The sequence below is a fragment of the Pelobates fuscus genome, chromosome 6 (genome assembly GCF_036172605.1).
Source record: "Pelobates fuscus isolate aPelFus1 chromosome 6, aPelFus1.pri, whole genome shotgun sequence".
Classification (NCBI taxonomy): Eukaryota; Metazoa; Chordata; class Amphibia; order Anura; family Pelobatidae; genus Pelobates; species Pelobates fuscus.
Window position 1 is genome coordinate 127528740 of NC_086322.1, and position 144179 is coordinate 127672918.

A 144179-nucleotide genomic window follows, 5' to 3' on the forward strand; every position below is an offset into this window, starting at 1 on the left:
CTCCACCAGTAGTCTACAACTGGAGTGGGCGGAGTAACTGTTATCATTTATATAGCACATTTAATTGCAACGTTGTTGCACAGTTACATTAAAACATACATTTATAAAAACATTAGCAGGTGTGAAAAAGGCTTTGTCTATGACATCACTTGCTGCTGCAGCCTTGCACAGGTCAGAGTATTTTGGCGGTTGCCATCTTCAAACGGTCGTATTTTAAAAACTATAAATCCTACAGTGAAGAGCTTTATATTGTGAGAATCACAAGACCCAGACCTACATTTTGATGTATAGTATGTCTCTGAGATATTAACAATGAAGGCACAGTCGCAGTTTAGAAATTGCCCTTCAAATGTGAGCTTTGCAGAGTGGAGTTTCAATGAATGTCAATGGACTGCGTGAGTTGCAAACAAATGGTCATATTGTGAAAACTATCAGGACTATGGCTTAGCCGTGGACATTTCTAGTGGCAGCAGGGATAGCTGAACGTTTTGATATAAGATTTGTGTAGGTGGGCCTGAAAATGAGGGAGTGGTGGCAGTTTAGAAATCATGTCCTGATTTTTCAGCTTTTGCCAGCTCCCACTCTAGCTTTGCCATTCATTCCTATGGGACAAATTTCGCCACAAGAACGACGATATTCCGTGAACCATTCGGCGAAACGTTCCACAAAGTAATAGCAATCCGATCGGGAACAATCTGCACGTTTTGGTATATTTTTGTCTATGTAGTGTAAAAACTGTGGGAGGAGTTAGGGTGGCAAATTTGGCTATAATAAGAATAATAAGAATAATAATAACTAGAAAAGCTACAATTTCTGGGGAAATTGTGTGAAGTGTTCTTGCCTCCACCAGTAGTCTACAACTGGAGTGGGCGGAGTAACTGTTATCATTTATATAGCACATTTAATTGCAACGTTGTTGCCCAAAGTGCTTCACAGTTACATTAAAACATACAGTTATACAAACCATTAGCAGGTGCAAAAGGCCCTGTCTATGACATCACTTGCTTCTGCAGCCTTGCACAGGTCAGAGTATTTTTGCGGTTGCCATCTTCAAACGGTCGTATTTTAAAAACTTTAAATCCTACAGTGAAGAGCTTTATATTGTGAGAATCACAAGACCCAGACCTACATTTTGATGTATAGTATGTCTCTGAGATATTAACAATGAAGGCACAGTCGCAGTTTCGAAATTGCCCTTCAAATGTGAGCTTTGCAGAGTGGAGTTTCAATGAATGTCAATGGACTGCGTGAGTTGCAAACAAATGGTCATATTGTGAAAACTATCAGGACTATGGCTTAGCCGTGGACATTTCTAGTGGCAGCAGGGATAGCTGAACGTTTTGATATAAGATTTGTGTAGGTGGGCCTGAAAATGAGGGAGTGGTGGCAGTTTAGAAATCATGTCCTGATTTTTCAGCTTTTGCCAGCTCCCACTCTAGCTTTGCCATTCATTCCTATGGGACAAATTTCGCCACAAGAACGACGATATTCCGTGAACCATTCGGCGAAACGTTCCACAAAGTAATAGCAATCCGATCGGGAACAATCTGCACGTTTTGGTATATTTTTGTCTATGTAGTGTAAAAACTGTGGGAGGAGTTAGGGTGGCAAATTTGGCTATAATAAGAATAATAAGAACTAGAAAAGCTACAATTTCTGGGGAAATTGTGGGAAGTGTTCTTGCCTCCACCAGTAGTCTACAACTGGAGTGGGCGGAGTAACTGTTATTATTTATTTATATAGCACATTTAATATCAATGTTGTTGCCCAAAGTGCTTCACAGTTACATTAAAACATACAGTTATAAAAAAATGAGCAGGTGTAAAATGCTTTGTCTATGACATCACTTGCTGCTGCAGCCTGGCACAGGTCAGAGTATTTTTGCGGTTGCCATCTTCAAACGGTCATATTTCTAAAACTATAAATCCTACAGTGAAGAGCTTTATATTGTGAGAATCACAAGACCCAGACCTACATTTTGATGTATAGTATGTCTCTGAGATATTAACAATGAAGGCACAGTCGCAGTTTAGAAAATGCCCTTCAAATGTGAGCTTTGCAGAGTAGAGTTTCAATGAATGTCAATGGAAGGCGTGAGTTGCAAACAAATGGTCATATTGTGAAAACTATCAGGACTATGGCTTAGCCGTGGACATTTCTAGTGGCAGCAGGGATAGCTGAACGTTTTGATATAAGATTTGTGTAGGTGGGCCTGAAAATGAGGGAGTGGTGGCAGTTTAGAAATCATGTCCTGATTTTTCAGCTTTTGCCAGCTCCCACTCTAGCTTTGCCATTCATTCCTATGGGACAAATTTCGCCACAAGAACGACGATATTCCGTGAACCATTCGGCGAAACGTTCCACAAAGTAATAGCAATCCGATCGGGAACAATCTGCACGTTTTGGTATATTTTTGTCTATGTAGTGTAAAAACTGTGGGAGGAGTTAGGGTGGCAAATTTGGCTATAATAAGAATAATAAGAACTAGAAAAGCTACAATTTCTGGGGAAATTGTGTGAAGTGTTCTTGCCTCCATCAGTAGTCTACAACTAGAGTGGGCGGAGTAACTGTTAGTATTTATTTATATAGCACATTTAATTGCAATGTTGTTGCCCAAAGTGCTTCACAGTTACATTAAAACATACAGTTATAAAAAATTAGCAGGTGTAAAAGGCTTTGTCTATGACATCACTTGCTGCTGCAGCCTTGCACAGGTCAGAGTATTTTGGCGGTTGCCATATTCAAACAGTCGTATTTTAAAAACTATAAATCCTACAGTGAAGAGCTTTATATTGTGAGAATCACAAGACCCGGACCTACATTTTGACGTATAGTATGTCTCTGAGATATTAACAATGAAGGCACAGTCGCAGTTTCGAAATTGCCCTTCAAATGTGAGCTTTGCAGAGTGGAGTTTCAATGAATGTCAATGGAAGGCGTGAGTTGCAAACAAATGGTCATATTGTGAAAACTATCAGGACTATGGCTTAGCCGTGGACATTTCTAGTGGCAGCAGGGATAGCTGAACGTTTTGATATAAGATTTGTGTAGGTGGGCCTGAAAATGAGGGAGTGGTGGCAGTTTAGAAATCGTGTCCTGATTTTTCAGCTTTTGCCAGCTCCCACTCTAGCTTTGCCATTCATTCCTATGGGACAAATTTCGCCACAAGAACGACGATATTCCGTGAACCATTCGGCGAAACGTTCCACAAAGTAATAGCAATCCGATCGGGAACAATCTGCACGTTTTGGTATATTTTTGTCTATGTAGTGTAAAAACTGTGGGAGGAGTTAGGGTGGCAAATTTGGCTATAATAAGAATAATAAGAATAATAATAACTAGAAAAGCTACAATTTCTGGGGAAATTGTGTGAAGTGTTCTTGCCTCCACCAGTAGTCTACAACTGGAGTGGGCGGAGTAACTGTTATCATTTATATAGCACATTTAATTGCAACGTTGTTGCCCAAAGTGCTTCACAGTTACATTAAAACATACAGTTATACAAACCATTAGCAGGTGCAAAAGGCCCTGTCTATGACATCACTTGCTTCTGCAGCCTTGCACAGGTCAGAGTATTTTTGCGGTTGCCATCTTCAAACGGTCGTATTTTAAAAACTTTAAATCCTACAGTGAAGAGCTTTATATTGTGAGAATCACAAGACCCAGACCTACATTTTGATGTATAGTATGTCTCTGAGATATTAACAATGAAGGCACAGTCGCAGTTTCGAAATTGCCCTTCAAATGTGAGCTTTGCAGAGTGGAGTTTCAATGAATGTCAATGGACTGCGTGAGTTGCAAACAAATGGTCATATTGTGAAAACTATCAGGACTATGGCTTAGCCGTGGACATTTCTAGTGGCAGCAGGGATAGCTGAACGTTTTGATATAAGATTTGTGTAGGTGGGCCTGAAAATGAGGGAGTGGTGGCAGTTTAGAAATCATGTCCTGATTTTTCAGCTTTTGCCAGCTCCCACTCTAGCTTTGCCATTCATTCCTATGGGACAAATTTCGCCACAAGAACGACGATATTCCGTGAACCATTCGGCGAAACGTTCCACAAAGTAATAGCAATCCGATCGGGAACAATCTGCACGTTTTGGTATATTTTTGTCTATGTAGTGTAAAAACTGTGGGAGGAGTTAGGGTGGCAAATTTGGCTATAATAAGAATAATAAGAACTAGAAAAGCTACAATTTCTGGGGAAATTGTGGGAAGTGTTCTTGCCTCCACCAGTAGTCTACAACTGGAGTGGGCGGAGTAACTGTTATTATTTATTTATATAGCACATTTAATATCAATGTTGTTGCCCAAAGTGCTTCACAGTTACATTAAAACATACAGTTATAAAAAAATGAGCAGGTGTAAAATGCTTTGTCTATGACATCACTTGCTGCTGCAGCCTGGCACAGGTCAGAGTATTTTTGCGGTTGCCATCTTCAAACGGTCATATTTCTAAAACTATAAATCCTACAGTGAAGAGCTTTATATTGTGAGAATCACAAGACCCAGACCTACATTTTGATGTATAGTATGTCTCTGAGATATTAACAATGAAGGCACAGTCGCAGTTTAGAAAATGCCCTTCAAATGTGAGCTTTGCAGAGTAGAGTTTCAATGAATGTCAATGGAAGGCGTGAGTTGCAAACAAATGGTCATATTGTGAAAACTATCAGGACTATGGCTTAGCCGTGGACATTTCTAGTGGCAGCAGGGATAGCTGAACGTTTTGATATAAGATTTGTGTAGGTGGGCCTGAAAATGAGGGAGTGGTGGCAGTTTAGAAATCATGTCCTGATTTTTCAGCTTTTGCCAGCTCCCACTCTAGCTTTGCCATTCATTCCTATGGGACAAATTTCGCCACAAGAACGACGATATTCCGTGAACCATTCGGCGAAACGTTCCACAAAGTAATAGCAATCCGATCGGGAACAATCTGCACGTTTTGGTATATTTTTGTCTATGTAGTGTAAAAACTGTGGGAGGAGTTAGGGTGGCAAATTTGGCTATAATAAGAATAATAAGAACTAGAAAAGCTACAATTTCTGGGGAAATTGTGTGAAGTGTTCTTGCCTCCATCAGTAGTCTACAACTAGAGTGGGCGGAGTAACTGTTAGTATTTATTTATATAGCACATTTAATTGCAATGTTGTTGCCCAAAGTGCTTCACAGTTACATTAAAACATACAGTTATAAAAAATTAGCAGGTGTAAAAGGCTTTGTCTATGACATCACTTGCTGCTGCAGCCTTGCACAGGTCAGAGTATTTTGGCGGTTGCCATATTCAAACAGTCGTATTTTAAAAACTATAAATCCTACAGTGAAGAGCTTTATATTGTGAGAATCACAAGACCCGGACCTACATTTTGACGTATAGTATGTCTCTGAGATATTAACAATGAAGGCACAGTCGCAGTTTCGAAATTGCCCTTCAAATGTGAGCTTTGCAGAGTGGAGTTTCAATGAATGTCAATGGAAGGCGTGAGTTGCAAACAAATGGTCATATTGTGAAAACTATCAGGACTATGGCTTAGCCGTGGACATTTCTAGTGGCAGCAGGGATAGCTGAACGTTTTGATATAAGATTTGTGTAGGTGGGCCTGAAAATGAGGGAGTGGTGGCAGTTTAGAAATCGTGTCCTGATTTTTCAGCTTTTGCCAGCTCCCACTCTAGCTTTGCCATTCATTCCTATGGGACAAATTTCGCCACAAGAACGACGATATTCCGTGAACCATTCGGCGAAACGTTCCACAAAGTAATAGCAATCCGATCGGGAACAATCTGCACGTTTTGGTATATTTTTGTCTATGTAGTGTAAAAACTGTGGGAGGAGTTAGGGTGGCAAATTTGGCTATAATAAGAATAATAAGAATAATAATAATAATATATATGTGAGATAACATTAAGTGGTCTTGCTATGCAAGAACACTTAATAATAATAATAATATATATGTGAGATAACATTAAGTGGTCTTGCTATGCAAGAACACTTAACTAGAAAAGCTACAATTTCTGGGGAAATTGTGTGAAGTGTTCTTGCCTCCATCAGTAGTCTACAACTAGAGTGGACTGAGTAACTGTTAGTATTTATTTATATAGCACATTTAATTGCAACGTTGTTGCCCAAAGTGCTTCACAGTTACATTAAAACATACAGTTATAAAAAAATTAGCAGGTGTAAAAGGCTTTGTCTATGACATCACTTGCTGCTGCAGCCTTGCACAGGTCAGAGTATTTTGGCGGTTGCCATCTTCAAACGGTCGTATTTTAAAAACTATAATTCCTACAGTGAAGAGCTTTATATTGTGAGAATCACAAGACCCAGACCTACATTTTGATGTATAGTATGTCTCTGAGATATTAACAATGAAGGCACAGTCGCAGTTTAGAAATTGCCCTTCAAATGTGAGCTTTGCAGAGTGGAGTTTCAATGAATGTCAATGGAAGGCGTGAGTTGCAAACAAATGGTCATATTGTGAAAACTATCAGGACTATGGCTTAGCCGTGGACATTTCTAGTGGCAGCAGGGATAGCTGAACGTTTTGATATAAGATTTGTGTAGGTGGGCCTGAAAATGAGGGAGTGGTGGCAGTTTAGAAATCATGTCCTGATTTTTCAGCTTTTGCCAGCTCCCACTCTAGCTTTGCCATTCATTCCTATGGGACAAATTTCGCCACAAGAACGACGATATTCCGTGAACCATTCAGCGAAACGTTCTACAAAGTAATAGCAATCCGATCGGGAACAATCTGCACGTTTTGGTATATTTTTGTCAATGTAGTGTAAAAACTGTGGGAGGAGTTAGGGTGGCAAATTTGGCTATAATAAGAATAATAAGAATAATAATAACTAGAAAAGCTACAATTTCTGGGGAAATTGTGGGAAGTGTTCTTGCCTCCACCCGTAGTCTACAACTGGAGTGGGCGGAGTAACTGTTATTATTTATTTATATAGCACATTTAATATCAATGTTGTTGCCCAAAGTGCTTCACAGTTACATTAAAACATACAGTTATAAAAAAATGAGCAGGTGTAAAATGCTTTGTCTATGACATCACTTGCTGCTGCAGCCTGGCACAGGTCAGAGTATTTTTGCGGTTGCCATCTTCAAACGGTCATATTTCTAAAACTATAAATCCTACAGTGAAGAGCTTTATATTGTGAGAATCACAAGACCCAGACCTACATTTTGACGTATAGTATGTCTCTGAGATATTAACAATGAAGGCACAGTCGCAGTTTCGAAATTGCCCTTCAAATGTGAGCTTTGCAGAGTGGAGTTTCAATGAATGTCAATGGAAGGCGTGAGTTGCAAACAAATGGTCATATTGTGAAAACTATCAGGACTATGGCTTAGCCGTGGACATTTCTAGTGGCAGCAGGGATAGCTGAACGTTTTGATATAAGATTTGTGTAGGTGGGCCTGAAAATGAGGGAGTGGTGGCAGTTTAGAAATCATGTCCTGATTTTTCAGCTTTTGCCAGCTCCCACTCTAGCTTTGCCATTCATTCCTATGGGACAAATTTCGCCACAAGAACGACGATATTCCGTGAACCATTCAGCGAAACGTTCTACAAAGTAATAGCAATCCGATCGGGAACAATCTGCACGTTTTGGTATATTTTTGTCAATGTAGTGTAAAAACTGTGGGAGGAGTTAGGGTGGCAAATTTGGCTATAATAAGAATAATAAGAATAATAATAACTAGAAAAGCTACAATTTCTGGGGAAATTGTGGGAAGTGTTCTTGCCTCCACCAGTAGTCTACAACTGGAGTGGGCGGAGTAACTGTTATTATTTATTTATATAGCACATTTAATATCAATGTTGTTGCCCAAAGTGCTTCACAGTTACATTAAAACATACAGTTATAAAAAAATGAGCAGGTGTAAAATGCTTTGTCTATGACATCACTTGCTGCTGCAGCCTGGCACAGGTCAGAGTATTTTTGCGGTTGCCATCTTCAAACGGTCATATTTCTAAAACTATAAATCCTACAGTGAAGAGCTTTATATTGTGAGAATCACAAGACCCAGACCTACATTTTGATGTATAGTATGTCTCTGAGATATTAACAATGAAGGCACAGTCGCAGTTTCGAAATTGCCCTTCAAATGTGAGCTTTGCAGAGTGGAGTTTCAATGAATGTCAATGGAAGGCGTGAGTTGCAAACAAATGGTCATATTGTGAAAACTATCAGGACTATGGCTTAGCCGTGGACATTTCTAGTGGCAGCAGGGATAGCTGAACGTTTTGATATAAGATTTGTGTAGGTGGGCCTGAAAATGAGGGAGTGGTGGCAGTTTAGAAATCATGTCCTGATTTTTCAGCTTTTGCCAGCTCCCACTCTAGCTTTGCCATTCATTCCTATGGGACAAATTTCGCCACAAGAACGACGATATTCCGTGAACCATTCGGCGAAACGTTCCACAAAGTAAAAGCAATCCGATCGGGAACAATCTGCACGTTTTGGTATATTTTTGTCTATGTAGTGTAAAAACTGTGGGAGGAGTTAGGGTGGCAAATTTGGCTATAATAAGAATAATAATAACTAGAAAAGCTACAATTTCTGGGGAAATTGTGTGAAGTGTTCTTGCCTCCATCAGTAGTCTACAACTAGAGTGGGCGGAGTAACTGTTAGTATTTATTTATATAGCACATTTAATTGCAATGTTGTTGCCCAAAGTGCTTCACAGTTACATTAAAACATACAGTTGTAAAAAATTAGCAGGTGTAAAAGGCTTTGTCTATGACATCACTTGCTGCTGCAGCCTTGCACAGATCAGAGTATTTTGGCGGTTGCCATCTTCAAACGGTCGTATTTTAAAAACTATAAATCCTACAGTGAAGAGCTTTATATTGTGAGAATCACAAGACCCAGACCTACATTTTGATGTATAGTATGTCTCTGAGATATTACCAATGAAGGCACAGTCGCAGTTTCGAAATTGCCCTTCAAATGTGAGCTTTGCAGAGTGGAGTTTCAATGAATGTCAATGGACTGCGTGAGTTGCAAACAAATGGTCATATTGTGAAAACTATCAGGACTATGGCTTAGCCGTGGACATTTCTAGTGGCAGCAGGGATAGCTGAACGTTTTGATATAAGATTTGTGTAGGTGGGCCTGAAAATGAGGAAGTGGTGGCAGTTTAGAAATCATGTCCTGATTTTTCAGCTTTTGCCAGCTCCCACTCTAGCTTTGCCATTCATTCCTATGGGACAAATTTCGCCACAAGAACGACGATATTCCGTGAACCATTTGGCGAAACGTTCCACAAAGTAATAGCAATCCGATCGGGAACAATCTGCACGTTTTGGTATATTTTTGTCTATGTAGTGTAAAAACTGTGGGAGGAGTTAGGGTGGCAAATTTGGCTATAATAAGAATAATAAGAATAATAATAATAATATATATGTGAGATAACATTAAGTGGTCTTGCTATGCAAGAACACTTAATAATAATAATATATATGTGAGATAACATTAACCCCTTCAGGACCGGCCTGTTTTTGCGATGTTTGTACGTTAAGGACCAGAGCAGTTTTAACACTTTTGTGGTGTTTGTTTTTAGCTGTAATTTTCCGCTCTCTCATTTACGGTTCCCATACAAGTTATATATTGTTTTTTTCAGGACAAAAGGGGCTTTCTTTACATACCATTATTTGTATTATGTCCAATATTGTATTTAAAAAAAATAATAAAATATGGTGAAAAATTAAAAAAAAAAACATGTTTTTGGACTTTTACTTGAAAAATCTTTTACTTATCTACAAAAGCTAATGAAAAAAACTGCTAAATAGATTCAAAATTTTGTCCCGAGTTTAAAAACACCCAGTGTTTACATGCTTTATTGCTTTTTTTTGCAAGTTATAGGCCTATAAATACAAGTAGGAAATTGCTGTTTCAATATATATATATTTTAAATGTATCAATAGTGACCTTGTAACACCGTTATCTGTCATAAATCCCTGAAACACACCTAACATGTACATATTTTTTTAAAGTAGACAACCCAGGGTATTCAAAATTGGGTATGTCCAGTTTTTTTTAGTAGCCACTTAGTCACAAACACTGGCCAAAGTTAGCATTTATATTTGTTTGTGTGTTAAAAATGCAAAAAACGCTAACTTTGGCCGGTGTTTGTGACTAAGTGGCTACTAAAAAAGGCTGAACATACCCCATTTGCAATACCTTGGGTTGTCTTCTTTTGCAAATGGTATGCCATCATGGGGCTAATTCTCATTCCTTGGCTACCATACGCTCTCAAAGGCAACCTAACCAATCCGACAAATTTCAATTAAAAAAAAAAGTAAAATCAAGCCTTATATTTGACCCTGTAACTTTCACAAACACTATAAAACCTCTACATGTGGGGTACTGTTATACTCAGGAGACTTCGCTGAACACAAATATTAGTGTATCAGAACAGTAAAATGTATCACAGCAATAATATCCTCAGTGAAAGTGCTGTTTGTGTGTGAAAAATGCAAAAAACTTCACTTTCACTGACAATATCATCGCTGTGATATGTTTTACTGTTTTGAAACACTAATATTTGTGTTCAGCGAAGTCTCCCGAGTAAAACAGTACCCCCATGTACAGGTTTTAGGGTGTCATAGAAAGTTACAGGGTTAAACACAGTGCTAGCAAATTAAATTATCTGGACTTTCGGCCTGGGTTGGCAGGCAGGTCCCTCAAATTGCAATCATTAAAATTACTTAATTAGGTAAAAATATTACATAAATACACATGTAGAATTTTAATATATATACATATTTATATATTTGACGTCTACGTGTATATTTATGAAATTATTTATGTAATTATGTATATGGACATATGTATATTTCGTATTGTTTTTATTTATTTATTTATACATATATATATATATCATTACATTCTAAGTATATTTTGATATAAATATATATATATATATATCAAAATACTGTTAGAATAAAATTGCATATATAAATATTTTTTTATAATTATTAAAAATTATTTTTATTTTTTGTTATTTATTTTTATTAACATATTATTTGTATTTTATAATAATATATATATACCATATATATAGCAATTATATATATTGTATATATTCGTGTGTAATTTAAATATAAGTGTATTTTTATATTAATATACGTATATATAAATATAAAAATACACTTAATATGACATTATATATATGATACATATACATATATTATATATAGATATAATACATGTATATATATCATATATATATATACACATATTATTATTATTTTTTTTTACACTGATTTTACACTTTTTTTTTTTAACTTTTTTTTTTGGATTTTTCACTTGCAGGGAGACTGCCTGTCAGCACAGACAGTCCCCCTGCAGGCAGATACACAGACACCTATTGCGGTCATGTGATCGAGTGATCACATGGCCGCAGGGTCCTGATCTGCCGAGGGGGGACTGCCCGGGCAGACAGGCAACCCCCCTGGACCGGGTGGAGCACTGATCGCCGCCGTGGGACCGACGGCGATCAGGTAAGTAGCCCCAGACCGTTATGACGGTTCAGGACCGTCAGCGGTCCAAACGCATGTTTTACCGCTGACGGTCCTGATCCGTCAGCGGTCCTGAAAGGGTTAAGTGGTCTTGCTATGCAAGAACACTTAATAATATATATGTGAGATAACATTAAGTGGTCTTGCTATGCAAGAACACTTAATAATAATAATAATAATATATATGTGAGATAACATTAAGTGGTCTTGCTATGCAAGAACACTTAATAATATATATGTGAGATAACATTAAGTGGTCTTGCTATGCAAGAACACTTAATAATATATATGTGAGATAACATTAAGTGGTCTTGCTATGCAAGAACACTTAATAATAATAATAATATATATGTGAGATAACAGTAAGTGGTCTTGCTATGCAAGAACACTTAACTAGAAAAGCTACAATTTCTGGGGAAATTGTGTGAAGTGTTCTTGCCTCCACCAGTAGTCTACAACTGGAGTGTTTGGAGTAACTGTTATAATTTATATAGCACATTTAATTGCAACGTTGTTGCACAGTTACATTAAACCATACATTTATAAAAACTCTAGCAGGTGTACAAAAGGCTTTGTCTATGACATCACTTGCTGCTGCAGCCTTGCACAGGTCAGAGTTTTTTGGCGGTTGCCATCTTCAAACGGTCGTATTTTAAAAACTATTAATCCTACAGTGAAGAGCTTTATATTGTGAGAATCACAAGACCCAGACCTACATTTAGATGTATAGTATGTCTCTGAGATATTAACAATGAAGGCACAGTCGCAGTTTAGAAATTGCCCTTTAAATGTGAGCTTTGCAGAGTGGAGTTTCAATGAATGTCAATGGACTGCGTGAGTTGCAAACAAATGTTCATATTGCGAAAACTATAAGGACTACGGCTTAGATGTCGGCATTTTTAGTGGCAGCAGGGATAGCTGAACGTTTTGATATAATATTTGTGTAGGTGGGCCTGAAAATGAGGGAGTGGTGGCAGTTTAGAAATCATGTCCTGATTTTTCAGCTTTTGCCAGCTCCCACTCTAGCTTTGCCATTCATTCCTATGGGACAAATTTCGCCACAAGAACGATGATATTCCGAGAACCATTCGGCGAAACGTTCCACAAAGTAATAGCAATCCGATCGGGAACAATCTGCGCGTTTTGGTATATTTTTGTCTATGTAGTGTAAAAACTGTGGGAGGAGTTAGGGTGGCAAATTTGGCTATAATAATAATAATAATAATATATATGTGAGATAACAGTAAGTGGTCTTGCTATGCAAGAACACTTAATAATATATATGTGAGATAACATTAAGTGGTCTTGCTTTGCAAGAACACTTAATAATAATAATAATATATATGTGAGATAACAGTAAGTGGTCTTGCTATGCAAGAACACTTAATAATATATATGTGAGATAACATTAAGTGGTCTTGCTATGCAAGAACACTTAACTAGAAAAGCTACAATTTCTGGGGAAATTGTGTGAAGTGTTCTTGCCTCCACCAGTAGTCTACAACTGGAGTGGGCGGAATAACTGTTATTATTTATTTATATAGCACATTTAATTGCAACGTTGTTGCCCAAAGTGCTTCACAGTTACATTAAAACATACATTTATAAAGTTACCCACAAACACATACACACACGACAACCCCACCTCACACCCTGTCCTCCATACCCAACAATACCGACTAAGAGGCAACACTAAACCGCTACGACAGATACACCACGCAACCGCAGGAGACCAGACCCGAACCTCCCCGGCTACGTCACTAGACAGGGAACCACCCCCCCCTTAACCAAGTTTTGTATCCCTCTCCCCAACCCCTAGAGCTACAACAGAAATAGTCGTAACAGCGACTAAATGCCACATAAGAGACTGATATCTAAAGCACCTGAAGCAGACAAGATGTGGTGACGCAATACCTACAACAGAATATACAACCATGATATACAAACTCTGTAACCCTACCCCCACTCCCGAGTTATTATACCTATTTTCCCCCTCCCCGACGAAAACTAGACACCGCAACCAAAAGACTTCATATGTACATACGATAATATAAATTAAAATAAAAATAAAATAAATACCCACGACAGGCAAGGTGTAAAAGACCACATAAAAGGCTTCTGCGCAAGTCAACTGTAGGATACCAAAAGGTACGATATACATGCTACTAACCAAACCTTCCTTTCTGTCATACCGCGTAAGCAACCACAAATGCATAGGCTTCTGCGCAAGCCATCCTAACTGTAACACTGCATACCTGTTGATATACAAATTAAGAATCGAGAAAAGAGTACATATTAACTGAAATTGTTTTTCAATATGTATAACGTTTAGAAAGATCCGGGCTTACAATAATATCGATACTGCATAAGTTATATGTATTAAGGCCATTTGGCCTGTATTTGTGGGAGGGGCTTAAATTAATTCACTCCCCTATATAAGGGACACCCCTTACCTGACTCATATCGCTTGAGGTCAGCATCAGAATGATTTCCACTTCCGGGTCATCCAGACGCCATTTTACCTGATTACTCCATGAGGTTTTCTAAGCTGAGCTGTGTCAGGAATCCAGCGACAGGCTTTTCCGGCCTACCACCTTCTTTCTTCAATCCATCGGTGTGGATGGTGTCCAAGTGACTCACAAACCGTAAGTCGACCTACCCGTTACGTCAGGCATCAGTCCCACTGCACCATGCACGGGTCAGGTCCTCACTTTACTGCTGCATTTTGTCTAAGTCTGTGCTAAAACCATTGCATGTTCATGCATATCATTCGTTTAAACCCCCTACTGGTCTTTGGGTGTACTACAGGCTTCTTAGACATTATCGCATTTCATGTACAAACCAACGAACCACCGCATTTTTCACCTACACACTGACCCCTATCGGTCATTCGGTGTACTACAGGCTTCTCAGACATTATTGCATTTCATGTACAAACCAACGAACCACCGCATTTTTCACCAACACACTGACCCCTATCGGTCATTCGGTGTACTACAGGCTTCTCAGACATTATTGCATTTCATGTACAAACCAACGAACCACCATATTTTTAACCTACACACTGACCCCTATCGGTCATTCGGTGTACTACAGGTTTCTCAGACATTATTGCATTTCATGTACAAACCAACGAACCACCGCATTTTTCACCTACACACTGACCCCATCGGTCATTCGGTGTACTACAGGCTTCTTAGATGTTTTTTGCATTTTCATGTACAAACCAATAAACCACAGCATTTTCACCTACACACTGACCCCTAACGGTTTTTGGTGTACTACAGGATTCTTAGACATTATCGCATTTCATGTACAAATCAATGAACCACTGCATTTGCGCCTACACACTGACCCCTACCGGTCATTCGGTGTACTACAGGCTTCTCCGACATTATTGCATTTCATGTACAAACCAACAAACCACTGCATTTTTCACCTACACACTGACCCCTATCAGTCATTTGGTGTACTACAGGCTTCTTAGACATTATTGCATTTCATGTACAAATCAACGAACCACTGCATTTGCGCCTACACACTGACCCCTACCGGTCATTCGGTGTACTACAGGCTTCTCAGACATTATTGCATTTCATGTACAAACCAACGAACCACCGCATTTCCGCCTACATGCTGACCCCTACCGGTCAATTGGTATACTACAGGCTTCTCAGACTTTATTTCACTTCATAAGCAAACAAACTACAGCATTTTTGCTTTTATTCTGACTCCTATATGTCAAACGGTAGGATTAACCCCTTAAGGACACATGACATGTGTGACATGTCATGATTCCCTTTTATTCCAGAAGTTTGGTCCTTAAGGGTTAAAGGGTATTTTTAACCATACAATCAGCATTTCTGACCCCTACTGGTCAACAGCAAAACTGTCTTCACATGTCATATACAATTTACCAGCCAATATAAATTACACATAAGATTGTTTTAAACATAACCATAAACCATAAATTAAACTCCAGCACGGACTCAACTTCAGGTTTAATTCACAATAATTTACATTTCACATCAAGACCAACAGTGGTTCTATCAACACTGCCACCTACAGGTCTGTCAAGTACATTGACAATTTTCATGGGGTTTTACAAACACCAAAACACTGACACTTATAGGTCAATAGGCAAACAACATTTCACATACCAATCAGTATCCAACTACACTGCCACGTATAGGGCACTCGGCAGATCTCCAGTGCACTGGCATTTTGCAACACCATGTTCACTGACCCCTACCATTCAATAAGACATACAACAATTCACATAGCAAGTACTATATCAAACATCTGGTATAAATACATATATTATTACACAGTAGCAGATGCATCTGTATATACGTAACTGGTAATATAGTTCACATACATTTTTCACAGCACGCTGCTCACACAACAGACTTTCCCCTAGCAAGGGGACATACAACATACAAGGTGGGGACAGACCACTTTTTCACTTGTACATACAGCACTTAATGGGTTAAGATTGATACATATTTAACCAGTATGGCTACAATGTTTAATATTTACACATCACGGCACTTTACTTTTCACATATACTGTACGTATTAAGATAAGCTTGGTCTATGCCATATTTCCTTATGCCATACGGTTTTATCCATTCAGTTACAGTTATTACTAAAAACCTATACGAATTGTCAGGTTCAATACCATACTACCAGGTACATACACCTGCTCATGTAGTTATCCATCTCTTACCTTCCCTGGAATAGTAATGGCGTACTGGCAATTAGGGTTCTAGGGCTTAATAGGTATTACCCCCTTTTTTCTCTGCATTATGCTTCGGTTAGTGGTCCCGCGAGGCCAACACACCGCCTCACACTCAGAGGCATACACCCCTCGGGCCACTCGTGAGCTAGCCGCCTCGCATTGTATCATAGAGAGGGCCTCACCTGTCACTCCCCTTCCTATTTTCTGGTTACTGTCACCGAGAGGCCACCATCCTGCCACAACGTTCGGTGGCCACACAAAATCCCCTCGCGCCAAGCATAGAGCCTCTCAAGCCACTTGGCAACTAGCAGGGCCTCACCAGTCACCAAAAAACACAGAGCCTAATCGTTTCGCATTACAGCTTAGCTAGCAAGCCAGTACAAGACCCCTGGGTACAAATAATAATTGCAATCTTTATTGTTATTTAAGTATTTCTCAAAAAGATGGTGAAGAATCACCTCTTCCTAGCACCCCGGCTAGAATTGATACACCTTCAAGCAGAGGAGATGTTGCTAGTCCAGCAGCAATCAGATCCTGGACGATCCTACACATTACCACGACCTAAGGAGTTGACAAATCCCCTACCCTGCCAAAGCAAGGAAAGCGGAGTTATTCAAACTCCTCCATACATCAACGGACATCACGGAGGTAGGGGAAGGCCCAGCTACACCAACTCAGGTGACACGCAGTCCATGCTAGCCTCACTCAAACTCATGAGCCAAAAAAAAAAAAAAAATGTATGACAGACTGGCAATCTCGAGTCGGTCACCACAGCCCTCACAAGGCTGGGCCTCACGCTACTGTACAACCAGCACCAACCGAAACTCGGTTACCTGGTACAATCAATTCTTATGACACACAAGACATTAACCCTGCACGTATGATCCCAGCACATTGGGGAAGCAAGGCATATATATGTATGATGATGTATCTGTGATGGTCAGATCCAGGGATTCCAGGTAAATCAGAAACTGACCATCCCTTGGTTGGGTTGGCATTTGGAATATGTAGAGATGTTTATTTGTGCAGGTACCCATACAGAAGGGATTTTGTCCCAAACAAATGGACAAGCACTCTCAGGCTCCAGGTACCAGCACCTCTGAACTACCAGAGACGATTGATATGAGTAGTTGCATTGCATATAGACTGTTGCATATATGTTCAAATGGTTCAGGGCCCTTGACAAACCATGTGTCCCAATACAACTTACAAATAACGTACTCACCATCTGTACACACCAATGCATTTTCAACACTGACTCATCACCCTTCCAGATTTGTAGTAGATTTACTAAAGCTCTGGAGCTTCAAAGGGCTCCCATACAGGTATCATAAATACACCTTCAAGGAATATAGCATGCCCTCACTTAAAGTCAGCACAACAGAACCATTGGCTGTAAATACACTCATAGCCAAGATTTGCAGAGGGGTCTTCCAATCGCCACCATTTACAGCATGGCACCAAACACAAACACAAACACATTGGTATTGTCACAAGGAAATCTTCCCTTAAACAAAGACTAACCAAAGACTTATTGGCACCACACACCTCCGCTTCCCCAAGTCTTAACTCCCTCATACCCCCCGAGGAGTTTCCTTACTATACAACACCATTGATCTACCTTTACAGCTATCACTCAAGCATGGGTTGAAGCTTGGTTAAGTAAGACCAATATCATCAACGCAGTAAACGGCTACCATCTACCCTACACACTGGCACTTACATGGCATAAAATGGGCAATCCTTTCCCCACTCAACTTTCGGGCTACAGATTAGCCTACTATCGATATTCACAGATACTCTGTGCTTGTTATGATAACATATCCAGAGGCCTTACAGTCATACACTACCTAGAAGACTTCTTGTTGATCAAAGTTAACTTATTTTTCACTAGAAGCCTCACGGCAGCTTAGTCTGGTTGACCACTTGGGCGTCCCAGTACCCCATAAGAAACAGAAGGCCCAGACACTATCATCACATTACTGGGCATACGACTTGAGTCGGCATCCATACACGCAAGTTACCAAAAGACAAATAGGGAACATTCTCAACTACATCAATCACTACCTCCTGCTTAGTACTTACAACTGCAAGGAACTACAATCCCTACCAGGTTCCTTAATTTTGCCATGCCAATCATACCACAAGACCACACTTTCACATCCAGAGTACTTTCCCCTTTTTTCCACACTTCCAACATGACGATCAGAGGATGTCCCTAGACACCCCAGCAAAAGCAGACCTGCACATGGGGGGGAATTTCTCATCCACTTGGCATGGTAAAAGCATGTTCCTTCCAGGATTGTCTGACACTTCTCCAACCAGATGGTAAGACGCGGCGTCTACCATGGGTTTGGCAGCGATCTACCAAAAACCATTACTTTGGAGCTGTTGGCCATGGCATCCAGGTTTGGAAATGTTTCCACCACCTCAGCCCCTTTGGGGGATCTACCCCATTGTAGCAGCTGCTGTGGCATGGGGTAAATCATGGTCAGGGTCATCAATCCGTTGTTACTCAGACAACTAAGCACATGTCATATCATCAACAAACGCCACTACTCATTCATAATATTTCTGGGGAACTCACTTGGTTGGCAACTTATCACATTTCTTTTACTTTCATGGACCAGGCGGGGGTGTACATCCCTGCCGACAATTGTCTCATTTATATTCCAGATATGTTCATCATACACTTCGTACAGCCGCCCATACAGTCACGGCCACTGTTTCGTTCCAGAGACAAAATCATGGATTAGACATACTCATGCAGCATAGCATGCACTATACCACCTAGCACTTTCGTCCCATACTTGTAGAACGCATAACACAGCTTTTCACCTGGCTTAAAGAATCTCATTGGAACACGACATAGCTCAACCTGTGTCATAACATTTCTCCTAGGTTTTGCTTCTTTTTTGCCACTTTAAACTTAAACTATCTCACACACCATTAATTATGTATTTTACAGGCATTCAACAACACAGGATAAGCTATGGCCAAAACTACCATAACTTCATGCTATCATACCAGACAAGAATATACTCAGAGGTTTTCAGGAATCCATTCCCCCACGTTCCTCTCAGAGATTACCAATAGCCATCCATCTTTTCATCCTTATCGGACCTATTAGATCTACAACCATTCAATGATAATACCAAGTCGGCCATTACCAGCCATGCACATTGCCTTTTATGCCTTTCTCAGGCCAGAGAATCCACTACCATCACCACCACTCAGACAGATCATTGTCTTTAACGATCCCACGTACGTAAACACATATATCATTACCTATTGGCTCTACCACATTTTGAAACGAGTCAACACGCACCAACAGTAGAGATAACATACTATCCTACCCACAACAAATGGTGTCCACTTTCGGTCCTAGATTCTTACCTTTAAAATCCTTCCAGGAATTAAATACAGTAATGCATTTAAGGAAATGTCTGGTTAATTTGTATATATTTGTTGACTGTATTAAATCTTTGATTATTAATTTTTGCCCTCTTTATTTACAGGCCTACCGTATCGTCGGTCTCGGCACACCACAACCGACTTGTTCCCTTTATACTATCCTACGCTTATGCTGGATCCTTACTCCATATACGGCTTTTTGCCCCTTACACAAGTATTAAGGCCATTTGGCCTGTATTTGTGGGAGGGGCTTAAATTAATTCACTCCCCTATATAAGGGACACCCCTTACCTGACTCATATCGCTTGAGGTCAGCATCAGAATGACCCTCCCACCCACTCCTCATTTCAACACTTTCTCTTTTCTTTCCATTTACTTTACTTTCTTACTCCTTGGTGGGCCCTCTTTATTTACAGGCCTACCGTATCGTCGGTCTCGGCACACCACAACCGACTTGTTCCCTTTATACTATCCTACGCTTATGCTGGATCCTTACTCCATATACGGCTTTTTGCCCCTTACACAAATATATCTAACCAACAATTATTTTATCCTATGCATTGTCATTTCCCACCGTTTAAAACGTCTGACAATTTCGTTCATATTCATTCATAGTTCACTTTCTTTTTAAAAAATGTGCACTGCTATCTATATAACATGTTATGTACTGTTATCCAACGGTTTTCTGCAACTGTTGTGGTTCAGAAAACCAAAATGTTATTTCATGCACTAACAAAAATAAAGAATTTATAAAAAAACATACATTTATAAAAACATTAGCAGGTGTACAAAAGGCCCTGTCTATGACATCACTTGCTGCTCCAGCCTGGCACAGGTCAGATTATTTCGGCGGTTACCATCTTCAAACAGTCGTATTTTAAATCCTACAGCGAATAGCTTTATATTGGGAGAAGCACAAGACCCAGACCTACATTTTGATGCATAGTATGTCTCTGAAGTATTAAAAGTAAAAGCACAGTCGCAGTTTAGAAATTGCCCTTCAAGTTTGAGCTGGCTAGAGTGAAGTTTCAATGAATGTCAATGGACGGCGTGAGTTGCAAACAAATGGTCATATTGTGAAAACTATCAGGACTATGGCTTAGCTGTGGAAATTTTTAGTGGCAGCAGGGATAGCTGAACGTTTTGATATAAGATTTGTGTAGGTGGGCCTAAAAATGAGGGAGTGGTGGCAGTTTAGAAATCATGTCCTGATTTTTCAGCTTTTGCCAGCTCCCACTCTAGCTTTGAACATTTTGCTATTCATTCCTATGGGACCAATTTTGCCTCGAGAACGACGATATTCCGTGAACCATTTGGCAAAACGTTCCACAAAGTAATAGCACACTGATCGGGAACAATCCGCACGTTTTGGTATATTTTTGTCTATGTAGTGTAAAAACTGTGGGAGGAGTTAGGGTGGTAAATTTGGCTATAATAAGAATAATAATATATATGTGAGATAACATTAAGTGGTCTTGCTTTGCAACCGCAAAAATACTCTGTCCTGTGCCAGGCTGCAGCAGCAAGTGATGTCATAGACAGGGCCTTTTGCACCTGCTAATGTTTTTATAAATGTATGTTTTAATGTAACTGTGCAACAAAGTTGCAAGTAAATGGGCTATATAAATGATAACAGTTACTCTGCCCACTCCAGTTGTAGACTACTGGTGGAGGCAAGAACACTTCACACAATTTACCCAGAAATTGTAGCTTTTCTAGTTATTATTATTATTATTATAGCCAAATTTGCCACCCTAACTCCTCCCACAGTTTTTACACTACATAAACAAAAATTTACCAAAACGTGCAGATTGTTCCCGATCGGATTGCTATTACTTTGTGGAACATTTTGCCGAATGGTTCACGGACTATCGTCGTTCTTGTGGCGAAATTTGTCCCATAGGAATGAATGGCAAAGCTAGAGTGGGAGCTGGCAAAAGCTGAAAAATCAGGACATGATTTCTAAACTACCACCACTCCCTCATTTTCAGGCCCACGTTCAGCTATCCCTGCTGCCACTAAAAATGTCCACAGCTAAGCCATAGTCCTGATAGTTTTCACAATATGACCATTTGTTTACAACTCACGCAGTCCATTGACATTCATTGAAACTCCACTCTGCAAAGCTCACATTTGAAAGGCAATTTCTAAACTGCGACTGTGCCTTCATTGTTAATATCTCAGAGATATACTATGCATCAAAATGTAGGTCTGGGTCTTGTGATTCTCACAATATAAAGCTCTTCACTGTAGGATTTATAGTTTTTAAAATACGACCGTTTGAAGATGTTAACTGCAAAAATACTCTGACGTGTGCCAGGCTGAAGAAGCAAGTGATGTCATAGACAGGGCATTTTGCACCTGCTAATGTTTTTATAACTGTATGTTTTAATGTAACTGTGAAGCACTTTGGGCAACAACGTTGCAATTAAATGTGCTATATAAATAAATAATAACAGTTACTCTGCCAACTCCAGTTGTAGACCACTGGTGGAGGCAAGAACACTTCACACAATTCGCCCAGAAATTGTAGCTTTTCTAGTAATAAGTGTTATTATATTATTCTTATTATAGCCAAATGTGCCACCCTAACTCCTCCCACAGTTTTTACACTACATAGACAAAAATATACCAAAACGTGCAGATTGTTCCCGATCAGATTGCTATTACTTTGTGGAACGTTTCGGCGAATGGTTCTCGGAATATCGTCGTTCTTGTGGCGAAATTTGTCCCATAGGAATGAATGGCAAAGCTAGAGTGGGAGCTGGCAAAAGCTGAAAAATCAGGACATGATTTCTAAACTGCCACCACTCCCTAATTTTCAGGCCCACCTACACAAATCTTATATCAAAACATTCAGCTATCTCCGCTGCCACTAGAAATGTCCACGGCTAAGCCATAGTCCTGATAGTTTTCACAATATGACCATTTGTTTGCAACTCACGCAGTCCATTGACATTCATTGAAACTCCACTCTGCAAAGCTCACATTTGAAGGGCAATTTCTAAACTGCGACTGTGCCTTCATTCTTAATATCTCAGAGACATACTATACATCAAAATGTAGGTCTGGGTCTTGTGATTCTCACAATATAAAGCTCTTCGCTGTAGGATTTATAGTTTAAAAAATATGACCGTTTGACGATGGCAACCGCAAAAATACTCTGACCTGTGCCAGGCTGCAGCAGCAAGTGATGTCATAGACAAAGCCTTTTACACCTGCAAATGTTTTTATAACTGTATGTTTTAATGTAACTGTGAAGCACTTTGGGCAACAACATTGCAATTAAATGTGCTATATAAATAATTAATAACAGTTACTCCGCCCACTCCAATTGTATACTACTGGTGGAGGCAAGAACACTTCACAATTTCCCCATAAATTGTAGCTTTTCTAGTTGGCAATTATACTGCTACTATTACAGCTTCATTGTTTTTCAGGCTCTGTTTCCAATGGAGACGTTTGTGGACAAACCATCTTCAGAATGATATAAGGAAAGACCTTAACGTCCAGCAAAGAAACATCACTCTTACGATCTTTCAGTGCCGCAAACATCTTCTACAACCCCTCAAGACTGCACAATGTGGAGAACAACCCTGTGACGGACCGCCTGGCACGCCGACCGAGTGCCTTCGCCAATCGATGCTCCTGGTGCTCACCAAGGAATTCTAGAACTCTATCAGACACCATAAGCACTGCAGACCCCACTTCCAGCGATGCAGCTGTGCCGGGGTCTCGCCGTCCTTCACCCACCCTGGACCCAAGACCAGGATCCAGCTTCCAGTGGGCAGACCTCTCCTACTCCCAGAGAGCGTAGCAGGAACAGCTCTTATAAGAGCTAGTGAGTATAATTCCTGGGGAGTATAGTGATATAGCTATCCCCAGGATCGATACAGCCATTTCCCCACACACATAAGATGAGAGTTTATGTTGAGGGTAAGCAGGAACTTAACTTTAAGGACCAGTTTACATTCTGTCTATTTTCTGTTCAATGTAGATGTTACATAGTTCAGAAAAGCTACAATTTCTGGGGAAATTGTGTGAAGTGTTCTTGCCTCCACCAGTAGTCTACAACTGGAGTGGGCGGAGTAACTGTTATCATTTATATAGCACATTTAATTGCAACGTTGTTGCACAGTTACATTAAAACATACAGTTATAAAAACATTAGCAGGTGTGAAAAAGGCTTTGTCTATGACATCACTTGCTGCTGCAGCCTTGCACAGGTCAGAGTATTTTGGCCGTTGCCATCTTCAAACGGTCGTATTTTAAAAACTATAAATCCTACAGTGAAGAGCTTTATATTGTGAGAATCACAAGACCCAGACCTACATTCTGATGCATAGTATGTCTCTGCAATATTAACAATGAAGGCACAGTCGCAGTTTAGAAATTGCCCTTCAAATGTGAGCTTTGCAGAGTGGAGTTTCAATGAATGTCAATGGACGGCGTGAGTTGCAAACAAATGGTCATATTATGAAAACTATCAACTAACTATGGCTTAGCTGTGGATATTTTTAGTGGCAGCAGGGATAGCTGAACATTTTGATATAAGATTTGTGTAGGTGGGCCTGAAAATGAGGGAGCGGTGGCAGTTTAGAAATCATGTCCTGATTTTTCAGCTTTTGCCAGCTCCCACTCTAGCTTTGCCATTCATTCCTATGGGACAAATTTCGCCACAAGAACGACGATATTCAATGAACCATTCAGCGAAATGGTCCACAAAGTAATAGCACACCAATCGGGAACAATCCGCACGTTTCGGTATATTTCTGTCTATGTAGTGTAAAAACTGTGGGAGGAGTTAGGGTGGTAAATTTGGCTATAATAAGAATAATATATATGTGAGATAACAGTAAGTGGTCTTGCTATGCAAGACCACTTAATAATAATAATAATATATATGTGAGATAACATTAAGTGGTCTTGCTATGCAAGAACACTTAATAATACAATTTCTGGGGAAAACTACAATTTCTGGGGAAATTGTGTGAAGTGTTCTTGCCTCCACCAGTAGTCTACAACTGGAGTGGGCGGAGTAACTGTTATTATTTATTTATATAGCACATTTAATTGCAACGTTGTTGCCCAAAGTGCTTCACAGTTACATTAAAACATACAGTTATAAAAACATTTGCAGGTGCAAAAGGCCCTGTCTATGATATCACTTGCTGCTGCAGCCTGGCACAGGTCAGAGTATTTTTGCAGTTGCCATCTTCAAACGGTCGTATTTTAAAAACTATAAATCCTACAGTGAAGAGCTTTATATTGTGAGAATCACAAGACCCATACCTACATAGGGTGGCAAATTTGGCTATAATAATAATAATAATAATAATAATATATATGTGAGATAACATTAAGTGATCTTGCTATGCAAGAACACTTAATAATATATATGTGAGATAACATTAAGTGGTCTTGCTATGCAAGAACACTTAATAATATATATGTGAGATAACATTAAGTGGTCTTGCTATGCAAGAACACTTAATTTGAGGGAACTGCCTGACAACCCATGCAGAAAGTCAAGAGAATTTAAATTGCAAGCCTTATATTAAACCTTGTACATGGGAGGTACTGTTGTACTCGGGAGACTTTGCTGAACACAAAAATCAGTTTTCCACAACTGTATAACGTATCAGATTGATGATATCATCAGTAAAAGTGAATTTTTTTTGTTTGCAAAATGCATAAAATAAATATGAACGCTAATTTTGGCCAGCGTTTTTGACCAAGTAACTGCTATTAAAGACTGGACATAAACATTTTAAATACCCTGGGTTGTCTACGTTTTCAAATGGTATGCCATGATGGGGGCAATTCTCATTCCTGGGCTGCCATACGGTCTCAATGGCAACATAACAATTTGTCAAATTTCAATGTGCAAAAACAAAAATGGACAAGTCTTATTTTTGATCCTTTAAATTTCTAAAACACCATGAAACCTGGACATGAGGGCTACTGTTGTACTCGTGAGACATTACTGTACATAATGTGGGTGTAATAAAACATATAATACTGATGATATCTTCGAGGAAAGGGTAGCTAATTTGTGAAAAATGCAAAAAAAAAATAAAAATTAACACTAACTTTGGTCAGCGTTTTCATCTAAGTGGCTACTAAAAATGACTAGACATACCCCATTTTGAATATCCCGGGTTGTCTAATTCCCTATATATAACTTTCCAAAACACCATAAAACCTGTACATGGGAAGGAAGTGGGGTACTGTTGTACTTGTGAGACATTTATGAACACAAATATGTGTATTGTATTGCAGTAAATGCTAACAGTATTATGACATGCACTGTTAAAATATCATGCAGAACTGAAAAAATAACAATATTTCTTAATTTCTCTAATGTTTTAAAATTTTATTTATAAAATTATATTTCCTATATGAATATTTGATGTGAAATGAAAGCCCTGTTTCTCCTGAACAAAATTATATATAATAAGTGTTGGTGCACTTAATATGAAAGAGGTCAATTTTGGTTGAACAGACTTTTAGCACAAATTCCAGGTTTTGTTTTGATTAGAACTTGTAAAATTGAAGAGAGTCAATGTGATGGTTTGGTTGGGAAGGAGTGCTGACCACAGAAACATCAACTATAGGTAGGAATGTATAAGGCATTTTAATTTAAAGAAAAACAAGTGTAAGGTTATACACAGAAGAATATACACAGAAGAATAACAAATGCAGAACAGATAACTCAATATAAGTGAAGGGAGCCAGGCCTCTAGAACACTGAGAGTTTGCCTAGGAAAGCAGCCTGTTCTGGAACTCTAAGAGTATGCAGAGGAAAGCGGCGTCCTCTGGAACACCGACAGTTTGCCCAAGAAAGCATTTTGCTCTGGAACACAGACAGAAAACAGTGGACAGTAACAGTAGAGCTCATTTAGGCTCCAGAACAAATTACTGAATGTTTGATGTTTGGTGAACATTTCAGTGTTCAAACAACTTTAGATTAAGTCGAGTGGAGAAATTTTTTGTTTACAGTTGAATTGTACAATGTATTTGTTTATGATGCATTACAAAGATCTTTCACTTGGGATTCCAGACACCATTGTGCTGCAGGTGTCTTGCTATGTTCTCAGCATTCAGTTACAAAGTGCCATATAAGTTTACATATGTTTGGACATTCATTCGACAGTCTCATATTCACTTATGCTTCCTTACAGCAACCTCACACAGCACGGTGCGTGTTTAGTTAATTTGTATCATATCTTGTGCACGTTTTAGGACAGCCTGACATACAGCGTAAACAGAATAATAGACATGGTGATGTTTCTAATGATAGCTACCACTGCTAATTGCAATATCCTTGGTAAAACTCACAGATAATTGAAAGTACACTGGAGCAGACTTTTCAACAACTTGAGTTTACATTGTATGTTGATTGTCATAATTGTTTTTTTTTTTCTTATAAGATACTATTCCAAAACGGAATGACCAATTTAATTAATTTTTGAATGGTTGAATAGATTGAGATCAATGGGACATTTCATTTTTCAGAGGTTATGAAAGGATGTAATGACAGCATAATGTAGCATGTGGTCCTTAAGGGGCTAATCATTGATGAGGGTTAAGTTTTAAAACACAGAGGAAGGGTATCTCTGGTTCTGCTCAAGAAGAATCAAACCCCAATAGTAAAGACCAGGAAGATACTATGTGTCTGGCAATAAAATGTATTTTGTTTGAATTTACAATAATTCTCAGAGTGCTTACTATGTTATATATCTTAAATGTAATTGGGAATGACATGTTGTTTTCTCAGGTAATATTTGTTAATTACAAATCTCAGACCTTTTCATCTGCATACACACTTCATCAGGTCCAAATTAAGTTATGGATGCCTACACAAACAGACAGTAGTGTGAATGTTTACATATGTCAAATGATTAGGATAACGATTAAACACAAGAGGATGGATTTTCAGTGAATGTACATGTCATAATGTTGCACTAAATTCTTCAACTGTGAAGGATTTATAGCACAGTTGGGATTACTAAGGCATATTATGCTACATGTCCAGTAATTAAATTCATTTGTTTCATGATTTAAATGCCTATATATGTGTATAACATAACTGTACTTAAAGGAATACTATGGGCACTAAAGATGTTTAGCTCAATAAAGCACTTTTGGTGTATAGATCATGCCCCTGCAGCCTCATTGCTCAATTCTCTGCCATTTAGCAGTTAAATCACTTTTTTATGCAGCCATAGTCACACCTCCATGCATGTGACTTACACAGCCGACCAAACCACTTCCTCAAATGAGAGATCTAATAGTTAAACTTCCTTTATTGCATAGTCTGTTCCATTAAAATGTATTATTTTCTGCTCTGTTAATAGCTTGCTAGATCCTGCAGGAGTTGTGTGTGCTTAAAGATTAATTTACAGAGTTTTGAATAAAGTAAGTTAACATCTAAATGGAAAAACAAACACTTTTTTTTCATGCAGACTGTGTCAGTCACAGCCAGGGAAGGTGTGGCTAAGGCTGCATAAACAGAAACAAAAGTGATTTTACTCCTAAATGGCAGAGAAGTGAGCAGTGAGACTCTAAGGACATGATCTATACACCAAAACTGTTTCACTAAGCTAAAGTTGTTTTAATGCCTAGAGTATCCTTTTAAAGTTGGTCTAGTGCTAGATGGTCTTTCCCATTATCTGTACACCCATTTATGTAATAATCCTAATCTCTTAACTCACCAACATTTATACTCTTCATATTTCTTAGGTGCAGTATCCACCATATATTGTTTCCACAGCAATTTCATGTTCCAATTATGTCACGCTTATTATTGAGGATGTAATGTTGGTCCTATCCTGCTATATCCTGACACTTAAATCTGTTTGGACATGTTATTACTTTCCTATTACTATTGTGATATTTTGTGCAGGGATCTGTCAATTAGACATTAGCAATGGTCTGCAGCCATACCATGAGTCTCCAAAAATATAAAAGAGGTAAGACAGATTAAAAAAGCAATGGCCATATTGATGATGTTAGATAATATATAAGGTTCAACATTGAACTTCTTTTATAAGGTATTTAAGAAACAGCTTGTAGCGAAAGCCACTTTGCCACTGTGTTTTGGAGGGGGCTGCTTGCCCGCCTCTTACCCTGTGACTACGGTCCCTGGGCGATTTGGCCCTTTATGCACGGTATTTGGGCATACTGTGGGTTATTGGGCTGCCCCAGGATTATGAGCCCTCTCATCAGCCCATACGAAACTTAAACCCCATGGCATTTGAACTGTGTTTGTGGCACTGTTTGGATATGTTGAGCGCTCAGATCCAAGCCATCTGGGGATGGGTTGAATGTGGGGGTTCTGTTTAGTATAACAGGAGTTATGTATTTTTATGTCTTTTGGTGGTTGCTGGTAACATGTGCTTAATGGAGGCTGTGTTTGTCCCTGGATATAATTAAATCAGCTTCTCCATTGTCTCCAGGATAGAGGATTCTGGGGATCTAGTTTGAGCTGGAAAAAACATGCTTCCAGAAGGTCAAATGCACATTTGTACTAACTTTTGAACCCCTGGTCCAATTCGTATGATTTTTGAGTATGTTGTTCCCCCGAATGGATTGATTGTGAATATGTATTTTTATGCGAATGTGATGTATATTTTGGGAGTTATGAATAAAAACTGTATTTTCCCTACCTATGATAATTGTATTTTCCTGTGTGTACAGATAATTAGTTTACAGGTAGAGGGGAGGGCTATGTGTGGGATGTAACTATTGTGTGATTGGTTAATGTACGTTACTGTGTGTGTCCCTCCCCTTCATGGGAGCACCTAATAAAAAGGGCTGCAAGCTAGCAGCCAGGGAGTTCTATTTTTACCCTCAACTTGAGTCCTGTCTCTTATTGGGGGAATCTGCTACAAGGGATTGCTATGCTGGGCATATTCCCTTGCTGTAATCACTGAGCTCTTGTAAGAGCTTGTTCCTGCTTCGTTCTGAAGGGAGATAGCTGCAGCCTGCGCTTGGAGTCCTCTGGAAGCGCTAGGAGCATCTTTCAAGGGAGGTACCCAGTCGGGGTGCCAGGCGATCCGTTACACAGCTAATACCGTTAATGACAGCTATGTTCAAGGAAATGGCACATATAATCCCAATACTTAAGCAGGATAAAGCCCCCTCGGAGGTAGCTGACTACATGCCTATTTCATTCGTTAAAATTTATGCAGCCATTTTGGCTGAAAGGTTGAAGGAAATCCTGATGGGAAGACAGTCCAGAAATAATTTTCGACGAGTGTTGGATATATTGGATTGGGCACAGGCCGAGGAAACTCACCTCCTGACCCTGTCGATAGATGCAGAGAAAGCCTTCAACAGGGTGGGATGGGGGTTCCTCCGATCCACTTTGGTACAGTTTGGCTTTGATGGATGGTTTTTGGATGCAGTAGGAGCAATCTATTCGAATCCCACTGTGAGGATTGTGGGAGAGATTTATGTTCAGAAAGGTTTCCAACAGAACAAGACAGGGGTGTTCCTTGTCCCCGCTGCTGTATGTGCTAACAATTGAACCCCTAGCTAATAATATTAGGAATAATAGTATGATTATGGGGGTGGGGCGGCAGGAGGATAAGTGGAAAATATGTCTGTATGCGGATGACATTTTAATATCCATCACTGATCCTCGTGTCTCCCTGCCATTGTTGATGAAAGAATTTGAAAATTACAGCTTAGTTTCTAACTACAGACTAAATATGAATAAAACAACCGTCTTGGTGACTAATATACATAGAGATATGTTAATAGCTTTGAAGAGTGATTATGATTTTAATTGGACTACAAAGGATTTTGAGTATCTGGGATTAGTTATTACTGCAGATGCTAGGCGTGCCATAGAAATAAACTTCTTAAAATTGCTGAAACAGACTAATGCCTTATTAAAGGAATGGGAACCATATGAAATATCTTAGTGGGATAGAATCAATACTATAAAAGCCTATATAATCCCAAAATAGAATTATTTGTTCCAGATGTTGCCCTTATCGATTTCTTTGCATTGGCTCAATATGGTTCAAAGTAGCATCACAAATTTTATTTGGAGAGGTAAAAGACCTAGAATTAACACGCCGAGAATTAACACGTTGTCAAAGAAAGGCTGTCAAGGGGGGCTGGGTTACCCGCTAATTGTTCAGATTTACCAGGCCAATATGGTGGTTCATGCTAGCAAATTACAGATAATAGATTACCAATCTCAAACATGGTTTAAAATAGAAGCCCATAGAGTTGGCATAGACAACTTAGATGCTCTCTTATGGGGCGATGTGGGCAATAATAATGCCCTTCTCAACCTTGAAGAGAATTCTTCTTTGATCTTAATGCGAATTCTTAAGGAATGGAATACTATTAAAAAAATTCTTAATATTAATAATACAATTTATGATAAAACTTGCATGAAATCTCTAGAATTAATTATGACAGATATAAAGCTGAAAAATTGGTATATAAACTCAAGATATATAGTAAAGGATCTGTATGATAAATTTAAATGAAAAGTCTTGAGGTTCTAAAGAATATGATCCATCTACCGGCCAGAGAAGTATTTTACCTACGGTTAATGAGCTTTCTCAGAGAATATAGGCTGGTATCAGGAGGAACCCTAGAGAAATGAATTTCAAAGTTATTTTCAGGCTCAGAAATAAAGACCCTAATGATTGCGGGTGAATTAATAAGATTGAAGGAGGGGCCGGATATACCCATGGCCCTTAGTAAGTGGGAAAAAGATTTATCGATTAATATAGCATACAGGGATTTGTGTAAGGCTTTTGTTGTCGTTAAAAAATATATTCATTCCTTGAACATTTTAGAAATTTTTATTAAAATTCTTTATAGATGGTACATGGTTCCATCACGATTAGCAAAAATTTCACAGACGAATCCACCAAATTGCTGGCGTTGTTTCCACTCAGTTGGGGCTCTACTACATATTTGGTGGACCTGCCCCAGGATCAAACCATTGTGGAGCTTAGCATTTAAGCTTTTATACTATGTAGGCAACATACTCCTTGAACAAAAAGCAGAGTTTGCCTTATTGCACATATTAGGAAGTGACTCGAATGAAAGATCAGAATTGGTGATTTCTCACTGCTTTATGGCTACTAAATTACTTATTGCGAGATTATGGAAAAAAACTGAGATACCTTTTAAGGATCACCTCAAAGCTCAAGTATTACTACAATTAGAGAGGGAAAAAAGCCTTATATCCATGAATATAATCTCTAATGATAGATTCCTGGAGCAATATATGATCTTGATCGAGAAGATCAAGGAATGGTAAAAAAATGATGGACCAATATGTATCTATAAAGTAATGGAGGTCTGCGAGTGAGAGGCAGGAGGAGATTGATATTCATGGTGAGCCGTAATTGGGGAGGAAACCTTGAGCATTTAATATCTGATGATCTTTTTTGGAGGTTTTTAGTCAAAGTTGAGGTAAGAAGGTGAAGTGCACTCTGTCCACATGTAATTCATTTAGGCTGAAGAGACCAATATTGTATGTTTTGGTGAGAGTGAGGGGGTTACAAACTTCTGTATTTTTATTTGATAAAGTAAAAGGGTAGATTCACTATAAATGAGATCTATGCAAGTTGTCTATTTGTGCTGTTCTTTATATAAGTTTGAAGTTTGTAATCTCAATAAGGATGTTGTTTGATATGGGAGGGATGTGCCGATCCACTCCCATATCTTAATTATTGTTTTCTTTTCTTTATGTGTGTCTAATTTAGTATTTGTTTTTTCTATGAAATTCAATAAAGATTAAGGATTAAAAAAAAAAAAAAAAGTTCAACATTGCATTTACTCATTGGCAATCCTCCCCCAGAGTAGCATTCTTGAACAATGTGTACAGTTTGGTGTCTGGATATATGCATTATGGCAAGATCCATATATAATTCACTGGCTTTGTCCACAGGCTATATTATTATTATTATTATTATTATGTTATTATTTATATGTGCCAACAAATTCCGCAGCGCTTTACAGTGGGTGGACGAACAAACATGTAGTTGTAACCAGACAAGTTGGACACACAGGAACAGAGGGGTTGAGGGCCCTGTTCAATGAGCTTACATGCTAGAGGGAGTGGGTTAAAATGACACAAAAGGTAAGGATAGTATTAGACTAATGACAGTTGCAAGAGAGGAATCAGTCGGGAGCTATTAACAGTTTAATTGATACGCTTTTATGAAGAAGTGGGTTTTTAATGATTTTTTTAATGAGTATGAGCATCTAACAGAGGAGGGAAGTGAGTTCCACAGGAATGGTGAAGCCCTCAAGAAGTCTTTAAGGCTAGCATCACAGGTGGGAGTACGGACAAAAGGTACCCCCCCAATTTGTATTTAGGGCCCCCACCCACTGCTCAGGGGTGGGGGCCAGGAAGAGGACAATAGGTCCCCCCCTTATTCTTGTTTAGGGCCCCCACCCACCGCTCAGGGGTGGGGGCCATGGGGGAGGTCAATAGGTCCCCCCCCAATTTCTATTTAGGGCCCCCACCTGCCACTCAGGGGTAGGGGCCAGGGGGGAGGACAATAGGTCCCCCCCTTATTCTTGTTTAGGACCCCGACCCACCGCTCAGGGGTGGGGGCCATGGGGGAAGTCAATAGGTCCTCCCCCAATTTTTATTTAGCCGGTGGGGAGGACAATATTTCCTTCCCCCTTTTTTACTTTAGGGCCCCCACCCGCAGCTCAGGGAGGGGGGACCCTTTTTTGTTTTTAACTGTGAGCAGTCACAGGCTGCTCACTGTTTAATAGACATGCCCCTACTCACGGTATAGCGAGTAGGGGCAAAATTTACTAATACTAAGTAATTTTTACTTAGTATTAGTAAATTTGGCTGACAGACCAATTTAGATCTTTCAGCCTTTTGGTAGATAACTCCCTAATACCGTGGGAATTAGGGAGTTATCTACCAAGCGGCTGCAAGAAAAGTCCCAAAATGCCGGAGTTCCAAAGTTCCGAAGTGCCGAAGTTGCCGAAGTTCCGAAGTGTTCAAGTGCCGAATTGCCAAAGTTCCGAAGTGTCGAATTGCGGAAGTCCCGAATGGACGAAGTCCCGAATTTCGGAATGCCGAACCGAGACGAATATTTTCCCCATGCACAGGCCTACTATCATATACTATGATATAGTAGAACATCTGATTTAAAAGAACAGCCTAGTAGTGTTCTGCTGTAATGTTATGGTGCCGTTATGGTGCCATGAGTGTCCCGATGCCTCCACCTACTCGGAGCTGCTCCCTGCCTCTTCACAGCTCAAAGCTTTCTTCACTCAACTAATCCCAGCAGTTCAGGGTTTAGCACAGCAGAGCTAATGCATGTTCCTTGCAGACTGTGAAAAGGTTTGCACCAGCACTCAGCAGACCCCAGGTAAAAATTCAAACCATTAGCAAATGGTTTCACTACTTATACTGAGGAACATACCAGGAATGGCATAGTTATTCATGTGTAAATGCTTTGCAGAGGATAATCTGTACTATGTGAAGACCTCTCCCACATCCCTGGCTAAAAGAATTATCATGGGATTGTAAAACCTGCCTACATGTGCATTCATCATTTACTGTTTCTTAGCTTGTACCCACCTTGCTGTTCTAAAAGGGTTTGATTCTTTACAATGAGGAGGTGGTGGTGGTGAGGGGGGATAACTGGACTCTTCTGGTGCCTAAAACTCTGTAGTGCATTGTAGCGTTATGGTGTTACTATTTGCATGTTCTGTAATGGGATCAGTGTCTTCATTCTCTATGTTCTCTAAAAAAAAGTCCACACTTTATCTCTACCATTCAATTGCATCTGTCTTAGAGTCCTTTGAATATGATGATAACAAATTGTTCTACAATTGTTTCGATATTTAATTTATTTTTAACCAAAATTCTGCAAAGACTGTGCTAAGAATAGTTAGAAATTGACCTACACTATAATTGCAGATATAGATTCTCCTAATGAGGTTCTATCAGGAGCATATTGATTTGTTGAGGCAGCCAGTTGTACTCCTTTATGTTCTTACTTTGGTGGTACTGCTTAATATTTACATCTCTTGGATTCTGCAAAGTGGCAGGAAAAAGGTCACAATTCACTATATGTGGTCCTTAAATACATATATCAGAGATTCAAATCATTGGTTTAATCTAGATAGAGTTTTACTGGCCATCTACGTTTTCATACCATAGTCGTGGAATACTTATGTACATACAGTTTTTATTTTTAAACTAGGTTAAGTTTTTGCTGTTCGGAAATTTAGCATTGACTGCTATAGTTTTCTGATATATTCCCACCACCCACCTAACTGAAGCCAAAGGTTACTTGTCTTCTGAATTACAAGTCCCTTCAAACATTTTCTACATGACCCTTCTTCAGTTTAATGACATTTCTAACAATGAACACAATTTTGCTCCATTAACTCTTTCATTATCTAGATTATTTTTCTTTATTTGCGTCCCATGTCATTAAAACTCAGGATGCAGAACTTGCACATCAACATAGAAGAAAACAGGAATTCATCATGTAGATTATTATATAGTGATTCCTACAATTAATTTATGTAAAATGACTTGTACAGAGATATTGGGCAAAGGTTTTGACATTATATGTGCTAGCTGTCTTACATCATTTCAGGGAGGCTCTGCAATATTAAAATAGCAACAGAAACATTAAATCTTGTAACATAGAGTGCATGGCCTGGAGATATACCTTCACATTCATTGTACTCAGAGCCCTACCCACTGTCTGATTCCTAGCCATGTAGCCAAATAACCATTAAGTTTGGTCTACAATGATTGCTATAGACAGGTCTATTCACTAAAGTGTGATTTGTCTGGAATTCAAAGGGAATTTACAATTTGAGAACAAAAATAGCACATCGTTGATCATGGAGATTTTTTCAAGGTTTTGATATTTTAACTTTAAAAAATCTTGAATTCCAGATAATTCCCAGTTTATTGTATAACTATTCTAATTTTGTGGAAAGGGAGGGGCTCACAATGTACAGCCATTCTTTAAAATCGTGCTTGCTTTCTTTGTAGGATAATAAGCAGAACTCTATAAAATTTATTATTTTTGTATTACTTTTGAAAACAAAATGAAAATGATTGTGTCTATACAAATTGTTAGTACAGAGAAGATTTATTGTAATATATACTATAATACAAATAAATTGAATTCTAAATGTATTTATGGATGACCATGACATCCCAAAAGTGAATCACATAATCAGCATTGATTTTAAGACCCCTATTGCATGCAGAAAATATATTAAATTCGATTGATGATTGCATGCTGAGAGTCACAGTGCAGAGTGAATTCTTGATTGGACAGATCCTCCACTTTAAGATAATATTTTCTGCTTGAACTAATCCATGAAATGGTTTGTGGATTGTGTCATTAGTTTGTGGCCTGAGGATATTCCTTAGAAATCATACAAAAAAACTTTAACAGAAAGATATTCTCCAAGGAATAATTTACAGCATTTATCAAGGAAATGGCAATTAAAAATGTGAGGATAACTAGATTGTGTATAACAGCTTGTAATGCATGGTTCTGCCATCTTTACATATACAAAGAAACTAGTCCTGTGCTCAAACTCCCATTACTCCTGGATGGCAGCAATGACCATAGTACACATCAGCCAAAATACATATAGTAAAAACTAAAGGAAAAAAAAGTTACCTGCGCTCTTTCCACATCCCTATGTATTTTTAAACAAATGGAGGTTTTTAGTTACCTCCAATGGCCATGAGAGGGTATGGCCACCTGCCACGTCAAAGGAGGCCTCTTAGGTGGGTCCTAACTCTAACCATTCACCTTGCTTCCTTGAGCTTCTTGCAAAAATATCTCTAATAAGACAGAAAGGAGTATTTTTTATGTACATCCCTACATGCCGATTAACCCTTAATAGGGAACACATGGGATGGGCAGCAGCATTGCAACCTAGCTGTGTGATACAAAAGTGAATATAAATACAAATAAACTAGTCCTGCGCTCACTCCCGGGCCCCAGCAATGACCATAGTACACATCAGCCAAAATACATAAAGTAAAAACTAAAGAAAAAAAAAAAAAAGCAGGCAACTTGCATGTTAGGAATAGTCACTGATCATGGAACCAATCACTTTCCTTCCCAACTTGCAGGCCACACTCTCTGAGTTTAGCACTATATCATATCACGAAATTAACATCTCGAAATCACAGATTTTCCCTCTAGGAATTCCTGACAAGACAGTACAACAATTAAAATCTTATTTACCTTATATATCTAGGCATCAAAGTTCCAAAAAAACATAGCCATAATTGTTTCTATTAATATAGAGGCTAAATGGAGATGCATTCAGAACCATCTGGTGCATGGACCCTGGCAGATTAAAATACATGTAGGTGGAGGTGATGGGTACTTGTTGGAGAATTTGCAGAAGCAGAGGCACATACACTGACCTTTGGTTAGACTGTACATTGGCTCAACGTCGGTGGGGGGAATTCTACCAGCTGTGTTTCAGAATAGCAGGTTACTTTGTTAGCCCAAACCCACTAATTAAACTGCCGAATAAATTCTTATCATCCATGCCCAAATCTCTTGCTCAATTATTGTGTCATCGATTTTTGGCAAACAAAAAAAAGCCTTGGCTAAACATTGGAAGTCACAGCTAATATCTACATCAGACCAGATAGCCCCTATATCTTATGATACTAGGAAGTGAGAAGGAATATTGCATTGATGCAACCACAACATACAGACCTTTCAAAAAAATATGGTCCCACTTGACTGCTCTAGTGACCTGAGTCAACCCCAGTCCACTGAGTGTCTAGCATAACAAAGTACAATGGCAGACCATTGGTTCTCTTAAAACATTCTTTTTATTATCTTTCTTTTTCTACTGTAGTCATATTTGTTATGGTTCACAGTCTGGCAACTTCTGCATAAACGTGGATACATGTTTCTGAGCTGCAACATATACTTATTAACTCTTGGTCCTTTCTTATTATACATTTATCTGTGCCATTGCACTGTGTGGGGAAAAAAGCAATGTTCAACTACTTGTATGAATATTTGCTGTTGTGCCTTGTTCTTGTTAAGTAAAATCAATGAACTCTTTTTAAGTGGAAGAAAAATGCACAACATTAGAACCTGGATAAAGAAGGATTTGTGATGCACAGCAAAAGGATAGGCGAATATATTAGGGTCCAGATATACAAGCAAAACGTATAAAGACACTTTTCCCAAGCATTAACTCTATATTTGATCTATATTCATTAATTTTACCACTATTCATTGGTTGTTAATTTTATTTTGACTCTTTCTGAAATTTTGCAATATAGAATACCATACAGTCTCAAAGATGATGTGCCTCCCAATATTTCTTGTAAAGGATAAACAAATACATAAGTAAGAGTGTGTAAATTTGGACAGAAATCTTTGCTGTTTTATCCCACATCTGTGGTAGCATCCTATATTTTAAATACATTTTAGGCTTTTTTTTTTTTTTTTTTTTTTTACTTGCCCCTTAAAGTGTTTATTACACGCCATGCATTTTATTTTCTTATTTAAATACATTCACATATTTCTGAATATTATGAGTCAACTACAGAAACATGTTAATTTTTCTCATACCATCCATATTTTTATCTTGCTTAATTTAATATTCACTAATAATTCTCAAAAGCATCACATAGAGGATATTAGAATGCTAAAAGGGAAATAATCAGTGAATAATATAAAAAACACTCACATGTTATTTATTAAAGTGAGAATTCAAAGTGAATTTCAAATTTAATTTTACAATAGGCAAAATGAAATAAGTCAGCTGTATTTTTATTTCAGCTACACTGGCCTTAAATTTGAAATTTATTTTGAATTAATTTTGAATTCTCACTTTAGTAAATAACCCTGCCATTGTAGTATTTATGCAATCAATTATGATGTACAATATTTTCTATTAACATATTACAAATTCAAGTTTTCTGAATATGGTCTATTTGGTAACTGCTAGTAATTGGTCACATATAATAGCTATTTCATAGAAAAATGCTTCATTAGCTATTTTGATTGCTTTTTAAACTATTCATTACTTATTCAAAATTAATTAATCCAAAATATTCTGCTGTCCAACTTGGTTAATGAGCTACTCCTATATAATTAAAATTGACTGCACTTTGTAATACCTGCAACATTTTTAAGTAGGTTGGTGAGTCCTTTGGAAACCTAATATCCTGGATCTCTGCTCAAGAAATACTGCTTTGAGATTTGCAAAGAATAGCTTATTCTCCTGAACACCCTCTGTTGTCCCATCTTCCATTGAGTTCTAGACAAAATAAGAGCTTAATTCTTCAAAACTCAATTTGGGCTCACTGAATCAGAGAAAATAGGTTTTTTTTAGGCAAACCACTATCATCAGCTCTGATGATCAATTTATCCAGGTAAGGCGGAAGGCAGGAGTTAATAACATTTATGTGAGATTGTGCAGTAAATATTTGTGTATTTATGGCAGCAAGTAGGTAGACGTTTGTCCAGGGCACCACTAACATTCAAGATAGCCAACTTCAGCTTTGGAAGAAATTCATCACAAGGAGTCATTCACTATAAGAATAATATTATTACAATGTACCCGGGGGAAAACAAATCTGCAGTTAATTACTGACTCATCCAATAATTAACACGTTCTGACAACAACTGTCTAATTTATCAGAACGAAACATGCATTTATAGCGGTTTTATTCACAGGTTGATATTTTCTCATGCATGGAGAGGAAGGAGGCTTTGTGAGTGAATCAAAATCACTGTGGAAGGTTAAGCAATTAAGATGAAGAATAATCAAAATACAATATGCTTAAAATATTATCAGGGAGAACATGTTTAGAATTTCTTGTGATAGTTACACATTTCAACCCCCCCATGTTCTTCTACCTTCCCCCGTCTCACCCTTGTTTAAATATGATCAGTACAAAAAAGTGCATGTATTGACTTATGGATCTTACTGAATTGTCATTGTACAATTGAAGCTATGCATGTGATATATGCAATGTTTGAAGATACCTGCAACAACTTATCAATATGAAATTGTAATATCTTTTCGCTGTCAATTATACCACACTGAGATTAAATAAAAACTAGTATTTGCAAAAAAAATTAAAATATTTGCAGTGGAGTGGCTTAAGGATGTGATTAATAATACGTTAATAGCACACTGATTGTTATCAACCTGGTTATATATAGATATATTTACTTCATTATATTCCTTGAATACATTGAGTTTCAATTTCATTCCTGTCCATTGAATTATTGTTTAAGCCTTTTAGCTGGGTTTATAATGCACTGTAAAAGGCAGTAAGAATAATAATTTGGTATTTTTAAAGCTATGTTTTATATTGATTTTGAGTCTGTAAGTAACCAGTACAGGGAGAAGCAATTGGGCAACATTTGATGCTTCAAACAGCAGAGGACTTGTGGAGAGAAATCTGGTTGTCAAGGCAACAAACCAGTGTGACAAAGCTTTTTATGTGAAACATATTCTCTGTAAATGCAGGCACATTCCTTGCAGAAATGAAACATTTGGTAACAGTGAGCACTACACTGTAAAAAGAAAATTATCTGTAAATAACATTAAAATATCGGGAACTTTCGAGAATATTTATCCTGATGTTAAAATAAATAAACTATTTTTTGTAGCGGGGTATGGTAAAATGAAGCATATTTATTTGTAACTTTCAGTTGCTATAACAATGGTGAAATTAAGGGAAATTAAAACATTCTACGGAACGTTGATGGCATTACTTGTTAACCTACTAGCTGCCAAATAGTAGATATCATTTTTAAAGGTTGTTGACATCAATAAAAATTCTGATTCAAATTTTAGTATAAGAATCTTAATGAATTTTATAAGTCATTTTAATATAAGATGTAATCACATGTTTTTTTAAGTCAACAGAAAATCTGAAGAGGAAAAAAAAAACCTAAACTGAAATGATGATGTAAAGCGTTAAATGGTTCAAAAACATAAACGCATTTGGGCATTGTTGGTATGGCAACGTTTTCAGAAATTCTTTTGGTTTGTTTAAAATGGATCCCTGGCGTTAGCTGAACAATACACTTGTGAGAAAGGGAAGTAGCTGTGTTCATGTTCAAATTTGCGTAGGTGTAAATACACTGTATCTTACATCTAAGTGATTAGCATTGATGCAAAGAGAATTTCAAACAGGCTTTCTCTACATCAATTTAATCAACATATTTTCCATTGCAAAGCTGATTTACGCAATATATTTGACATGTGTTTATATTAAAGAAATAGTGTTAAGCGGAACTGGTGCTATAAAGGGTACAAGTTTATCTTTTTTAGCAAAATGCCTTTTGATGCCTACTAGCCCTGTAATAAAACACATTACAAAGTGGATTTATTATAAGACTCCTATGGTGGAGATTCTGCAACAGTTGATGATATAAAAAGGCGTGTGATATGTTTCATGAAGAAAGTGGAATATTGTCACCTTTTAAATTCACGCACAAATTCCTATGCAAACACTGAAACCCTCCTATTTAAAAAGTATTCCAAGAGCAAGTATTTGCAAATACATGTAAAAATAAGCAGAGAGAGAGTGATACCACGCTGTAGATATTTAGTTTAATGTTTTATTGTAGAGCATGCAAACAATCGCACCCTTTTAGCTCCTTTGTTGGGAAAAAAGCAGATCCATTGATTTCAAGCCCAACAAGCTCACATTCTTTGAGCAAAAATTTATCAATGCACTGATTGCAAAATGCTCAGTAAATCTAATATTATATACAATAATGTGTAATTTTCAGATTAGAGGAATAAACTTGGTGACACTATGTTAGTGGGTAACATAGCCAGAGATTATTAAAACATTATATTCAAATAAAGATAAAAAAATGACATCTAATCATATTTTTTAGTAGACTTGGACATTTGTTTTCGAGCGAATATGTTTTAGTCTGAATTTTGGCTATTAATCCATTTATCAATAAGAAAACAAAAGAAATAAAGAACAACAAATGAAATAAAGAACACATTAATAGTTGGACAAAATTTTGTTTGTGGAATTAATTCTTTCGTTTGTTATCTAATACCAGCTCGCGGGTCCCTCCATATAAATTTTAACAATAGAAGCTTCCTATATCCCCCCCATGCCTCTCCTCACACTTGGACTACGGGGGTCAATTTGGAATTATTAAGAATAAGGTAGATGCTCACAATTTTTTTTTCTTTTTGTCTATTTGTGAAGCATTAAGACATTGCAAGCACGCAGTTCCTAATTCCAAAAGTCACAGTGAATGAGACTCATGATAGGGTCTGGATTATACCAATTAAAATGTAAATAAGACAATAACCTATGCCATTATCCTTGTGCAAGAAACATCACTTATTCATTTCATAGAACATACAAAAACATCACACACTGCAAAAGCATATGGTATATCTCTGCAATTGTGTGGCAGCTCATAGTATTCGTGGTCACCAGTGCATTTTATTATTATTAGTGCTAATTAAATTGAATTGTGCTGTAAACGCGCAAGTAATTCAGTAAAAAGCCAATATTCATCGTAGCTTCATCAATCAATGCTTATAATGGTTATACCAATCCCCATAAGATTTTACTATTGCTAATTGCACTGAGTTACTTCTGTTCAGACATATCAACCTGTGCACTGCTCAGACACGTATTTAAAGGCATGAAAGTGAAAAACTTTTACATTTGGGCTTGCCAATAGAGCATGTTTGGATATTTGCACCAGTACACATTGTAGTCTTACAAATACTCTCTCTATATATATTACTTCTCTTTGAGCCTGATCTGAGATCGCTGTTCAGAAGTGTGCAGTTCTAGCAACAGCTAAGATACTGTGCAGAATCCTCAAACTCCCAGGTCTCTGGTAGAGGACCAGAGAAGGGGAGGGCTGGCAGCCTTAGGCCTGGGGAGCAAATCCAGTCAGGTGGCCCATTGTACCAAGAGAGTAAAAACACTTTTCCCATGTGATTTAAAGGGGGGACAGTCACCTAAACAGACACACTTACTGACAAGCACACACACACTCGCTGATTTGACACACACTGACAAATACACACTTACTGACAGGCACATGCACACACTCACTGACAGACAGACAGACGTACTGACACACACACACACACACACACATTCACACACAGGTATACTGGCTGACACACACACAGAGACAAACTGGCACAGACACAGAGACATATTTGCACACACACACATACATACTGACACACACACAGACAGACATACTGGCACACACACAGAGACATACTGGCACACACACAGAGTCATGCTGGCACACACACAGAGACATACTGACACATACAGACATTCTCATACACACACATACACACACACACACACACACACACTTTACACTTTTAAAACCAGTAGACAGGGGCTGAGTAAGGGGACAGGGCTGTAGTAGGGGGCTACGGGCTGTAGTGGGGGGCAGGGGCTGTAGTGGAGGGTAAGAGCTGTAATTGGGGGGTTAGGAAATGTAGTGGGGGATAGGGTCTGAAGTAGGTTGATGGCTACAATTTGGGAATGGGCTGTGGTGTGGGAGATATACATTGCAATTGGGGGAGAGGAGCTGAGAAGGGGGGCTGTGGTGGCTAAGGGCTGTGGTGGGGGGCATGGGGCTAAGAAAGGGGACAGGAGCTGTGAGGGGGCAGGAGCTAAGAGGGGGGAGGGACAGGAGCTGGGGAGGCAGGAGCTGAGAGGGGAGGACAGGGGCTGAGGAAGGGGGACAGGGACTGAGCAAAGGGTCAGGGGCTGAGCAAAGGGACAGGTGCTGAGTAAGGGTTACAGGGGCTGAGGAAGGGGAGAGGGGCTAAGCAAGGGGACAGGGACTGAGCAAGGGGACAGGTGCTGAGTAAGGGGAAAGGGGCTGAGTAAGAAGACAGGGGCTGAGTAAGAGGACAGGGGCTGAGTAAGAGGACATGGGCTGAGTAAGAGGACAGTGGCTGAGGAAGAGGGACTGGGGCTGAGGAAGGGGGCAGGGGCTGAGGAAGGGGTTAGGGGCTGAGGAAGGGAACAGGTGCTGAGCAAAGTGACAGGGCTGAGGAAGGGGGACAGGGCTGAGGAAGGGGGACAGGGGCTGAGGAAGGGGAACAGGGGCTGAGTAAGGAGAGAGTAACTGAGGAAAGGGACGGGGGGAAGGGGACTGGGCTGAGCAAGAGGACAGGGGATGAGCAAGGGGACAGAGGCTGAACAAAGGGACAGGGGCCGAGCAAAAGGACAGGGACTGAGCAAGAGGACGGGGCTGAGCAAGGGGACAGAGGCTGAGCAAAAGGACAGAGGCTGAGCAAAAGGACAGGGGCTGAGCAAAAGGACAGGGGCTGAGGAAAGGGACAGGGGCTGAGGAAAGGGACAGGGACTGAGTAAGGAGACAGGGGCTGAGTAAAGGGGCAGAGGCTGAGTAAGGAGACAGGGGCTGAGGAAAGGGACAGGGCTAAGGAAGGGGATAGGGGCTGAGGAAAGGTATCAGGGCTGAGGAAGGGGGGCAGGGGCTGAAAAAAGGCAGACAGCGGCTGAGTAGGGGCTGAGGAAATGGACAGGGGCTGAGAAAAGTGACAGGGGCTGAGGAAAAGGACAGGGGTTGAAGAAGGGGACATGGGCTGAGGAAGGTGACAGGGCTGAGCAAAAGGACAGGGGCTGAAGAAGGGGACATGGGTTGAGGAAGGCGACAGGGCTGAGGAAAAGGACAGGGGCTGATGAAGGGTATCGGGGCTGAGGAAGGGTATCGGGGCTGAGGAAGGGTATCAGGGCTGATAAAAGGGGGCAGGGGCTGATAAAAGGGGACAGGGGCTGAGTAGGGGGACAGGGCTGAGGAAATGGACAGGGGCTGAGGAAAGGGACAGGGGCTAAGGAAAGGAACAGGGGCTGAAGAAGGGGACAGGGGCTGAGGAAGGGGATGGGGCTGAGGAAGGCAACAGGACTGAGGAAAGGGACAGGGGAAGGGGGGCAGGGCTGAGCAAGGGGACAGGGGCTGAGCAAATGGACAGGCTGAGCAAAGGGACAGGGGCTGAGCAAGGGAACAGGGCTGAGGAAAGGGACAGGACTGAGGAAGGGGGACATGGGCTGAGGAAGGGGGACATGGGCTGAGGAAGGGGATAGGGGTTGAGGAAGGGGACAGGGGCTGAGCAGGGGGATAAAAAAATAAAAAAAATAAAAGTGTATTCCCCCCTCCCTGATACTTACCTTAGGCCAGGGAGGGGTGGGAGGAGCCAGGAACCAGAAGCCAGGATCAGGAGCCAGCAGGAGCATCAGCCAGCATACAGCTGCCAGTGAAGTCGGCCTCTCCTGATGATGTCAGGAGGAGGGGGCGTGACTTCCTCTGCTCTTCTCCCAGACTTCCCATCGGCCCTGGTAGAAGAGCAATATAAGTCATGCCCCCTCCTCCTGACATCATCAGGAGAGGCTGGCGGACTCCACTGGCTGCACGTTGCAGGGAGAGAGGTAAGTTGAAAAATTCGAGTCCCCAGCCAAAGGCAGGGGATTCGGATTTTTCCTTTTTTTGCTGGATGTGCACGGCACTGAATTTAAGGTGGTCTGGGGCGCAATTGCCTCCCTGCTCCCTGTCCAAGCCTGCCCCTGAATACTACCACCAATGAAATGTAATTATTAAATATTTATTCCTCATTCTTAGGTTCTCTATCAGAGGCCTGGGAGTCTGAGGGTTCTGCGCAGTAACTTATGTTTTCCTAGAACTGCACTCTTCTGGACATCAATCTTAGATGTCCCACCTGGAATCTGACTCCCACAACTTTATAGTCACAGCCCCGAGTGCTCCTATCACAGCTGGGACTACTACTGCCTTGACTTTCCACATTCTTTCTAGCTCTGCTTTTAGTCCATGGTATTTGTTCACCTTCTCATGTTCCTTCTTCCTGATGTTATAGTCACTGGGTTTTGACACATACACCGCGACTGCAGTCTTCCATTCCTTGTCAGGTTGGTTGGCCAGTACTTGCTTGTCTGTCTGGATCTGAAATTCTCAACTACTCATCGTGGTATCTCCCATCTGGGAGGTCCAACCCATATTCTGTTTTAGTCTCAGGTATTCCTTAGCAGTTCATCTTTTGGAGCCATCTACTTGTGGATGCTCTGTGTTTCATCCAGGACTGTAACCTTGACAATCATCAGTCCCTGACTGGATTTCAGTGGAATCCTCCATACATAGTGAGTAGTTTCTGGGTCTTGACATCCAAGTCGAGTTTTATGTATCAAAAGCTGGGCACATGTACTTAATATGATCATATTTTGATTGATTGATAGATAGACAGACAGATATTGATAAATACTGTTCAGTAACTGTCCAGTGATTATTACTGAATTATTAAGAAAACTATTGCATTTTCCATAGATTATCATACATTTCCTATACTATAATGTCACCATCACAGAGGCAGACTTTGTGAGGTACATTGGCATTGTTGCAGGTTTACGCAAGTATGATCATATACTTTAACTAAGCCCTCACTTTTTTTTCTAGGTTAGGTGTGTTCTTAAAAAAACAAAAACAATTACCATATATACTTGAGTATAAGCTGACCTGAATATAAACCGAGGCATCTAATTTTACCACAGAAAAATTGAAAAACGTATTGACTTGAGTATAAGCTTAGGGTTCGAAATGCAGCAGCTACTGGTAAATTTTCAAAATTTGCAGTTGAACACAAACAGCAAAAAATGCAAAAGTTGCCTGTGTCCTTTAAGTGTATGTTCATCTTATAAAGTTGTGTCCTTAAGGGGTTAATAAAGGTGCTGATTTAAATAAAAAAAAAATACATAATCTTATAATTTCATGTGTTAACATCTTCCATCCTTTATACACAGCTTTTTATTCAATCTGTGTCCTCTACCATTTCATAAATTCTAATTTTTACTCTCTCTGACATGACTATCTGTGTTTTCTCTCCCTCCCCTGCCAACTGTTTTACTTTCATGCTATTTACCTTTTGTCTCCTCCAATATATACTATCCTTCTGTCTACCATTTCCTTCCATTCACAATTTCTCCCGACCATCTCCCTTTTTTATTCACTTTTCTCTCATTGCCATTTATTCTTTTATTCACTCTTCCTTCCCTGCCATCTCTCTTCCCATTGACTCAATCTCCTCTGTCAGATACCAAATGTGAAACTACCCATTTCACGGCCACTTACCTGCTCTGGGGGCTCCGAGCACAACAATCCTGCTGCGTTTAACCATCGCCATACCGAGTGGAGAACCGCTGGAGCTGCATCAAACCCCGCTCCCCCTCCTCAACACTGACGAATCAGCTCACCCTCACTCGAGTATAAGCCGAGGGGGGCTTTTTCAGCATAAAATATGTGCTGAAAAAGTCGGTATATACTCGAGTATATACGGTACATTCTGTAAGTTTTGAAATTGTTTATTTAGGAAATGAGTGAGTGCGCTAGATCTTGTATGTTGTAAGAATTGGCCCCAGCAGCACCCTATTATGTATGAATGTTAAGATGAGTGCAGCCCTCTTGGTTTCATATATAAATATGAAACCAAAAGTCCAGGCAAGCTCCCTGGTATCACACCCCTCCCTGTCACAGGTGCCTCATTCCAGGGCCACTTGTCACTTATTGAATAAAGTCCCTCTTTTTTTTTTTGTCAGGTCATGTTCAGTTTTATCCTGTAGTGCTTGTCCAGTAAGCAGCTCAGAGCTGAGGAACAGGATTATTTGGTTTGGGGTAATTATCCTGTACCCCAGAACTCTAAGTCACTCACTGTATAGTAGGGATGTGCATGGGCAATAAATTTGGTTCGGGACTTCCGAAATTCAGCACTTTGGCACTTCGGTTCAGTTTGGCACTACTGAAATTCGGGACCTCGGCAATTCGGCCCTTCAGGACTTTGGCACTTTAGCACTTCTGGAATTTAGGACTTCGGCAATTCCCTTACCCTACCCCTAACCCTACCTCTAACACTAACTGTACCCCTATCCTTACCACTAACCCTAAACTTAACCGTAACCCTATCCCTAACCCTACACCTAACACTGCCTGTAACCCTAACCCTACCCCTAACCCTTACCTTAACCCTACCCCTACTCCTAACCCTAACTCTACCCCTACCCCAACCCTCTACTTCGGCACTTCAGAAATTCGTCAATTTGGCAATTCGGACATTCGGAAGCATCCGAATGTACGAATTGCCGAAATTAATCCGAATTAACATTCGGACCGAAACGAATTGCACATGTCCTCTGTATAGTGTGGCAAGGCCATTAAGTGTATATACAAGAAATAGATTTCTCCCCAGCATGATTTATAGTAGACGCAGGTGGGCTGTGAGTATTGTGGATTCCAGGAATTTTAGAAAAACTGCGAAGAAAATGGCCCGAAAAATGACAGGTTCCACATAGAGCTTTTTCTTACCACATAAAGCATAATCGATAATGCTTGCAGTTTAAATTTTTTACTTATTTAATGGAAATGATTTTTTGATAGACCTACTAACTGTTCCATTGAGTGCAAAGTATATTTGACCATTCCAATGTTTAAGTCACCATTTGTTTTTCAAAGAATAACAAGGGATCAGATACTTTACAGATATAATGGTTTTAAGTGGGTTAAAGTACTGGGGGCTTATAGTTTTTGAGATACACAACAGAATGAGTGTAGTAATGATCATTGATCTATGATCTGTCCGTATGTCGGACAATTAATGTTCATTTGACTCAAAATAACATTTTATTTGGGGCAAGGTACCTCTCAGGAAGGTCTTTCTCACTGTTTGTTTTGATTTAAACAGGATAACTGTATGAATAAACAAACTTATACACACTTAGTATTTATTTTTGTATATATCAGGCCTTCAATAAATTGCTACCTGGTGTTTAAGGGATAGTTGAAGAACCTCGTTCATAACAATGAGTGAAATCCAATATCTTTGAATTGGTATCTTATTTAATAAGCCTTTGCTTTTCGGTTCAGAATGTGAGATTATGATGTTTAAATTGGTATTTTTAATAGGACTTTTATTTACTGTGCTCAGGATAATAGAGCACGTGCTCTCAAAGATTGAAGAAATACTGTAGGAGTTAACAGCATGTCCCTGCAGAACTGATTTCAAGAGACATTGGTGCTTTTATAAATCCCAATAGTGACACCTTCCAGCTATCAAGCAGACAGTCTGGAGAGGTTTGCTGCATCACTCACTTTGAAGGGTAGGGTATCGGGGCTGAGGAAGGGGGCAGGGAACTATAGTTCAAAGCGGAAGTGCTTCTCATAGAGAAGCAATTGTGTCAATGCTTTCTTTAACCAATTGCCACACATGCACTGTGTGCTTCTCTTTGAAAAACATTTGAATTGATCAATAATGATCACTACCCAGAAGGTGGACTGGGTCAGAGCAAAGACTCTCCCAGCGCAGGAATAAAGGTACGTTTAATTGATTGTAACACATTCAGAGTTGATATAGGGAAACATTTAAGGAAAAATTCAATATATGTACAAATACCTGCCTCTAAGTTGTACCTTTAAAATGTATTTTTAGGTGTTTTGGAAGCTTGAATGTGCTAAACTCGAAGCACACAGTGTTTTGCTCTGTAGCTTAAATTCATATTCATGCTAGCAATTCCTAGGCATTAGGGAAGTATTCCTTTAACTTTGTGCCTGCAGGCATGCTTTCACCGCTCTATTTCGCTCACCTAAGTATAATGCAATTCACACTTACAGCTGAGATACCACTAGGGTCTGCACAGAATGTGTCAGCTTTGTGACAGCATGCAGGGCCGGCCTTAGGCATTTTGACGCCCTGTGCGAAAAATCTTCACAGCGCCCCCCCCCCCTCCCCCCGTCATCCATGTATGCTGTAATGTTTGTGTTGTCTGTGTATGTGATAGTAGGTGTGATGACTGTGTGTGATATGTATGCTATGTGTGATATTTGTAATGGGTGTATTAACAGTGCATGATATGCGTGTATTGGTTGTATGTGACACACACACACACACACAGAGTCAGACAGCCATACACACACACAGGAAGACATCCACACACACACACAGGCAGACAGTCATACACACACACACAGACACACAAAGGCAGACAGTCTCACACACACACATACAGTAATACACACAGACACACACAGAGGCAGACAGTAATACACACAGACACACACAGTCATACACACACACACACACGCAGACATTCATACACACAGACACACACAGTCATACACACAGACACACACAGTCATGCACACACACACACACGCAGACAGTCATACACACAGACAAACACGCAGACAGTCATACACACAGACACACACAGGCAGACAGCCATACACACAGACACACACAGGCAGACAGCCATACACACAGAGGCAGACAGCCATACACACAGAGGCAGTCATACACACAATCACACACACAGAGGTAGACAGTCATACACACAGAGGCAGACAGTCATACACACAGAGGCAGACAGTCATACACACAGACACACACACACAGAGGCAGACAGTAATACACACAGACACACAGAGGCAGACAGTAATACACACAGACACACAGTGGCAGACAGTCTCACACACACAGACACACACAGGCAGACAGTCAGTCATACACACAGACACAGACAGTAATACACACAGACACACACAGAGGCAGACAGTCATACACACAGACACACACAGAGGCAGACAGTCATACACACAGACACACACAGAGGCAGACAGTCATACACACAGACAGACAGTAATACACACAGACACACACAGAGGCAGACAGTAATACAGACAGATACACACAGAGGCAGACAGTCATACACACAGACACACACAGTCATACACACACACACACACGCAGACAGTCATACACACAGACAAACACGCAGACAGTCATACACACAGACACACACAGGCAGACAGCCATACACACAGACACACACAGGCAGACAGCCATACACACAGAGGCAGACAGCCATACACACAGAGGCAGTCATACACACAATCACACACACAGAGGTAGACAGTCATACACACAGAGGCAGACAGTCATACACACAGAGGCAGACAGTCATACACACAGACACACACACACAGAGGCAGACAGTAATACACACAGACACACAGAGGCAGACAGTAATACACACAGACACACAGTGGCAGACAGTCTCACACACACAGACACACACAGGCAGACAGTCAGTCATACACACAGACACAGACAGTAATACACACAGACACACACAGAGGCAGACAGTCATACACACAGACACACACAGAGGCAGACAGTCATACACACAGACACACACAGAGGCAGACAGTCATACACACAGACAGACAGTAATACACACAGACACACACAGAGGCAGACAGTAATACAGGCAGATACACACATAGGCAGACAGTAATACAGACAGATACACACAGAGGCAGACAGTCATACACACAGACACACACAGAGGCAGACAGTCATACACAGACACACACACACAGGCAGACAGTCATACACACAGACACACACAGGCAGACAGTCATACACACACAGACAGTAATAAACACAGGCAGAGAGTCACACTCACCTGACAATCCCACAGTTACCTGTGGAGTTCATTGTGGAGGCAGTGCAGCTCCTGGTGACTGTTTGGTGGGGAAGCAGGGACTCCTTCCTGCTTCCCCTGCAGCAGTTTTCCGGCGCTTTTAGCTCCGCCCCCGCCGCACGGTAAGCTCCGCCCCCGCTGCAAATGTTAAAAAAAAAAAAAAAAAAAAAATTTTTTTTTTTTTTTTTTTTTTTAAACCACGGCACCCCCTGCTCCATGGCGCCCTGTGCGGCCGCACAGCTCGCACACCCCTAAGGCCGGCCCTGACAGCATGCTAATTACACAACCATCTATTTTTATTACCCTATGGATATTTGCATGACACACAAAGATGTCTGAAAAGACTCAAGTATATAGAGGCAAAGCTAAATACTAGAGGGAAATAAATTACTTTTTACATAGGCTGCGTTCTTTTAGTGTTTAGTGCATGAGCCCAAAAATACTTCTTCTCGAAGGACAAAACACCCTTTTAGTACACCTTGTAAATTATGGCACATTTTCACAGTTTTCATAGGAGCTAGTAGACTAGTATTCCAATCTTACATATTCCTGCTGTAACTCTAACGTGTAAATGTAATTTGTGGTGACATCAAAAACCTTAATTCTCTTAACAAATTTACACAAATTCCCAAATTACTTTTGTGCTTCCAAGCCTCTCAACAGCTCTGATCTCAGCAATACATTCCTGGTTTTAGGGTCCTGTACTGTCTTAACTTTTCTTGGTGTCCCGCTCTGAATCGAATTTCAGCCATTGCACGATTAGTTTGGTCCGAAACACAGCAATTAGTTTTACTTTATTTAAAGAAATTCAAACTAATTGGATTATGCGTCCTCAACCTTGTGATCTTTGGTAGCCTGTGCCATATTTATTTAAGGAAACATAATAGGGAGCTATGTACTAAAAATCTTAAAGATCAAAAGTAAGAAATGTCCTGTTGCATGCAGGTGTTCTCAGCCTAATACTTACTTCACGAAGGGTAGTGGACACTAGTGTTCTACTAATATTGCACACATAGAGAAAGGGATTGTTGCCATTCTGGACCCTGTCAAACTGTTTGCAAATGTGATGTAGTAGTTATGTTTCCAGGACCTTAACAAAATAAAAGAACCAAAAATGCACAAACAAGTGGATCTGTTGTAGTAAAATGGTGGTTGGTCAGTTCACTGGTCTGTTGTCCTTGTCTTCTGTTCGTTTCGGTTATAGTCCTCCTCCAGCTCCTTCAGTCATTATTTTCCTCTTCCAGCGTTTATGTGTGTCAAAGAGTGTGGGCTTCGGATTGTTTGTCCAAAAAATCACACACTCACTGACTGTCTATACATTTGGGTCACAATATGGATGGCTGTATTTTGAAGATTTAAATACAGATGAAAATGAAGGAAAGCGGCCTCAGTTAGGAAAAAGGACAAATGAGTCATTTGTTACATGTGCGTTTACAGAGGAAGAGGTTCTATTTCAACTGTCAAAAGTAAAGACAAATAAGTCAATGGGACCTGATGGAATACACCCATAGTTATTAAAATAGCTTAGTAGTGTACTAGCAAAACCATTAACAGATTTTTTTTAACTAATCGTTGTTAACAGGAGTAGTCCCAGAAGATTGGAAGTTAGAGAATGTTGTGCCCATTCACAAGAAAGGTAGTAGGGAGGATAGGATTGTTGAATATCCAAGATCACATGGATTTCAAGATCAGAGACAACATGGGTTTACTTCAGGGAGATCATGCCAAACTAATCTTATTGATTTTTTTTGATTGGGTAACTAAAATAATAGATTGGGGTGGTGCAGTAGACATTGCTTACCTAGATTTCAGTAGGCTTTGACACTGTTGCACATAGAAGGCTTATAAAAAAACTGCAATCTTTAAGTTTGGTTTCCAATATTGTTGAATGGGTAATGCAGTGGCTGAGTGACAGGCAACAAAGGGTTGTAGTCAATGGAGTATATTCGAAGCATGGGCTTGTCACCAGTGGGGTACCTCAGGGATCCGTACTTGGACCCATTCTCTTTAATATTTTTATTAGTAATATTGCAGAAGGTCTTGATGGTTAGGAATGTATTTTTGCTGATGATACTAAGATATGTTACAGGGTTGATGTTCCAGGAGGGATAAGCCAAATGGCAAATGATTTAGGTAAACTAGAAAAATGGTCAGAGTTGTGGCAACTGACATTTAATGTGGATAAGTGCAAGATAATGCATCTTGGACGTAAAAACACAAGGGCAGAGTACAGAATATTTGAGAGTCCTAACCTCAACATCAGAGGAAAGGGATTTAGGGGTAACTATTTCTGATGAGGTAGGCAGATAATGTATTAGAGCAGCAGGAAATGCTAGCAGAATGCTTGGTTATATATGGGGAGGTATTAGCAATAGAAAGAGGGAAGTGCTCATGCCATTGTACAGAACACTGGTGAGACCTCACTTGGAGTATTGTACGCAGTACTGGAGACCGTATCTCCAGAAGGATATTGATACTTTAGACAGAGTTCAGAGAAGGGCTACTAAACTGGTTCATGGATTGCATGATTAAACTTACAAGGAAAGGTTAAAGGAACTTAACATGTATAGCCTGGAGGAAAGATGAGACAGGGGAGATATGATAGAAACATTTAAATACATAAAGGGAATCAACACAGTAAAGGAGGAGACTATATTTAAAATAAGAAAAACTACCACAACAAGAGGACATAGTCTTAAAACAGAGGGGCAAAGGTTTAAAAATAATATCATGAAGTATTACTTTACTGAGAGGGTAGTGGATGCATGGAAAAGCCTTCCAGCTGAAGTGGTAGCGGTTAACACAGTAAAGGAGTTTAACCCCTTAAGGACACATGACATGTCTGACATGTCATGATTACCTTTTATTCCAGAAGTTTGGTCCTTAAGGGGTTAAGCATGTGTGGGATAGGCATAAGGCTATCCTAACTATAAGATAAGGCTAGGGACTAATGAAAGCATTTAGAAAATTGGACAGACTAGATGGGCCGAATGGTTCTTATCTGCCGTCACATTCTATGTTTCTATGTTTCTATGTTTCACACAGATACACACCCTGACACATATAAACACCTCAACACACAGATACAAACACTGAGACATATAAACACCTCAACACACAGATACACACTGACACATGCAAACACCCTGACACACAGATACACACACTGACACATACAAACACACTGACACACACAAACACACTGGCACATACAAAACACTGACACATACACAAACTGACAGATACAAACATGCTGACACACAGATACACACACTGTCACATGCAAACACTCTGACACACAGACTGGCACACACACATACACTAACTGATACATAAATACACACATAAATACTGTCAGACTTTTTAGGCTTACCTGGAGTCTTGCTGCTGGCTCAGTCTGATGAGAGTGTAGGTCTGGAGCTGGGCCTCTCCCCCACCTCTTGTGCTGCCTCCTCCCACTCCTTCAGTGACTCCTCTCCCTCGCGGCTTTTCCTGTAGCTGGGAGGAAGTGATCTGATCTCACTTCCTCCCAGCATGCCGATGTGAAAGGGGCCTGGTCAGGATCTTAAAAGGCTGTGGTACTCGACCGGGCATCTTTTTAGAAATATCCATCGGCTGGCCATAAGTGTATGGGCCACCCGATGGGAACCCCCCCTCAGGGTGTGGGCCCCGGTGCACCGCCTGCCCCGACAGTAGTTATGCCACTGGTTTCACATGAGAAGTAAACAATGTAATATGCTTCTTAACAAAAGAAAGTGAATTTTAGAGAAGATGAGTAGGTTAAGGGAGGGGGTTCATAAAAACCATGTTGGCAATTTGTAGATTAGCATTTGCTTGTGGGCTTGGCAGCTTCACCTGCAGTATAGGAAACTTGTAATGCAGCTCTGTCACTGTATATTTCCAGGAGTGATTTGGCATGAATCTGCCACTGATTTCAGGAGCTGCCAGCTCTTCTTATGACCTATCATTGGCCTGTAAGAAGCCTATTTGGGCTCATCTATGAGTTTGTGTTTGAATCTGTGATTGTGTGTTAATTTGTCAGTGAATTTGTGAGTGTTTGCATCTGTGAGAGTACGTGTGAATCTGTGAGAGTGTGTAAATCTGTGAGTGAGATAGGCATAGACCGATTATTAGCTCCATCAATTATTAGAGCCAATATTCAGCATTTTACCAATAATTGTTATTGACCTTGTAATTTACCGACTACCTCTCCCAGTAATTTCTGCATCCGGAAACTCTAGCTACCATTTAATGAAGCACACGTGTCCTCATTTCAACCCTTTCTGTGAGTCACCACAAGTGGAGCTCAGCTGAATGCATGGAGGTGAGACCATGAATAAACTTTAATGTACTGGGCTGGCTAACATAGTGCTAAGAGTGTGATTGCTGCCTGAGAGCAATCAAACTCCTATCAGTAACACCACTGTACATGCTGGAATCTCACGGATCCCAGCATGTACTGGCTGCCTGAGAGTGATAGGAGTGTGATTGTTGTGTGACAGCAAGCTCAGTTAATGCCAGATTTGTGCAGAAATTTTTTTTTTTAACTTTAAATGTACAGCATGTCTGCACCAAGTATCGACAATCGACCCGAAAGGCGACCGATAATTGGTATCGATATTGGCTGTGGAAAAAAATATATCAGTTGATTATGAGTGTGTAAATCTTTGTCAGAGTGTGTGTGAATCTCACTCATCTCTCACATACAGTCATCCTGTCACTCTCATCCCAATGCACAGTACTCCTGTCACACTAATCTCACATGCACAGTCTCTCTGTCACACTCACCCCACACACACAGTCACCCTGTCACACTGTTTTGTAAAGTGAATCACTCTGTATACAGACACTGTGCTGAGCAGTTAATTCCTCTATACATGATATACATATATATATATATATATATATATATATATATACATATATGTATATATATATATATATATATATATATATATATATATATATATATATATATTTATTAATTTTGTTTTGTTTTTTTTCATTTCCTCACTCCTCCTGGGTGGAATGTTTATTACTCGTTCTTGGGTCTTCTACCAGTGGCCTGGGAGTTTGAGGGTTCTGCGCAGTATCTTAGCTGTTTCTATAACTGTACTCTTCTGGACAGCTATCTCAGATGTCCCACCTGGGATCTGTTGAAGCCACTCCCCCAACTTGGAAGACACAGCTCCTAGTGCTCCTATCACACCTGGGGCTACTACTGTCTTTATTTTCCACATCCTTTCTACCTCTTCTTTCAGTCCTTGGTATTTCTCCATCTTCACATGTTCCTTCTTCCGGATGTTATAGTCACTGGATATTCAAAAAAAAACAAAAAAACAGGGCGCAAGCGAATACTGAGAACGGGCAGCAGCTGAAATAGCCTGCCCTTCGGTGGGTCCCCGCTCAGATCTCAAGATGGTTTTAGCTCATCTTGTGCCATTACAGAGAGAACATCTCTGAAACATATCAGACTGGTCCCACCCATACGGGCAGTCCAGATCCGAAAAGCCAGCAAGTTCCCTCTGCACGAGAGATACAGCAACCCTAGACAATTGTTTCAGCCTTGTTAGGCATCATCACTGAGGCATAGCTGATATCTCTCTAGGCACGGTGAGCAAGGGGTCCACGTCTGGATTACCCTTTAAACTTGCCACATCCAACACAACTGCAGTTCCTTTTCTACCATCACAATGTCGTGATGCTTCTCTGTCTGGATCTTGAAGTCCCACAGGATCTTAGCCCTGTCATTCTCAACTACCCTTTGTGGCATCTCCCATCTGGACTTAGGCAGGTACAATCCATATTCAGTGCAGATGTTTCGGTACACAATCCCAGCAACTTGGTTGTGTCTCTCTGTGTATGCTGTTCCTGCTATCTTGCATCCGGCTACTAGGTGCTGGACTGTCTCAGAGGCCTCTTTGCACAGTCTGCACCTTGGGTCTTGCCTGGTGTGATAGACTTCAGCTTCTATTGATCTGGTGCTGATAGTCTGTTCCTGTGCTGTTAGGATTAGTGCCTCAGTACTGTCTTTCAGTCTCACCTTTTCCAACCACTGGTGGGATTTTGTCATGTGAGCCACATCCACTATCTGCCAGTTGTACACCAGATGGAGAGGTTTGTCTTGCCCAGGAACATCCTCTTTTTCTGCATCCTCTATCTGTTGTTGTCTCAGGCATTCCCTTAGCAGATTATAATTGCAAACAATCTTCGTGATGTACTTGTCAAGTGCGGCCTTGATACTCATCAGGCCCAGACCCCCTGCCTTCCGACTGATGTACAGTTCTGTGGGTGCTGAATTTTGGGAATCCTCCATTCATAGTCAGTAGTTTCTGGGTGTTGACATCCATGGTGACCAGTTCTTCTCTTGGCCAGGTTATTATTTCAGCTGGGTATCTGATGACCGGTAGGATATATGCTTTGATGAATTGGATCTTGTTCTTCTATTTGGCCTTCTGGAACTTGAACTCCTTCTGTCCTTATCATCTTCCCTCTTTTTGCTATCATCCACCCACACTTCTCTAGTCCAAATTACATTCCAACGTCCTTGCTGTTTATAGTAGTTTGGTGGATCAGTGAGTCAATGACCCGCTCATTCTTGGCATACAGCTTGATGTTGTCCATGTAGAGAAGGTGGTTGATGATAGCTCCACTCTTGAACCTGTATCCGTATCCACTCTTCTTGATGATCTGGCTAAGGGGGTTTAGGTCTATGCAGAACAGCATTGGAGATAGTGCATCAACTCGGTATATGCCACAATTGATGTTCACTTGTGTTATTGTCCTGGAACTGGCTTCTAGAGTTGTTTTCCACTTGTCCAGCGATGGACAAGTGGAAAAAGTGATGAAGGCTCTTATTGTCTTGTTGACCTTGTAGAGAGCCAAGCATTCCAGTATCCATGTGTGTGGCATTGTGTCATAGGCTCCATGCCCTATGATTCAATATATGAGCAATACTTATCGCCTTCTGAGTATTGCTCATATATTGACTCATATGCCATTGGAGGCTACCATGCCTAACAGGAGTTTCCATGGTTTTCTTGTGCCTGATCTGGTAGTTAAGCAGCTGTTGGTCTCTGTGATGGTGCAAGTTGGGATTGTGGACAGTGCATCATTAACTGTCTGGTGGTAGTTTTCCAGTGATCTTCGGTAGTCTTGTCCAAGGATTTGCTAGCCTTTCTAGGATCATGTTACATCTGTTGTTATGCCCTCGTTGGGTGGGGATTCAGGTTGAAAACCCTCTCCAATTATGGCACAGGGTTGATGTTAATATAACAATAGATAATAAAAAAAAAATACCAGAATTTTCTTGCAAAAACATAATATTCAAGGAATAATTAACGTGAACAGGTCAATATGTGTGAACAGGTTGTTTATCCAAGGAGAAATTTGATTGCCATTACCAAGTCAATAAGGATTTTTATCCCCTTATTGCGATAAATTGTAAATTGCCTCAGTCATTTTTTTTTGCCTTCCTTTGGATCAGCAACACAAACAAATGGCTTTTAAAAGTTAAATAACTAAATGGACTTGAGTTTTTTTTCCCAATCTAGATTACTATGTAACTATGTGTAAAAAATTTGATTTGTCATTTTTTTCTCTGTCATTTTATTCATATGTGATGTTGTACTATACATACAGATACACCATCAGATAAATGCCCTATATATGGTCTAAAAAAGTATTTATAATACATATAAGTGCACTTTAAGAGAAAGTTTTAAATTATGGTGGAACAAACACATCAAAAGTGCCACAATATTACGAATGCATGCAATTTTGGAAAATACTCAATAGTGAAGGGGTTAACAAGCTATACAGCCATATAGAACAGTTTGAATAATTTATGTAATAATTACAACCAATGGTAAATGGAATATTGGTGAGTTGGTCGCTTGCCCTGAGCATGTAGGAATATGCTAGTAATGAAAACGTTGTTTTATTTTAAATTCATTTTGATTACTGCAATTTCCCTAGATACTCAGGGTGAACGACCAATTCAGCAAGATTCCAAATGCAATGTTAGCATTTAATATATAAGAAATAAAGTATTAATAAATTATTCAGAGTGAGCTCTTTGTTTCTTTATATATTGTATTGTTTACAAAAATAATACAACACTGTTAACATTTTCACAATTTCTGGGATTAACCCCTTAAGGACTGTGACAAATGTACACGTTGTGAACAAAACAAAACGTAAACAAAACCTGGCATTTGCACTATATGTCTGTCCAACCGTAATTCACCTCTTTCATATTAAATGCACCCACCTTATTATATATCATTTTATTCAGGGGAAACAGGGCTTTCATTTAATATCAAATATTTAGCTATGAAAAATAAATTAATATGAAAAACATGGGAGAAAATAAGAAATGTTGTTATTTTTTTTAGTTCTACATGACATTTTAACTGTCAATGCCATAATACTGTTTGCTTTTACTGCAATAAAATACACATATTTGTATTCAGCAAAGTCTCACGTGTAAAACAGTACGTATGTACAGTACAGTATGTACAGGTTTTATGGTGTTTTGGGAAGTTACAGGGTCAAATATAGCACGTTACATTTGAAATTGAAATTCGCCAGATTGGTTACGTTGCCTTTGAGACTGTATAGTAGCCCAGGAATTAAATTTACACCCATAATGGCATACCATTTGCAATAGTAGACAACCCAAGGTATTGCAAATGGGGTATGTCCAGTCTTTTTTAGTAGCCATTTAGTCACAAACACTGGCCAAAGTTAGCGTTAGTATTTGTTTGCGTGTGAAAAATGCAAAAAATTTCACATTTGGCCAGTGTTTGTGACTAAGTGGCTACTAGAAAAAACACTGGACATACCCCATTTGTAATACCTTGGGTTGTCTACTATTGCAAATGGTTGCCATCATAGAGGTAATTTTCATTCTTGGGCTACCATAGGGGATCAAAGGCAACGTAACCAATCTGGCGAATTTTAATGTGAAAAAAATGAAACACAAGCCTTATATTTGACGCTGTAACTTTTGAAAACACCATAAAACCTGTACATGAGGGGTACTGTTGTACTCAGGAGACTTCACAGAACACAAATATTTGTGTTTCAAAACAGTAAACAGTATCACAGCAATAATATCATCCGTGTAAGTGCTGTTTGTGCGTGAAATATGCAAAAAACTTCACTTTTACTGGCGATATCATCGTTGTAATACATTTTACTGTTTTGAAACACTAATATTTGTGTTCAGCAAAGTCTCCCGAGTAAAACAGTACCCCCCATGTGCAGGTTTTATGGTGTCTTGGAAAGTTATAGGGTTAAATATAGTGCTAACAAATTAAATTCCCTATACTTTTGGCATGGGTTGTCAGGCAGGTCCCGCTAATTGTAGTTAATTAATGTGGCAAATTCAGCAACTAAGAGACTGTAAATTGTGATGTAACCTGACTAATGTAATGTTCTTGCTATGTATTTTACTATGTATGCGGCATTCGTGTGGTTCAAACATACGAATACCGCTAATGTTAAATCTACATCTACACAAACAGTGTATTCCCACACTGTTCGTGAGTTAAGCAAAGTACCGAATGGGAGACCACCCATAGACGGTTGTGTGTCTCCAATTAGGTACTTTGCAACATTGTAACGAAGCTAATTGCGGTTTGTTACAGGTGGCCGCCATTCGTGTACCGATCACAAGGCGGCGGCCATCTTTGTTCGCGGAAAGCCAGCGGGGTTTTGTCATTGAGTGCCTGGAACTAAAATCGGCTACTCGGCAACACAAGCCCCGCTGGACTTCCAAGCCATTCGGGAGTTTACCATTTTCGGTAGTTTTATTCCCTCAACTCAGGCAATCGTTTAAACGAATTGAGCCTGATAAGGGAAACTGAACGGCATTCTGTCAATTGTTCTGGGATCTGGGCGCAAGTTCACTTAACTGTGCGTCCAGGTCCCAGCTATGTAATAAAGGGTTAAACAGCTGTATAACAGGAAAATTATGGGAGTTATGGATTTTAATCTAAAAACTGTATTCCTCTGTACCAAGGGATACTCCCATTAGCAATGCATGCTGGGATAAGTATCTCCTTGGTACAGCAATGTATGCTGGGTAAAAGATGTGTAAAACCCAGTCCCCATGTAGTCCCCTCCAGTAAGTAACAGGACCGGTTGTCTGGATGAAAGCCATTTAAAAAAACTAAATTTTCTATTGAAAAAAAAAAAAAACACCTTTCACATAAAGCTTTTAAGCAAGCTAAAGTTGTTTAAGGGGTCTGGAGTGATCCATTAATGTAGGGCACTGGTCTTTAATGGTGATGTCAGGTATTAGATCAAAAATACCATAAAACACTACAAAAGTCATAATCAGAAGATTACGTAAAAAAAAAAAAAAAAAAAAAAAGACAACAAACCCAAACTGTACTTCTAGCTATCATAGAGTACATAAAGCAAGGGACATTTTAGCTTGCTTAAGCTCCACCTGCTGTTCAGTTTATCAAACACACTGGTAATATATAATGAATGATGTTGCTTTCTATAAAGTCCTCTTCATCAACATGTCCATAATTAAATAATGGTCAGCTTATTTTGCATGACTGTTATGTCCAGGTGACAGATTTGTGAGTGTGCAAGTTCTATTTTTGTGCAGTGATTTTATCTCTTCTCCTACTGCCTTCTTCCAAAGTTTGGACTCTCCTTTAGGAAAGTTTGCAGTTCCCAGTATGCATATTCCATATGATAATATAGCATATGTGGCAAATTAACGTTTATTCTTTTCCTTAATACTCGCTGTCGAGACTGACAGCAGTGTTGTCATGTGCAGGCTGAGGGTAGGCTAACCAGGTATCTGCAAGTGTTAACAGAGGAACACCACACACATCTTTAGCACTCAACAGGGGAAGAGTAAGGGCAACAACTTTATTGTGCCACAGGTAAAGAACATGTTGAGGGCACTCTAGGATTATATCTCCAACAATCTCACAGCATAAATATTGACATCTAGCATGCTTTTTTTTTTTTCTCTCTGCCACATCATTTTGGTTAATAAGTGTACGATGCATTGTTCTTTTGAGTATGCGTGCACTTCCTAATTCATATATTTGCCCAATTTGTCCACAATGTGGATATTCTCTTTTTTCCAAGCCAGTTAACCCCTTAAGGACCAAACTTCTGGAATAAAAGGGAATCATGACATGTCACACGTCATGTTTCCTTAAGGGGTTAAAGGACCACTCCAAACCCCAAAAGCAATTCAGCCTTTTTAAATGAGGAGTACCCTAGTTTAACCCCAGTTTATAAAAGTGCTGATTTCTATGAGAAATAATTACTTTTATAAATTAACTAGGACACTCCACCCTGGTTGTCAATCAAATAGTCAGGGAGAATTATGTCCTACTTTCTTTAGCTCCCCTGAAAAGAAGGGGACAAAAATAAATTAAATGTGTGGGGAGGCTGACGAGAAACAGATATAACCAGGGTCAGATTTACATGTCAGGCGCCTGTAGGCACAAAATTATAACGCGCACCCAGCTCCCCAATCCAAAATAATGCAGATATAATAAGTGTAATTAATTTATTAACTGGACATTGCAAGTCTAAAAGCATATTCATTTTTGACAAATGCATATGTATAAATGTCTGTATGTGAATATTTTGTAACTGCTTGTAATGTATTTTGTTTAACTCTGTCACTATAGTGAGTTTATGCAGCTATATAAATGCATGCAGGGTTATTATAAATGGTTATGGTAAGAGGGGGTTTGAGGTTAGAGAGGTTAACAGCAGAGTTAGATTAAGTAGGGTGTTTAGTGTTAAAAAGATTAACAGATTGAGTGGGGTTAAAGTTGTAGTATAAAGGATTATTGAGTGTTTACTGCAGGGACTGACTATAGCCACCAGAACAACTACATCTTAATATAGTTGTTCTGGTGAGTATATTCAGTCCCTGCAGCAGTGGCGGATCCAGGAGGGGCAATGGGGCAATTGCCAGCTCGAGAGCCAATGCTCTGCCCTGCAGGGCCGGTGCTATCCAAACGATGGCTCTGCTAAGTGCCTTCAAAGACCGTAAGGGAGATCAAAGATCTACCTCACCGCTCCACAGACACATTGCTGATCAGCAGTCACAGGAGGGAGAGGAGACCCGGGAGCTCGAGCCTGCAGCTCCGCCGGGTCTCCTCTCTCTAGCATGGAGCGTTCCCATGGTAACCAGGAGGGGCAGGCTAGAGTTCACTCCCCCACTAGAACCGCCGGAGATTTACCACGAGGACCACCAGTGCTTCACAATGGATATCCTCCCTCCCTGGGCAAAGGTAAGAAGGGAGGGGGGATACTATTTATAAGTAAATTATAAATAAGTGTTTTTGTTTTTTTAATAAACAAATTATGCTTTATATCCTTCCCTCCTTGGGCAAAGGTAAGAAGGGAGGGGGTATATAAAGCATATGTTTTTTAATTTAAAAAAAAACACTTATTTGTTTTATTCAGCCCTCTCCCCCAACTACACACACACACACTGCCCCACCACACACACTACCCCCACTGCACCCCCATACTAACAATGTCGCCGCTGTACCCCCATACACACATCTTCCCATACAAACACTACACCCCCATACACACACTGCCCCCACTCAGAGGCGGCTCTCTAATTAGGCGGTTTAGGCGGCCGCCTAAGGCCTTGCGCTGGCTGGGGCCTCGCGGCCGCCTAAACCGCCTGTGGGCAGACTGTGTAAGGTCCTCGGTCACTGACCGAGGACCTGACATCAGGAGGGGGCCCGGCGGCTTGCCCGGTATGCCGCCGGGTGCGAGGCCCCTCCTGGCTGCCCGGCCAGCCACCGCAGACACCGGTCTGCAGCTCCGCAGTGTGCAGAGCTGCAGACCATGTGTCTCGCGAAAACCGGCCAATCAGAGCATTGCCGCGGGTTACCACGGCAACGCTCTGATGGTCTCGCGAGATGTCATGGTCTGCAGCTCTGGGGAGCTGCAGACCGGGAGCAGTGGCCACCGGACCACCAGGGAGCCCACTGGACCACCAGGGACTAAAGGTAGGCTCTCTCACCCCCACCACACTCAGCCTCCCTACCACCCTCCCCACCACCCTCAGCCTCATCACGCTCCCTACCACCCTCAGCCATCCTCAACACCCTCCCCACCACCCTCAGCCTCACCACCCTCCCCACCACCCTCAGCCTCATCACCCTCCCTACCACTCTCAGCCTCCTCACCCTCCCTACCACCCTCAGCCTCCCCACCATCCCCACCACCCTCAGCCTCCCTACCACCCTCAGCCTTACCACCCTCCCCACCACCCTCAGCCTCACCACCCTCAGCCTCCCTACCACCTTCAGCCTCACCACCCTCCCCACCACCTTCAACCTCACCACCCTCCCCACCACCCTCAGCCTCACCACCCTCCTCACCACCCCCACCACCCTCAGCACCTGACAACCCTCAGCACCCCCCACCACCCTCAGCCTCAGCACCCCCACCACACTCAGCCTCACAATCCCCACCACCCTCAGCCTCCCCACCCTCCTCAATACCCTCCGCCTCACTACCCTCCCTACCACCCTCAGCCTCACCCCCTCACGACCCTCAGCCTCACCACCCCACCAGCCTCAGCACCCCCCACCACCCTCAGCCCCAGCACCCCCCACCACACTAAGCCTCAGCACCCTCAGCCTCACCACCACCCTCAGCCTCACCACCCCCCACCACCCTCAGCCTCACCACCCCACCACCCTCAGCATCACCCTCCCTCACCACCCTCAGCATCACCACTCTCACCATCCTCACCACCCTCAGCATCACCTCCTCACCATCCTCAGCATCACCCCCCTCAGTCTCACCCCCCTCAGCCTCACCCCTCTCAGCCTCACCCCCTTACCACCCTCAGCCTCACCCCTCACCACCCTCACCATCAACCCCCCTCCTTCTCACATCACCCCCCTCTTTCTCACATCACATCACCCCCCTCACTCTCACATCACCCCCTCACTCTCACATCACCCCCTCACTCTCACATCAACCCCCCTCACTCTCACATCAACCCCCCTCACTCTCACATCAACCCCCCTTACTCTCACATCAACCCCCCTCCTTCTCACATCAACCCCCCTCCTTCTCACATCACCCCCCTCCTTCTCACATCACCCCCGCTCACTCTCACCATCACCCCGTTCTCCCTCTCACCATCACCCCCCTTTCCTTCTCACCATCACCCCTCTCACACCATCACCCGCCATACACACAACACACTTCAGTCTCAGACAAAAACGCAAACATGCTCACAGAGACATACATTCTCACACACAAGGATACTCTCTGTCAGACACACTCTCAGGCACATACACAGGTAAACTGGGCATCAATGTGTATATGTGACACTTTTTTGTTAGTGTTTGAGTTTCGCCTAAGGCCTCATAAAGTCTAGAGCCGCCTCTGCCCCCACTGTACCACCATACACACACTTCTCCCCCACACACACTGCACCCCCATACACACAGTGCTCCCCCACACAAACACTGCACTCTCCATACACACACTGCCCTTACTAAACTCCCATACACACACACTGCCCCCACTGCACTCCTATACACATAATGACCCCATACACACAGTGCTCCCACTGAACCCCATGCACACACTATACCACTCACACAAACACACACTGCCCCTCCAACACACCGTGCTCCCACTGCACCCCCATACACACACTGTCTCACATACACTGTCCCACATACATACACACACACACCTACCTACCTAGAGGCCCTATCCCCATACTACAGCCCCCATCCTGGCAGACCCCAGGTAAATTATCAAACTGTTCTTAAATGGTTTGACTATTTACTCTGGGAGGGCACCACGGCAGTCCTGGCACCATAACCACTACAGAGAGCTGTGCTGGTTATTGTGCCTGGATTGTTTCTTTAAATAATCTATGAGTGCCCCTCCCGAGATAAGGCTCTGGATCCGCCAGTGCCCTGCAGTCTTTTTGCAGTGAACACTGTATTTTCATAGAAAAGGCAGTTATCACATTGCAGCCTAGGGACACCTCCAGTGGCGACACCTCAGATGGCTACTAGAGATGCTTCCTGAGGCAGTGCACATTCCGTGTTTCCTCCCTCTGCATGGAGACACTGAACTTTCCTCATAGAGATGCACTGATTCAATGCATCTCTATGAGGAAGAGATGATTGTCCAGGGCTGTGTTTGGCTTCTGCTGGCTCTGTCCCTGATCTGCCCCCTTGACAATCTCAACCATTTCAATTTTTTCCTATGAGAAAGTGTTGTGATTGGCTGAGATCACCACTTTTGATGATGTCAACCAAGAAGGCAGTCAGGGACAGAGCCAGCACCAGCAGACTAAAAAAATAATAGGATTTTACTATGTTTAGGGGTAACAGGGGGGCTAGATTGTGTTTTAACACTGTAGGGTCAGGAATACATGTTTGTGGTCCTGACCCTATAGTGTTCATTTATATTTAGAATTGAGTTGTTTAGTTTTTAATAGGAGCTAAACAAACAATTAAAGTAAGGGGTTAATTTTTAGGTTTAGGCATTTAAAGCATTAAAATGCACTGCTAATGCACACCATAACATCACATTAATGACAGTTTTTAAGTGTATATAAAGTGGAATGATGTTTGAGAATTTTCACACATAAATACAGACCTTTTCTTTTGATGAGCAACACACACACAAACTAAAGTGTGTATATATATATACATGTAGAACCTTGCATTCAGCAATGCAGTAACCTAAGATAATTAAATAAAGTATTTGCTACATCAATAGGGTGTTACATGTATCTACAGGATGTTTTATTAACTAACCTGTTTGACATAATTTGTAGATACCTCTACTAAAATAGGATAAACGTCAAGTATGATGGACGCAATGCAGAAGTTGCAGTGGAGCATCCATTTAACTGTTTAAGAAAGCATGTACAACAGATTTATAGCCATCCTAGAATAACATTAATATAGATCGTTGCACAACCACCATGCAGCTCTCTAATTGTGTAGAGCAAGCATGTCAAATTTGCGGACCGCGGCCCACAAGGGCCATCTTTGCAGCTCAGCGAGCCGCAAGTACATGCTGGTGTTATAGCAGAGTAGGCACCTGCTTTTCCCACATTGCAGGTGCCTACTCTGCTAACACTTACCAGGCCGGGGAGGATGGCCAGCGAGGGAGCTCAATGTTCCTGCTCCTCACTGCTCCCTCGTGCGAGCCGTCTGTAGTGAAGCTGGGTGCCGGAATATGATGTCATATTCCGGCACCCGGCATCACTAAACCGTGCAATGGAGTAGTGAGGAGCAGATAGAAGGACCAGAGGGAGATACCCCACATCAGCTCCAAAAGGTAGGGAGCAATAAAAAAAACTATGTGTGTACAAGAATGTGTAAGTGTGTGAGTGTGTGTGTCAGTGTGTGTGTGTGTCTGTCAGTGAGTGTGTTTGTCTGTCTGTCTTTCTGTCTGTCAGTGAGTGTGTGTGTGTGTGTGTCAGTAAGTATGTATGTGTGTGTCTGTGTGTGTGTGTCTGTCTGTCAGTGAGTGTGTTTGTGTCTGTATGTATGTCTGTCAGTGAGTGTGTGTGTATGTTTGTGTGTGTCAGTAAGTATTTGTGTGTGTGTCTGTCAGTAAGTATGTGTGTGTGTGTCTGTCAGTGAGTATGTGTGTGTGTCTGTCAGTGAGTATGTGTGTGTGTGTCTGTCAGTGAGTATGTGTCTTTCAGTTTGTCTGTATGTATGTGTGTGTCTGTCAGTGAGTATGTGTGTGTCTGTGTGTGTGTCTGTCCATAAGTATGTGTGTGTCTGTCTGTAAGTATGTGTGTGTCTGTCAGTGAGTATGTGTGTGTCTGTCAGTGAGTATGTGTGTGTCTGTCAGTGAGTATGTCTGTATGTGTGTGTCTGTCTGTCAGTGAGTATGTGCGTGTGACTATGTGTGTGTCTGTCTGTGAATATGTGTGTCTGTCTGTGAACGTGTGTCTGTCAGTCAGTGTGTGTGTGTGTGTCTGTCAGTGTGTGTGTGTGTGTGTGTCAGTGTGTCTGTCGATGTGTGGCTGTCTGTCAGTGAGTATGTGTGTGTCAGCGGGAGGATCAGATTTGGCACAGGGTTGTAGAGGGGGTGCTGTGGTTTAGTAGAGGGGGGGACTGTGATTTAGTAGAGAGGGGGCTTTGGTTTAGTAGAGTGGGATGCTGGGGGATTTTTTTTATACTGTACTTTTTTAAAATAAACCTAAGTTTCTATGAAAATGTAAGGGTTTTTTTTTTTTTTGCGGCCCACATAAACTTAAACCTTGTTTATGTGGCCCGTGCCAGACTTTGAGTTTGACATATCTTGAAATCCCTATACAGTTTCCAATATTTAATACAATAATAAAGAAAGATCAAGCTATCTCAAGTAGCGTGATATAAATGTTTTATACTACTAGGATTGTCTGCACACAGCAAAACATATACTACACAAAGAATGAGCTTTATGTGTTTCTTTTTTCTTGCCAGTTCTTGTTATAGCCTGAACACTCACTCCAAAAAGGGCTTCTGTCTGTCAATCAGCAATGACCTGTGTGGACAGTATCACTGCCATCTAGTGCTGAAACTGCAAGTGTGTTCAAACTTTATAAGTATAAAAAACTATTCTTCAGGTTATAGGGTTACTCAAAGCACCATAACCCCTTAATTGATTTGACGTGGTTATGGTGCTTGAAATATCTGCGTGCAACCGATGCACATACAAAGTTGAATTCCTTTGCTGACGGAGGTCTAACTTCACTTCAAGCAGCATCATGGGACGTTATGAGCTCTTGTTGGCTAATGTCAATACTGTGCAAATTTTGATGCACAGACACTCATTCATAGGCTAAGAGTGTTCAGCAGACGCTTTCAGCCAATGAATGAGCATCATAATTGACATCAAGCGTCTGCAACTCTCATCGATCCCAATTTCAGTGGGACAGTCCCGCTTTTCGGATTCTGTCCCAATTTTCAGCTTCGCTTTTGGGGACACAAAATAACTGTCCCCAACATTTATAGCATGAGTGGGGCACTAGGACCTAAAGGGGGCACTCAAATAGTGCTTCCTGCCATGTCAGCCCTTAGTGGACCGGCTAAAATGATTAACCTGCCAGTAATATGGGCAGACACCCCCCCTTTATGGGCAGGTATGCCCCTTTTGGGCAGTGAAGAGATTGTGTCACTTTCACGCCACCTTTACTCCCCTCCCATCTCGATTCTGGAATGACTGATGTTGGAAGGTGTGCACTAAACCTGCTTACAGAGGAGACCTGGTACCTGGCAAGACCATATAAGATAGCAAACCCTTATAAAATGCTTTGCCCCATTACCGGGTTACTAGGTTAGTTGTACTCCTACCTATACTGCTACCATCAAAAACATTACTGTGGGCTGTAGTGATTATGATGGATAGAGTAACCTTTGAATTTCTTTAACATATTTGCTTATAATTGTTTCTTTATCTTTACCCATGTTAATGTTAGGGATAAAAGAAAGAAACCTTTTTCTTCATTGTAAAAAATCATGTGAAAAGGGTTCAGTTTCAGTGTTTCACAAAAGCTATTCCATGAAGCAAAATAAAGTCAAATAAAGCATTCCTATGTATTTCCTATCGAGAGCTTGTACATGAGACGTTCTAAGCTGGCTGCATTGTGCCAGCCCAAATCCTTAATAAGTCATGTATTCATTTATTTATTTAAAAAGTAAATGACTCTCATCATATTTTTATTTCTTGTTTTTTAAACATTTATTACATGGGATGAAATTTAGTTTGCCTGCTACAGCAGATTAACATAGAATGATCACATCAGCAGGGAAGTTAGGTTGAGTAGCAGTTGGGCAGATAACAGTAGAGTCAGACCCAAAAAGCTGCTCAGCCACATACAAAGGTTAAACTTTCTCCATAAATAGCACTATACGTACTTAAAAATAGCATTTTTATGTAATTAATATTTATTTTATTTTTTTTAAAGAGAGAGAGAAGTGAAAATGTGGTGACAGTTGTCCTGTAACGGGACACTATAGGCACCCAAAACACTTGATCTCATTGAAATTGTCTGGGAGCAGTGTCCCTGTTATGCTAACCCTGCAATATAAAACATTGCAGTTTTGGTGAGACAGCCATTTAGAGGCGCTTCCTGCAGTTCCACAGAGTTTGACTCTAGACATCCTCACATTTTGCATGAGGACATCCAACATAAAAGCAAAACCCCAAGAAGGAAGCTCTAAGTCACTATGGATAAGGCCTAATGTGTGCGTTGCACTCCCTGTGCATGTGCATTAGTCAGTGGAGCAGGAGTGCGGCCATCTTTAGCACTGGCATTAGGTAAGTCAGGTAAGTGAATGAAAGTTGTTAACCCTTTCATGGATGGGGGCAGAGGGAAACTATGGTGATAGAAATACATCTTTGTATTCCCAACACTAAAGTGCTCATTTAAGCCATCATTTTCAAATATGTCACATATGGTTGATTTCATTAACACAAATGCGAAATATCCTTAACATTTATGTCAAATGAAACTGAATAATGTTTATTTCAGCATGAAAGGAAAATGTGTTTTGTCTGTATGATACTGGTCCTTTGCTCTCTTATTCTATGAATATGCAACAAAGCAGTTAAAGATGAGAAATTGCTGCCTAAATAAATACGATATCCAAGAGGAGTCTTTTTTCCTTCAGGATTTTTCTACTGAAGTGAAAGTGTGGTGAGCGCCCACTGAGCAGTTTATTACAGTATGTTACATGAAGCATCTAATCTGAAGCACTGCAAGCATGGCTATTTTTAGTTTGTGTGAATAAAGGGTAGTGTTTTCACAGCACATCACTACTGTTACATTTCTCTTTGTTCATATATTCAAAAAGGAGAAGTTCAAGAATTAAAGGACAACTGCACTCAACACTATATTTTAATATAATGATCCTTTCATCAGGTTTTGAAAGAAAATAGATTATTTGTTTAATTAAGCTTATGTTAAAAACAAATGAGAAAATACCTTTAGTATGACATGATCATTCAGCCATATACATACACCTTGGGTCAGACAGTGTTTGAAACGTCTATATAGTCTCTATGGTCTTCCCTGCCTCACACCCTGCACAGCGCAGTGACAGATCATCAGATCGACTGACTATCAATTCAAACAATGTCTGACCCAAGGTGTATATATATGGCTGAAGGATCCTGTTATAGTAAAGGTAAGAAAGATTTCTCATTTTTTATATAGACTTCATTTAAAAATATATATATTTCCTTACAATAATTAAAGGCATATTATATTAAAAAATAGTTACGAGGTGACAGCTCTTTTTTTAAGTTATGAGCGAAGCTGACTGATGAAACATTATTTTCCTTGGAGAATGGTTATAAAAGTACAAAAAAATTTTTACACATATTTTTACACAAATGCTTCAATCTAAACCAGGGTCCTCCAAACTCTGGACATCCAGTTGTTGCTGAACTACAGCTCCTATGATTCTTTGAATGAAATATATATCCAGAGAATCATGGGAGTTGAAGTGCAGCAACCTTTGGAGGACCAGAGTTTGGAGAACCATAATCTGAACAAATAGTGAATGCTGATGTACACTTAGAACACACAGGTCTATCCATTGTGAGCTATTTATTTTATTTGTGCTATTTTATAACACATTTTTTGTAAAGTACACCTGTGCATTTGGACCTTGATATCTGTCACAGATTGTAACTGCAAAAAAATACATTTGTACTAGAAAGAGACATTAGAATTGCTTATTTTCTCTTTAATGACATTTTATTCTCATAATGTTCCTCCTCTGACCTCCCACATCATCTCACTCTTCCACCCCAGTTGGCTCTATCTCCTGATTGTCTTCTGTTTGATCGTACATGTCAGTTCCTATTTACCCAGCCCTGCCTCACATCTACCAAACATATAAACTGAAATCATTATTTATGAAGTATGAATACTACATGCCAATTCTAAATTCAGGAGAAATTCTCAACACCTAATAAAATTACACAAATAAAATAGGAGAGGAGAAAAGTCGCCATCATACTTAAATAAACAGGTGTATGATTTAAAAGTGCATCAAACTGATCTTTGATTGTAAGACACCTTGATTATTTAAATGTGCACACTGCCTTTTCTCCATGTCTACTTTAGCAGCCTAGAAAATTATTCTAATACCCATCTCCTTTGATGTGTTACGACCAGACACTGACTGCTCTTTGCTACTTGCGTGTACATTGCTTCTAGTTTAGAAAATGAGTCCTCGATTTGCCAGTGCAATGTCAAGTAACACAAACTCTGTCAAGCAAGCCAAGTGTAATGATTCTTCTATGGTGTTAGCAGCAACTGAGACCAGCACTATTTAGATATCTTAAAACGATTACAAAGATATGCAATGCCAGAATTGTTCTGACTCTAATTTTTATAACAAGTATATTTTTTTATATTTTAATATGTATTGTATGCTGACTTATTATTAGATATATGTGAATCTGTGTGTGCACTTTTTATATTTCATTTCATATATATATATTCTATTTTCTTCTCCTTTTATTCTGAGAACATCTTTTCTTGTTTTTATTAAACACTTAAATTATAAATTGTAATAGGAGACTGTAAGCACCCAATCTACTACGTATTAATGTCGTGGTTTTGGTACAGAGGTGTTGTCCATTTTCTCAGATAATGTAAAGCATTACTGCTTCTGAAACTGTTGTTTTTCCATCTACCAAGACCTTATATTGAGAACGTAAAGAAACAAGAATGTATTTAAAGAGTATTTTTTCATTATTTTATATACCTTTACAATCTTTCAACAATTGTTTTGTAAGGGCTTCACATTTTTTTTTTTTTTAAATGTAACTATGTTTTAATTGTTTTTGCTTTTTTTATTTTTTTACTTGGTTTGAATAATAATTTAATCGTAAAAAAAAATATGCATTGCAAATGTTGACCTCTAAACCTAATGAATATCCTCCCCTTTTTGCCCAGCCCTTATTTGCTGGGTATTGTCCAATCAATACTTTACAAGCTGGAGCAATGAGGATAAATTTCCAGTCCAAAGCTTCTCATAGATAAGTGGATTTAAAGATTAGGGCTTTATGGCTGTATTAGTAAGGGTTTTAATTTTGTGTATTCACTACAATTCTAAATTTCTATATAAAGCTCTTGTGAACTAATATTTATAAAGACCTGTCAACCACTAGACTAGGCTGGATGGAGATATAGTCCAAATTAGCTGTTTAGCAAGTGGTGTCTTCCCTGTCCAATTAAATCAGTTATGCAGTCATCACCACCTGCTCATATCAGCACCACCTGGTCACAGATCCCCCCCATGCTGCCAAAACAACTGTGATGTGTCGAGACAAGGACTCCACAATACATTTGAACATGTCCTGTGGTATCTGGCACCAAGATATTAGCAGCAGATCCTTTAAAGCGGCCCTGTCATGCCGAACTTACCTTTCCCCAATCGCTTTCTCTTCTCTCCCTCTCTCAGGATCTGTTCTTCATTTCTTTCTGTCTGCTCTAGTTTTCTTTAAACATAAGACAAAGTAGGTACTATTTTGTCTCATATATTTTTCCTACACTTGACCAGCTTTGACCAAGGGGAGGAGTAAAGTCCGCTTCATTTCCTGTGGTCAAAGCAATTTTCTCACAATTCTCCCCTTCCTCCTGCTGCTTCATTTGGCGTTCAAACGCCGGTGAAACTACCAAATTTCATCCTAATAGAATGAGAACAGTTTCTCTATTCGTGTTAGGACGAAATTCTGGACTTTTTTGGTGGGTCAGAATTTCATTCGAATGAATCCTATTCGTGCCACGAGTAAATAGCACCCTAATTCCCACGGTATTAGGGAGCAATCTACTAAAAGGCTGAAAGACTTAAATTAGCCTTTCAGGCAAATTTACTAATACTAAGTAAAGATTACTTAGTATTAGTAATAAATCTGCCCCTACTCGCTATACCGCGAGTAGAGGCATGTCTACTAAACAATGAGCAACCAGTGGCTGCTCACTGTTGCAAAAATGAACCGCCACTACTTTAATAAAGTGCCCCTTAATGAGGCACCTATATAAATAATTAAAAGGGGGGGACTTTTTTTTTACATTTCGTGCACCAAGAGTGGGGGCCACTAGACTAAACGAATGATTTCAGATGATTTTCCCAATTTATAATTTGACATACTATTAGAAATTCCTGGTCAGTTTCTGACAGTTCACAATTTAAGATGAAAATCAGAATGATTGCCTTTTTATTTAAATGTGATATCATGGACAGCCTTTCAAAAAACTCTTTATAGTTTTTAATGTAGATTATTTCATATTGAAATTATTTTGGGCAATCTCCAGTTAGTTATTTGCACTACTAGAAAACAAAATGACATTACCACACAAAATGTAACTGAATGCCACCAATTTTACAGGAAACATTTGCATTCTTAGTTTTTTTTTTATTTATTTTCCATGGCTGGTGTATATTGTAATGCATTAGTATTTTATTTCTTTGTTGGTTAAGAGCATCTGGCCTTTAGACCCTTTTCTTAACCTTGAACAAACAAAAATGACCTTCAATTACAGATGTCACTTCTTTCATATTGCTAGCCAAATCACTACAGATAGCAATAGACTGACATTAGATTGTAAGCTCACGGCTGTCTAACTAAACACTTTGTATAAAGGAGCTTCAATGTCTAGGGCTCAGCTCACAGGCAAGGCCCTCTTACCTTTTGTATTGATCTGTGTATATTGTATGTAGTGATGTCGCGAACATAACATTTTCTGTTTGCGAACGGCGAACGCGAACTTCCGCAAATGTTCGCGAACGGGCGTACCGGGCGAACCGCCATAGATTTCAATAGGCAGGCGAATTTTAAAACCCACAGGGAATCTTTCTGGCCATAGTGATGGAAAAGTTGTTTCAAGGGGACTAACACCTTGACTGTGGCATGCCGGAGGGGGATCCATGGCAAAACTCCCATGGAAAATTACATAGCTGATGCAGAGTCTGGTTTTAATCCATAAAGGGCATAAATCACCTAACATTCCTAAATTGTTTGGAATAACCTGCTTTAAAACATCAGGTATGATGTTGTATCGATCAGGTAGTGTAAGGGTTACGCCCGCTTCACAGTGACAGACCAAACTCCCCGTTTAACGCACCGCAAACAACCGCAAACAGTCCATTTGCACAAACGCAAACTCCCCATTTGCACAAGGTTGGATACCAAGCTAGCCATGTCCCGTTCCTACTGATGTCATTGAAGGTCTCTTCTTCCACCCAGCCACGTACAACACCAAGGGTCCCCGAAAGGTGACAACAAGCCCCCTGGGATGCCTGCTGTGTTTGGTCTTCCACCTCCTCAAAGCCACCTTCCTCCTCTGACTCCTCTTCATCAGACTCTTCTCTCTTTGCGTTGCCTCTCTCTGCGTTAATATAAGGTGTGTTAAGTAGTACTATTCCTATCAGTTTAATCCCTGTTACGTCCCCTATCAGGGGACGTGTATATGGCATCGATTTTAGGAACCGGGAGATGGAAAAAGATGCTTGGTTGGGCCTCCTACTTCAAATTTGGGGCACTGCGCGTGCAATCTAATGTGCCACCAGATAGGAGTGGTGTGTTAAGTAGTACTATTCTTATCAGTTTAATCCCTGTTACGTCCCCTATCAGGGGACGTGTATATAAGGCATCGATTTTAGGAACCGGGAGATGGAAAAAGTTGCTTGGTTGGTCCTCCTACTTCAAATTTGGGGCACTGCGCGTGCAATCTAATGTGCCACCAGATAGGAGTGGTGTGGTAAGTAGTACTATTCTTATCAGTTTAATCCCTGTTACGTCCCCTATAAGGGGACGTGTATATGGTATCGATTTTAGGAACCGGGAGATGGAAAAAGAGGCTTGGTCGGTCCTCCTACTTCAAATTTGGGGCACTGCGCGTGCAATCTAATGTGCCACCAGATAGGAGTGGTGTGTTAAGTAGTACTATTCTTATCAGCTTAATCCCTGTTATGTCCCCTATCAGGGGACGTGTATATATGGCATCGATTTTAGGAACCGGGAGATGGAAAAAGATGATTGGTCGGTCCTCCTACTTCAAATTTGGGGCACTGCGCGTGCAATCTAATGTGCCACCAGAGAGGAGTGGTGTGTTAAGTAGTACTATTCTTATCAGTTTGATCCCTGTTACGTCCCTTATCAGGGGACGTGTATATAAGGCATCGATTTTAGGAACCGGGATATGGAAAAAGATGCTTGGTCGGTCCTCCTACTTCAAATTTGGGGCACTGCGCGTGCAATCTAATGTGCCACCAGAGAGGAGTGGTGTGTTAAGTAGTACTATTCTTATCAGTTTGATCCCTGTTACGTCCCTTATCAGGGGACGTGTATATAAGGCATCGATTTTAGGAACCGGGATATGGAAAAAGATGCTTGATCGGTCCTCCTACTTCAAATTTGGGGCACTGCGCGTGCAATCTAATGTGCCACCAGATAGGAGTGGTGTGTTAAGTAGGACTATTCTTATCAGTTTAATCCCTGTTACGTCCCCTATCAGGGGACGTGTATATAAGGCATCGATTTTAGGAACCGGGAGTTGGAAAAAGATGCTTGGTCAGTCCTCCTACTTCAAATTTGGGGCACTGCGCATGCAATCTAATGTGCCACCAGATAGGAGTGGTGTGTTAAGTAGTACTATTCTTATCAGTTTAATCCCTGTTACGTCCCCTATCAGGGGACGTGTATATAAGGCATCGATTTTAGGAACCGGGAGATGGAAAAAGATGCTTGGTCGGTCCTCCTACTTCATATTTGGGGCACTGCGTGTGCAATCTAATGTGCCACCAGATAGGAGTGGTGTGTTAAGTAGTACTATTCTTATCAGTTTAATCCCTGTTACATCCCCTATCAGGGGACGTGTATATAAGGCATCGATTTTAGGAACCGGGAGATGGAAAAAGATGCTTGGTCGGTCCTCCTACTTCAAATTTGGGGCACTGCGCGTGCAATCTAATGTGCCACCAGATAGCAGTGGTGTGTTCAGTAGTACTATTCTTATCGGTTTAATCCCAATGTCATGACTACTAGTGTGGTCCAGCATGCAGAAACTATGTAAACATATACATAGGCAAGAAAAGGAAAATAAAAGGACAGAGCGTAAACCGGACCTTAGAATGGCCGGACTAAAACGCTAGAGACAGAGAATGGTCAAAGGGAAAGCCGAGGTCAAGGAAGCCAGAAAATACACAATACCGTTTACACAAGCCAAGTCAGGGAAACCAGAATTCAGAATAACCAGGGAAAAGCCAAGATCAGGATACCAGGAAATTAGATTCACACTCTCAGGAAACCAGGAACAGGAAACCACGACAGGGCAAGGTACTGGGGTGAGCTAGGGATTTAAATATCACGCGGCGGGCCGGCAGCCGCGACACCCTGTTACGTACCCCTCATCAGGCCTTTTTTAGTCGAATGTATCGCCCACGTTCAGTCCCTTCGGGATCCATCCCTCATTCATCTTAATAAAGGTGAGGTAATCTAGACTTTTTTGACCTAGGCGACTTCTCTTCTCAGTGACAATACCTCCTGCTGCACTGAAGGTCCTTTCTGACAGGACACTTGAAGCGGGGCAGGCCAGAAGTTCTATCGCAAATTGGGATAGCTCAGGCCACAGGTCAAGCCTGCACACACAGTAGTCAAGGGGTTCATCGCTCCTCAGAGTGTCGATATCTGCAGTTAAGGCGAGGTAGTCTGCTACCTGTCGGTCGAATCGTTCTCTGAGGGTGGACCCCAAAGGGCTGTGACGATGCGTAGGACTTCATCAACAACACGTCTGTAAAGCGTCCTGTCCTTGCCGGCGTGGTCGTGGGAGGAGGAGGATGACTTTCACCTCTTCCCCTGTTAGATTCCCGTTGTGCTCTGACATCACCCTTATACGCTGTGTAAAGCATACTTTTTAATTGATTTTGGAACTGCTGCATCCTTTCCGACTTGCCGTAATTCGGTAACATTTCAGGCACTTTCTGCTTATACCGGGGGTTTAGTAGTGTGGACACCCAGTACAGGTCGTTCTCATTCAGCCTTTTTATACGAGGGTCCCTCAACAGGCACGACAGCATGAAAGACCCCATTTGCACAAGGTTGGATGCCGAGCTACTCATGTCCTGTTCCTCGTCCTCAGTAATCTCACTGAAGGTATGTTCTTCCCCCCAGCCACGTACAACACCACGGGTATCAGATAGGTGACAACGAGCACTGTGGGATGCCTGTTGTGGTTGGTCTTCCTCCTCCTCCTCAAAGCCACATTCCTCCTCTGACTCCTCTTCCTCACAATCCTCTTCCAGCGTTGCCGCAGGTCCAGCAAGCGATGCGGATAAGGCTCTTTCTGGTGGTGATGGTGACCACAACTCTTCCTCTTCCTCTTCACGCTCATCTACGGCCTGATCCAGCACTCTTCGCAGGGCACGCTCCAGGAAGAAAACAAATGGTATGAAGTCGCTGATGGTGCCTTCGGTGCGACTGACTAGGTTTGTCACCTCCTCAAAAGGACGTATGAGCCTACAGGCATTGCGCATGAGCGTCCAGTAACGTGGCAAAATAATTCCCAGCTCCGCAGAGGCTGTCCTAGCACCCCGGTCATACAAATAGTCGTTAATACCAAAGAAAAACATGTTACTTGCGCTCTCTCCTTTATCCCTATGTATTTTTAAAACAAATGGAGGTCTTTTAGTTACCTCCAATGGCCATGAGAGGTTGAGCCCACCTGCCACATCAAGGCAGACCCCCCTAGGTGGGTCCTAACTCTAACCATTCACCTTGCTTCCTTGAGCCTCTGGCAAAAATCTCTAATGAGACAGAAAGGGGTATTTTTTATATACACCCCTATACATTATTAACCCTTAATGGGGAACACATGGGATGGGCGGCTGCATTGTAACAAGGCTGAGTAATACAAAAATTGGATACAAATGCAGAAAGAAAAGTCCTGCGCTCAACTCCCATCACTACTGGGCGGCTGCAATGACTACAGTACACATCAGCCCCAATACATAGTAAAAACCAAAGAAAAACATGTTACTTGCGCTCTCTCCTTTATCCCTATGTATTTTTAAAACAAATGGAGGTCTTTTAGTTACCTCCAATGGCCATGAGAGGTTGAGCCCACCTGCCACATCAAGGCAGACCCCCCCTAGGTGGGTCCTAACTCTAACCATTCACCTTGCTTCCTTGAGCCTCTGGCAAAAATCTCTAATGAGACAGAAAGGGGTATTTTTTATATACACCCCTATACATTATTAACCCTTAATAGGGAACACATGGGATGGGCGGCTGCATTGTAACAAGGCTGAGTAATACAAAAATTGGATACAAATGCAGAAAGAAAAGTCCTGCGCTCAACTCCCATCGCTACTGGGCGGCTGCAATGACTACAGTACACATCAGCCCCAATACATAGTAAAAACCAAAGAAAAACATGTTACTTGCGCTCTCTCCTTTATCCCTATGTATTTTTAAAACAAATGGAGGTCTTTTAGTTACCTCCAATGGCCATGAGAGGTTGAGCCCACCTGCCACATCAAGGCAGACCCCCCTAGGTGGGTCCTAACTCTAACCATTCACCTTGCTTCCTTGAGCAGGGTTAATAATGTATAGGGGTGTATATAAAAAATACCCCTTTCTGTCTCATTAGAGATTTTTGCCAGAGGCTCAAGGAAGCAAGGTGAATGGTTAGAGTTAGGACCCACCTAGGGGGGTCTGCCTTGATGTGGCAGGTGGGCTCAACCTCTCATGGCCATTGGAGGTAACTAAAAGACCTCCATTTGTTTTAAAAATACATAGGGATAAAGGAGAGAGCGCAAGTAACATGTTTTTCTTTGGTTTTTACTATGTATTTGTCATGCCTTAACTATTGTATCCTCTTACTTCCTGGTTCCATAGAGCTTAGCCACACCCCTTTATGACACGGTCTCCCTATTTAATCCGACCGCACCAGCTGATCGACGCTGGATTATTGAACTACGTTCCGTACTCACGAACCGGCTACAACATCGTTGTGAAAGCCCTCTGTTACCGGACCGGACTAGAAGACTTCAAGTTCCCTTCACCTCTCCTCTTCCACGACTAAAGCTTAACTCTCTCCTTCCAGGATAACCGCCTCTGAGGAGATCTCGGGAACCAGTGTTCTATGTGCCGGAAGCTAAGTAAAACCTCTGTGATAAGCGTTGCATTTCAAAGCTGTTATTTCCTGTCTTCAAAGTCCTTCGATAAAACAAAACCGTTACAGCTAACTTCAACTCATACTTTATCTCAGTTAGCTGCATCTGTATCGCTTCAGTTAAAGTCTATGGAACAGCTATTGTAACTTCTTATCACCTAATTCATTAATACTACTAAGAGACTCTTTCTGATTCAGTATCTGCTAATTACTACCATTTACTACTTAAAGCTACAGTGCCTGTAATTGTGGACTTCAGTTACCGTTTACTACTTGAAGCTACAGTGCCTGTAATTGTGGACTTCAGTTATCGTTTACTACTTAAAGCTACAGTGCCTGTAATTGTGGACTTCAGTTATCGTTTATTACTTAAAGCTACAGTGCCTGTAATTGTGGACTTCAGTTATCGTTTATTACTTAAAGCTACAGTACCTGTATTTGGACTTAAAGTCAATACCTTTTACTTTTTATAATAAATATTCAAACTATAAGAAATCTGCAGTTGTGTTCCTTCATAACAAATGTTTAGACGTGACAGAATAATCCAGCCCTTGTAATGGATCCAGCAGATTTCGATTCTACGATAACTACGCTGAATCAAAGAGTTGATACTCTAGCCCAAGGTGTGCAAGACCTGCAAGTTACTAATGAAAGAATTCTCACTTATGTCAGAGACTTAAAAACTCATACTCCTCATACTGTTCTGCACTCAGCTAGCGATCCTGCTGTATGTAACCCTGAAAAATTCTATGGTGATCGTTCCAAATATAAGGAGTTTTTTTTATTCCTGCAAATTATTGTTTGCTTTAAAACCTAGATCTTATCCCACAGAAAGATCTAAGGTTTTCTTAGTTATTTCCTTTCTAAGAGGTGAACCTATGTTCTGGGCCCATACCTTCTTGGACAATGATGACCCCATCTTAGGCTCACTGGATGACTTTTTTGAAGCCATGTCTCTTCTCTATGAAGATCCTAACAAACAAGCTACAGCTGATTTAACAATCAGAACACTACAGCAAAGAAATAGACCCGTTGAAGATTACATTGCTGAATTTAAAAGATGGGCTATAGAAACGCAATGGAATGACATCACATTGCGCAACCAGTTTCGAATTGGTTTATCTAAAGCTGTAAAAGATGAACTATCTAGAACAGAACTCCCTACTAATTTGAACGCTCTAATTCGCCTATCAATCAACATTGACAGAAGATTAAGAGAAAGAAAGGCCGAAAAAGCCCTTTTACATTCTAAAGACCGCAAACCTTTTACTCCCTCAAAAGCTCCAGAAAAGACTTCCTTACCAAGTGAACCTATGGAAATAGGGGTAATAAGAAGTCCTCTCACTCCTGAAGAGAAGAACCGAAGACGTCAATTAAACCTATGCATGTATTGTGCCTCTCAAGATCATTTGGTTTCTGATTGTCCCTTATTAAAACGGACAAAGGCCGGTAGGCAAGCCTATACCTCTGCGATCTTCAGTGCACTCCCTTCTACACCAACCACTCAGTTCACTCCTATATCTCTTATACTACAGTGGGACAAGGTGAGAATTGTGACTGAAGCTATCATCGATTCTGGTGCAAATGGAGTATTCATCGATTCAACCTTTGTAACAAAGAATAAAATTCCTTGTGTTCGAAAAACCATTTCTGTTCCTATTAAAGTGATTGATGGCTCCCTTATATCCTCGGGACCGATTCTTCATGAAACCATCCCTCTAAAGGTAACCACCAATCATATTCATACTGAATTTCTAGTATTTGATGTTATTCCATCACCTCTCTATTCCGTTATAATAGGGATCAACTGGTTAAGGAACCACAACCCTCAAATTTCATGGTCTCCTTTCTCTCTCACCTTTAACTCACATTATTGTAAAGAAACATGTTTACAGCAAATTCCTATTCTTCAGATCTCCAAAGAACCAACTATACCTTCTTGTTATTCAGACTTTTCAGACGTATTCAGTAAAAAAGAAGCTGAAACGCTCCCACCTCATCGTTCCTACGATTGTCCTATAGACCTCATACCTGGTGCCCCTATGGATAATTCAAAAGTCGATTGTATCATCAACTGGCCTGTTCCCTCTACAGTAAAATAATTACAGCGATTGCTAGGGTTCGCCAACTTCTACAAAAAATTTATTAAAAACTACTCTGAGATAGCTCACCCACTCAATCAACTTAACAGTAAAAAACATCCCTTCAATTGGAACGAGAAGGCTCAAACTGCCTTCAATGAATTAAAGAGAAAGTTTACAACAGCTCCTGTTCTTCAACTTCCAAATCCTTCATATCTTTATGTCCTTGAAACGGATGCTTCAGAATTTGCAATTGGAGCTGTCCTTTCTCAACACAAAACTCCTCAAGAACCTCTTCATCCTGTCGCCTTCTTTTCACGATCATTATCTCCTGCCGAAAAGAATTATCCTACAGGGGAAAAAGAATTATTAACTATTAAAGTGGCTTTAGAAACCTGGAGACACCTTCTTGAAGGTGCTCAGAACTCTTTAATCATATATACTGACCATAAAATTCTCGAATATCTTCACTCCAATAAAACACTGTCTGCTCGACAAGTAAGATGGAATCTCTTTTTTTCCCGGTTCAACTTCCAAATAGTCTTTAGACCCGGGTCTAGAAACAAAAAGGCTGATGCCCTTTCCAGGATCCATAAAGACACTAAAATTGAACCTCCTCCGTCTACAGTCATTGGAATCTTATCTTCTCTTATTGACGACATTAAAGATCTCAGTGAAGATGCTCTTGAACTTCCTAAATCAATTAAATTATCCAAGAAAAACGGTCTCTACTATTTTAAAGACCGGATTTACGTACCTCCCTCTTTCAGAATTAAAGTACTCGAATTTATTCATGATTCTCCTCTGGCAGGTCATCCAGGTATAAAAAAGACCCTTGAATTGTCTAAAAGATACTATTGGTGGCCTCGTCAAGACCAAACTATTGAATCTTATGTCAAATCTTGTTCTGTATGCCAAAGATCCAAACATGTCCATCAACAACCATTCGGTCAATTATTGAATTTACCGATTCCTGAACGACCTTGGCAATCCATTTCTATGGACTTCATGGTGGAATTACCTCCTTCTCATCATCATACCACCATTTTAGTGGTAGTAGACCGCTTCACGAAAATGTCTCATTTTATTCCTTTAAAGAAGTTACCCTCATCCTCTGAACTTTCAAAAATATTTCTTGACAACATAGTTAAACTTCATGGACTGCCAGACGATATCATTTCAGACCGAGGAACTCAATTTACCTCCAAATTCTGGAATGCATTATGTGCCACTCTTCATATCCAACGTAAACTATCATCTGCATATCATCCTCAAACAGATGGACAAACTGAAAGAGTCAACCAATGCTTAGAACAATATCTACGCTGTTATTGCTCGCACTTACAAGACGATTGGATAACATGGTTACCCATGGCAGAATTCGCATACAATAACTCTTTTCATACCAGCAGCAAAATGACTCCGTTTCTATCCAATTATGGATTTCATCCTTCCTCATTTCCTGCTCAGACAGTTTCTTCATCTAATCTCTCCGATTCGAATCAAATCTCTCATATGTCCTCTTTATTCAAGAAATTACATGAAAATCTGGAATTGGCCTCCTCCACTCAAAAGAAGTTTTTTGATACAAAAAGACAACCTTCACCCTCTTATAAAATCGGTGATCTTGTCTGGCTTTCCTCAAAGAACATCTCTACAAACCGTCCATCAAAGAAGTTAAGTTCCCTTTTTCTTGGTCCTTTTCCAATACTATCGGTTATCAACCGTAATGTTGTTAAATTGAAGCTTCCACCTACTTTAAAGCTACATCCTGTTTTTCATGTGTCCTTGCTAAAGCCTCATCATCCTGACCCTTTCCAAAGAAATGTCACTACTTCTCCTGATCCCATATTGGTCCAGGGCGAAGAAGAATACGAAATTCAAAGTATACTGGATTCAAGGATCCATCGTGGCTCTTTACAATACCTCATCAGATGGAAAGGATATGGAATTGATGAAGATACTTGGGAAAACTCCTCTGTCGTTCATGCTGACAAATTGATTTCCCAATTTCACAAGCGTTACCCTTCTAAACCAAGTCAATAGCACCCAGAGGTTGCTCATTAAGGAGGGGGTACTGTCATGCCTTAACTATGGTATCCTCTTACTTCCTGGTTCCACGGAGCTTAGCCACACCCCTTTATGGCACGGTCTCCCTATTTAATCCGACCGCACCAGCTGATCGAAGCTGGATTATTGAACTACGTTCCGTACTCACGAACCGGCTACAACATCGTTGTGAAAGCCCTCTGTTACCGGACCGGACTAGAAGACTTCAAGTTCCCTTCACCTCTCCTCTTCCACGACTAAAGCTTAACTCTCTCCTTCCAGGATAACCGCCTCTGAGGAGATCTCGGGAACCAGTGTTCTATGTGCCGGAAGCTAAGTAAAACCTCTGTGATAAGCGTTGCATTTCAAAGCTGTTATTTCCTGTCTTCAAAGTCCTTCGATAAAACAAAACCGTTACAGCTAACTTCAACTCATACTTTATCTCAGTTAGCTGCATCTGTATCGCTTCAGTTAAAGTCTATGGAACAGCTATTGTAACTTCTTATCACCTAATTCATTAATACTACTAAGAGACTCTTTCTGATTCAGTATATGCTAATTACTACCATTTACTACTTAAAGCTACAGTGCCTGTAATTGTGGACTTCAGTTATCGTTTACTACTTAAAGCTACAGTGCCTGTAATTGTGGACTTCAGTTATCGTTTACTACTTAAAGCTACAGTGCCTGTAATTGTGGACTTCAGTTACCGTTTACTACTTGAAGCTACAGTGCCTGTAATTGTGGACTTCAGTTATCGTTTACTACTTAAAGCTACAGTGCCTGTAATTGTGGACTTCAGTTATCGTTTATTACTTAAAGCTACAGTGCCTGTAATTGTGGACTTCAGTTATCGTTTATTACTTAAAGCTACAGTACCTGTATTTGGACTTAAAGTCAATACCTTTTACTTTTCATAATAAATATTCAAACTATAAGAAATCTGCAGTTGTGTTCCTTCATAACAAATGTTTAGACGTGACAGTATTGGGGCTGATGTGTACTGTAGTCATTGCAGCCGCCCAGTAGTGATGGGAGTTGAGCGCAGGACTTTTCTTTCTGCATTTGTATCCAATTTTTGTATTACTCAGCCTTGTTACAATGCAGCCGCCCATCCCATGTGTTCCCTATTAAGGGTTAATAATGTATAGGGGTGTATATAAAAAATACCCCTTTCTGTCTCATTAGAGATTTTTGCCAGAGGCTCAAGGAAGCAAGGTGAATGGTTAGAGTTAGGACCCACCTAGGGGGGTCTGCCTTGATGTGGCAGGTGGGCTCAACCTCTCATGGCCATTGGAGGTAACTAAAAGACCTCCATTTGTTTTAAAAATACATAGGGATAAAGGAGAGAGCGCAAGTAACATGTTTTTCTTTGGTTTTTACTATGTATTGGGGCTGATGTGTACTGTAGTCATTGCAGCCGTCCAGTAGTGATGGGAGTTGAGCGCAGGACTTTTCTTTCTGCATTTGTATCCAATTTTTGTATTACTCAGCCTTGTTACAATGCAGCCGCCCATCCCATGTGTTCCCTATTAAGGGTTAATAATGTATAGGGGTGTATATAAAAAATACCCCTTTCTGTCTCATTAGAGATTTTTGCCAGAGGCACAAGGAAGCAAGGTGAATGGTTAGAGTTAGGACCCACCTAGGGGGGTCTGCCTTGATGTGGCAGGTGGGCTCAACCTCTCATGGCCATTGGAGGTAACTAAAAGACCTCCATTTGTTTTAAAAATACATAGGGATAAAGGAGAGAGCGCAAGTAACATGTTTTTCTTTGGTTTTTACTATGTATTGGGGCTGATGTGTACTGTAGTCATTGCAGCCGCCCAGTAGTGATGGGAGTTGAGCGCAGGACTTTTCTTTCTGCATTTGTATCCAATTTTTGTATTACTCAGCCTTGTTACAACGCAGCCTCCCATCCCATGTGTTCCCTATTAAGGGTTAATAATGTATAGGGGTGTATATAAAAAATACCCCTTTCTGTCTCATTAGAGATTTTTGCCAGAGGCTCAAGGAAGCAAGGTGAATGGTTAGAGTTAGGACCCACCTAGGGGGGTCTGCCTTGATGTGGCAGGTGGGCTCAACCTCTCATGGCCATTGGAGGTAACTAAAAGACCTCCATTTGTTTTAAAAATACATAGGGATAAAGGAGAGAGCGCAAGTAACATGTTTTTCTTTGGTTTTTACTATGTATTGGGGCTGATGTGTACTGTAGTCATTGCAGCCGCCCAGTAGTGATGGGAGTTGAGCGCAGGACTTTTCTTTCTGCATTTGTATCCAAATAGTCGTTAATGGCTTTTTCTTGTTGGAGCAGGCGGTCGAACATTAGGAGTGTTAAATTCCAACGTGTCAGGCTGTCGCAAATCAAGCGCCTCACTGGCACGTTTTTTCGCCGCTGGATATCGGAAAAGTGCGCCATGGCTGTGTAGGAATGCCTGAAATGGCCACACACCTTCCTGGCCTGCTTAAGGACGTCCTGTAATCCTGGGTACTTATGCACAAAGCGTTGTACGATCAGATTACACACATGTGCCATGCACGGCACATGTGTCAACTTGCCCAAATGCAATGCCGCCAACAAATTTCTTCCGTTGTCACAAACCACTTTGCCGATCTCCAGTTGGTGAGGAGTCAGCCACTGATCCACCTGTGCGTTCAGGGCGGACAGAAGTGCTGGTCCGGTGTGACTCTTTGCTTTCAGGCAAGTCAACCCCAAGACAGCGTGACACTGCCGTATCCGGGATGTGGAATAGTACCTGGGGAGCTGGGGGGGTGCCGTTGATGTGGAGCAAGACGCAGCAGCAGAAGAGGACTCAGCCGAGGAGGTTATGGAAGAGGATGGAGTAGGAGGAGTAGAGGAGGTGGCAGCAGGCCTGCCTGCAAGTCGTGGCGGTGTCACCAACTCCTCTGCAGAGCCACGCATTCCATGCTTGGCAGCCGTCAGCAGGTTTACACAATGCGCAGTGTAGGTGATATACCTGCCCTGACCATGCTTTGCAGACCAGGTATCAGTGGTCAGATGGACCCTTGCCCCAACACTGTGTGCCAGACATGCCATTACTTCCTTTTGCACAATCGAGTACAGGTTGGGGATTGCCTTTTGTGCGAAGAAATTTCGTCCGGGTACCTTCCACTGTGGTGTCCCAATAGCTAAAAAATTTGTGAACGCCTCAGACTCCACCAGCTTGTATGGTAAAAGCTGGCGGGCTAAGAGTTCAGTCAAGCCATATGTCAGACGCCGGGCAAGGGGGTTACTTTGTGACATTGGCTTCTTACGCTCAAACATGTCCTTGACAGAAACCTGACTGTGGGCAGATGAGCAGGAACTGCTCAAGGCGAGAGACTGAGGGGCAGATGGTTGAGAGGGGGCAAGGAGGACAGCAGTGGTTATCATGGCTGAAGATGCTGGACCAGGAGGAGGATGGCGGGTTTGAGTTTGTGTGCTGCTTGTACTCATGTGTTGATCCCATAGGCGTTTGTGATGTGCGATCATGTGCCTTCGCAAAGCAGTTGTACCTTGGTGGATGTTGGACTTCCCACGACTCAGTTTCTTTTGGCACAGGTTGTAAATGGCATCGCTGTTGTCAGAGGCAGACACACACAAAAAATGCCACACTGCTGAGCTCTGCAATGACGGCATTCTGGTGGTGGCAACAGCATGCGTTGATTGGCGTGCTGTCTGGCTGACCACGGGTGCCGATGCATGCTGTCTGACTGTGCCACTAGCTCCGTGCGACGACCTCCCCCTGCTTCCAACTCGTCTCCTCCTCCTCCTCCTCCTCTCTGTGTCCTTATCTGAACTTTCCCCCTGTACTTCTTCTCTTCTAGCGGGCACCCACATGACATCCACGGACGCATCATCATCATCAACCGCTTCACTTGTATCTGACAACTCAGCAAAGGAATTAGCAGCGGGTACAATATCATCATCATCACACCGTACGTGTGTAATGCTGCCTGACTGAGACATATCCCTGTTATCTACATCCTCTGGCAATAATGGTTGTGCATCACTCATTTCTTCCAACTGATGTGTAAATAACTCCTCTGACATACCAAGTGAAGCGGCTGTGGTGCTAGTGTTGGTGGTGGCGGCAGGCAAGCGAGTGGTAACTTGAGAGGTTCCCGAAGCTAAGCTGGAGGAGGATGGTGCGTCAAGGTTCCGAGCGGAAGCTGTAGAAGATTGGGTGTCCTGTGTTAGCCAATCAACTATGTCCTCAGAACTTTTCAAGTTCAGGGTACGTGGCCTCTGAACACTGGGCATTATTCTAGGGCCAAAGGGAATCACAGCACCACGACCACGACGGCCCCTGCGGGGTGGCCTGCCTCTGCCTGTCATTTTTTTTTCGATTAGTGGTACTATGCGTGCAAGCTACTGTGACAACAGATATGAGTGGCACTGTGCAGTGGCAGAAGTTGGCAGAGTAGACGCTGTAGGCCTGACACACATGCTTGCAGACAACTAAGTGCTATTCAATCTATTACAGTCAAAATTGTATATATTTTTTTAAAATGTACACTACTGTTACACCAGATATGAGTTGCACTGGTGTGACACTGTGCCCTGGCAGTCCCTGAAACGCACAAGTGTGAAGGAAACTGACTGCTATTATATTACAGTCAAAAAAGTTTAGTTTTTTAAAATGCAAGCTATTGTGACACCAGTGAGTGAGTGGTGGCACTGGGCAGGCCCTGAAACGCACACTAGTGAATGAAACTGACTGCTATTATATTACAGTCAAAAAAGTTTTGTTTTTTTTTTAAATGCAAGCTATTGTGACACCAGTGAGTGAGTGGTGGCACTGGGCAGGCCCTGAAACGCATACTAGTGAAGGAAACTGACTGCTATTATATTACAGTCAAAAAAGTTTAGTATTTTTTTAAATGCAAGCTATTGTGACACCAGATATGAGTGGTGGCACTGGGCAAGTGGGCACAGTATACGCTGTGAGCCTGACACACACTGGCAGACAACTAACTGCGATTCAATCTATTACAGTCAGCATTGTATTTTTTTTTAAAATGTACACTACTGTTACACCAGATATGAGTTGCACTGGTGTGACACTGTGCCCTGGCAGGCCCTGAAACGCACACGCGTGAAGGAAACTAACTGCTATTATATTACAATCAAAAACGTTTTTTGTTTTTTTTAAATGCAAGCTATTGTGACACCAGTGAGTGAGTGGTGGCACTGGGCAGGCCCTGAAACGCACACTAGTGAAGGACACTGACTGCTATTATATTACAGTCAAAAAAGTGTTTTTGGTTTTTTTTTAAATGCAAGCTATTGTGACACCAGTGAGTGAGTGGTGGCACTGGGCAGGCCCTGAAACGCATACTAGTGAAGGAAACTGACTGCTATTATATTACAGTCAAAAAAAATTTTTTTTTTTAAATGCAAGCTATTGTGACACCAGTGAGTGAGTGGTGGCACTGGGCAATTGGGCACAGTATGTGCTGTGAGCCTGACACACAGGCTGGCAGCAGGCAACTGCAATTACATTACACAAAAAAAAAGCAGACTGATGTTCTAGCCCTAAAAAGGGCTTTTTGGGGTGCTGTCCTTACAGCAGAGATCAGATGAGTCCTTCAGGACTGTAGTGGACACAGAATACACTAGCCTAGCTATCAATTTCCCTATCAAATCAGCAGCAGCTACACTGTCCCTCCTCTCACTAAGAATGCAGCTTCACAATGAATGTAAAATGGATGCTGTCCAGGAGGTGGGAGGGTCTGAGAGGGAGGGTCTGCTGCTGATTGGCTGAAATGTGTCTGCTGACTGTGAAGTACAGGGTCAAAGTTTACTCAATGATGACGAATAGGGGGCGGACCGAACAAGCGATGTTCGGGACATCACTAATTGAACCGTTCGGGACATCACTAATTGTATGTTCGCTCCTATTTATACAGAACTGCAAAATAGGTTGGCGATTTATAAATGCCAGTAGTAAATAATAAATACATAAATTTCAATTTATTTAGTGTCGATGCAACTGGAAATAATTGCATGTATATTTAACCAAATTATTAGTGCAGAGCAGTGCACATGTATTTAATCTTTTTTGTATTGTTGAGTTTTTTTAATGGACATTGAGTTACAAAGACAGTCACTGTCATTACGGCCTATGTGTTACATTTGTCTCCTTTTTGTTAATATTGCCTATGGAGTATTATTGTAAGTGATTTTTATTCTTTTTTTTTAACAAATAATTTTCATGTATTTGGTAAAAAAAAACTGAAATTGTGATTCTTTCTTCTGATCCCCTAATTTACTATTAGAAATAAATAATAAAAAAAAATACAATTCAGAATTAGATAAGGGACAACACAGACAACAATACAATTAGCTTTTGGTCTAATTAGCTCTATTTTTTCATGTCTGGTTTTGTACAGTTTTTACAAGAAATCTTTTTTTTCATTGGACCCCAGACTCTTATGTCCCACAACCCCCCCACCCCCATTTTTAAATTATTTCCTTTTTGTTGGTTACAATGTTTTTGTATATGTTCCTTTTTTTCTTTATATCCAAACCTGTAGAGACCCATTATCACAGCAGGCTGTAATGGTTATAATGCTTGGAATAACCCATTAAAAATATTATTTTTCTATTCTTGTTAGTTTATTCTGTGTGGTTTATAAATGCCTTGTTGAGGAATGATTGAATACGTGTATGCTTCATATGATTATGATACTGTAATGGAAATATACCCCAACTCGCAGGATTCAACTCGACAAAAGACAACACAGAGGAGAGATACGTCTACCGGACCTTAGAATGGCTGGACTCGACGTATATGAGAGGAGACAGAGTCAGGAACGATCCGAGGTCAAGGGCACAGAGAGACAGCGTAAATTAGGACTAGCCGGGGTCTGGTACACAGTAAACAGCAAGCCGGCAAACAGAACAGATAAGGATAAAGAGATAACGTAGTCAGAAACAAAGCCAAGGTCAAGTACGAAGGAGCACAACTGAACACAAGAAGCGCTAAAGGGAACTGAAACAGAAACCACGATAGGGCAGGGAGTAAAGGGAGAGGTAAGTTTAAATACCTTCAACTTATTCTTGATTGGCCCCTGTCATATCCACGCCCCCAATATGTGAGAGTATGTGGACTGTGGGGTGACAGGGGCCAATGGGAGACCGTTTTGATTTTCGGCTCCCACTTCCCCTTTAAGAGCGTGCTTGTTACGCGCGGCGCGCTCTCAAAGCTAGACAGGACACGTGACCGCATTCCGCGGTCAGCGCCCGCCGTCATCGGCGCTCTGAGCGCGCCGGGAACAGAGGACCTCGGCCGGTAAGGTAAGTAACGCTACAGATACACAGGGAGTACAGTTCGTCCATTTCGTTTATACTATATACACACTAAGGCTTTCTGGCATCCCATTATTCCATTATGCAAATGCAAGTTTATGACGATAATTCATGGTAAAAGAAGTGTAAAGTACAGTCTTGCTCTCTTGAGAAAAGTATAATCCATATGTTATCTAACAATAAATCACATATCTGTAGGACATTTCAATATGTTCTCCAATATATTAGATACAAATTTATGAACATTAAGCAAAAGGTTATGGGTGAGATACAATGAATACAAGGACACACATACATGTAATACTAGTGTTTTGTTTATGTAAATGTCTAATTCACATTAACAGCATTAAGGAATGAAAGCATACTGAGCTATACTGGCACGGCACAAATTCCTTTAAAATTTTAACTCCTTGATGAAAAAAACTTTAAATTTTATAAATGCACACTGCAAACTGAATCTTGTCGCCTGGTGGTAGTTTAAAAACTTCATTTTAATTTAGAATTAAAAGTATACTATAGCTATGGAATGAAATCTTGTCTAACATTTGTATCCACAATCTTGGAGAAAGGCAGCACGCGGCGATGAGGAAGCGCTGATCTTGCTGTTTTTCACTCTTCTCTCGCGCGCACTTTGTGATGCGGGAGCTGAAATGTGATGTAATTCCGGCCTGACATACTAAACAGCGCACGGGAGGAGTGAGGAACTGCAAGATTAAAGCACAGACCCCAGGGAGAGGTCGAGAGGCTGGATGGGACTCAAAAAATAAAATTAATTTGTGAGTGTGTGCAAGAATGTGTGAGTTTGTCTGTAAGTGAGTGTGTGTGTATGTCAGTAAGTATATCTGTCAGTGAGTGTGGGTCTGTGAGCGAGTGAGTGTGTGTCTGTCGGTCAGTGTGTCTGTCTGTCAATGAGTGTGTGTGTGTCTTTCAGTGAGTGTCTGTCGGTGAGTGTGTGTGTGTCTACCAGTGTGTCACATCCTGCTCTGTTCTGCGGAGATGTCTGGCCTTGGCTTCTGGTATCCAGTACTCGTTTTACAATTCTTGTTTAGTTTTTCTGGTTTTCTATTCCATGTCTGGTTTTCTTTATGCTAGGTTTTCTGGGTTCATTCCTTTATTCCGTTCCTGGAATTCCCAGTCTCCTGGATTCCTTAATATGTTTGTTTTATGTTGACACACCCTTTCCTTTTCCATTAATCATTTTGTTTCAGTTGGTTCCTGCAGGCAGTTGCTCCAAGTCCTCTGCCCCTTTCTTGCAGGTAAGTGCTGTGTGTGTTTTACTATTGTGTGTTTAGTCATGCATATCTAGGAAGTCTAGGACCCACCTTAATTGGAGTACTTTGGTGCAGTGGTGGGCTGCAAACATCTTGCCCATTTATGTATGTCTAAATCTCCAATGTTTATTGCACATATTAGTACTTAGTTATGTCTCCTCTTGTTTTGCCTTGTGTCTCTTGTCTTGTATTCCCAGTTCATGTACAGTCCTGTCCTGCCCTGTTCTTGTTTTCCTCATTTCTTGTTTACATGTTCTGGGTTCTTCTTTCTGTCCTACTCTGGTTCTGGGTTCTCCTAGTTTTGTCTTGTTTTCTTGTTTGGTGTCTATTCTAGTCTTGCCTTGTTTCTGTACTGGACACATGTCTGCTGCAGAGCCTCCCTATTTAGATTCTGTGAGGTTTGCATATTGTCATCTGGCACCTGGGATCCGCAGAAGCTGCATCAGGGCCCTAGTATGTGGCCTCACAAACGCTGGTGCTCAACACCAGAGGGCAGGGGTTACCCTGTACCAGGCCCTGATAATCCATTTCCACACAGTGACTCCTACTCAGAGCCAGCCTTAGGGGTGTGTGAGCTGTGCAGCCGCACAGGGCACTATGGCAACAGGGGTGCCCTGGCAGCCGACACAGCTCACACATGGCCGGATGTGAACTGTGTGCACCTGTCACCTGGGTGGAGGATTTCATTTTTCACCACCTGGGTAGCCGACTATCCCAAAACACACATGTGCGGGTGGGCGGGGCTTACCTTGCAGTGGGCGGAGCTTACATGGAGGTGGGGCTATAAATGGCAGCAGAGGCGGAGCTAAGTTCACCCAGAAGCCAGTGTTGGTGCTGCACAGGGAAAGGGGAAAGGAAAGGAGTACCTGCTTCCCCAACAACTCTAGGAGCTGTACTGCCTCCACTTCTCACTTATAATTACTGACCAGAGAGAGGTAACCTTCCATTTGGGTGTGTGTCTGTAACTGTGTATGACTGTAACTGTGTGTGTGTGTGTGTCTGTAACTGTGTGTGTCTGTAACTGTGAGTTTCTGATGTAACTGTGTGTGTCTGTAACTGTGTGTGTGTGTGTCTGTAACTGTGTATATGTGTGTGTCTAACTGTGTGTGTGTGTGTGTGTGTGTCTGTAACTGTGTGTGTCTGTAACTGTGTGTGTCTGTAACTGTGTGTGTCTGTAACTGTGTGTGTGTATGATTGTAACTGTGTATATGTGTGTCTGTAACTGTGTATGACTGTAACTGCGTATGTGTGTGACTGTCTGCCTGTGTGTGAAACTGTAACTGTGTGTGTGTGTGCGACTGTGTGTGTGTGAGACTGCCTTCGTGTGTGTGTGTGACTGTCTGCCTGTGTGTGAAACTGTAACTGTGTGTGTGTGTGTGTGTGTGTGTGTGACTGTAACTGTGTGTGACTACAAGTGTGTGTAATTGTGTGTGTATTACTAACTGTGTGTATGACTGTTCCCTATACAAACACTACACCCCTATACACACACACTATACATGGATGAAGATGGGGGGGGGGGGGGCGCTGTCAGGATTTTTCGCACAGGGCGCCTAAAGGGATAAGGCCGGCCCTGCTCCTACTATCAAGATCAAGCATACTGGGTCCACCACCCCTGTCAGCCATCCTCAAGCTATACAGCTAATGTGCACTGTCCAAGAGTATATATGCATGGCAATCCTGCTGAAAACAGACCACTACCTTTCTCAATCACTGCAGGCATTGGGGAATGCAGCAAAGGTGTGTCTTTGAGTCAGAGAGTGCCAGTGCGTATGTGTCTGTCAGTGTGTTTGTCAGTGAGTGTGTGTGTCTGTGAGTATGTTTATTTGTCACTGTGTGTGTATGTGTCTGACTATGTGTGCCAGTGAGTGTGTTTCAAATCAGTGAGACTGAGTGTATGTCATTGAGAGTGTAGGTAAGCAAGAAACGGCAGCACTCCAGGATGTCATTAACAGTGTGTCTGCCAGTGTGCATCTCTCAGTGAGAGTGTGCGACTGTCAGTGAGTGTGTATCTGATTATAAAAATGAGTAGAAAGATGCATGTGTGGGCATTTGTTAGTAAGATAACCACGCCCACACAGGGGCATCAAAAAGATTTCTAAACCTGAGTCTGTGACCCTAGAATCGGCCTTGCTATACAGAGAGACAATCCACCATTGAATTTTTGTTTCTTCCTTTTTTCCTTTCATATACATCTACTGGAAGAGCAACCATCCACATACTGTGAACTATTGTCAATTTTTTAGCCAGGAAGAGAGACCCTTGGCAGGATTTTTGCTGCTACATATCTATGGAACTGATCTAGCACTTGATACACTGTTTGGATTAGTATGATGTGAAGAGCACAGTGGCCCAATACCCAGGTAACGGGGAAAACCATTTATCAATGCTGGTTTAGTGGTACACTTCCGACACCATATACTGGCTGAGAGAGTGAACTGACCACTCTCAACCAATGAATTACAGAATGTTCAATAAAATTTGCACAGAATTGATGTTTGCCAGCTTGGGGGATGATAACATCCCAGTGATGCTGCCGGGCTGGAGTTACAACTCTTGTAATTGTAAACGTTTCTAGCTGCAGCACAGCAACATTTTACTTATTTTTAGAGTAGATCACATGATTGGGTGTGCAGACAGATGTACAAAAAATAAAAGGTATTTGGCAACAATAACACATAATCATCAGATCCATTTAGCATAAAGCAAGTTAAAATATGTTTTTTAAAAAAACATTCCTGTAAACCAGTTTAATCCCTTAAGGACCAAACTTCTGGAATAAAAGGGAATCATGACATGTCACACGTCATGTGTCCTTAAGGGGTTAAATAAACAGTACTTCATAAATAAACATCGTGCTATCACGGTACAGCACCAAATAGTCAAAAACAGGGCCGGACTGGCCCACCAGGATACCGGGAAATTTCCCGGTGGGCCGCGGCACCTGGGGGGCTGGAGTGAGAGAGGGAGCCCTGCTGTCGGTGCCGCCGGGTGGCCGGTCCGGCGGCACACTCTGAGGGTTTATACTTACCTTGCAGCCGGCGGCCCCATCTCCTGTGCTGACAGCTATGCTGCTGTCAGTATCAGTGAGTGTGCCGGGCGGCCGCCTAAGCGATGCAGCAGCACACTCACTGATACTGACAGCAGCATAGTCAGTCAGCACAGGAGGACTGAGGGAGGGGGCGGAGCTAACTACCAAGCTCCCTCGCGGTTCCCATAATTCCCAACATCTACACATCATAGAGTAGGGATTACTCTATGATCTGTAGATGCTGGGAATTATGGGAACCGGGAGGGAGCATGGTAGTTAGCTCCGCCCCCTCCCTCAGTCCTCCTGTAGCAGCAGCAGGTACAGAGAAAAATATGGAAGGGGACAAATAGAGGGGAAGGGGGGACAAATAGAGGGGAAGGGGGACAAATAGAGGGGTAATAGAAACACTGGGGAAGGGGGGACACAGAGACTGAGGGCTAATAGAGAGACAGGGGATGGGGGGACAAAGAGATGGGGTAATAAAGAGACACCAGGGAAGGGGGGGGGCAAAGAGACAGAGGGGTAATAGAGAGACAGGGGATGGGGGGGCAAAGAGATGGGGTAATAAAGAGACACCAGGGAAGGGGGGGGGCAAAGAGACAGAAGGGTAATAGAGAGACAGGGGATGGGGGGGCAAAGAGATGGGGTAATAAAGAGACACCAGGGAAGGGGGGGGCAAAGAGACAGAGGGGTAATAGAGAGACAGGGGATGGGGGGCAAAGAGATGGGGTAATAAAGAGACACCAGGGAAGGGGGGGGGGGGCAAAGAGACAGCGGGGTAATAGAGAGACAGGGAATGGGGGGGACAAAGAGAGGGGTAATCGAGAGACACCAGGGAAGGGGGGACAAAGAGACAGAGGGGTAATAGAGAGACAGGGGATGGGGGGGGGCAAAGAGATGGGGTAATAAAGAGACACCAGGGAAGGGGGGGGGCAAAGAGACAGCGGGGTAATAGAGAGACAGGGAATGGGGGGGGACAAAGAGAGGGGTAATAGAGAGACACCAGGGAAGGGGGGACAAAGAGACAGAGGGGTAATAGAGAGACAGGGGATGGGGAAATAAAGAGAGGGGTAATAGAGAGACACCAGGGAAGGGGGGGGGACAAAGATACAGAGGGGTAATAGAGAGACATAGGGGTTGGGGGGACAAAGAGATGGGTAATAGAGAGACACAGGAGAAGGGGGGACACAGAGACAGGTGGGGTAATAGAGAGACACCAGGGAAGGGGGACAAAGAGACAGAGGGGTAATAGAGAGACACAGGGGATGGGGGTACAAAGAGACAGAGGGGTAAGAGAGAGACACAGGGAGGAGATGGGAAGAGAGACTCAGGGAGGAGATGGGGAAGAGAGACTCAGGGAGGAGAGGGGAGAAAGAGACACAGAAGGTTTGTTGGCTGGACAACACAAAAGGGGGCTAGGGAAAGAGAAATACAGAGGCTGGAGAAGGGTAAAAAGACACACACAGGGACTGGGATGAAGTAAAAGATGCACAAGGGTCGCTGTAAGAGAAAAAAAAGGAGACAATTGGAGACAAGATACACTAAACGAGGTAAAGGTAATAGACGTAAATTGATGTGATCCTGACAGTAATACACACACACACACACACATATATATATATATATATATTGATGTGTGTATTAGTAACATATTTATGCCTATAATATTTATATATGCATAATACACACATAAATGTCATATATATATATATATATATATATGTCATGAGCACGTATTGGCCCAGTCTTGTTGCTAGATGCATACTCATGCACCATAACATATTTAAAGTGAAGAGCGCACCCATAGAACTTCAAAATAAACAAGCTAACTTCATTTTTGTTTAGTTGTGCAATTGCAGACATTCAGCATTTCAGTATCATTACTAAAATGTCCTTAATAGGCCAAAGTAGTTGTACTGAAACATTGATTACATGCAAATGTACGTCTACTTAAAATAAAGACGCTCTTTTGTTTATTTTGAAGCCCTATATGCGTTCTTTCGTTGGAGTAAGAGTTTTCAATTTCAAGTTATTTTTTCACCCTCTATATCAGCACACTATGCTGGCGCGACGCATTATTGGGCTGGTATAGAATTTTTTTCCAGGGCTGCTTTTAGTTTCCAGTCCGGCCCTGGTCAAAAAGCACAAAAAGCACCAATATAATTTATAATTTTGTCATAATTAGTTTATAATCTCTTTCCACGTCTCAAATCATTGGTATACAAAAATATGAAGAAATGATGTGTGTATGTAAAAATAAATAAAAAGAGAGGGGGCGGAGCCTGACCGTTCAGGAAGATGGCAGCATAATCCTATAGCTCCCTCTTCCCAGCATTTTCAATCCGCCGACATCCGCACGCGCGACCCGCAAATCCCCTTCAGAGAACCCTCACCGCTTACCCCGCTCGCTCAGCAACAACCCGGTGAGATGGGGGGTGGCAAACAAAAGAAGGATCAGACACCTTCCGTCGCCACAATATTCCGCCCGCAACAAGAACAACGGCGGCCATCTTGCCGCCAACAGACGGAAGAACATGGCACAGATTCCGAAGGTAGCGAATGCACAACCACATCTGATGCCCCTCTGACACTGCACGATATGAAAAGCATGCTACAAGAAGCCACGATGGACATAAAAACTCACATGGCGACGGAGCTGGATAAACGGCTCTCAGGCCTGAAAGAAGACATCGAGGCCTTGACGAGCAGGTCCACCCACACGGAGACATGCATTAAAGAGCTCACAGCCTCCACCCAGGCACACTCCCAGGATATCACATACCTCCACGCCAAAATCGAAGCCATGGAGGAAAGTCTGGAAGACTTAAATAATAGATCCAGAAGGAACAATATCCGGATCCGGGGCCTACCCGAAACGGTCACAGCTGAGAGCCTCCACACAACACTCACTGACCTGTTCACAACTATTCTGCCCAACGCCTCAGCGCAAGACCTCCTCATCGACCGGGCACACAGGGCACTCCGGCCGCCTGCCATGAACCCAGACACCCCCAGAGATGTCATCATCAGACTACACTTCTTCGCGATCAAGGAAAGAATCCTCAACCTTGCCAGAACCACCCCGCCACAATACCAGGGGACCCGACTGGCACTCTACCAAGATCTTGCCCCATCCACCCTGAAGAAACGGAGGGACCTCCGACAGCTGACCCTCACCCTAAACCACCACGGCATTCGATACATGTGGGGGCACCCGTTTAAACTAATAGTGCGCAAAGAAAACCAAACCTACATTCTGACGAACCCGGCAGAGATGACCCCATTTGCTGAATCACTGGGCATCACTCTACTACCACCACCACCGATGACGGGCCGGAACGCAGGCGGCAGAACCCGGCCCCAGAGAGAGAGATATGCCAGGTCTCCACGCCGCACATCACGCAAAAGAACGCCCTCACAAACCGAAGACAGAGACTAGACACTGGGACTGGGCCCGCACCCTGAGACCCCGAGACGGCTCATCCTGACGCTCCAAAACAGGGCAAGTAAACTCAAGCTCTCCCACACCACCCATTGCCCCGCTTACCCGGATGGGGGGCCCCTCCAGGGGCAACTGTCCCGGCCACGGCCTATAGACACATCTTCCCACTTCCCAGGGCCCTGCCTGCCCACTACGCCTATCCCGCACCTAGAAATTGCTAAATACTTACCCCCCATGTAAGGAGGGGACATTGCAAAGAGGCCCACACGTTCGAGCAACCAGCCGGTCACCCCAACGCAGAGAGACTTAGCCCGCTAGGCACACACACCCTGACGGGTACTTGGCATCCAACCTGCCTATAGCACGGCCACCGAGACACTCCAAAAAACCCCTGCGGCCTGTGGGCACTGGCGATGGCGACCGGGGACTGAAAGAAAACCAACGCCATCTCTTGAACTAACTAACCTACCGACCTCCCAGAGATAATGTGCCCTAACTTTCTCCCTTTTCTTTTCTCTTCTAATGTGTGGGGTATGGGACACATATGTTGTATAATGTTGTTATTTGCCAAATTAAGGGGTTACCATAACACGACAAGCTCAGAGACATGGACTCCCCGGAACACCCAGCCCCACACCATGCCTAGTCACCTACCCACGACATAAGTCGAGTCAAGACAAAATGGAGGGACCTTACACGCTGACACCAGCAGGACATAGCTTAGCCCCCCCCTAGACATCCACTCTGACTTACCGGCAGCCCACTACACATCATGGCATATCCCGGTAACAGCCTAACCCCTACCGCTCGACGACACACGGGGGGGAACCTATAGGGATCTGGGAGAATAGCGGGCGACATAAAAACTTAGTAGTTCCACTGACGAGGGGCCTCTGCCCCTGATCGACCCACATAGCAGGGCCACACCATCCACAATATACCGGGCACTCATAACCAGATGATCCCGAACCCTGACAGCCCAGCCGTCCCCAGTTGCAGCCCTCGTGGACCGGGCAACAACATATTACCGGCCCAATAACACACGCTGGGCCGCGCCACACAACCGAACCGGACGGTACCCCCGGACAGGAGGCGGGCCAAGGAGACGAACCCAAGTGCAGACACTAGACTACCACAACCAACACCTATGGGTTGGGAGACAAGCTCCTGTACTACCGCCACAGCCTCTCACTCCCTCACACCCCCCCAAAACATTACCTGTCTCGGCACGCCTCACCAGGTATGGGCCCCCGACCAACTAGTCCAGACCGACGCAGTCGCCCTCCACCTTAGACCATGACACGACCCGTATCGCACCGGAGTCAGGGCGACAAAAGTCAACAGCGTTAGGCAAAATGTTATAAATGTTATAAATGTTATTAATGGTGTTAAAGTTTTTGATGTTGATATTATTGTTGTTAATAATGCAGATCAACCCTCTCTCTTCTTTGAAGATCATTGCTTCCTGACATGCAACCATATCTAACACATCTGCTATATATATATCTATCTAGCTATGTATAACTATCTATGTATAACCATCTATGTATAACCATCTATACACCCACCCCACCACAACCCGCATGAACACATTGACACTCTACTTATCTAACAAATGTTCTCTACCCGCAGATACTGATTTAGTGCGTATTCAAGTACGCCGATGCTGGGAGAGAAGGGAGACGTGGACACGGACGAACCACCTCTTCCTTCCCTCTTCCCTGTTCACCACACTTCCTCGTTAGACCAGCGAGAAAAGGACTGACCACTCCGACCCCCAGGACGACCTGGCAACACCAAAGTAAGACCAGGTTTACCCACACTACACCCAACCACCACTCCTCCCACCCCTCCCCCCCCCTTCCCCTTCCCCTCCCACCCACACTCAACCCCCCTGGGCACACCACAATGCCACCACAACCCCAGAGACCACCCCCCACAGGAACAGAAAGCCGGGGAAACACCGGCCCTGCACGACTCACATGCATTTCCATTAATTGTAAAGGCCTAAACAACCCGGCCAAACGACACCGCCTTCTCCGGTGGGCCAACCGCACCTCAGCGGATGTCATCCTACTCCAAGAAACCCATTACGAACACACACGGGCATTCCCGCTCATGAGTAGGCACTACAAGGACTGCTACATGGCAAACTCCCCCACAGGGAAGATTAATGGTGTGGCAATCATGGTTAGGAAAACATGCCCTCTAACCATTACACGATCAATCCCAGACCCTCAAGGCAGATATGTGACGATCTTGGGCCAGGCAGGAACACACAGATACGCCATCTCCTCCATCTATGCCCCTAACGACCCCAACACCCAATTCTGGAACTCCTTCCAGGCGCACCTCCGCCTATTCTCCGCACACCACCTGATAACAGGCGGGGACTACAACGCCACCCTATCTCCAGCGATTGACAGACGGAGACCTCAAACACCACACACACGACCCCAACCCCCCACTCGGAACGACAAATTACTACAGGCATTCGTCTCCCGCACCCAACTGGTCGACGCATGGAGAATACTCCACCCTTCCACTGCGGACTACACCTTCTATTCTAACCCACACTCCTCTTATTCCCGCATAGACATGTTCCTCATATCCCCTTCCCTACTCCCCCAAGTCACAAACGCAGCCATAGGCCCGATCACCTGGTCGGACCACGCAGAAACCTCCCTCACAATCACTATCCCACAAACAGCAAAGACATGGTCCTGGAGACTCAACCCCATACACCTTCATGATAAATCAATCCGGGAGAAGATCCGAACAGAGATCACTGAGTACTTCACTACTAATGAAGGCTCAGTCCCATCCACATGTACCCTGTGGGCCGCCCACAAGACGGTCATAAGGGGCAAGTTGATAGCAGTGGCCACGGCACATAAGAAACAACAGCTACAGCAGCTGGAAACGCACCTAACCGCACTCAGAGCACTAGAACCCCAACACAAAACAAATCCAACCCCCACCCTCACGGCACAACTGCAAACACACAGACAGGAAATACAAAAATTCATGGCACAAGACTCAAAAAAGGCCCTCCAATGGACCAGACAGATGTTCTACGAGAAGTCGAACAAAGCCGACACACTCCTGGCACACAGGCTCCGTAAACGGACCCGCACCAAACACATAACCCAAATCCGAACCCCTGAAGGCACCACATGCAACACCCCGGAACAAATAGCAGCAACCTTTCAAAAGTTCTACTCCTCCCTTTATGACCACAACCCAGAAGCACGACAAAACCCAAACCACATTCAGGCCACGATAAAGACCTTCCTAGACCGAATCCCCATGCCCACCCTCACGGACGCAGGACAACAGGCCATAGAAGCACCCATAACAATAGAGGAAATCGCACTAGCTATGAAAACTCTAAAACCCAACAAATGCCCAGGACCTGACGGATTCTCAGGATTGTATTACAAGACCTTCTCGACGAACCTTCTACCACACCTCCTAGACCTATTCACATCCCTACAGGGAGGGGAAACCCCACCCCCGGACATGCTCAGAGCCAATATTTGCCTACTCCCTAAACCCCACAAGGACCTCCAAGACCCAGGCCACTTCCGACCGATATCCCTATTAAACACAGATATAAAGCTATTCACAAAAATCTTAGCAAACCGACTCCACCCCTTCCTCCCCAAGCTGATCCACCCAGACCAGGTCGGATTTATCCCACACCGACAGGCGTGCGACAACACCAGAAGGATATACGACCTGATCTGGACGGCCAACCACCGACGCCAACCCACACTTCTCCTCTCCCTGGACGCCGAAAAGGCGTTTGACCGAATCCTCTGGCCCTACTTATTCGCGACCCTCCAACGGATGGGTTTCCCTGAATCCTTTTTAGACACCATAAAAGGCATATACTCCCACCCTACAGCGAACCTCCTAATCCACAATGCCCAACCCCCCTCCTTCACGATCCACAACGGCACAAGACAGGGCTGCCCCCTGTCCCCCCTCCTCTTCGCCCTATCCCTGGAACCCCTCCTCCAAAAAATCAGACAGACAACGACTATAAGCGGCATCACCGTACGCACAACAGAATATAAAATAGCGGCTTACGCAGACGACCTACTGCTCACACTGACGAACCCAGACACTTCCCTGCCACCACTACTCACCCTCCTAGACGAATATGCAGCAATATCAGGATACAAACTGAACCTCAGCAAAACCGAGGCTCTACCAATACATATCCCCAACGACATGTTACCAACATTAAAAGAATTATACCCGTTTCGCTACGAAACACAAAGCATACAATACCTGGGTACACACATGCCACGAGACCTACAACTCACTTACCGACTTAACTACCTCCCACTACTAGAACGCGCTAGCCTAGACCTGGAAACATGGCAAAACCTATCAATATCCTGGCTGGGACGCTTAGCGTCAGTCAAAATGAATCTACTCCCACGGTTCTTATACTTGTTCCAGGCCCTGCCTATACCCATCTCCAGACCAGACTTCAAAACCTTACAGACCCAAATAGACAGATTCATATGGGCAGGCAAAAAATCCAGGATCAAAAGGGCAACCCTCTACATCCCACATAAGAAAGGAGGACTGGGACTCCCAAACTTCTGGGACTACCACCAAGCGGCACAACTAGCCCAGATCCAAAACCTCCACGCCCCAGCGGGACTCAAACTATGGGTGGACATAGAACATGACCTCTTTGGCCGCGACTTCCCTTCCTTGTACCTATGGCTACCCAAACAAGACAGACCAAACCCCCTCCCCCCCACAACACCAGCAATCACCCACTCAATCCAACTCTGGGACAGAATAACCAGAAAACACGCTCTAATCAACACCCCCTCCCCATTAACACCAATCCTCCGCAACAAAAGTTTCCTCCCCGGGATGACCCCTCAACACTTTGCAAGATACGAGGACAACAACCTAACCCGATTCTATCACTATTTTCAAGGACAAACCCTCCTACCCTTCACACACCTCCCAAACACCACCCCATTCACCACCTTCGACCACTTCCGCTTCCTACAAATCCGGAGCTTCCTATCCCACCCAACTAACCAAGCCACAGCCACCACCAAACATACACTGTTTGAAAAGATGTGCATGACCACACCAATACAAAGGGGACAAATCTCCACTATCTATGGGATCCTACACCTCACCAACACCCCCAACGCACTAACGTACACCACAGCCTGGGAAAGAGACGTAGGCCCTCCCGGGGACCCATCCGACTGGCAGAGCATATGGGAAGCCACTGCGGCCGTCTCCATATGTGTAACACACAAAGAACAAGCGTACAAAACCATGTTCCGCTGGTACCTCACCCCCCTACGATTGAAGCAAATGCACGCTGCCACCTCTGACCAGTGCTGGAAAGGCTGTGGCGCACAGGGCACATACATACACCTGTGGTGGCAATGCCCACCAATAGCCCAACTATGGCACGACATAGCCCACACAGTCAACAGAATACTACACAGCAACCTTCCACTTGACCCCTGGATATGGCTCCTGTCAAAACCCCACGACTCACTCACCAGAGCCCAAAACAAACTGACGGCGAGAGTTGCCCTGGCCACCCGGAGAACCATAGCCCAACACTGGGGTAGTAACACGCACCCATCCATGCCGGAGGTACTGAAAAAAGTTACAGACGCGATGGAAATGGATAAGCTCTCCGCCCTCGCCCACGACACCACAAGATCCTACCACAAGATATGGGACCCGTGGCTCATCGGGACCATACTAGCACCCTGAATCCACTAGGCCCGCTACTGCCCTTGCCCACCTGGACCCCCCTCCCCCTACACCTCCACAGTACCCTCCCCGCATCCTCTCCTCTACCCACCCCCACAACCAGCCCTCCCCCCCTACAAATATGCCCCGAACATATGAATTAGGATAGAAAAGAAAATCCCCCTTATATCGCTAACAGAATGGCCCCATGAACCCAAACCTCTGAGCGCCGGCCCTTCTACCAGACCCCCAATTGGGGGTGGAAGGGCCCGTGCCTAGTAAAGACACACAGACAAGCACGCCAACCAATTACGAAGGAACTCCGCGGCCAACACGCCTTAAGGAACACCACTCGCATACCCTGGAAATCCCACTGCCCACCCCCCAGGGCATCAGACCCATACAAACCCCACAACATAGACCCACGAGGCACCATCCTTGTAAAGAGCTAATGCTCCTCCACAATGTAAAAGCTCACTACCATACAACCCACCACACCCACACACCCCTCAACACGGCACTATGTACAGACCTCATACCCCAAGTTACACACTTACCCCAAGTTCTCCCTCACCTAACCCTCCCCTCGGATACACACCACAAAAGAACGACACAGCAAAAGGCCCTTAGGGCAATGACCGTGCGCATCTACGATAACGCTCACAACACTAGACCCTGTACGCCCAACCTGAAAAAAACACTATACCAGACCACCTACGCCAGGGCGACCAGCAGCGCACACACTCCTGTACCCCTCTTGGTGTAGATTCATACACGAACCCTGAACTATACGAAACCCTATCACAATAAACACCACCTGTACCCCACCGTGATGATGAAAATATTTGTATGCAATTTTTTGTTACCCCACTTCTTTTCTGTAACCCCCCCTGCATTTTACTGTACTTGAAAAATTTGAAATAAATAAAGAATTTAAAAAAAAAATAAATAAAAAGAAACACAATAGTGTATCCCATGATTTAAATAGTTATACAAACACTTGTATGATGCTCAAAATTCCCTTCATATAAAGCTCAGTTAGGAATTAATTAAGAGTTGCCATCCTGTGTGTTTGCGGTCCCCGTCTTTACCATTTACTTAGCACGCTTTTATGTTAATGCTTAGATCAAGAGTTGAAGGGGAAACGATTTAGCTAGTTTCATGCATTATTTCTGCTGTTTTCTTTGTTCACTTCACACAGGGTTTGCTAATGAGTGGTAGGAAAATTAAATAGTAAAATTGATGATATTTTCACCACTGGTAGTTCTTTCACACTGTGGAGTTACAAATTCTGGCCCCGGGATACAAAGTCACACTGAGCAATCAGCCATTATGAAATTGTTGTCCAAATTATATTATATTAATCATTGTTAACTCAAATATGTTTATGTGTATGACCAATCATTTTAAGTAAGTAAAATCAACCCTATTGTGTCCTTGGAATTCATCATTACAATGTGGTGTGGAAAAGCAATGTAAAAAATAAAATGATCGAGGAAGAAGAAATCTCTTGTCATGGGTTTTATGGTGGGAATACATATTCAATGTTTAATTATTTTTTTAAAGTAACTAAGTAACTGATTTCATTCTTACCTCAATTATGCTAATGTTATGTATGTAAAGGGTTACTCACTTCAACCAAAAAAGTGTTTTCATAAAACACACATTTTTCTCCCATTATTCTCCCTGCAGATGTAGCTACCCCTCACCAGGGTGTGAGTGTTAGGATCCCTGGGGTAAAGCCCTAACAGCTGTAGTCTGTACTTCAGGATATCCATCCTGCACACCACGACTACAGGCCTGGAGAATTGACTCAGAAACAACACCACTGTGAGGTGCAAAACTATTCTGAGTTTACTGGAATAACTCACCTGATTAAATAGGTATCTAGTCATGTCACATTACATCACATTATTCAGACTTGGATAATTGTTAAAGATTACATATAGTCTCAAGACATTGTTTGTTTATAGTTTATTGCCTAAATTCGAACTTGGCAATATCAGCAATTAGTCAGGAAGAGTTGCAGTTTGGTAAGTTCCTTATTATTTAAAGTATTTATATATTATAAATGAAACATCTGTTAAGAGCAGATTTAGGCAAAAGGTTATACATATTTTATGTGATTAATACTTCATTTTATATGGATCACATTTCTTAGCAATTATGAGCATTAAACATCAAAATGGCGGATGAACTCAAAATGGCAGATTAATTATAATATTTTACCATATCAGGGAGGAAAGGCAGGAATCACGGGCTGAGGAGAGGACGGGGGTGGCACGGAGGAGTGAGGCTCTGCCACGATTGGCAGTATGGCGCCATCATGCTGAGCGCACTAGCACTAGACGCCAATTTTGAACAGAGCTCATATTAGCCAGTCGGGAACTTAGTTCCAGCCTGGCTAAAGACATTGCCAGAGATGGAATTACACCTCTGGCAGCTAAGGTGTTAATATCTATATATGCCGCATTTCATAATGCTGCACATACAGACTCAAGACACCATGACCACTTTAAATCCATGTAGTGGACATGGTGCTTAGAGAAACCGAAAGCCTTTAATGCGTCTCTTGCACATGGAATACTGTTGGATGAAAGCATGAAACATTATTATATGCCTAATATAGCATGAATGTGATTTCCAGGTTACCGCAAAATAAATCGCTTGCACAAGATTGAACACATATCCATAAAATGCTTGCAAGACGTAAAACACACATTCCACTGGGAACAAATATATTTTACAAAAAGCAATAACTAAGGGCGGGGCCTGACCGCTGAGCAGACTGGTCGCACTGAACAGGAGCTCCGTGAGAAAGCCCTGCAAACAAGCGACTTTTAACCACAAACTCACGGTGAACCTCATAAACAGGCACAGCAGACCAACGGTGACACCCGGGGACTTACCTGACCGGTTCATCGGACTCAAAGTGGCACTCTGAAGCAGAATCAGATCTGCGGCCTACCAGCGTGCGCTGGTGTGGGAGAGGCGGCCGACCTCCCCGCCAGCGGACCAGCGGGAAGACACTGCAACGCTACAGATCCCGATTACCCCCCCCCTGCCGGTGAGGGATATCCCGGCACACGCAACCGACCAAACGACGAACACATTACTAAACCCCACATGGGGATGAATAAGCCTACGACACAACGAGACCTACTGGGCCCAAACAAAATGGCGGCGTGGACACAGCACAGGCCCAGGCCCACATTAATTGAACCGCCCAAGCACGCACTGGAATACATCAACCGTCTCAGTACCTACCTGTGGGCAAGATTCAAGACCCAGAGACAGGTATACCACGCAGCTATGAGAGAGGTGACGGCATGGCTTAGACCGGCCACCCGGCGGAGTCTGCAAGGGACCCCACACCGTGCCCCAAGAGCGTCCTCCAGAATGAAGCGGAGCCAAAACTCTAAAGGGCGGGCTCAAGCAACAGGTCTCCCACACGAAGCAACAGAAGATTTCAACCAACGCAACAAGAACCAACTTGCCCAGCACTCAGTGGCCCCAACGACAAACAACCAACACTTAGCAGCGGTACAGCCACACACTCCTGCAGAAAGCAGCCCGCAACGGGATCTCACCGGCGGAGGACGAGTCCGCACTCACAAGCCGCCTGATCGAATGGCATACCCCTGGTGGCAACGCTCACGAGCACCAGAAATACTGAGAAGCCAGGGTCCGGTTAAGAGACTTTGCTACTTGTCCGTGGAGGAGATGCAGGAGCATGCAGGCAAGCAAACATGGCGGCGACACCGTGCTCTGAAAGGTGGACTTACGAGATCTGGGGCTAGCAGCCTGCCATCCTTAGGTATCGGCTAGGCAAGCCTAAGCGCTGGACTATTCAATGCATAGTATGATAGCCTTAGCCTTAGCATTAATAGATACCCTGCTATTAGAACGCATCACTATACGCTAGACAAATTTCAAAGCGTTATTGTTCTATTTTTTTTATTTTGTTTTCTTATTGTATTTTAATTTAAAGCGTATTTTAAGCAAGCGTCTTTTAAGCTTACTTAGGCAATATTATGCATATTATACTAGGATGTAACGGCTAGGGGCAATTACGTATGGTAATAGTACAGTTGATTTACAAAATATAATCTGTGCCCGTTATGAAAACTGACCCATATTGTAACACACGCGCCAGAATTTCCGCTAGGTTACTCCTTAACGCGTGCTGTGAAGCCTTAATCAGCAATAGCCATAACTACAGACGCTAGTATACGATGTGATACACTAATGGTCAAGCAGCCTACTATGATACCCAGTCAGGACTATGGTGCCTCCTAGGCAAACTAACTACGTGCTCTAAGACAGCTGTAAAAGCTTAGTTTCAGCACCCCACTTTGCACTCATCCTGCCATGGTCTGAATTGATGCTTAGCTCAGCCTGATATTATGTGCATCCAACATGGGGTCCACATGACCTACACTTGCCTAAGCCAAGAAGACAGCTCCACAGGACACTTACTCGCACCTTACACATAGCCTGCACTACTGACACAACTCACTTACACCACACTCCCCCCACATGAACATTGAAGACTTTAACGTTACTCTGGAAACTCATTTACTTTAAAAAAAACTGTTCAGTTAATCTTGTTTTATGTATCCTAATATAAAAACGTGCATTTACCCTTACCACTGTTCGCCTTGTATAAAACGTGTACGCTGTTGTGGCGTTTAATCTTGTAATGTACTCACCTGCACGACAAAAATAAAGAATTAAAAAAAAAAAAAAGCAATAACTAAGAATTAGTCCAAAACAAACTTTTTTTATATTATTTGATTTTAGCTGAGCAAATTTTATTGTCTGTGATAGAAGAATTAGGAAGCTCAGTTGTAGTGAATTGGAAACCGAATATATAAAACTGGTAAAGTTTGGAAAAATCTTCCAACTCAGCTATAATAACCGCTTAATTATTTATGCACATGTTTTCTAATTGGATTCAGAGTTTACTACAATCTTATTGAATAATTTCCTGCAAATAGAATTTTTAGATGTGTTAAAGCTGCTTTCTCACTGTCTGGGGTCTTTTCATAATTTGCAAAGACCCCCGGTAGTGGTTGTTCTGCTTGCTGTCCAGTGACCGCGAGATGAGATATCATAGTCTTGCATACTATGCATTACCGGTTTCTCCAAGTGTTACTGTGTAGATTGACTAGTGAGGTGGCTAGATGGGCAAATGCTCAATGTCATGCTCTACTTGCAGCACTAGCTCTCTCCCATAGGCATTTTCAAACTCATGACCATAGGAACTCCACCGGGACACTATGAAAGGTTCACCACTCAGAGGTTTAATATAGAATTATATAGAAGTATTTTTTTTTTTATAAAGCCCAACATTTCCTCTCTTCAATAAATATGAGTGAGTTAAAGTTTGGCACTGGTGAGTAGTAATTCATGTTTGGTGAAGATACGTAGAAAGATAGATAGATAGATAGATAGATAGATAGATAGATGCATTCATACATACACACGTGTGTGTGTGTGTGTGTGTGTAATATGATGTGAATATATATATATATATATATATATATATATATATGGATCAATGTGTGTACCCATCAGTGAGTGCATGTGTAGAGGTTGGTCAGTGTGTAACATGATGTGAGTGTATTCATAAAGTTCACTGTGTGTATTAGTGAGTGTATATGTATGTGTATGTGTCAGTGTGTGCATCATGATGTGAATGCATTTATATGGCTCTTTGTGTGTATCATTAAGTATATGTGGGTGTAGTCTATTCATCAGCATGAAAATAAGAATCAGTAGTATAGGTAGTCTTAGAACCTGCTTGTGCATTATACAATATATAGTTCATGACCATTTGCAGGCAATGATGAAAACTAATCGGTCTTATACTCTATCACATAGTACACCATTTGCCTCCACACAGAGCCACCCATCAAACAACCCTCCTAGTCACAACTTCTCACCAAATCCCCTATCCCTAACCTTCTGCATTTATCCATTAACCCAGTCACCTTCATGTACGAGTCACATCCATCCAACACACAACTACATACAAACATTGCATACAAGCTCACAAGCAAATAAAGTGGGCGAAGGAAGCAGCAGTGCTAATTAAAAACTTCAATAAAAAAAAATTAGAAAAATAAAAAAACCTTTTATTAATTGTTGCCCCGTCACTAGAAAAGACTCAATTCCATAGCTGCTATTATAATATTTAGAGGACATGACCTAGGGTCCCATCCCCAGACCCTATTCATTGGTAGTGGGTGGGGGCCCTAATAATAATAATCAGGGGGAGGATACAGCACCGCCTTCTCTACCCAAGGGTGGCAGGCGAGGACCCTAATGAATTATTATTATTATTATTTTATTATTTATATAGTGCCAACACATTCCGTAGCGCTGTACAATGGGTGGACTAACAGACACATAATTGAGATCAGGCCACTGGACGTACAGGAACAGAGGGGGTTGAGGGCCCTGCTCGATGAGCTTACATGCTAGAGGGAATGGGGTATAGTGACACAAAGGGTTAAAGTAGGGGAATTTAATAGTTTGTTAGAGAAGGGTTTATTGAGTGCTTGGTAGGTCATTTTTGACAGTTGCAGGAAAGGAGTCATGGGGTGGGGGATGAGAAACCTGCTGACAGTGTAATTGATACGCTTTAATGAAGAAGTGAGTTTTCGAAGATTATTTGAAGGAGTGGAGGCTGGGTGAAAGTCTGATTGAGGAGGGAAGGGAGTTCCACAGAAGAGGTGCAGCCCTGGAGAAGTCTTGAAACATAGAAACATAGACATAGAAACATAGAATGTGACGGCAGATAAGAACCATTCGGCCCATCTAGTCTGCCAAATTTTCGAAATACTTCATTAGTCTCTGGCCTTATCTTATAGTTAGGATAGCCTTATACCTATCCCACGCATGCTTAAACTCCTTTACTGTGTTAACCTCTACCACTATAGAAACATAGAATGTGACAAACATTGAAGGCGAGCATCAGAGGTGGAGATCCGGGCAGAGGATATATAGGCTTTCCCACACTATGCAATATGAGCAAGAACACTCTGATTGGTTGGCTTGAGACTTGACTGTCATTTTAGCAGTTTAGTAGACATTTTACCAGCTGCCGTATGGCAGGTAGGCGCATATGAAGGTTTTCAACGTCCTTTTAGTAATATGGAGGCCCATAGCATAATATTTAATTTTTTTCCCCTATTTTAATGTGGTATCTGGCTAGCAAGTACTGGCCAGCTGCCACAGTTTTTTTTTTGTTTTTTTTTTTTAACTATTTACCCACTGGTTAGCAGGCAAATAGTTCAGTTTTTTTTGTTTTGTTTTTTAATCTAGGCCTGGATTTCTGGATTTGCATAGTTTGTTTTGGATTTTAGCTGCACATTGTCATTGGTCTGGCTAAAATACAGAATTACAAAATCTAGACATTGTGAAACTACATGAACAATGCCAGATTGTGCAGTGCTAATGGCTCTATACACAGTGGATGGTTTTGCCCTATTCTGTGTGGGTCAATTCGCACTTTAGTTAATAACCCAGTAAATTGTTAACTGAGCTGCACTTTTTTCTGTTATATGTCAAAGCTGCTCCTTGTATATAAAATATGCAGGCTAAGTATACATAAATAATTTTAGAGTTTAGATGGAAGTCATGCTGTATACACAGGAGTGTAAACTTGATATTCAAATTAAAGCTGTAGATTTTTCTTATATTTAAAGGTAAAAACCAACACAAAGTTGAAAAGATATTGAATTTTCCTAAGGGTTATTTTATTTTTCTTCTAACTCTGGAAAACATCCAAGAAACGTCTGCCAGGCATTCAAATATTTTCTCTTAAAACATACTCTGTGACTTTACCTTAGGATCTCTTCCCAAATACGGATACATATGTGAGAAATTGACCAAACGATTAGCAATCATCTTTCAAGGTACAATTTTCTATGTTTCCATGGCAACCCTGCTTGCATCGGAATGTTCTGTTCCATACTCTTGTATATGCTGCCTCCATCACTTTGTGCTACACTTATATCTGAAGGCTGTTACAAATCTAATAAATATCTTTAAGGATCATTTATTAAGCCAAATTTCTTAGCTGATTTAAAAGTGGTTGTCTTCATGTAACCATTATATTGTTGCATTTAAACACAATTAAAAAGGACGTTAGTTTGAACAAACACTGTCTGTGCGAAATTAAACTGCAATATGCCTAATGAGCAAAAATGAGCAGCCGTGCATTAAAATCGTTTGCAGCTAAGCATGTTTGAATATGTTACAGAGCATTTTTTGCAGTTCAGTCTTACTAAATAGAGAAATATGGTCTTTATTTGTCTGTAGCAAACAGTAAATAAGTAAAGGAAGACTGCAAGCTCCATATCCTCTAAAGCAAGCTGTAGTGGTTAAGGTGCCAGGAGTGCCCTGGTGCCCTCCACAATAAAAGTCAAGTTGTTCTAGAACATTTTGATTGTTTTACCTGGCATTCTGCCATGCATCGCTCACTGCCTCTAGTACTCCTGTGGAGAGCCTATGCTCTGTATCTGAGAAATGCCCTGCAGAGCACGGCCTAGCACCTAACGGACACAAGATAATTTGTCAAATCATTCTAAAACAGCTTGACTACTTACAATAGGGGCAGTAAGATGTAAGGATTCTGGTTCTGGAAGTATTCCTTTAAGGGAAGCAATAGAGTAAAATGACCCCCTACTGTGATTATCCTGCCCCATCTCCCATTTTCCACCAATGGCTCCAACTCCTACTATCTAGCTACTTCCACCTAGCGGAAATTCTGGCGCGTGTGTTACAATATGGGTCAGTTTTCATAACGGGCACAGATTATATTTTGTAAATCAACTGTACTATTACCATACGTAATTGCCCCACCGTTCAAACTCCCATTGTCTTCTACTCCAGTTTAAACTTATACCATAATTTTCCTACCACTGCCCCAACTTTCACTTTTCTGCCACAACATCCACTATCCACTCTACTTCAACTATTCTACTATTCTGCCTATCCCCTCACTACCACTATGCAGATACTTGCTTTCCTCTGTGCTGACACTCCTAAAGAGAGACCCCTGTAGTTATGTGAAAGTCTGTGCATATGCTCTATTGTTCACAAGTAACCTCTAGGCCTGCTAACAGGGCAAAACATGAAATTTTGAGCCCTAATGTAGATGGGGTAATTTGTAATGTAGAATATTATGGGGTTATTGAGCTGTATGAGTTATTGTGTTATATGGTTGGGATGTGAATGATGAGAAGATGAGGATGACATTTTTATACTGCTGGGATATGGGAGATATGGGGATGGGTAATGTGTTTGTGGCATTGGGCGATGGGACGAATATAGCAGGTGATGTCGCAATGGGGCTTGGAGTATAAGGATTATGAGGATAAGGTGAAGAATAGGTAACATGGTTGACGTTATTATGGCGATCAATGTAATGGGATTGCAGATGGAGGAAGTTAGGACAATTGGATGGTGAGGGATTATGTAGATTGGGGTAATGTAATTGGGGATAGGGTAATGCAATTAGGAGTATTGGGCAGTGGATTTATTAGACTTGGAGAATATTATTGGGACTATGGAGAAAATGTTCAGGAGGGGTATATGGACTCCGGGATGAGGGGAATATGGTTTCTTGTATTTGAGTTTTGTCTAAGACATCTCTAAAGTTATTGCTTCTCATAATTTGAAATAGTGGACCAATAAATCACAATATACAATTCTACATCTATATTCTTTTAATACATAGTTAAACAATTGGTAAACCTTTTAAATGAAAAAAATATTTGCTAGAAAAGCTGATACATTTTTAAACTTAAAATGGATATCAATGCCCCTGATAGGCGGGCTATCTCATATTTAGACATGTCACACTATAAAACCCGCATTATCAACCTTAAAAAAATTAAAACCAAAAGAAAAGGTTGATCTCTATATAAAAAGTTTCAAATATTCAATTAATAACTTGTCTCAAGTGGTATTCCATAGGCATCAAACTGAAACATACACTAATCAGACTGTAGAGGGTGGGTTATATTAGGAAGCAAGTGAACAGTTAGTTTTTGAATTGCATGTGTTGGAAACAGGAGGTATTTGCAAGCAAAAAGATCTGAATGACTTTGACAAAGGCCGAATAGCGATGGCTAGACAACTGGGTCTCCAAGACGACAAGTCCTGTGATGTGTTCCTGTTATGCAGTGGTATCTACCAAAAGTGGTGCAAGGAAGGACAACCAGTGACCTAGTGTCGGGGCCATGAGTGCACAAGGTCATTGATGCATGTGGGGAATAGTGAAGGCTAGCTCACCTGAAAAGCAGACCAGTGAAGGCAGTGTTATGCTCTGGGCAATGATCTGCTGGAAAACCTTGGATTCTGTCATTCATGTGGATGTTATTTTGAAATGTACTACCTACCTTGAGATTGGTACAGTGGCAATGGTGTTCCCCAATGGCCTCTTTCAGAAGAAAAATGTACCCTGCCACACTGCAAAAAAGAAATTGTTCAGAAATGGTTTGAGAAATTGCCTTGGCCTCCAAAGTCCAAATTACTCAAACCAATTAAGTATGTGTGGGATGTGCTGGAACATCAAATCCAGCTTTCAGGACTTAAAAGGTCTGTTGCTAATGTTTTAATGCCAGATACTGTGCCAGATCGTGTGAAGTCCTTGTCTTGATGCATCAGAGCTTGTTTTGAGGGACCTACACAATATTGGGCTGGTGGTTTTAATGTTGTGGCTGATCAGTGTATTTCATATTCTATAACATCTTCAAAAGTATTTTCAAAAGAAATATTCATCATTTATTTAGTATGATCAAATAAACAGCAAAACAATATGAATTCACCTGTGTGCAGACAGCAAACACACTTAGTGGGTATTAGGTGAAACAAACACACAAATTACCCTTAAATTACCCACGCTTTATTCACAAATACACTTACAAAATGGAAGTGTCAAACAGGCACATCAGGTTCAGATGGAATAACCAATCCCAATGGAAGAATCCAATGGAGCAGGAAAGCCAGATGTACAAATAAAATAAAATAAAATAAAAATAAAAATAAAAATGTAAATTAAAATCAGCAGTAAAATACTCTAAACACTGTACTGAACAAGCCCTACGCGTTTCGTTCAAAATTGAACTTCCTCAGGGGCATCGAGCATAATACCGTCCATATGCAGGCATAAGATCTTAGTCCACAATCTCCCTTTTTATTTTTATTTTATTTTATTTGTACATCTGGCTTTCCTGCTCCATTGGATTCTTCCATTGGGATTCGTTATTCCATCTGAACCTGATGTGCCTGTTTGACACTTCCATTTTGTAAGTGTATTTGTGAATAAAGCGTGTAACTTTTTTACTTGGATACTCTGCACTATTATTTCTCTTTTTCCTCCTATGCATGAAATTGATGTCCAACCAGTCCTGAAGTTTCCACACCATTATATTTGATATGCCTTCAATCAAACTATGTTTGTGAGTGCAATCCTCTATATTACTTATTTTTATTCTCTGTGACAATATTGTGCTATGTCCGTCTCTATTATTTCTGTATTGTAGATTGCCATTTTTTGGTGTTTTGTTATCATTGATTTAGTACCAGAGCAGTACAGATATCATAAAGGGAATAAAGTCAGTGCTAGTAAAGACATGTCAGGGTAACTGCATGGCCAAATTCAAACTAGAACCTAGTCTCCATGTGTCCCACATAGCCCATGCTTCTGTAAATGTCTTAATGATAATGATAATTCACACTTGTTTCAGGGGGTGATCGCTGTGACAGTCTCCTGGAAAATATCCACCACGTAGGTAGTTAAATCGGCTGTACCTACTGATTCTGGGACACTTATTTCTCCCAGATCTATATTCTTAATCTGAACGCTTCAGCTTGTAGGACTACAGGTTAGACTCGATGTCTAGACTGCTGTATGCCATTGCATATTCATTCATCTTTATATGGTTTGTCGTTTGCCACAGGTCAAGACTTTTTTCCTTATCTGCCCTGCTAAAGACTAAATCTGGTGGCAAGAGATGCTGGCGGGGAGAGCTTCCTCTTTTGGTCTTGAGAGTCTCCACATATAGTGGTTTATAGCCTCTGAGTTTCTTGCCAAGGATGCTTGGCCCACTTTGCAAGCTTTAGTTTTATTTTATTTTAGTTTGTGATATGAAACAATATATGCTAGTAAAAACATTATGGAGTGAGTGAATTATATTTGCTGCTCTCAATCTTGGAGCGAATCTCAGAGCGACACATTCATTCAGCTTCACATCTGAACCTCCCTGCTTCCCCATGGCTCCCTCTTTAATGTGACCAGTGTCTTCAACATGTTATGGATTGCCCTGGTATTCACATTAACATGCTGCCTGCCCTGCTGAATTATTGCTGAAACTCTACTTGCCAAACACCATGAAGGCTCCTTCCGTGTTTGCTTAAATCAACAGCATTAACAGAAACACTAAGAAGAAATGTCATTTTTTAATTAAGTTTCCTTCCTTCAATGCTTCAAACTCAACATAAACAGAATTTATCCTCATCTGAACTTCATCCGTATTGCTAATGAAAACTACCAGCAGTTGTACTACTTAATATCTTCAGTATTTTCCGTCTATATTTTGTATGCAGAGGGTATATATTTCTGAAGTGTTCAATTTTTGTTGCCTATTCAATCATGGTGATTACAGTAATACCCATTCCGTTCCCTGTTCTAAATATGTTTCTCTCCTCCCCCTATTGCATGAAAAAAAAAATCCTTATCCCGTCACCTTTTAAACAGGAAGGAAGTACCTCCATATCATCTTCAATATCTTTAAACTTCTACAATAATAGAATAATAATTTAGTATTATCTATAACACCCATCAGTGTGCATATTTTGTACAGAAAAGTAATTAAAACCTTCTATCTAAATAACATCTGCAGGCTGCTATCGCATAAACCTGCTCTCCATTGTGACTCAATATCCCAATATGTATTTAATATGTGACTGACCTGTCACCTGTTGCAAATCTGTGATTTGAAAGTGGACTGAGCGTGGCCATAATATAGTTTGTGTCATTGTCAATGAGATTACCAATAAAGGGGAATGCCATGCACTCAAACCAGCTCTGGCAGACTACCTGGCAATTCAGCCAATCAGAGGTGCATCTACACTGAAAGCTGCTGAGATGCTCATGTATGGACTCAAATGCCCTGTGATTCCCCCCACGTGCATAGATACATGTGCTCATGTTGCACTTTGTCCCAGTCCTTCCAGCATCATACGAAAGAGTCATTCTCTTGGGTGATTAGAAGGAAGGTTTGCATGTTGTCAGGAGGCCACTTTGACATCACTGAAACCTCTTTGAGCAAAGCCATCATAAGTCCTTTCATTTTTGCTTGGACCTTGTTAGCCATTAACTAGTAAGAAAGCTAATTAACGAATTAACTACACACAGTCAATAACTAATAAATCCATGTGTATAAATGTAATTCTGTGTTTCTTTTGCTCGCTACTTCTCCACATTCCAGTTGTGTGATGTTGTGGAATATATTGTAACATAACAAATAAAATACAATAAAGAAAAATGTCTCACACGTAAGGTGTGTGATTAGCAGAAACAGAAAGAATCTACCTCTGAACATTATTCATGTTCACATGTGTAATATACTTTAGCAATGGAACAATTGACAATAATTAAATTAGGAATCCTTAGACCTACACATTACCAAACACACTGTTTAATTTTCTTTCTCTCTAGAATCAATCCTACAACTGGAGGTGTACCAACGACCACAAATACAAACTCTCTATACTTTCTTTCATTTTTTTTGGTTCTATTTTACTCTGGCAATGTTCTAAAAACAATTGTTTTATCTCGTTTGTTGCAAATTACTCTTTGCATAGACCTCTAAATATATAGATGGTCAGCTTGGAAACATACTTTCAATATGTATTTTCTCTGTGAAACATAAAATGAAATACAAGAGATCCTCTAAGCATCATAACACTATAGCTCAATGCAGTGGGTATGAGGCAAGGAACCTTTTGGTATCATCCCAAATTTCTGTCAAAATATATCTGAGTGCTTTGATACAAACCAGGACTCTCTTGCCACCTACAGTTGGGATTAATGCAGAAGTGAACCTCATAAAGTATTAGGCTTCCAAACTTTCCAATACTAGTATATCAGGCTAGTCTAATTTATAAGAACATTCAAGAGATCTTCTGAGCAAATTCTAACTATAAGGCTTGGTAATGGTCTTGTCTATTCTCTGTGAGTGTCCCATGCAACCTTTTCTTTTTTGGTCCAGCTGTATATCAGGAAGGTAAAAGAAGAATGGAGTATTGGAATAATGGAACTTTTAAAATGGACCCATCCATTGATCTGTATTTAGAGTTTGTCTATAAAATAATAAACTCAGTTATGGTCTTATATAGTGACAGGACCATGGTATTGTTAAATATTGGTTAGATTATAAAAAGATCCATTACTGTGAACTAGATGAATGCATTGAGACAGAAAACAAAAGAAAGAAAAACCAAAGGTGATATTTTAAAACCTGTACAAAATGTTAGCTACAAGGAAAAACTCTGAATTCTCAAATTCTTGCTGTCTTATGTAAAAAAATGTTTTATGTTAGTGAGTCAAAGCTTCAGCAGTATGGACAATAACTCAGCGCACCTGCCTATTTCCATCTTTATATTCTTGGACTTGGTCCTAAAAATTTACTTTCTAAAGTTTTAATTCAAACATGCTATTTTCTTCTAAGTTCAGATGAACTCAGCAGCTCACTCTATGACTTGACTTGACAGTACTTGGAGCAAATTGTTGTCTAATGAATAACATAAAATACACAAAAAAAACAACTCATATTGCTTACCTAATTACACTAATAAACTATAATAGATTGATTCACCAACATTAAAGGAACGCTATAGTGTCAGGAATACAAAAATTTATTCCTGGCACTATAGCTTTAATAGTGTCTTTTAGTGGGCTGGTGCCACTCTCCCTGCAGTAAAAAGGTGCATTACGCACATTTTTCCAGCGATGAATCGGTCTTCTCGTGGTTGACTCTTCCACCGCACCACCCACTAAGCTAAGATCATCAACCTTGATATTCTCAGCCAATCCAATGCTATTACTATTGCGTGGCAAAATGCCATGCTGCGCCAATCAGCATTTCCTCGTAGAGATGCATTCAATCGATTCATCTCTATGGGGAACGTTCAGCGCCTCCATTCAAAGCAAGGAGATGCTGAACATCAGTGCAGCACACTGTGCAGCACTGACCCAGGAAGCAACTCTAGTGGCCGTATGAGTGACTGCCATTAAAGGTGTGCCTAAGAAGTAGCGTAAACACTCTTCTCTGAAAAGGCAGTGTGCTTACATTTAAAAGCCTGCAGGAACATACTATACACACCTGAACAACTACATTAAACTGTAGTTGTTCTGGTGACTATAGTTTCTCATTAAGAGATAGAGATTGCTGTGGTTACTTCCATGGGATTATTTTTGTGCTTGAATTATGTTTAAAAGTTCACTGTCTACATTCTGAGAACTTATAAAAGATCTCCATTAACTATTTAATAGCTCCAACAACCCCTTTTGAGATCACAGTACTGTACTGTTTTGTACAGCGCCATTATCATGCTATAATCTATAAAACATGTACTAGTGTTCCTAAATTCTGATTATCTCTGCTTACATGAAAAAAAAAATCACTTGAACATTGCAAAAACTGAGGCAATATGAATTAAGATGCTTAACAAAAATGAAATTTGTACTAATTACCCATTTATTTATGCATTTAATTTTAAGTTTTAAAATGATTGCTATTTTTTTCCAACATACTCCCATTAACTTTATTGCTATAAAGGGGGCTGTTATTGTTTATATACGGACATTTTAAATACTAAATGTTCATTTACTGAATAAATGTCTGCATTCCCAAGGAAGTTACTATGGAAATTGTGAGTTGTAGATAATAAAAAAGAAATACTTTAAAGCAGAATGCTTTTTTTTTTTTTTGGTGAGTCATTCATCTAATGAACATGTTTTTCTGTTTACAAAGAAATGCATTATTTAAAGCTGTTTTTATATAAAAATTGCTATAGGTAACACTTACATTACAAGTCTTTATTTGAACTGTTAGCCCCATTGGCTTACTTTGTAGTGGTTTAAAACAGAGATATATATTTAACTTAGTTGAAATGATTTGTTACTTCAAAATATTTAGGTAGTTTTAACCCTGGCACTATAACTCTTCCAGTTGCTATGGTAACTGTTACACCATAGAGCTGCTCTGCTCTTGCATATAGGAAGAGAGACTACTATACTCCCACCTGCAAGTGTGTGCAATGCCTTTTTGAAGAACAGCTTTCAAGGCAAAACTGAGACAACGGCAATTATGATTTATTCAGAGGTAAATAAATGGAAATGGACTCCTACATAAAGCTGCCTCAGAGATTACCCTCTCTATATGAATTCCTCAATCCTAAGAAAGTATTAAAGGGGACAAGAGAGACCAGAGAGGATACTGCTGTTCAACATGCCTTCTCAATGGAAGTTTCTATCATACCTCCACACAAAAAAAGGATATGGGAGTAGTTCTCACTTCAACCATTGGTGGTGCTTCTGCACTTCCACAGGACAGATAAAAGCCTACGTGAGTGGGTCTAGCCACAACACATGAATAAGGTCCCTGTGCAAACCACTATACATGACTGCAGCTCTCTGTAGTATATGCAGCCAGGTGATACTAAAGTCCAAATATGTGATATTTAAACAGTAGTAGTTGCAATTTAAATGGAGTCCAAGAGAAATGGGATTATTTAAAAGTTGCACTAGTGAAGGCAACAGAAAATTGCATTAGGCTTGTCAGTAAAAGCCAAAAAATCAAGAAACCACTGTGGTACTCCGCAGATGTGGAGAGCTAATTGTGTTAATTATGTCCAACAACCCACCCACCACACACTACAAAACTGTAAGCTTTTACCAGGAGAACATGATTTTCCTTCCGGATAACTTGTATTGTCTTTATGCTATACATCTTTGCTGTAGAGTCCTTGTGAAAGATGTAAAATGACTTTGTGGAACATGCTGGAATTTTATTAAAAATATATCACGTCTAAATATCAGCTTTGAATTTTACAAACAAAAGGTGCGGGTTTCAATTTTTCTTAAAAATCTGGATTTAATTTAGAATGTATTCTTAGTGGGAGCTACATCGTTGCAGCACCTGCCAAAGGCATTATTTTTGTTATATCATCTCAACATCTTCACCTCGTAATGGTGTTTTTTTTCTAACCACTGACTTTATATTTCAGACTGGGCCCTAAATAACAGCATTGATTAGTAACTCCAAGAACTCAAAAGCAACCAGGCACTGCAGAAAAGCCTAAGCATATCATCTCTGGAAAGCTGCCCACAATCTCGTCCCCACATCACACCACCCCATGCCACCCCATGATCATTACCATACCTATAGATAGTACAGATCAGCTGGTTTTCAAAACACACTTATAAAGTCACTAAACCTCTAATTACCTGAAATCTCTCTGTTAACAAACTGCAACCTTAACCATGGTTTAAACACTCGTAGGTATATGTGTGTGTGTGTGTATATGTCTTTGATTATATATGTGCATATATGTATAATCTTCATATCTACACAACAAAATAAATTTTCTTTAAATAATGTTCTCCCTTCTATTTTTCACTTTCACTCTAACTTCTCTGATTACTAAAATATACCTATCCTTCTGCCCACCTGTCCCTGGTGACATCATCTTCAATGCTCCCACTTTACTCCCCTCCCCTCTCTATTCATCCCATTTACTCTACGTATACCTTTCCAGCCTATCTCCACCAACTCCTCCCAAATCCTCTATATACATACTCTCTTACAAAACTTTAAAATCCTACTCCCACCTTCACTTCCTTTCTATACTTCTGCTCCTAGCAGCTGGTGATGTCTCTCCAAACCCCGGTCACACCTCAGCAAATCCACTACGTACTTGTGGTGGAACCAACCTCGCCACTGTGCACTGGAGAAGCCTGGTTGCTCGCCTGCTCCCTTTAGACTATGGCCCAGCAGTTAAAACCTTTTATTTTCCTTGCTGAAAGGCTTATTCGTACCTTTCTGCCGGGGTGCTCAGTAGATTCAATCTACCGAACAAAGTACCGATCGATGGACCACCTGAGGACTGGAGTGTGCCATCAATTGACCACCCAGAAGCTGCGGTTAACCGCAGCTTAATTGATGAATGCTGGGTGCCCTTTGTTTGTTTGCCGAACACGTGGCAGCAGCCATTTTACCTCCCGAAGGCCAGCGGTGTTCAGCGCCAAAACTATGGAACTGAAAATGGACACTTATTTGCGCGAACACCGCTGAGCCGCCAGCCTCCTTACCTCTGCATTCGGTAGTGGAACCGACTGACTGTTCATTCGGTAGTTTAACCGTATGAACAGCATCACCCCAGATAGCCATGCCATGGAGCCTATTCGTGTAATGAAAGACTATGGGAAGGACTTTGGCTCCATGGCGATTGAACTGTATGTATGTGATCTGGGCGCCATTCGGTAATAATGTGCGTTCAGATCTAAGCTATCTGGGGATATGTAGAATGTGTATGTTGTATGTACTAAATGTAACCGTATGTAATTTTATATCTTTTACTGAAAATGTGTGTAATGGAGTTTTGCCTCTGTCCTTGGGGATAATTGGATTACTTCCCAATTATCTCCAGGGCAGAGAGGAGGGATTGTGATGCATTGTGGGATTGTAAGCTTGTGATTGGTCAATGTCCAATATGTTTCCCAGTCTTCCATCTGGTCCCCTAGGGGAGTGTCCACAAGGTGGGAGACCTGCGTAAAAGCCGGGCAGTTAGCCCCAGTAAACCAGATTCTGCTTGACCCTCAAAACGAAGTGTCGTCTCGTTATTGGGGGATTTGGATTGTATGCCGATTGCCAGGAGTGTAAGCTGATTGTATGCTTTTCCTGTTCGGCTGTTTCCCGGGTTCGTGTGTTTCCTGTTCAGGAGTTGGAGGATTCGCGTAGTTTGCAGTTCAGGAGATTGGTGCTCACGGTAGCTGCCTGTGCATCTGGAAAGGGGAATATCGCCTTAACGGTTTTTAACCTCTTGTGTGCAAAATGGTCCGATACAGTACTAACTCAAGGAAACACACCAATCTCATACCCAACTTATGTTACTCGTCCTCTAAGGACCAACATGCACCTCGAGGAAGACACACCCCAACTCAGGACCAACCTTAATTCTATTCCTCCAGCAGTTGTCAGCTGATATTGATTCACAACTCCTACACATCCCTTCTCTCTCCTGTCACTCACTGGCCATCTCCACATATAACACTAGCCTCACATCTGCCTTGAATACTGCAGCTCCGCTCCAAACATGCACCTCGAGGAAGACACGCCCCCAACCGTGGCATACTAAATCAACATGCTACCTGCAAAGATGCTCCTGTTGTGCTGAAGACTCCTGGAAGATGTCTCACACCCAGTCAGAAGTTCTACATTATAGATTCATATTACATAGTTACATAGCTGAAAAGAGACTTGCGTCCATCAAGTTCAGCCTTTCTCACATTTGTATTTTGCTGTTGATCCAAAAGAAGGCAAAAAAAAAAAACAGTTTGAAGCACTTCCAATTTTGCAACCAGCTAGGAAAAAAAATCATTTTTGACCCTAGAATGGCAGTCAGATTTATCCTTGGATCAAGCAGTTATTACCCTACATTGAAAGATTATATCCTTGAATATTCTGTTTTTGCAAGTATGCATCTAGTAACATTTGTATGGACTCTGATAAAACCACTTCTTCAGGCAGAGAATTCCACATCCTTATTGTTCATACAGTAAAAAATCCTTTCCTTTGCCTTAGACAAAATCTAATCTGTTTGCATGCTTCTTTACCGACAAGATTAAACAGCTAAGGAAATAATTCATCCCAACCTGCTTTTCTCTTTCTCAACCACAAGTAGATCATGCTTTTCCTACCCTTCAGACTTTCTCCCCAGCTACTGAACAAGAGGTGGCTGCGCTTCTCCTTTCCTCTCGCCACACCACTTGTCCGCTTGATCCTGTCCCATCTCACCTTATCAGATCTCTTTCCCTTGTTTTGTGCCTTCCTTAACACACATCTTCAACTGCTCTCTCTCATCTGGCATTGTCCCTGCTGACCTTAAACATGTCACTGTAGTACCTATCCTGAAAAAAACATCTCTCGACCCGTCCTCCCCCTATAACTATCGTCCCATATCCCTGCTCCCTTTTTCCTTCTTGAAAGACTTGTCTTTATTCATATGTCTCACTTCCTCAAGTCCAACTCTCTCCTTGACCCTCTTCAATCTGGCTTCTGCCCCCTCTCACACCTACCCCCTCTGTCAGTCCTTACATTGGCTTCCTGTATCCTAAAGGAGTCAATTTAAAGTACTAACCCATACCTAAAAAAAGCATTGACCAATTCTAGCCTCTCTTATATCTCTTCACAGATCCATAGGTATGCCCCTTCCCGGTCTCTCCGCTCTGCCTGTGACCTTCTCCTGTCTGCTGCTCGCAAGCGTACGGCCAACTCACGTGTGCAGGACTTCTCGCAGGCAGCTCCCTTCCTATGGAAAAGCCTGCCTACCGCCATCAGACTCTCCCCTAGTCTTCAATCGTTTAAGAAGTGCCTTAAAACCCATCTCTTTAGGAAACCTCATGGCCTCCCAGAGTAACCTCTACTTCACATACCTGTCACTTGCTCTCTCCTAAAGGGCAGCACTCTACTCTCTCCTCCAGCTCTGCTTCACTCCCACCTTATTTGATTGCTATTTCCTGTGCTATTGTGTTTTACACCACACTTCCTATGGACTGTAAGCTTGTGTGAGCAGGGTCCTCTTCAACCTATCGTTCCAGTAAGTTTTCTTGTAATTGTCCTATTTATAGTTAAATCCCCCCTCTTATAATATTGTAAAGCGCTACGGAATCTGTTGGCGCAATAAAAATGGCAATAATAATAATAATAATAATATTTTGGGTAAATATTTTGAATTATGATTTTAATCACCAGTGGAAGTAGACATTATAGCAATTTGGGCACATGAGTTTGACATTATTCTTATATTCCAATACAGTGCTTTTGCCATATTAAACATAATATTGTTGTATTCCGCCTCCTGTAAACTGCTAATAATTTAATATACCGTTACATACGTTTTCTTTTTATTAAAGCTTGAATTGTTGGGAATTCAATGTGATTTCAAAGTGTATTTAAAATTATAGAAGAATTGACCAATTCTTTGATCAAAATTATTTGGTCAATGTGGCACTATTTTACCCTCCAGAGAGGGCAAGTGGTGTTAAACTCTGCCCACTAATCACACAGTTCCTTCTAAACAACTATATATATATATTGCCAATTTCTCTTCCAACTGCTGGAAAGCCGACAAGTTCAAGTACTTCCTTATCATGGATGAACCTTCCTGAGGCCGAAAGAAGATACATATGGAAGATTCCAAGCATAAAGCTGTATTCAGGAATTGAGATTCCATGCAGTTTATGTTCAATAATGAGAAATACCTCGACATAATGGGTAAGCTTAATTTCATTGGAATAATTAGCTCTCCCAACAATATTGCACTATTTAAAACCTTTTATGCTTACTAATGAGATTTAGTGATACAGAGAAGAGGGTGATCTGTTTTATACAACCTTTAATTGACTATATTTGGCTAGAAATAAAAAAAATAAAAAATCACATTACCGAATGGCTAATGTAACCATGAATCCAATTTAATATAATTAACAAAATAATAAAAAAGCAGCAATGCACCCCTACATTATTAGTGGATGCTAGTTCTATTTTTAGAAATGTACCTTTATTTCAACTTAAAATAGTAATTCTAGCAAAGTGATCATGCATAAAAAATGAGATTTTTCTTCCAAAACACAGAATGTTTTTTATGCCTTGGTGTTCCTGTAAAATTGATGTTTCAACGCTGTCCACAAATTGCATCACAGCTAATGTTTGAATTAATGTTATTTCCACTCAAGTATTCCAAGGTTTTTAATTTACTCTGGGTGTACTTTGATAAATGTCTTTGTTAAATGTCAGTACCTGAAATATTTAATTAAATGTGTTACTAACGATATACTATGCAGCAAACCTTGTTGCTAATTTTAGACATGTCTGCCTCAACTGTTACTATTTCTTACACTCATTGTTCATGCCTAGGGCATATAATTTATAAAAAATATAATTATGCTGCATTCTGGAAATGCCAACATTCAACAGCCCTTAATATAATCTGATTAGAGTTGCCATTGAAAAAAAAGGCGAATTTATATTTATATATTTATGATTTGCTACTAAATCTCATTGTGGAGTTGCTTTGCGTAGTAGCATTATGAAGTCTTTTAATTCAGTATGTAGCTAAAACTCAAAATGTGCTTTTAGTGGCATGACAATGATACTTGGATAAGTATTACTATGGCAACAAGTAAAATACACATTAAAGTGTCACCCAAATTTACCTTTTTCCTATTGTTTCTTCTTCTCTTCCTCATTCCCAATCTGTTCTTCTTTTCCTAATTTCTGATCTATTTCTTTTTAAAACACAAGACAAAGCCGGGACTACTTTGTCTTATGTATTTTTCCTGTGCTTGACAATTGTGACAAAAGGATGGAGCTTAAGTCAAGCTCCACTTCCTTTGTCAAGCTAACTTTCCCAAAATACTCACCTTTATCCTATCCTTCCTCCGTTGCCTCACAAGAATTTCAAGCACCGAGCATACCCAGTTCCATTTTCATCATTCGTGGCTTACTGGGCATAAGCGGCCGCGGCCCCCCATCGCATAATGTGGGAAGGAGAATGCAGTGAATTTAAGTCACTGACAGCAATAAGATTGTGACAGCAAGATGGTGGTACCAGGAATGAGAATCCAGAGCCTCGAAGAGGAGCCCAATTTGAGGTGAAAGGGGGTGATTTATTAAGTAAAATATATTAAAAGGGGAAAGTTAGGGAATATTCTGCTAAGAGGGGAGAGTAAAAAAAAAGTGTCTGTGTGACACAGCTGTTTTAACCCCTTAAGGACCAAACTTCTGGAATAAAAGGGAATCATGACATGTCACACATGTCATGTGTCCTTAAGGGGTTAAGGTAATAAAAATAAACCTACCACAGCAATTAAAATATGAGGAATTGGTCACCATAGGACTATACTATATTTATAGCTATTACTGGTTTCAAGTACCCATATGTCAGTGGTTCCTACGCTTATTTTAATATGGGGGATAAACATGCTAACTGCAGCACTTACTGCCTTGACTGCTTCAAGAGTAAAAAGCACAATTTATTCAGCACAGCCCTTGACATAAAACATTTGTAAGGTGGTCTTTGTAGGTATATCTATTTTCCCATGTTATTTCCTCTAATGTGGCATTTCAACTTTGTACATTAGTGGTTATTGCATTATGTAGCATTTTGATATTGCACAACTGTGGTTACAACATCATGTATTGGTATTATGATTATGTGATTTTTCACATTTAGAATGCAGCTTGTGTCATTTTTGCACTGAGCAATGTACCATGCATTACATTTGCACTTTGGTTTTATATTTTGTGCTATACTAATTAACTGTCTTGCAATTCTGCATATTTATTTTGCACTTTATGTATTTGTTACCCTTCTGTCACTTTCGTGTGTGTTATCATGTGTTATACCACATTATTTTTTTTACTTTTCATGTCAATCATTAACTTTGAGGGTGTTATTGCACCACTTTGTGTGGCACCTTAACCCCTTAAGGACCAAACTTCTGGAATAAAAGGGAATCATGACATGTCACACATGTCATGTGTCCTTAAGGGGTTAATAAAGGATCACTTTTTTCAATAATTGTGCAGGACAACTTGTATTTTTACTACTGTATCTGTCTGTTGGCTAGTGTCGGTATCTGTGTCGGTATCTGGGCATTACTGAATCCTCGATCTTCCAATTCATTAATTGCTTTAAGAGGCTGTCCTCAAATGTATGTTTTCCTGTGGTCACTTCCAAAGGGACATCTTGAATGGAACAGGCAGGGATATATCTATCACGAGGCAAACAGGGCATTTGCCTTGGGCGTCAAGTTCCAGGGGTGGCAAGAAACGCTGCCCCAAGGCTAATGCCTTGTTTGCCTCGTTTAATGGGGGGCCCAAGGGCTGGCTGGCTGGCCACCTTTGGGCTCCCCGGGGCAGGCAGCCTGTTGGAGGCGGTGAGGGAGCTCTCTCTGCACAGATCCCTTGCGCGACCCGCAGTGATGCCAGGAGCCAGAATATGAAGTCAGTCTAGCTCCCGCCATCACTCTGCGGCACGCAAGGGAGCTGAGCAGAGAGATCAAAGCTCCCTCGCTGACAACTTAGAGCGCCCGCCCACCTGCACGTCCGGCTGCCTTCCTGCCCAGCAGCCCAACCAGCAGCCCCACTGGACCCCAGGTGAAAAATCCACCCAGCTATCCAAAAAGTAGGGAGGCTGGGTGGATTTAATTTTTTTAAAAAAAATAATAATAATTGTAAGTGTTGGGGGAAAATGTTTGTGTTTGTCAATGAATGTGACTGTGTGTGTGTCAGTGAATGTGAGGAAGTGAGTGTGTGTGTCAGTGAATGTGAGTGAGTGTGTGTGTCAGTGAATGTGAGTGTGTGTGTGTCAGTGAATTTAAATGAGTGAGTGTGTGTGTGTCTGTCAGTGAATGTGTGTGTGTGTGAGTGTGCGTGTCCAGTGAATGTATGTGTCTGAGTGATTGTGCGTGTCTGTCAGTAAGTGTATGCGTCTGTCAGTGAGTGTATGTGTCTGTCAGTGTGTGTCTAAATGATTGTATATGTGTCAGATTGTGTCAAATCAGTGAGTGTATATGTGTGTATGTCAGTGTATCTGAGAGTATGTGCTGGTCCATGAGTGTGTGTCTGTCAGTCAAAATGTGTGTAGGTTAACAGGAAGAGGTGTGGCCTTGGCAGGAAGGGGTGGGTACATTTAAATTAGGGGGTGCCGGAAAGCTGTCATGCCTAGGTCAACACCATTTCAAAATACACCACTGGGAACTGGAGTGGGGATGTTTAACCCAAAAGTAATCTGGTTCGTCCTCCAAACATACATAGAACAAATGAAATATATGGGGGGGGGGGGGGGGAGGACCATGAAAATGCATATCTAAATAATGCTCTAAAGATCTAAATATATACAAAATATAATGTATTCAATGTAGATCTACTCACCAGACCCAATTCCAGTGTTGGTGTTTTTAAATCTTCATGGGTGATACTCTTCATGTAACACCCACCGCTGGTACGCTCACACACCTCCTGTGCAGTCTTCTGTGATTTGTCCTGCTTAGGAACACTTCATCATGCAGGGAAAATCTCCTCTATGATGCCAACACACTGGCCTCATTGCCAGCACATGAAAGTCACATCACGCTAGGTAGTACTGGCTAGGTATTTAATGTATAGCCAAAATTGTATGTTCTTTTAAAAGAGCATAAGTTCGAAATAGAGTACATGTATTCTTAAGAATATATTTTTTCCTGCAGTTACTTCCAAAAGGGCACCTAGAGTGTAGGGATATCATATAACATTACTATAGAAGCTCTTTGTGTGTGAATTTGGTACATGACTGACATTGCACAAACAAGCAAAAGAAAGAGCCCTGAAGTGTTGTTAACCAATAGGAACTAAACGAGTCTGATAATGGTCTACCATATGGACCTGCTTTAATACAGCGCTATCTGTCTTACTATAGATTACACTTCTTGTTAAATTATCCAAAGTAATCAGAAGCAGCATATACAAACCTCCAGTAACAAAGTGTTTAAACAAAATTAGGAGTATAGGAAGATCAGCCAAAAATGCTTTGGAAAGGGTTAGGATAGGATAGACAGACATCAATAATTTCCTAGTTGAAAAGCACATCAAGAGAGGATTAGAGACTAGGCATTTTGAGCATAAAAAAGCCATTCACAAGCATCTCTTTATTTTAATTTACTGTTGCTATAAAATAAAAATATTATAAATGAACCATTATTTACTAATGTGTGACTTTTGAGATCTAAAAGTGAATTTTAAATAATTTTAGGCCTAAACAGCAAATTGGAACATTTCTTCCAATCATTTATATTTTCAATTTGGATTATTTTGTTCTAAAATTTGACATTCGTTTTTTATTTCATATACTGTACACTGTAGTGAATAAGCATGTTCCAGTATCACACATAATGTCATGCATTATGTATATACACACACAAGTGTTACAAACATACATTGTGAATACAGAAATGTGGCCATGCGTATATATAAGTTGCAAATATTTTTTAACTTTTTTTTTTTTTAAAGTAAACATATCTTTGTGCTTGAAGTGGTCCTTTAACTCTGAGATTTAGGCTAAACTAGTCAAGCTCTCACTACACCTAACTTATATAATTTTTCCATGTTAACTATTTTTGACTAAATATTGACATTCACACCATAGTATATTATTACCCAAGCTATTTAATTGTTCTAAATTTAGCCACTGAAAATACTGAAAACAAACAAAAAACAGGTTTATATAAAAATATATAGGAATTATTTCCTGAAATTTTAACAAAAATACCTTCTATCTTGTTTTGTGAATTTAAAGGTATGCCACACAAAGCCAATGAAACTTGTTTAGATCACTGTTGTTTTAGAATGTTATGAAAGTTTATTATACTTGCCAACACACATCACCAAACATACGGGCCCACAGGACAGTGTGCAAAGGATTAAAGGAACGCTATAGTGTCATGAATACAACGCTAATATTTTCATTAGTCCCTGGCCTTATCGTATAGCTTATTTGTCTATCCCCCGCATGCTTAAACTCCTTTATTGTGTTAACCTCTACCACTTCATCTGGAAGGCTATTCCATGCATCCACTACACTCTCAGTAAAGTAATACTTCCTGAAATTATTTTTAAACCTTTGCCCCTCTGATTTCAGACTATGTCCTCCTTTTGTGGTAGTTCTTCTTCTTTTAAATATAGTCTCCTCCTTTACTGTGTTGATTCTCTTTATTTATTTAAATGTTTCTATCATATCCCCCCTCTCTCGTCTTTCCTCCAAGCTTTACATGTTAAGATCCTTTAATCTTTCCTGGTAAGTTTTATCCTGTAATCCATGAACCAGTTTAGTAGCCCTTCTCTAAACGCTTTTCAAAGTATCAATATCCTTCTGGAGAAATGGTCTCCAGTACTGTGTACAATAGTCCTAAAGTGACACCTATTTAGGTGACAGGCCCCGAAAAAAAGGTTATTTTATTTTTTTCCTATGCTGTGGTCTCACTGTGGCTGGCTCCTCCTCCATGGCTGAGATCATCACTCTTTATGATCTATCCAATCCAGTGCTTTCCCATAGGAGAGCATTGAGAGGTTATTGCACATGCACGGCAAAATGCAACACTGCAACATTTAGTATCTTCTCATAGAGATGCATTGCATCAATGCATCTGTATGGGGAACATTCAGCGTCTCCATGCAGAGAGTCTGCATGACGCCCACTAGAGGTGTTACTAGGCAACAATAAAAAACCTCTGCATTTTATCCTGAAAGGCACCGTTTACTTTGAAAAGCCTGCAGGGACATGCTATAGACACTAGAACAGCTAGAGTAAGCTGTAGTGGTTCTGGTGATTATAGTGTCCTTTTAAGTCAACAATGTTGAATATTGTCCTTTGTAAATGTCTACCTTGTTTTGTGATCAAAGATATTCTCACAGGTAATAACACGTGCAATACAAAGAAGAAAAAAAAAATAAACAGCTATTTTTAACAAGCCATACTGTCATTCATTTCACTGAATTTCAAGAAACTCACAAGGATTAGAGGTTGGAATTTATTTTGTCAGCTGACAGCTAGGGGGCGCTGATGTTCCATAATGATTATAAATTAGTTCTATGGGCTTACCTGTATATGTACCACGATTGTTTCATAATATGAACCTGTATATTCCATTTTAACGTTCAATCCATTAACCTATTGGTGCATAAAGATATCTATAACGTTAGACATAACATTTGTAATAAGTAATATATTTACATATTTGAGATTATGGAAAGAACACTGATTTAACTGATAAAATGACTGATTTCTACATTGTGTGAACTAAAAAAGGTGTTTTTTTTGCTCCTTAAAACACAACGTTAATGGTTTTACTTGGGTAATTTAGTCTGTAGGATTATTACTATTCTATGAAAGTGCCTTTATATTATAATTATATACATTTTTTTTATAATTTTTTTTTATTCTTTATTTTTGAGTGCATGAAGAATAAGACATATATGCTGGTAGTGCCACAATAGCAGATACCGGCCATTCGTGGTTGACAGATATATGGCATAGATTAAGTCTGCACAAATTTTTATATAAACAAGCTTGACTGTGGGTAAAACATTGTCAGGAAAAGCATACAAATAACTATAAAAATCGGCTCAGCATACTGACATTAAGATTAAAGGACTATATTATCTTTGCACATTTTTGTTTTAGTATATACTATGATATGCTGGGTTAGATATGCGTAAAACTTTGAGTAACATGAAAAAGTACATTAATGCTTATAATGTGATTTGCAGGTCTTGTGGTACACTTAATAGTAATGAATAAGAATGACATGCTTTGCACACAGGTTATGGACTGAGGCTTAAGTCACAAAATAAAAATATAGACTGTTGGTACAGTAGCTTGTTAATTAAGTAAATGCTAAATATGACATGCTGTTTAGTCATGTCTAGAGTGAATGAGCATATAACGCTTAGCTAGCCTAGGTGAAGATCTAGACAATTAAGAAAGGTATAAACATCAGAACAAGATTTAGGTTTGAGAGGCAAATGAGTGATGTGTTAAAGGATAGGATACATTTTAAGGAGTACAAAAACTCTGCTTAGGAGGTGCCACTGTGGTATAGATAGCGTCTATTGTAGTAGAGGCCTTGGACTTATACCGCTGTGCGTCCCGGTCTGGGAGTGCTCGGTCAGCCGATACCCAGCGCATTGAAGGGTGTTGGGAGCGTTTGAAGGTCCTGCTGAGGCTCTGCAATGTGCTGCGTCGTGGGTTCCAGTTGCTGTCTCATCTGCTCGTCACCGCGGGAACCGGTGTGGACATTGCGGGTAAGTGTATTCTCCGTTTGGTGCTCTGGAGCTCTCCATAGCTTCGAGCAGGATCGGAGCTGTGATTGTAGCTTGCTTGTTGCTGGTTGCGGTTTGGGTGTCCGCCACATGCGGGATTTGGGGTGAGCTTGTGGGCCAAATCGGGCCAGGGTCGCAGTATGCCTTGATCCTGCCTGTTTGTGTTTAGGCAGGCGGGATCTCCGTCTTCGGCGCCAACTCTTAGGGCCCATCAGGCGGGGGCCTATGTGGTTGCGGTGGGCATGTACGGGTCTTTGAACGGGTGTACTCACTGGAACTGCATTGTGTCGCTCCTTGCACATCATTCGTGCCCAGAAGGCGTCGAGTATGGCTTCGAGTTTGTCCATGATGCTATGCTTGTCCGTGTGGTAGTGTGGAGTGCACGTGGCGTCCGCCATTTTAAGTGCTCGTGTAGCATGGGGCTGCCCTGTATGCTCTGCCGTCGTCTCGCGCTTTAGCCCTGCTGCCTGGACCGGGATCACCCCCGCCGGTCCTGAGGGGGGGGAGCGGGTAATCGGCGGCTCCATGCCCCTGACGTCGAGGCGAGGCGAGCGGCCGTCTCCCCCCTGCCCCGTCTATCGTGGGCCGCAGCCTGCCACCTGGGGTTCTCGCTTGTGGGAAACCTTCGAGTCCGGTATCGGGTGATTCACCGGGGCGCCCCCAGTATGGGTAGCACACCCCGGCTTTAATCCAGGCATGAGATCTGCCGGTATTTCCCTGTAAACAGCCTGTGTGGTGGGAGCTCGTCCACCATGCGACTGCTCTGCTTGCAGGTCAGGCCCCGCCCCCTAATTATATACATTTTATGCATTTCTAAAGTTTAATGAAAAATATCTATGCTGTGAATATGAATATAAAATAACTTTTGTGCTAGGCATTCCATGATTGATCTACTAAAAAATATAAAAAAAATATCACACTATGTAATGTATTTATTGAAAGGCACCCTCCATGCACCAAGACCACCACAGTACATTGTTGTGGCTATCGTGTCGGGAGTGCCATGATGCCCTTGCTATGTAAGTAGTAAACCTGTTTAGAATTATTTCATTTCTTACCTGGGGTTTGCAATACACCACTCCACATGTCTCCTTTTCTGCTCTGGAGAGAGGCAAGCTCATGTTCATGTTAGCTTTCATGGCTCTTCTGAGATAAGCCTTGTAGTTCAAGGCCAACTTACTGGCTGAGATAGTCAGTTGATCGCTCTCAGCCAGTAAGCTAATCACCACACCGCCAGCCTTAGTTTTAGGCATTCTGAGAGGCAGGGAGTTTCTCTGGCACCATTACCACGACAAGGTGCTGTAGTAATTAACTTATAATGTCTCACTGTAGCTGGCCAAGTTGCCATGTTAGGACAGAATAACTGCGGCTTAACCTAACTTACCTGCTTTGGCAGTCTCAGATAGAACAATTACAACAGACCAGCCATGTTTAGCAGCAGTTGATCAGTTATTATTATTATTATTATTATTATTATTGCCATTTATATAGCGCCAACAGATTCCGTAGCGCTTTACAATATTTTGAGAGGGGGGATGTAACAATAAATAAGACAACTACAAGAAAACTTACAGGAATAATAGGTTGAAGAGGACCCTGCTCAAATGAGCTTACAGTCTATAGGAGGTGGGGTATTAGAAACATTAGGATAGGAAATCTCAAGTAGGAGTGAAGCAGAGCTGAAGGAGAGAGCAAAGCACTATCCCATAGGAGAGCAAGAGACAGGTATGTAAGGGAGAGATTACTCTGGGAGGCCATACGCTTTCCTGAAGAGATGGGTTTTAAGGCCCTTCTTAAATGATTGAAGACTAGGGGAGAGTCTGATGGCAGTAGGCAAGTTATTCCATAGGAGAGGAGCCGCCCGTGAGAGGTCCTGCAAGCGTGAGTTGGCCGTACGGGTGCGAGCAGCGGTCAGGAGGTGGTCGCGGGCAGAGCGGAGGGTACGAGGAGGGGCATACCTCTGGATCAGTGAAGAGATATAAGAGGGGCTGGAATTGTTCAGTGCTTTAAATGTATGGGTTAGCACTTTGAATTGACTCCTATAGGATACAGGGAGCCAATGTAAGGACTGGCAGAGGGGCGAGGTGTGAGAGGACCGACTGGATAGGAAAATCAGTCTAGCTGCAGCATTCATTACAGACTGTAGCGGGGCAGTACGGCTTTTGGGGAGACCAATCAGGAGAGGGTTACAGTAATCCATGCGGGAAATTACTAGAGCATGGACAAGCTCCTTGGTAGCATCTTGCGTAAGAAAGGGGCGGATGCGGGCTATGTTTTTGAGTTGGAACCTACAGGACTTGGCAACAAACTGGATGTGAGACTCAAAGGTGAGACCAGAGTCAAGTATGACGCCAAGACAGCGCGCTTGTAGGGATGGACTTATGTGGATATCACTGACTTGAAGGGAGAGTGAGAGAGGAGGATCAGTATTAGGAGGAGGAAAGACAAGGAATTCAGTTTTAGAGAGGTTAAGTTTGAGAAAGCGTGACGACATCCAGTCAGAGATGGAAGAGAGGCAAGCAGTGACACGTTGCAGGACGGCCGGGGAGAGGTCCGGTGAGGAGAGTTATATCTGAGTGTCATCAGCGTACAGGTGGTAGTTGAATCCAAAAGAGGCAATAAGTTTTCCAAGAGAGGCAGTATAAAGAGAAAATAGAAGGGGACCAAGGACAGAGCCTTGGGGAACTCCAACCGAGACAGGGCGAGGGGAGGAGGTATCCTTGGAAAAGGAGACACTAAATGAGCGTTGGGAGAGATAGGAGGAAAACCAAGAGAGGACAGAGTCACAGAGACCGAGTGATTGAAGAGTTTTAAGGAGGAGAGCATGATCAACTGTGTCAAATGCAGCAGAGAGGTCAAGGAGAATTAATATGGAGTAGTGACCTTTGGATTTAGCGGAGATTAGGTCATTAGTCACTTTGATAAGAGCGGTCTCAGTAGAGTGGAGAGGGCGGAAGCCAGACTGAAGAGGGTCAAGGAGAGAGTTGGAATTAAGGAAGTGAGACACACGGGTAAAGACAAGTCTTTCCAAAAGCTTTGATGAGTAAGGGAGCAGGGATATGGGACGATAGTTAGAGGGGGAGGACGGGTCAAGAAATGTTTTTTTCAGGATAGGTATTACAGTGGCATGTTTAAGGTCAGCAGGAACAGTGCCAGAAGAGAGAGAGCAGTTAAAGATGTGTGTTAGGATAGGCACAAGACAAGGGGAGAGAGATCTGATGAGGTGAGATGGGACAGGATCAAGTGGGCAAGTGGTGGGGCGAGAGGAATGGAGGAGTGCAGCCACCTCTTGTTCAGTAGCTGGGGAGAAAGTCTGAAGGGTAGGGAAGGCATGATTTATGTGTGGTTGAGAAAGAGAATGGCAAGGAGGGGAGAATTGTTTCCTTAGCTGTTCAATCTTGTCAGTAAAGTAATATGCAAAGCTATCAGCTGTAAGGTTAGTTTGGGGGGTGGCCACAGCAGGGCGGAGAAGGGAATTAAAAGTGTCAAAGAGACGTCTGGGATTGCGGGAGCATGAACTAATGAGAGAGGAAAAGTAGGACTGTTTGGCGAGGGCAAGGGCTGCGCTGTATGAAAGCAACATGAATCTATAATGAAGATAGTCTGCCTGGGTGCGGGACTTCCTCCAGGAGCGTTCAGCACAGCGGGAGCAACTCTGCAGATAGCGTGTTGATTTATTATGCCAAGGTTGGGGTCGTGTTCTCCTCGAGGTGCATGTTTGGAGTGGGGCTGCAGTGTTCAAGGCAGATGTGAGGGTAGTGTTATATGTGGAGATGGCCAGTGAGGGACAGGAGAGGGAAGGGATGGATAGCAGTTGTGAATCAATGTCAGCCGACAGCTGCTGGAGGTCAATAGAGTTAAGGTTCCTCCTGAGCTGAGGGGGGTTAGGCTGAGGTTGTTGGGTGAGGGGGTAATTGAGAGCAAACGATAAGAGGTGGTGATCAGAGAGAGGAAATGGAGTATTGCAGATATTAGATAATGTACATGAATAGGAGAAAATAAGGTCGAGGGTATTGCCAGCTACATGAGTGGGAGAATTAGCCCACTGCAATAGTCCAAGGGAGGAAGTAATTGAAAGTAGTTTAGAGGCTGCTGGGGTTAAAGGTGGGTTAATGGGAATATTGAAGTCTCCAAGAATTAGGGATGGAATGTTGGAAGAGAGGAAGTAGGGTAGCCAGGCAGCAAAGTGGTCAAGGAAGAGGAGAGGGGAACCAGGGGGACGATAGATGACGGCAATGTTAGCAGAGAAGGGTTTGAAAAGGCGAATTGAATGAATTTCGAATGATGGGAAAGAGAGGGAAGGGGGGGGGGTGGGCAGGGTTTTAAAGGAGCAGTGGGGTGAGAGAAGAAAACCTACACCGCCACCTTTAATCTCCGCTTGTCTTGGATTGTGGGTAAAGTGAAGACCACCAAAGGACAGTGAGGCAGGGGTAGCAGTATCCGAGGGAGAGAGCCATGCTTATGTTAGTGCAAGTAGGTTTAGGGAGTGTGAGATAAATAGGTCATGGATGGAAGTAGATTTAAAGGTGCTGCACACAGAGCGTGCATTCCAGAGGGCAGCTTTAAAAGAGGAATTATAGTGAGAATTACATGGAATGGGTATTAGGTTGTTGTGGTTTCTGGTGTTTGAACCAGGTGGCTGAGTAGTGGAGGGACCAGGGTTTGGAGAGACATCACCTGCTGCTAGGAGTAGTAGGATGGAAAGGAAGAGAAGGTGTGAGTAAGATTTAAATGTTGGGGATGAGAGCTTGTATTTAAGGGATTTAGGAGGGGTGTGTGGAGAAAGCCTGGATAAATATGAGTAAAGTGCATGTGATGAATACAGAGATGAGGGGAGCAGGGAGGGAGCAATGAAGATGGTGTTAGCAGGAACAGGTAAGTGAAATGATAGAGAGATTTTAATGATGAAGGGAGTGAGAGAGAAAGTGAAAAAAAGAAAGTAAATTCTTGAATTTAATTTGATGGAAGCAGAAAAAATGGGCAGCGAAAAGATCTGACTTTAACAAGTGCCAAATAGTAATCACTAGACGACTGGGTCATAGCAATTTGAAAATGGCAAGCCTTGTTAGGTCAGACTAACTGCTGCTGTTCCCCTTATGCATTGGTTAGTTCATAGTAAGAGCAGGGAAGGACACCGGTAAACTGGGTGCTCAAGACTCACTAATGCTCATAGGGACTGAAAGCTTGCAAACCTGGTCCAATCACACAGAAGAGCTACTGTAGCTCAAATTGCTGAAAAACATCATGCTGGGCATGATAGAATGGTGTCAGAACACACAGTGCAGCCCAGTTTGCTGTGTATGTGGATGCATGTCAGCAGACTAGTCAGAGTGCCCATGATGAAGTATGTCCACCACCAAAAGCGCCCTCAATGGCGACTGGACTATAAGGCAATGGAGGTTCAGAACTGGACCATGGGACAATGGAAGAAGGTTGCCTGGTCTGATGAATAATGTTCTCTTTTAGATCAGGTGGATGGCTGGGAGCGTATGCATTATTTACAGCAGCAGCATGCACTATGGAAAGAGGGCATGCCGGTGGAACCAGTGTGGGTAATGTTCTGCTGGAAAACCTGTCATTTATGGATGTTACTTTGACATGTGCCACCTACCTAGAGACTGTTGCAAACCATGTACACCCCTTCATGGCAATGTTTTTTCCTGATGGCAGTAGCACCCTGCCAAACTGCAAAAAAATGTTCAGGAATTGTTTGAGGAATACGACAAAGAGTGTTTAAAATATTGAATTGGCCTCCAAATTCCCCAGATTTCAATCTAATAGAGACAGTTCCTGCTGTTTCATGGCTTTTAACTTTGTTGAACAATGGTGGTCAGGCTGTGCACTAGGACATCCAGTGTCTTCAAATCATGCACATTAGGTTTTAAAGGGATTGTGGAGAGATGGACAGAGGGACACTATAGTGTGAGGAATAAAGCTTTTTTAAAAGATCTGCCGCTAATGTCTTGGTGCCAGGTACCACAGGACATGTTCAGAGGTATTGTGAAGTCCATACCGTGACGCATAAGAGCGGTTTTGGCAGCAGAAGGAGACCTACTTGATATTAGGCAGGTTGTTTTATTGTTGTGGCTGATCAGTGTATATATAGATTTGTGTGATATGTTATTTATTATGGCTTGATAAAGACTCATTGGAGGTTAAACATTGCCTTTCCAGGTCCAATAAAATCTGTATCGAATTAACCATTGAGTGTCTGGACATCTGTTCCTTTTGTCCTCTGAATTTGAGGTTATGCCACCTTAGTCTGTGAGGCACCTTGACAGGAATCCAACATAATTCGAGTGCAGCTACTGGATTTTTCTCAACAGCCAGATGCAGTGTGATATTATTACTGTATACATATATATACAATGTTTAGAGTAGTGTTAATGTCACCTAGCTGCAAATCCCAGTAAGTCCACCTTACCAGTAAGTGGCAAGATACTTAATGGTATACATCTACCTACCTCCAATCCTCACAGATTGTAAACTCATTTGAGATGGGCATATTTTACCTTTAATATAAAATCTCATTGAAAACTGCTGCAGAATATGTTGAAGCTATATAAGTTACATGGTATACTTAATGCAAAATATAAAGATTTACTCACTTTTCCTCTGTTCAGTACAGCTTAGTGGGTGTTACTCTTCGGTAACACCCACCTCCTGGCTGTTCTCTGCTCCACCTGCGCTCCTTCCGAAGTCTTCTTTGATTTGCCCTGCTTGAAATGCATCCCCAAGCAGGGCATGCTGGCTTCATTCCTATACTCCCTAGCCAGTGCTAGATGCGGGCTATGTGGTTTCCATAGCAACCACTGTGCATTGGTGGAGAGCAGGGTGCCTCCTGTAGGAGATCTTTTCTGCTTTCCCTTGTCAGTCAATGCCTTGGCACATCAAGGCATTTACTGACAGCTGGGAGAAATGTATTTCTAAATAGGGTTTTTCGCTAAATCTATACATTTGCAAAAACTTCAAAACTGCTAGCACAATTTACAGATGAAATTTTATGCACAATCTAATGAGCATAAGTAGTTTGGGGGAGGGCAGGTGCCCCTTAAAGGAACACAATGGGATGTTTGAAGCTCTGAAACAGTTTAACCCTGTAAGGTAAGATGGTGATCAAGGACTACTGTCTCCTTAACAATTTTATTGAGAAAAAAAAAATTTGTTATGGGGTGAGGAGTCTCTATTTGATGAAAACTATTATGCTTAAGTAATTGAATACATACTTCTTAGCATATAAGAGGACAGTCAAAAAAGCTGTATCTAGAACTCCATAAATAAAAGATATAAAAAAAACTATCCAACCAGTCAACTTATGCCCTGAAGCCTTCATCTTGTGTAAAAATGCATCCATAAACAATATACACGTATATACATTCAAAAATAGAAAAACTTCATTTGCACTATAGACTCAAGGCGACTTCTAACACTAAAATCGAAGTAAGTAGTGAAGAACTTTAATATACACTATGGCATGGTCAGCAAAGAGTTATAGATGTTTTGTTGTCAGTAAAACAGATATTTTACTTTTCAGATGTGGAGTAAGAATCTGACACATTATCTGAGTACAATTGCAGTGTGCCGAGGACTTACCAAATATATGCTTCCACAATATTGAGCAGCCTTTGATGACAAAGGAGGACCAGATGTTTGTCTTTGAATTGCATATAACGTAGAGACAGTTACTGCACGATGATGTTACAAACAACCCAAAAATGTTGCAAGAACTATGGATAATTAAGCTCCTAATGCTCCAACGCACCACAGGTAGGGTATGTTACACCTGTATGTGCCTTGTGATGGTGAACATCTGGTAATATTTTATTAGTGGATTATATTTAAAGTGAAACAATTAAAAAGTATTGGTAACCCGGTCTGTGGGTGATAACACGGGTTTCTCAAATGTAGAGAATGTAAATCCTCCATTATTATAGAGTTCGATCACATAATGGTATCTTGAAGCAGACTTTAATTGGATCAAGTGAAAAAAAGATAATGTTACTGCTCCCCTATGGAGCCTTTGTCTACCCAAGGCGGAGTGGAAACGTTGTCTTTTTGTCCACCGGGTCCGATAAAAAGTCTGCTTAACCCCTTAAGGACCAAACTTCTGGAATAAAAGGGAATCATGACATGTCATACGTCATGTGTCCTTAAGGAGTTAAAGCTATCACTGTGTGCCCGGACTCTCTGTGGAAATACTGTTAATTGGAGTTTTTCTCTTCTCCCCGTGAAGCACCTAGTGGGGTTTGTTAGATATGTGTGTTTCATTTTCAAGGGCATATTTATAATATGAGTCAACTAAATATAAAAGTTGATATTGCAATTAAGCAGTCTCTTTATAAACAAAATAATATATAAATTTAGATGGCATTCACAAAAACACATTTCAATAATGTTTTAATCAGCATATAACAATTTCAAGGCCTACACTACCCCGGCTTTTAAAAGTTACTTGCCACAAAAAACTCTGACTAAATGTGTAACGTTCTGTGTAACGTTCTCAATCTCATTACCGTTTCATGGACAGTCTTGTGCCATTATATTAGTGTACACAATTTCTTCCAAAGAAGATGATTTTTGAGACTGTCCCCACACACAATTGGATGGTCATGTCATTAGCGTAAGTTTGCAAAAGTCAGCCCGTTAATTACACATGCTAAATAAATTCCTGCTGGATTGAAATTGAAAGTTGATAGTTGAGAGTGCATTGAAAGCCCCCAGTGGCTAAGCAAATCACAAAAGATAGCATGTAGTGATGTCGCGAACACTAAATTTTCGGTTAGCGAATGGCGAACGCGAACTTCCGCAAACGTTCGCGAACCGGGCGAACCGGGCGAACCGCCAAAGACTTCAATGGGCAGGCGAATTTTAAAACCCACAGGGACTCTTTCTGGCAACAATAGTGATGGAAAAGTTGTTTCAAGGGGACTAACACCTGGACCCATGCCAGAGGGGGATCCATGGCAAAACTCCCATGGAAAATTACACAGTTGATGCAGAGACTGGTTTTAATCCATAAAGGGCATAAATCACCTAACATTCCTAAATCACAATGGATATGGACTGAAACCTGAAATATGACATATTGACACCTTTACATATGGATTGACACCTGTCCTCAGAGACCCTGATACACACTGACACAGAGCAGAATAGGGACTGTTCCCCCTACATAGGGTCACTTGGCAGATATGGATTGACACCTATCCTAAGGATCCCTGATACACACTGACACAGAGCAGAATAGGGACTGTTCCCCCTACATAGGGTCACTTGGCAGATATGGATTGACACCTATCCTAAGGATCCCTGATACACACTGACACAGAGAAGAATAGGGACTGTTCCCCCTACATAGGGTCACTTGGCAGATATGGATTGACACCTGTCCTCAGGGACCCTGATACACACTGACACAGAGCAGAATAGGGACTGTTCCTCCAACATAGGGTCACCATTTTTAGCCCAAGGCAGCTCATCTCATCAGGCCTTTTTTAGTCGAATGTATCGCCCACTGTCAGTCCCTTCGGGGTCCATCCCTCATTCATCTTAATAAAGGTGAGGTAATCTAGACTTTTTTGACCTAGGCGACTTCTCTTCTCAGTGACAA